The sequence below is a fragment of the Natrix helvetica genome, assembly GCF_964273705.1.
Source record: "Natrix helvetica genome assembly, chromosome: Z".
NCBI lineage: Eukaryota > Metazoa > Chordata > Lepidosauria > Squamata > Natricidae > Natrix > Natrix helvetica.
Window position 1 is genome coordinate 133,110,420 of NC_138554.1, and position 144,179 is coordinate 133,254,598.

Sequence of the window (144,179 nt, forward strand, 5' to 3'; positions counted from 1 at the left end):
ACTTCTGGCTCTCCAAGGAACGATTATATGTCTGTTCTTTGAGCACTGCCATAATTTTGAACAATCACTGAATGAATGGAGTCTTACCAGTGTGTCCTGCCCCTTTGGATGAGGTTTTGCATGAGTTCCATCCCACTTGCTCCTTTGGAAGAAGGTGGCATTTCCTCTGGTTTTACACAGTGTCTATCCTATGTGGTGCTTTAGTTACATAGACCATCAGAGGCAGGCACTGCATGACCAGGTATGTCCCATTTACGACTCATCAGACAGCACAAAATGTCCAGCTGACTCTGCACGATAAAGAAGGGTCCTTGATGCTCTCTGAGCTTGCTTGTTTTGCTGTAGACATTTCATTATCAATGAAACTTAATTTGGTTAAAGAAAGATCTGCAAGATAATACCCAAATTTAGTTTGGGTAATGAAACATCTGCAAGAAAACAAGCAAGCCCAGAGAGCACCAAGGACCCCTCCTTTCAACCCTGAGCTACAAATAATCTCCTTTATTGGCTGGGGCATAATCCTCCCAAGAATGGCTAATAGTAAATGAAGCTGTAGCTGGATGGCATTTCCAGGGAAAGAGCTGGAACTGGCCAACATTGCAAATTATATTTGTAGGAGAATAATGTGCTTCTAAGTCTGGTTTCCACAACCAGTTTCTTGCCTTGTAGTATAAATAGTTATTTACTCTAGTGGTGAGATTCATTTTTTTTTACTACCAGTTCTGCGGGCGTGGTTTGGTGGCCATGGTGTGGCTTGGTGGGTGTGGCTTAGTGGGCATGGCTGGGGAAGGATACTGCAAAATCTCCATTCCCATCCCACTCTGGGGCCAGACAGATCTGGCATTTGCCAGTTCTCCAAACTACTCAAAATTTCTACTACCGGTTCTCCAAACTACTCAAAATTTCCACTACCTGTTCTCTGAACTACTCAAAATTTCCACTACCAATTCTCTGAACTACTCAAAATTTCCACTACCGGTTCTCCAAACTACTCAAAATTTCCACTACCAATTCTCTGAACTACTCAAAATTTCCACTATCAGTTCTCCAAACTACTCAAAATTTCCACTACTGGTTCTCCAAACTACTCAAAATTTCCACTACCTGTTCTCTGAACTACTCAAAATTTCCACTATCAGTTCTCTGAACTACTCAAAATTTCCACTATCAGTTCTCTGAACTACTCAAAATTTCTACTACTGGTTCTCCAAACTACTCAAAATTTCCACTACTGGTTCTCTGAACTACTCAAAATTTCCACTATCAGTTCTCTGAACTACTCAAAATTTCCACTATCAGTTCTCTGAACTACTCAAAATTTCTACTACTGGTTCTCCAAACTACTCAAAATTTCCACTACCTGTTCTCCGAACTACTCAAAATTTCCACTACCTGTTCTCCGAACTACTCAAAATTTCCACTACCGGTTCTCCGAACTACTCAAAATTTCCACTACCTGTTCTCCGAACTACTCAAAATTTCCACTATCGGTTCTCCAAACTACTCAAAATTTCTACTACTGGTTCTCCAAACTACTCAAAATTTCTACTACTGGTTCTCCAAACTACTCAAAATTTCCACTACTGGTTCTCCAAACTACTCAAAATTTTCACTACCTGTTCTCTGAACTACTCAAAATTTCCACTACCGGTTCTCCAAACTACTCAAAATTTCTACTACTGGTTCTCCAAACTACTCAAAATTTCTACTACTGGTTCTCCAAACTACTCAAAATTTCCACTACTGGTTCTCTGAACTACTCAAAATTTCCACTACCTGTTCTCTGAACTACTCAAAATTTCTACTACCGGTTCTCCGAACTACTCAAAATTTCCACTACCGGTTCTCCAAACTACTCAAAATTTCCACTACCTGTTCTCTGAACTACTCAAAATTTCTACTACCGGTTCTCCGAACTACTCAAAATTTCTACTACCGGTTCTCCAAACTACTCAAAATTTCTACTACCGGTTCTCCAAACTACTCAAAATTTCCACTACTGGTTCTCCAAACTACTCAAAATTTCCACTACCTGTTCTCTGAACTACTCAAAATTTCCACTACCGGTTCTCCGAACTACTCAAAATTTCTACTACTGGTTCTCCAAACTACTCAAAATTTCCACTACCGGTTCTCCAAACTACTCAAAATTTCCACTACCTGTTCTCCGAACTACTCAAAATTTCTACTACCGGTTCTCCAAACTACTCAAAATTTCTACTACCGGTTCTCCAAACTACTCAAAATTTCTACTACCGGTTCTCCAAACTACTCAAAATTTCCACTACTGGTTCTCCAAACTACTCAAAATTTCCACTACCTGTTCTCCGAACTACTCAAAATTTCTACTACCGGTTCTCCAAACTACTCAAAATTTCTACTACTGGTTCTCCAAACTACTCAAAATTTCTACTACCGGTTCTCCAAACTACTCAAAATTTCCACTACCGGTTCTCCAAACTACTCAAAATTTCCACTACCTGTTCTCCGAACTACTCAAAATTTCTACTACCGGTTCTCCAAACTACTCAAAATTTCTACTACTGGTTCTCCAAACTACTCAAAATTTCTACTACCGGTTCTCCAAACTACTCAAAATTTCCACTACTGGTTCTCTGAACTACTCAAAATTTCCACTACCTGTTCTCTGAACTACTCAAAATTTCCACTACCTGTTCTCTGAACTACTCAAAATTTCCACTATCAGTTCTCCAAACTACTCAAAATTTCTGCTACCGGTTCTCCAAACTACTCAAAATTTCCTCTACTGATTCTCCAGAACCTGTCAGAATCTGCTGGATTTCACCCCTGATTTACTACAAATGGAGTTGGATCCAAACACCCTAATGGAAATTTGAAATCAGCAGGTATGTATATGTATATGTTTATCAGTTTGTGTGTGTGTGTGTGTGTGTGTGTGTGTGTGTGTAAAAGGTACTTATGTAATACAATATACAAGATAAAATATTAATTTAAGGTAAAACCATGATAAAAATCACCAAAATATGATGCCACACAATCATAATAGATGTCTGTCAAAGAATAAGAGGCTTCAAAGATGATGCTAATAAAACTATATTTTGTACTGCCTAGATCCAATCCCTTTAAGATAAAAACTGGGGATGATCCCACTCATACAACACACTGAATTCCTTAAAGCAGCCTGGAATACACAATTCCATATGGCTGTGAATTAAAATTCCAGACCATGCCAGAAAACCTATGGCATCCAGTCACTTTCAAGGAGTGCTGGCTATGATGATGGATTCATTAAGCAATATATTTGGTTCAGCAAGCAGTAATCTTGACTTACGTTCAGGAGTTTGAGCCAACAATCAATGTTCTTTTTCATGTATTTATTTCTAAGAGTATGATTGATGAACCTGAAGGGGAAGTGAGTTGAATCCGTGTATTTCTTGTACAGTGCAGCCTTTACAGCGTGTCAAAAGTCCTATTTTCTAAATATATAACACCTCTCAATTTCACCACTTTCTGACATCCCATAAAATGACACTTCATTAAGAATCAACAGAGAATCATCCATCCAGAACTGGTTTTTTTATTGATATGGTTTGAGCAGAGAAATATCAGGGTCACTCATCACTTCCCACATAAGGAAGATACAATGAAATCTTTATTGAGAAAGTCTAACGGGCAAGAATGCATTCAATTTTGTCAGAGATAACATAACCAGCAAAATATATCACCCAATCTTTCCAGCAGTTACTCTGAGCAAACAGGGATGTCAGAAGATTACAAATCTTAAAATGACTTCCATGTCAAAGTAACTGAGACTCACATTTTTTTCCACATCTTTGTCACACACAAAAATGAGGACCTTAAAAATGTGTGTCCTGCATCACACAGATTTTATCATGCAATGCAAACTACAGTTACGTTTTATCACTCAGTAAGAAAAAGTCTGAAGAAAATATCTTGTCAGTCCCCCTTTCGTATCAATTTGTTAAATCATGGCTGAGTCCTGGACAATTAAGTCATTTTATTTTTCTGGCACTCGGTTTATCATATCTTTTTATTATTGTTGTACATGAATTTTTTAGAACAAAGAATACAATGGACTGGTTCATCCATTTTATGAACCCAGCACATAACTATGCTAAACTGAACAGACTGTGAATTGGAATTCACAGAATAGTATAAGATATACCCGTGATGGTGAACCTATGTCACGTGTGCCACAGGTGATACATGGAGCCATATCTGAGGGCATGCGAGGCCTATGTCATTGCCCTATGTCAGGTCCAGAGCATATGCGTGCTGGTCAGCTGATTTTTGGCCTTCTGGAGGGTGTGGGGAAGCCATTTTCTACCTCCCCAGGCTTCAGGAAAGCCTCCTGAAGCCTGTGGATGACAAAAAATGGATCCAAGAGGAATGAACTAAGTTTGGAAATGACTTCCGGTAGGCCCATTGGGCTGTTTCCGTCCTCCCCGGGCTCCAGGAAAGGCTCCAGAGCCTAGGAAGGGTGAAAAGCGGATCTACCAGGCCCATTGGGAGTCAGAAAATGGGCTATTTCTGGTCTACAGAGGGCCTACTGTAACGGGGGGCAGTGGGGGTCATGGGTGGATGCGCAGGTGGGCACAATGCAAGGGGGCATTTAATTATGGGTGTGGGCATGCACACACATGCAATAGCGGCACGTACGTTTTTGGCACCCGAGGGAAAAAAGGTTCGCCATCACTGAGCTATATATAGTATGCAAATCACAAGGGATGAGGTAACCTAACAGGTTAAATCAAAACAAACAAACCACATTATTCAGAGGTGACATTCAGCAGGTTCTGACCAGTTCTGGAAAACCGGTAGCGGACATTTTGATTAATTTGGAAAACCTGTAAATACCGCCTCTGACTAGCCCCGCCCCCATCTATTCTCTGCCTCCCGAGTCCCAGCTGATCGGGAGGAAATGGGGATTTTGCAGTAACCTTCCCCTGCCACACCCACCACGCCATGCCCATCAAGCCATGTCCACCAAGCCATGCCCACAGAACCAGTAGTAAAAAAAATTGAATCCCACCACTGTATTATATGATATGAGTTAAGCCAGTATTTTCTTCTATGTAAGTACTCTGGATTTTATATCTTTTTTTTTTTTGCCAGCATATCTAAATAACAGGAAACTGTATTATACTGGAGGGATTCAGGATTTAAGCCAAGAAAAAACTTATTCCAAAGATGCTTCTTCAGGAGGCAACCGGACTTTCTTGTTATTTCTTCTGATTATGTTTCACTTCTCATCCAAGAAGCTTCTTCAGCTCTGACAGGATAGTGGGGAATGGAAAGATTTATATGTTCCAGCTGGTAATTTGCAACCTTTTAGCGGATCGTTAAAGCACTTGGTCGAACCACGATCTTCTATTCCCGCTCCCTATTACAGTAGGAGACTGTATATCATTTCAGACAGATGTTTGTCAAATCTCTTCTTAAAAGCCTCCTGTGGAGGTAAATCATTCCACTTATTAATTGTTCTCATTGTCAGGAAATTTCTCCCTAGTTCTAGCTTGGTTCTGTCTTTGATTAGTTTCCATCCATTGCTTCTTGTCCTGCCCTCAGTTGCTTTGGAGAATAGCTTGACTCTCTTTTCTTTGTGGCATCCCCTTAAATATAGGAACATTGCTTTCATGTCTCCCCTAGTCTTCCTTTTAATTAAACTACTAGACATACACAATTTCTGCAACCATTCTTCCTATGTTTTAGCCTCCAGTTCCCTAATCATCTTTGCTGTTCTTCTCTGCACTCTTTTTAGTGTCTCAACATCATTTTTATATTGTGGTGACCAGAACTAGATGCAATATTCCAAGGCATCAATAATTTTATGATCCTGCTTCTTCAGAGACATTTTCCCTTCCATTGAGTGCCACAGCAAATAGCATGGCTTACAGAGTTTTGATCTTTGTAGTTATAGCACGTCATGGCGTTTAAACATCTTTTCTTTTTTTCCAATAGTTTTATGAATATACCTATTTCCAAATAATGCAAAAAACCCATTGCAAAAATACATTTTAAAAAAATAAAAAGAGGGGGAAAGAGTAAAATTCCTCCCTAAAAAACACAAAACAGTGAGAAAAACAAACTCCTCCATTCAAGCAAGCATATTTAACATTAGCAACCTATCACTGTCTTTTAAAATGCTATCAAATACATTTTCATTCCATACCTCATCGCATTTTATATAATTCATCCCTGCATCTTCAGATCTCTGTATTAATCAGCAAATTCATGGTTTCTCTACTAAGTGTGTGGTGAATAGTATCTCTTGACTGTTGTTTATAGTTGATAAAAAAAATGTAAAGGTTTTCCCATGTTCAATTCTGTTTCTAAGCTGAGGGAGCCAGCATTACGTGAAGGTGTTTCCGTGGTCATATGGCCAGCCTAATTATAAGCCAAGGCATACAGAACACTGTTACCTCCCCACCAAGGTAGTACCTATTTATCTAGTCACATTTGCATGCTTTTCAACTGCTAGTTTGGCAGCGACTGAGGCAAGACCGGAAGCTCAACCTGTTACACACTGCTTGGGTCTCAAACTGTCAACCTTCTGTTCAACATGCCATTGTCTTAACCACTAGGCCACAGTGACCCTAAAAAGCAGGAGCTAATCATCACTTTCACATCCATTGTCAATTCTGGCATTATCATTCTCCTTTATATTTAACTAGTTGATAACCCGGCATTGCCAGGGAAATTAGTTATAGGGGGAACATGTCCAGAGCAAATTTCTAGAGTTGGATTTTCCCCCTTACCAGAGGGAGCCCCCTTGTGGAGTACTGTGAAGCTATTACTATGGCAACTATGGTTCTCTATAGTAGAAGCCATTTTATGGCAGTACAGTAGAAGCCATTTTAAGGTCAAAGAGGCTGTATCTTAACAGAACACACACACCAAGGGGCGTTAGGGGTGTCTTGCCCCCACAGTATTTGTTTCCAGAGAATAAGTCATCTGTGTACCAATTGGTTGAAATTGCTCGAGTCGTTCCAGAGTTATGTTGGAACACACACACACCTGTTTTTTTAATATATAGATTTTAACCCCATTTTTTTTAACCTTGGTGTTTTGTTTTGTTTTACTAAAGCTTCCAGATCATTTGTATTTTCAGCAGAATAGTTAAAGATGTAGTAAATAGAGTTTTTGCTACTAATCACCTAGTCTAAGAGTTGCAGCAATCGTCTAATATATGAAGCTTGGCTTTTTCCCCAAATATATCTGCATTTACTGTTGTATTTTTTCTGGTAACAAAATATCCTCCCCAGAGAAGTTTACTTAGTGCCAACTTTGTTAGATATTAGCATATATCGTAGGAAGTCTCCTCTCTGGTCCGCTGCTACAGCGGGAAACAGGTATCGCTCTGATTGGTCGAGAGGCGTACCCGAGTCCTATAAAAGGGGAACCCTCCGGCCACAGAGCAAGCTGGATCACTTCTTCTACTAATAAAGAGCTGTTAAGTCACTTCGTGTCCGCAGTCTGTTCTCTCGTTGCCCAGATCTAACATTGGCGACGAAGGTGGGATCGAGAGACAGATAGGACGAAGAACGCTACCTTAGAATCCCCGGATTCGATCCAGCCAGGAATTCGGCAGAAATACCGGCAGCCATCTCAGGACACCGCAGCGCGGCAATTTCAAACGAGGGAAAATGACGATGCACACTCCTCCAGCTCCATTCGACCCAATCGCTGATCATTGGGAATCATACATGCTCAGGTTCGAGTGTTTTCTTGAAGCAAACGAATATACAGGAATACCGGACTCTCTAAAGAAAAATATATTCCTGAGCTACTGCGGCCGAGAAGTTTTCGAGACAGCCAGGGACCTCTCTGAACCAACCCCCATTCAGGCGGTATCATGGACGGTGCTGCAACAAACGCTGCAAACCCATTACGCGCCAAAACCTTCCCGCCACGTTTGTCGCCAAGCATTCAACACGAGGAACCAGAAGGCGGGGGAATCTATCAACCAGTACGTTGCAGCTCTACGAAAAACAGCCACACATTGTGGATTCAGAGACCTGGACGAGCAAATTCTGGATCGACTCATATGCGGGCTGAGAGACATTTCCCTACAAAAACGGCTGTTGGCCAAAACCAATTTAAGCCTGCAGATTGCACTCGACGAGGCAAGAGCTTCAGAATCAGCAGAAAGATCAGTGGAAACAATTCAACGCGGGTTCAACACAAGCCAGCCAGCGCCAAGACACACCAGAGTCCACTACGAGGACACAATTCCAGACTTCGAGGATCCCGAGCTCGAGGAAAGTCACCTGATGCGGAGCAGTCACGTGAGACCTGGAGGGAGACCCGGATTCCGTTTGCCGCCCTGCGCAAGCTGCGGAGGGAATCACCCCCGGTCTACCTGTAGGTTCAGGAACGTTGTTTGTTCGCACTGCAACAAACTTGGGCACATCGCACGAGTGTGCCGGAGCGAAGTCCCTGCCTCATGGCAGCCACCCATGTACCGCCAACAGAAGCCCAACCCAGGGGCTTGGCGAAATCAAAAAGGGCGCCCAGAGAGAAATCCACAAGTGTTTACCCAGAGAGAAAATTCCCAAAGAGCTGAGCGAGCGTATTCCCAGAGAGATTACTCGCAAAGAGCTGAGAGAGCGTTCTATCAAGACGCTCAACGAGAGTATCTTCAGGATACAGATGCTGAGATAGAGTTGACCCAGAGAGAGGAATTGCGAACGTATCTCACCACAATAAGTCAGGTCCGCACCAAGCGGCCTAAAAAGCTGAAAGTCACAGTCCTCTTGGAGGACTCACCTTGCGAGCTAGAAGTTGACACAGGATCGTCCCTGACGATCATTTCATGGGCATCCATGAAACAGGCTATCCCTAGCCTCAAAAAGAGCCAACTACGTGTTCCAGACATCCTGCTTCGAGACTACCAGGGGAACCAAGTCCCCATCGTGGGCCAAGGCACATTCCAGATCCGCTTCAAGGACATCGTAGCCCAGCTGCCCGTGACCGTCGCCAGCGCACCATTACAGAACCTTCTTGGACTAGATTGGTTTGAAGCATTGGGGTTAGAAGTCACCGGAATCAACGCCGTGGAGAACAGCAGCGCTGAGCAGATTTTTAAGGAGTTCGAGGATGTGTTCAGCCCCGGTCTTGGTAAGTATGTGGGTAAACCAATCTCATTCAATTTAGACCCCAAAGTGGCGCCAATCCGACTTAAGCCGAGACGAGTGCCTTTTGCACTCCGCCCAAAAATAGATAAGGAGATAGATAAGTTAGTGGAGCAAGGAATCCTTGAGCCGGTGGATCACACGCGTTGGGAAACTCCCATTGTGACCCCCGTTAAGTCAGACGGGTCAGTCCGCATCTGCGCGGACTATAAATGCACAATTAATGTTGCACTACAACAAAGAGCATATCCTGTGCCAGTAGTACAGCACTTATTGCACTCGTTGGGGCCAGGAAAGATATTTGCTAAATTAGACATGGCACAAGCTTACCAGCAGTTGCCCGTAGATAGCGCCACAGCGGAGGCCCAAACCATAGTGACGCATAGAGGAGCATTCAAATGCAACCGGCTACAATTCGGTGTGAGCATTGCTCCAGGTTTGTTCCAGAGCGTCATGGAACGACTTTTGCAAGGGATACCGGAGTCGTCCCCTATTTCGACGACATCTTAGTGTCCGCTGCAAACGAGGAGCAATTAAATAAAAGAGTCAGAACTGTTTTGGCCAGAATCAGAGAGAAGGGTCTCCGCCTTAAAAAAGAAAAATGCCAAATTAACATGCCTAGCGTAGAATTCCTGGGTTATAGAATCGATGGTCAGGGAATACACCCCACTTCAAAGAAAATTAAGGTGATCCAGGACGCCCCCACACCACGAAATCAGACCGAGTTGTAGGCCTTCCTCGGACTACTTAACTTCTACAGCGTTTTTCTGAGACAGAAGGCGACCGTTGCTGAGCCGCTACATCGACTACTCCAGAGGAACGCACCATGGAGATGGGGACGATCCGAAGCAGCAGCGTTTGCCGGGGTAAAGCGCCTGCTCACCACTGACTCGCTGTTAGTCCAATACAGCCAGACACTACCGCTGGTATTGACCTGCGACGCATCACCCTTTGGAGTTGGCGCAGTCCTTAGCCACAGGATGCCAGACGGAAAAGAAGCACCCATCGCCTTCTACTCTAGAACTCTTTCATCGGCCGAGAGGAACTACAGCCAGATGGACAGGGAAGCGTTAGCTGCTGTAGCTGGAGTAAAACGTTTCCATGAATACCTCTACGGCCGCGATTTTGAACTAATTACAGATCACAAACCACTGTTGGGACTTTTGGCGGGAAACCGCCCCACTCCGGTCTCCCTTTCTCCACGCATGACCAGGTGGACTGTTTTCCTGGCTGCGTACTCCTACAAGTTAATTCATCAACCGGGCTCCACTCTAGGACACGCAGACGCACTCAGCCGTTGCCCACTACCGGACCTTTTGCCAGACCCCACTCCCGAAGTACCGGTGTTGCTCATTGACTGTTTGGACTCTGGACCGGTTTCTTCCTGCGACGTTGCAAGGTTCTCCTCTAAAGACAGTTTAATAAAGCAAGTTCAAACTTGGGTTTGGAGGGGGTGGCCGAAGGGAAACGTGGGCCCGGAATTCAAAGTGTTTTGGTCGAAACGGGACGAACTCTCAGTGTTACAAGGTTGTTTATTGTGGGGGGATCGAGTTGTTATTCCTTATGCGTTACATAGAAATGTGTTAGATGCATTACATGTTGGGCACCCGGGGATCGTTAGGATGAAGGCGTTAGCGAGAAGTTACGTTTGGTGGCCAAACATGGATAAAGAGATAGAGGAGTGGGTGGCCACTTGCGATCCATGCCAAGAATCGAGACCAGCACCCCCGGAAGCGCCCGCCACAGAATGGGATAAGCCTAAAGCACACTGGTCGAGAATACACATCGACTTCGCAGGGCCAGTTCAAGGTCAGACGTTCCTTATAGTTGTGGATGCATACTCCAAATGGCTGGAAGTAGTCCTAATGACTTCAACCACGGCAGAGGCAGTCATTAAGGTTCTACGGCGACTTTTCGCCACTCATGGCCTGCCCGACCTCCTGGTCTCCGATAACGGGCCCCAGTTCACGGCCATGCAATTTGAAACATACTTAGCAGGTCAGGGAATTCGGCATGCCCTCGTCGCGCCATTCCATCCGGCATCAAACGGACAGGCAGAGAGAATGGTGCGATCCGCAAAAGAGGCCCTCGCTAGGATGGGTCCAGGTGATTGGCAAACACGCATTGTGAAGAAATATTAAGATGTACAAATGCTGGTTTAAAAAAAGTAATGGACCCCCTGTGGTCTGTAGCAAGGAATGAATGTTTGTTGAAATTATTTTTTAAAATAGCTGTGTCTAAGAGCATGCCTCTGCCCACTTTATTATACTGGTAGTCCTCAATTTACACCCAGTTCTTAGTCCCTCAAGGTTCTGATGGACCTTCCTACAGGGTACTTATCACCTGGATTTGACATTTCAATTGTCTGGTTATCCCCCTATTTCAGGTGCTTGACAATCAAGCCACTAATACAGCTAGTGTTAGCATCCCACATCATGGTTTTATGACCTAGGTTTGAATGGTTGCTAATGTGACTTTTGTAAGTTATGACAATGCTGAAAAAAGTGACTTACATCCAGTCCTTGCACTTATGATTGTGCAGTGACCACATGGCCATATTATCAAAATCCCAGTGGCTTGGCAACAAGCATGTATTTATGACAATTGCAGCATCCTGGGGTTGTTTGATTGCCATTTGCAACCTTTCCAACAATCAAAGTGACTGGAGGTCAGTGTGATTGGTTTTACCCTAATTTAATATTTTATATCATATATTGTATTGGCCACACATTTTATATGCATGTATATTTGTGTTTGTATGTATGATGTAAACCCGCCATCCTGGGCCCAACGTTTGGGAAGCCAGGCTCTGCCTGTCACAAGCCAGGACAAAGGGTGAGTGATGGAGGAGTAACATCTCCTTAAAAAACCTTGGTCCAGCTGGCACGGCTGGTAGAACCTCCTAAGGGCCCCTTTTCCAGGGTTATAGGAGAATACAGTCAACGGTTTTCAAGACGGAAGGGGGCTCTATGCCCCAACAGCAGATAAAGCAGCAGAACCATCTTCTGGGAGAGGGAAACTCTGATTACCAACCTCCACTGCCTTGTGGCTATAACCAGGCTTCGGGAGTCAACCTCAAGGCAAAATCCAGAGCCAGAGTCCCGGAAGCAGTTTGTGACTGTGGACAACCACGTTCTGGTAACTCCTGCGACACAGCTGGAACCAATTGTACGGCTCTGCCGTTCCATTGGATTATTTCAGCGATGAGGAGAGGGGGGATCTGCTGCTTGGATAACACTCTATCCTCCATATTAATCTACCCAGGTCTTGTGCTCTGGAGTGGACACTCCAGCTTTGCAAACAGCCAGAGCATGATACCAGAGTGTTTTGAGACTGAAGGATGCCAGTGCATGTATGATGTGCTTATTATTGCTGTATATCAATGATTGCATGACCTCTGCAAATGCCATACTCTAAATAAAATAATGACCACGGTGGCTCATTAACCATCACAATTCATTTGGCAATCATAGCATAAAGAGGTTGGAAAATCAGTTGCAGCCATTGATCTAAACAATGACGTCATTGTTTAACAACAAATTCGTCAGTCCCTGCTGTGATCATAAATTGAGAGCTACCTTTAGTTTCATCATCAATAGATTAGGTATAATTTAATTGGAAGTGATATTTCTGTTGCAATCAAACATTGAAAGGAACAGACATCGACTCATACCAGAGTTTATCCGCGATATTCAGTGAAGCTTTTACACAATGAAAGAGCGCCCTCTAGCTCTCTTTGAGGTATATTCAATTAAATAACCATCCATCCTAAACAGTCACCAAATAATGTTGCAGAAAGCTAGCAGACCTCGAAGCTTGCTGCAATTTGAGATGTAATTCATTAAGGCTAATGTCTCTGAGCCTATGTAACAGGAAAAGCTTTGAAATTAGTACTCTGATGGCCTTGTTTCTTTTTCTGCTAGACTTCTTTTAGCAGCTTTAATAAATATTTTAAAAAATAAAAGTAACTTAAATTTATGAACTTAAAATACACACACGTAAGCTGGACTTGTATATACGAACAGATTTGGAATTGTACATTTCATCTATTTTTTCACCTTGCATGGACAATTGTACTCTCGTTCACATCCCTGTCTAATTCTTCTTGCAATTGAATTCTATGACAATGCATAGAATATAGAATCATAGAGTTGGAAGGGAACGTGGAGGTCTTCTAGTCCTTATGCCATCCTGGGCAAATGGCTGCCCAATCTTTTCTTGAAAACTTTCAATGATGGAGCAACCACAACTCCAAGAGGCAAGCATCTCCTATTGATTAATTGTTCTGACTGACACACTTGTTCTGTCTTAAAGACTCCATCTGGATAGGAGCCCTAGACCATTAACTATTTAATTTCAGCCACAGTATTTTATTTATAAACATTCCATATCCCCACCGCAGTATTTGTATTTGAGGAAAACCTATTTACAGCAGCTGAAGGTTGGATGTGGCTTATAATAGTATAGGCCTTCCATAGGAACCATGAAAATCATCACTTAAAATGGGTTGCCACTAGCATCAGTTTTATCTGGATATGTCAGGTTCCAACCGATGCCCTAATGAAAGCAGGAGCCTCAAGCAACGTTTCAAGAAAAATCCAGTTTATTAGGAGCAACATGTCGGCACGGACCTAGTGAAGCCAACTCTGACCCTGCTCAGTTCGCACCTTGCCTCTTGACCAAAGGTGAGTTCCTACTGGTTTGGCCTGGTTCGGCCGAACCGGTAGTGGTATGGCGGCGTGGGTCATTGGAACTGGCAGAGACTCAGGCTTGCCATGCCCCCAAACCAGTTTTCCCGTCAGCGCCATCGGTGGCACCATCTTGTTTTTAAGCTCTGTGCATGCGCAGAACAAGTTTAATTGAACTGCGCATGCATGTACAGCATGCGTGCATGCACAGCACGCAACCAGCGCGCACACGAGCAAAGCACACCCACAAGCAAACCAGCAGTAAAGCTGGCCGGAACCCACCCCTGCTCTTGACCCTGTTTCCTCCCCAAGGTGTGTCATCAGTCACATTCTGCGGGTTATAGAAGTCATTCCCTCTGGCTATTACTGGTTTCTGTGGAGATGGCCTTGACTTTGGCCAGCTAGGATGTGTTGTTTTGACTGAGGTGCAAATTCCTCGATGCAGCTGCAAGGGCTTGATTCCCCATCCCCTTGCCAATGGCAACTTGGGAGCAGGTTAGGGGAGCTTTGCAAGTTGACACACTAAGTGAATGAAGTAAGGAATGACATTCATGTTATTTGCATGAAAATATCATGAAACACACAAGAAATCTTCCCAAGACATGGAGTACATGGAGATTGAGGATTTGCTTTGCCTTTTGAAATTAAGGAAAAACTCTTTAAAAAAACCTCCAACTCCTATTTTAGTTTGTAATTCAGTTTAGAAAATGTTTTTTCTGGAGAAGCACCAATGACGTGCGGTGAGGTTTATGACTGGTGAGGCTGGTGACATCATCAAACCACGGGGTTGCTCCGATCGCACGGACGCAGCCCAAACAGAGAAGTTTCTCTTCTCAGAAATGTCAGAAAGGGACAGGCAGGCTACAGCAGCTCCACTGAGAAGACATTTCTGAGAAGAGAAACTTCTCCTTTCTCCTCCTTCCCCCTCCCTTCTAGCACTGATGATGTTACCTAGGCATTTTTTGCATCGGGGGAGCCCGGGATCCTTGCAAGGGGAATGGGACCACGTGTGCAGGCAGTTCCTCAGCAGCACACAGCCTCAGATTAGCACAGCCGCGATCCCCTCCACCTGCATACGTGGTCCCATTCTCCTCCTTCCTAAGCCAATATGAAGGGGACCACGGCTGCGCTGATCTGAGGCTGGCATTGAGGAGCCGCCTGCACACGTGGTCCCATTCCCCTTGCAAGGATCCCGGGCTCGCCCAATGCAAAAAATGGCGAGATCAGCACACTTGGGGCTGCTGCTGAGATGTCCAGGGAGGCTAAACCAAGCCACGCGCCTCTCCCAGCCACTTTCACGGCTTCCCAGAGTAATTTTTTTTTATTTTCATGATGAGAGCAGTGAGGCTCTGCCTCCCCTGCCTCCCCTGACTGCACGTCACTGAGAAGCACACAAGCCTATCAAAAGGCACAGGATGTATTTCTGGGTAGACTACTTTGTTGATGTGAACACAGGCAAGAATCTAATTTCTAAAATATAAATTCACTCAGTGCCTTGAACAATGGGCCTGCGCCTATGCCTCAAAAGGCGAGCTGAAATCTTCATTGCTATCAAAAACAGATCTTGAAAATGTTGTATATCTCATTGCTACGGCAAGGTAGAGATTGATGTCACAGCCATTTCATCCATCAGTGTTTCAGTTACATGGCATTCTTATCAGAATTTAAGTGTTGTGCAGGAATAAAAGCATTTTTGAGTGTCTAATCCTTTTTGCTAGAGAAGATAAAAGTCTTACTTTCATATTAGGCTTCCTAATAGTTTCATCAGCTCCAACTAACTGGTTTTCTATGAAGGCCAAAAGGCAGCGATTAATACAAAGAACTTTCCACTATCGTGCTTACCCTCCCTAGGAAGTAATGTATGGATCCAATAAGAAAGTTAATTGGTTTCCTATGACTTTGGAAGCATCAACGCAACACAAGAAAATTCCCAATTTCTCTCCCTAATTAAAATTTCTGAACAGGCTTATCATGGAAATTACTCTCTGGGTTTTTAGGACTGTTCTCAATCATTCTGTTGAAATACACCAGAATGCTCCATCTCTAATTCCATTACTTGCTGGTGGGGGTGGGTTTAAAGACCTTATTTCGCACTTCGGCAAACAGCTGACACAAACTGTGGACTAGATAAATGTGAGGGTAGTTGGTTTGAGGCATTCCTTAAGAAACAATGGAAAATGTAGTCCTCCGTAATAGTCATAGAGGGCTTACCATATTTTCGGAGTATAAGACGCACCAGAGTATAAGATGCACCAAGGTTTTGAAGAGGCTTTTTTAAAAAAAAGTAGGTAGGTAGATAGAGGGATAGAGAAGGAGAAAAAGAGAGAGAAATACAGTAGGTAGGTAGGGAGAGAGAGTGTAGATAGGTAGGTAGGTAGAGGGATAGAGAGAGAGAAATAGAAAGAGATGGATAGAGAGAAATACAGTAAATAGGTAGGGAGAGAGAGATAGGTAGGTACGTAGATAGATAGAGGGGGGGAGAGAAATACTGTAGGTAGGTAGGGAGAGAGAGAGAGTAGGTGGGTAGATAGATGTTTCCAGGTGTATTTATCATGTGCTGGAGAAGGAAATCGCTGACAATCTGCAGCACCTAAGACTTTGTTTCTGCTGGCACAGCACTTGATCAATCTAATTCTCATCAATCAGTTAAAGAGCTTTCCAAAAGGAAAAAAAAATGTTTTTGACTCTATAAACCTCCCAAAATCAGCCCGTTTTTTGCACAAATGGGCCCATTTTTCTTCCAAAAAAAGGCATGAATAGCCTTGGGGGAGCTTGCAGAGTGCTCCTGGGGGGTTGGGGCAAAAACGAGCAAAAATGGCCCTTTTTTTGGTGAAAATGGGCCCGTTTTTTGTCAAAACAATTGCATGCATAGCCTTATGGAGGCTTATAAAAGAGGAGGAGGAGCTTCCGGGGCAATGGAGGGACCTTCCTAGAGCTCCGTAATGATGGGGCTCCCTGGCAGGGATAGCGGGCGCTTTCGGCCCCCACTGGTCATTTTGGGGGCCGTGAGGGGGTCAGTGATAACCCTGGCCATCTTTGAGAACCAACTGTGACCCGGGGGGAATAGCTGAGACCCGGGAAAATCAGACAGCCAGATGGACAGGAGATGGAGGATTGCGAGAACGCTGAGGCTGAGCCACGGCCACGGCAGCGGAAAAACCGGAAAAACCGGAAATGTGACTTGCATGGCTGCCAGGATGGCGAGACAGCTGAGAAACAGAGGAACGGAAGAGCGGAGGAGCGTTTCCATGAGGGAGCGAGTCGGTGAGGAGGAGAACAAACTGTTCGGGGGCGGTGTGTGGGCCCAGCCTGCGACGGCGATGATGGCGGCACCGGCGGAGATGGCATTGAAACATCGGGTGCCATATTTCCTTCCATCTCTTTAACCGCGGTGAGCTGCCTATTCAGGAGGCCGAGGGGCCAGAGGGGCCGGAGAGGAGCTGTGGGGATTTAAGAAGCAAGCCAGGGGGGGCCGCCGGAGGTTTTGGGCGACCCCAGAAGATCAACAAGCCATGAAACTGGCCTTGGCACTTCGCCCATCCCCCCCTCCCCCCCCCGCGGATTTCCGATTTAAGCAGTTTAAGAATTTTAAGAACTTTAAGAACTTTAAGAACTGTCTCTTTAAGCACTTTAAGAACTTTAAGAACTTTAAGAACTGCCTCTGGGCCTCGATGGAGGACTATTTCCGATTTAAGCACTTTAAGAACTCTAAGAACTGCCTCTGGGCCTCGATGGAGGTCTATTGACTATCATGGTTCGGCGTTGTAGGCTCCCTCTCTCCTTTTATTTATCCATTTACATCTTGGCCTTTTCACATGTATTTACACCCTGGACCTGCCATAGCCATAGTTATCATCATCATAATCTACTCAAGGGCTGATATTTTACAACTGCGAGGGTCCCCCCTGTCACAGGTATGCCCCCCCCCCGCCCTGACACCTCGATGAAGGGTTTATTGACCCAGAGAGGTGGAGGAAGCGGGGGATCAGGGGTTTTTTAGTAAAATGTTTTTTAAAATTTTTAAGGGGTTCCAGGGAGGGGGGAAGGGTTACTCAACCTGGGGGTATGGATATAGCCAGGTCAACAGGTGGGATCAGGATGGAGGGGAGCGGAGTGGGGGAGGTGAAAGGTTACAGCATTCCTATGGGGGGGGAATCCGATAACGACGGTCGTAGGGAGGGGCGGGCGCGAGGACACCAGAAGAACACATAGTCGGTTGGGAGACCGGGGCTGTTGGACACGCCCGGTCGCTTGTACCAACGCCCGCAGTCTAGGTGGACAGGATCGGCAGAGCCTGGGCCTTAGGCTGATGTTATGTAATGCGAGGTCCGTGGTTAATAAGGCCCCCCTCATCAGGGACTTGATCTCAGAGGGGGAGCCGGACCTCGCAGGAATAACGGAAACCTGGTTGGGCCCGGAGGGGGGGTTGCCCCTCGGTGAAATGTGCCCTCCAGGTTACCGGGTGTTCCATCAGCCACGGGCCCAGGGTAGGGGCGGTGGGGTAGCGATAATCATCCGGGAAGATTTGACTCCGAGAGAATTCACTGTGTCGCAGACATCCGGTTGTGAGTCTCTGGGCGTGAAATGGGGCCCAGGGAGACAGTTGGGTCTGTTGATAGTATACCTGGCTCCTCGCCATACATCAACGGCCCTGCCCGGACTCCTCGAGCTGATCGCAGAGATGGCGGTTGAGACCCCCAAGCTACTAGTGATGGGGGACTTCAACCTGCCGTCGACGGGAGAGGCATCCGAGGTAGCCCGGGAATTCATGGCTTCCATGACAGCCATGGATCTGACTCAAGTAGTTCAGGACCCCACACACGAAAGAGGCCACATACTGGATCTTGTGTTTGTCTCCGACCAGTGGACGAGTGATCTGGGTATAGGGAATTTAGTCATCATGCCCCTGTCATGGTCAGATCACTCACTTCTCCAACTGGACTTCCCTGGCGCTACTCCCCGCCGCGGGGAGGCGGAACCAGATTGTCCCAGATGGTTCCGCCCCAGGCGTCTGATGGAACCAGATAGTTTCCAGGCAGAGCTTGGGCCACCTCCTGCAGACCTGTCCCGCTCCCGGGCAGAGGACCTGGTGGCCGCGTGGAATAGTGTGGCCTCCGGAGCTTTGGACCGGGTTGCGCCTTTGCGGCCTCTCCGATGGCAACGATCGACCCGGGCCCCCTGGTTTAATGGGGAGCTAAGGGCGATGAAACGCCATAGGAGACGCCTAGAGAGCAAGTGGAGATCCTCCCGCTCCGAATCCGATCGAACACAGGTAAGAGCCTACTTAAGGACCTACCTCGTGGCAATAAGGGTGGCCAAGCGTCAGTATTGTGCCACCCTTATAGCATCCGCAGAGAACCGCCCTGCCGCCCTGTTTCGGGTGACCCGCTCCATGCTGTCGCAGGGACAGCGGGATCCCCCGTTGCAGGGCAGGGCAGAGGAGTTTGGGGAATACCTGCAGGATAAAATTGATCGGATCCGGAGGGAGTGGACCCACCCCAGTGTTCCAGAGGGGGCGTCCGAGGCTAGTCTTGAGATTCCACGCTGGGAGGAGTTTGACCCTGTTGTCACCGAAGATTTGGACAGGTTGCGCGGGCGACTGCGAGCCACCACATGTTTATTGGACCCGTGTCCCTCCTGGTTGGTACTGGCTTCCTGGGAGGGTACATGAGGCTGGCTACTGGGGCTGGTGAACGCTTCGTTGGGTGAGGGTCTTTTACCAACCGCCTTGAAAGAGGCGGTGGTGAGACCCCTGCTCAAGAAGCCTTCCCTGGACCCAGAGGAGCTAGCAAATTATCGTCCTGTCTCCAACCTTCCTTTTTTAGCGAAGGTTGTTGAGAGTGTGGTGGCTCAACAGTTCCCGCATCACCTGGAGGAAGATGATTATCTAGACCCGCGCCAGTCCGGCTTCCGGCCCGGTCACAGTACTGAGACGGCCTTGGTTGCCTTGGTGGATGATCTCTGGAGGGCAAAGGATGGGGGTTGTTCCTCCATCCTTGTCCTATTAGATCTCTCGGCGGCTTTCGATACCATCGACCATGGTATCCTATTGCGCCGTCTGGAGGGGTTGGGGATCGGAGGCACCGTATTGCGGTGGTTCCGCTCCTACCTCTCTGGCCGGACGCAATGTGTGTTGGCAGGGGAGCAGAGGTCGACCCCGAGGCCCCTTACTTGTGGGGTCCCTCAGGGGTCGATCCTCTCACCTCTCCTGTTCAACACATATATGAAACTGCTGGGCGAGATCATCCGTGGTTTTGGGGTGGGATACCACCTGTACGCTGATGATACCCAGCTGTACATTTCCACCCCAAACCACCCCAACGAGGCCGTCGAAGGGATGTCCCGTTGTCTGGAAGCCGTGCGGGTCTGGATGGGTGACAACAGGCTCAGGCTCAACCCCTCCAAGACAGAGTGGCTGTGGCTCCCGGCTCTCCGATACAACCAGCACATTCCATCGCTGGCCATCAGGGATGAACAATTAGCCCCGGTGGAACGGGCACGCAATTTGGGCGTCCTCCTTGATGCCCGGCTGACTATAGAAGATCATGTGGCAGCCGTGGCGAGGGGGACATTCCACCAGGTTCGCCTGGTGCGCCAATTGCGTCCCCTTTTGGACCGGGGGGCCCTGCGCACAGTCACTCACGCGCTGGTGATGTCTCGTCTGGACTACTGTAATGCTCTCTACATGGGGCTCCCCTTGAGGTGCACCCGGAGACTGCAGTTGGTCCAGAATGCAGCCGCGCGGGTAATCATGGGGAGATCGAGGCTCTCCCATATAACACCTCTCCTGCGCGAGCTGCACTGGCTTCCTGTGGCCTACCGGGTGCGCTTCAAGGTGTTAGTCACCATCTTTAAAGTGCTCCATGGCATAGGGCCTAGTTATCTGCGGGATCGTGTCCTGCCCCATACATCCCTGCGGCCCATTCGCTCACACAGAGAGGGCCTTCTCCGGGTGCCGTCCTCTAGAGACTGTCAGAGGGCGGTGCCCAGGAGTAGGTCCTTCTCTTTGGCGGGTCCCACCCTTTGGAACGACCTCCCCCCAGACATCAGGACAACAACCGATCTCCGCTCCTTCTGCAGTAAACTGAAGACCCACCTGTTTCGGCTAGCCGGCCTGGCATAATCTCGATAACTGTTCCACCCCTTGGTTAATTTTAATTGTCAATGTTAGCTTTTAAACTTTTATTCTTATTGGGGTTTTAACTTCTCTGATTATTGTATTTATTTATTTTTACCTCCTCCTTTGTAGTCCGTAGACCGTTGCTTGTGTACGTCGCCCCGAGTCCCTGTGGGGAGAGGGGGCGACTAATAAGTCTGATAAAATAAATAAAATAAATAAATTATAGAGTGCTGCTGGGGGCTGTGGGGGCGAAAAGGCCCTTTTTTGCTCATTTCTGCCCTCCCCAGCCCCCAGGAGCTCTCTGAAAGCCTGCATAAGGGTATGCACGGCCATTTTGGTGAAGGGGGCGGGGCTTCGGGAGGCCAAAAAATACTGTATTCGATGTATAAGACATACCCAGATTTTCAGCCTCTTTTTTTGAGGGAAAAAGGTGCATCTTATACTCCGAAAAATATGGTGGATATGACCTTTCCTGCTGCTATCATCAAATCCTGTCCCCATTTTGGAACTCAAGTTCTTCCTCTTGCACCATATCCGTCATTGGACATTGAATATTTATATTCTTATCAATAGCTGCAGAAAAAAGTGCTGTGAGTTTTGTCCAAACCAGTCCCTTAAATTTTGAAGTCATGATGTTCTTCCTCTGGAAGAACATCTTTTGCTTTCAACCTTTCCTTGGAGGATTAAGGATCACATTCTTGTTGTCCACTAACTGGGTTTGTAGAATTTGCTGAGGGTTTCTCTGAAAACCAGGGTGAAAACTTCAGCTGCTACAAAAAAAAATGTGGTGGCCCATATACCTCGGGGCTGCTGGAATATGCTGTGTAACTGTTGCAAGAACTGCATTGATTACTGTATGAGAAAAGCAAGCAGAGATAGAAGGCGGAGTTATATGTGTCATCAGATTGGAATCATTGCTTTGTCACAATAGACCCAAATCCAGCTCCCTGTTAATTCCATTCATCCTTATCTAGCACCAATTTAGCACTCAGTAACGAGATTCTTGTGCACAGTATAGGTCATATCAATAAGCTCTTCTGTGCTATGAATCCAATGAATGTTCCTTACTATTTGCATCTGATAATTACTAAATTGTTGCAATTGGTGATTCAAGGTGCAAGCTGTTGAACTTACTATTGTGGGTAATATCGGAATAAACCACCTCATAAAATAAACAGTATCAAAATTATACAGAAAGCCAAAATGTACCCAAACATGCCTCTGTAAGATTCAAATCTTCAATCACAGCATGACTGCCTTGTGACTGTTACAATACAATACAATAATACAATACAATACAATAGTAGAGTTGGAAGGGACCTTGGAGGTCTTCTAGTCCAACCCCCTGCCTAGGCAGGAAACCCTATACCGTTTCAGACAAATGGCTATCCAACATCTTCTTAAAGACTTCCAGTGTTGGGGCAGTCACAACTTCTGGAGGCAAGCTGTTCCACTGATTAATTGTTCTAACTGTCAGGAAATTTCTCCTTACCTCTAAGTTGCTTCTCTCCTGGATTAGTTTCCACCCATTGCTTCTTCTCCTGTCCTCAGGTGCTTTGGAGAATAGTTTGACTCCCTCTTCTTTGTGGCAACCCCTGAGATATCGGAACACTGCTATCATGTCTCCCCTAGTCCTTCTTTCTCTTAAGCTAACCATACCCAGTTCCTGCAACCGTTCTTCATATGTTTTAGTCTCCAGTCCCCTAATCATCTTTGTTGCTCTTCTCTGCACTCTTTCCAGAGTCTCCACATCTTTTTTACATCGTGGCGACCAGAACTGAATGCAGTATTCCAAGTGTGGCCTCACCAAGGCATTATAAAGCGGCATCAACACTTCACGTGATCTTGATTCTATCCCTCTGTTGATGGAGCCTAGAACTATGTTGGCTTTTTTGGCAGCTGCTGCACACTGCTGGCTCATATTTAAATGGTTGTCCACTAGGACTCCAAGATCCCTTTCACAGTTACTACTACTGAGCAAGGCACCACCTATACTATACCTGTGCATTCCATTTTTGTTGCCTAAATGTAGAACCTTACTCTTTTCACCATTGAATTTCATTTTATTAGATAGTGCCCAATGTTCAAGTTTGTCAAGATCCTTCTGTATCTTAAGCCTATCTTCTGGAGTGTTGGCTATTCCTGCCAGCTTGGTGTCATCTGCAAATTTGATGAGTTCCCCATTTATTCCCTCATCCAAATCATTGATGAAGATGTTGAAGAGTACTGGGCCTAAAACCGAGCCTTGGGGTACTCCACTGCATACTTCCCTCCATGTAGATGCAGTTCCATTGAGGACTACACATTGAGGACTACACAATAAAGAGCTGTTGTTGCATTAAGCCAGAGTCTGCCTTCTCACTGCCCTATCTAACATTCTTGTTCATGGGTTCTTCCCAGGAAGGAGTTTCCAGAATGTAAGAATAGACTAAAACATGTCCCTCTTCTAGTGAGAGATGGTATTCTCTTGTAGATAAGATTTGGTTGATGTTGAGCCTCTTCAATCTGATTGGTAGGCAGATGAAAATGGTAAAAGATGGTCACTTAGATAACCAAGTCCAGAGTCAAGTAAGGTTTTAAGGAAGACAATCAGCATCTTTAATCATATCTGGTAGCTAGCTAGCAACCACTGCAGCTCCTAAAACTATGATGATGAACCTATGGCATGCATGCCACAGATGACACACGGAGTCCTCCCTCGGCGGGCATGTGAGCCATTGGCCAGCTCAGCTCCACCATGTGTGTGCATGCGCTCCCACCAGCCAGCTGATTTTGGGGTCTTTGCCATGCATGCAGATGTGCATGCATGCGTGGGGATGGGGGTATGGAGTGCACCCCCGCACCCTGATTTTGGTCCCAGGAAACTTCAGGGAGGCCTGCTATGGGGATGCAGCCCTCACCCTGTGGCTGGTTTTGGTCCCAGGAGGCTTCAGGAAGGCCTGCTAGCCCCATGTGGCATGGGGGGGGTCACACACATGCGCGAATGGTGGGGGAGTGGGGGGTCATGCATACATGCGCAGGGGGTGAGGTACATTGCATTATGGGTGTGGGCATGGTTTGCAAATGTGAGTGCACGCACCATCTCTGCACATGTGCAGAGTGTCAAAAACGGCACATGATGATGTCCAGGCAGGTGGGCAGAGCCTCCTGCTACTACTACCGGTTCTCTGGAACTGGATAGAACTAGCTGAATTGCACCACTTGAATATATTCACCTTCCTTTGAGGCTTCAGTGCTGGCTTCCTGAAGAAGGTCATGTGTCTAACCCACCATAGTCATGTTATATAACAAATGTGGCAAACCCATTGCATTGCTTATTCCTTTTCCTTTTTTCAGTATTACACTGACAACAGGACACAAAGTTTATGGATTGTAATTTTAGTATGGTTAGAGTGGATTTTATCATGGATTTTACTTGTTATTTATTATTTTATAGTAGAATTTTTAACTGTATATTTACTGGGTGTTTTTATTTATTCTGATCTTTGGTCTAGGACTTTAATAAATAGTAGACAGACAGACAGACAGACAGACAGACAGACAGACAGACAGACAGACAGACAGACAGACAATCTTACTAGTAATATCCTTTAAGGATTTTTGTATCAATTGGGGGGGAGCAGGGGAAAAAAAGCCTCATGGCTCCTCAAAAGCACAGAGGAGGGGGAGGGGGCAGAGGTAACCCAGCGCTGAGCTCAGGAGCAAATCTGGTGATTCTGTTGGAGGAGGAGGAGGAGGAGGAGGTAGCAGCAGTTATTCTGGTGGCAACTCATACTCGTCGGCATCTTCAGCAGAAGCCCTGCCCACAATGAAGAAAGCAAAGATGGAGCAGATCCACGCAGATGACGTCGCTGCAACATGACTGGAGGAGGAATTCTGGGAGTTGAAGTCCACAAGTGTTAAAGCTGTCAGGTTTGAAGACCCCTGGGGGTTTTTTTCCCTAAAGGGTTAGGGGTGCAAGGGTCTTGTAACTTGACAGCTTTAAGAGTTGCGTGCTTCAAATGCCAGAGTTTCTGAGCCAACATTTTGGTTGCTAAGCAGGAGCGTTGTTAAGTGATACTGATATTATATAACACTTTGAATTAAGCGGGTACCTTGAAGAAACATAACTTTGAGTTTCAAATAATACTGATTTCGTTGTTGTCTTAGGTGACATCTGTGAAAAAAATTCGGGTGCTCAGGCATGAAAATGTGCCGCTCAAACACTATACTTTTCTGCTCACATCGGAAAAAAATTAGAGGCAACATTGCTTCCGCGTCTGTTTTGGCAGGTCACTGCGTGGTGTGGCTCTCTGACTCTCACTGTTTAAAATTTTGGCTCTTTTTGTCGAACTTGTTCGCCACCCCTGAACTATAGTATTAACATAGGATGGTGCACAGATCAGGCATTTACTTGAGGCCACATAATTGTAATCCAATCCAATCCAGTACTCCTGCTGCACTCTGCTGTCTAAAAACGGGCCGTGCACAGCAGTGGTAGGTTTCTATTATTTTTTACTACTGGTTCACTCATGAACATACGCAGAAGCGTCCAGGTGGGTAGGCGGAGTCTCCCACCGCTACTACTACCGATTCGCCCAATCCGGGCTGAACCGCGAGCAACCCACCTCTGCTGCAGAGGCCTCTTGGGCCTTGGTGTGGCCCGTTTTTGGCCAGCAATGTGCTTCTGGAGACCAAGGAAGCCGAAGACTGGCTGGGGGGAGGGGGCACATGTGTGGGAGGCGTGGTTTGTTTTAGCTAGCAGAGGCACTACTGGCCAGTCCTTTGATATTTCCAGCCCCGCAGGTCAGATTTAGGCCGGATCCGGCCCACGGGCCTTGAGTTTGACACCCCTGCTCTAGGACCTACAAGATCGCCACTGCCAGAAACACTTCAAAGCAGCCATGTCTATTGACAAAATGACATGGCAAATTAAAGATGGGAAGAAGGTGCTTTGAAGCACTTTTGTTAAGAGCAAATCCGGACTGCTACAGAGTATATGAAATGTGTGGGCTTTTCCTGCAGGAATAATTATAATTGCTGGGGAAAGCAGATAATGATCGGGACCAAGCAGAGCTATTCCCTACGCAGTGCTTCACTTTGACTGCTACAACTTACAAGTGGTCATTTAGTGACCATTCCATTCCTGGGCTATTTACACTGCACATTCCAAGTTCCAACAGTTGTCCCTCCCCCAATGGTCGAAGGATCAAATTAAAGAGCTTGGAAACCAGGCTGAGTTTATGGCCTTTTGCAGAATCCCACAGTTATGGGATTGTGCTTGTGGAAAACTAGCATTTCTTCCAGTATTGGGCAAAACTGCACCCATAGCAAACCACTAGTTTCTTAACAACCGTGACGGTCTCTTAATGAACATGGTGCCACTTTACAACTGCCACATTCACTTGATGACTGCCACAAAAAAAGGTAATAAAATCAGGTTGGTCATGAGCCTGACCCATTTTATGACTGTCATGACATATACCTGTGAAGGGCAGGTTCCATTACAGTCAAAAGTCAAGGACTCCCTGTGTATAGATTGAGAACAACAAGGCACCCGTTCTGTCTGCTCATCTTCCACTGGAAGATCTAGAGTTCTCTGAGAAGTACAGGTAGTCCTCAACTTACAACCATTTTAGTAACCCTTTGAAGTTATGACGGAACTGAAAAAAAGTGACTTATGGCCATTTTTTCACACTTACAACCATTGCAGCATCCCCATGGCCATGTCATCAAAATTTGGATGCTTGGCTGAGAGCACGGGCTGTATTTAAGCATGTATTTATGAAAGTTGCACCTTCCCCGGGGTGATATGATCGCCTTTTGTGACCTTCTGACAAGCAACTTTCTTGTTTAGCAACAGAAATATTGAGCTCAGTTATGGATGTAAGTCAAGGACTGCCTACCTCATGGTTGTAAGGTGAAGACTGCTATCGTATCTATAGGACTATCTATTGTCCCCCCCAAAAATATTTAGAATAGAATAGAATAGAATAGAATAGAATAGAATAGAATAGAATAGAATAGAATAGAACAGAATAGAATAGTTGGAAGGAACCTTGGAGGTCTTCTAGTCCAACCCTCTGCCTAGGCAGGAAACCCTACACCAGTGATGGCGAACCTATGGCATGCGGAGCCATTTGTCAGGGCACGCATTTGTCAGTCCTATAAAGCCTCTGGAACCTGGGGAGGGCAAAAAAAGCATGCAAAAAATGGGGGTGCCACGCCTGTACTGCGCGCATGCGCACTGGGGGTGTCACACATTGCATTATGGGTGTGGCACGCCCGCACACTACACTTCTGCGCCATCGCTGCCCTACACCATTTCAGACAAACGATTGTCCAATATCTTCTTAAATACTTCCAGTGTTGAAGCATTCACAACTTCTGGAGGCAACCTCAAAAAGTTGAGATAGTCTGGAGAACTCCTAGGGGCAGAGGATCTAATTATCTATGGGACTATCTGTCTAACGTTACTTCTGCTGATCTTTCCAATTTGGCAGAAGGAGGCATATTCCAGGTCTCTTCCATTCGATAATGGCATTTGGGAAGCGTGTCTGCTTTCTGGATCAACTTTCTCCCCAAGATGCGTCAGGGCCCTAACCAGCACCAGAATCTGGGTGTGTTTTCACTGTTGCTTCCTATGTGCAATCATTTCTAGATTGGATGCTTTGCTTTTACTGGACATTTGTGGGTTTTTTAAAAAAAATTTGCATTGTTTTTACCACCGATTTTCTTATACACCCCCCCAAGTTGGCTTTTCCAGCAAGCCGACCTGGCCTGTTAATTTTAACTTATTTTAAATGTATTGTCTTTTAAATTCGGTTCGGTTTTGGATATGGATTTAATTTTTTTTTAACTTTTGGGATGTATGTTTTTTAATGTTGTACGCCTCCCTGAGTCCTTTTGGAGAAGGGCGGCATATAAATCCAAATAAATGAAATGAAATGAAATGAATGAAATGAAAACTATTAAGAGGTTGAGTGGAATTACAAATTTATTTTTTAAAAAATATCCTTGATAGAGGTATGTTTGGAATTTGGATGCAGGATGCAAACCAGCACTCTACGCGTTTTTCTTCTAAACTAAAATCCATTTTTCTCTTCCCCTTCCTCCTGCTTCCTCATCGTGGTTTTTTTTTTTTTTGTTTTTTTTTTTTTGGAGACTCAGTTACATCGTGCTATTTTGCATTATTTTATTTTGCTAAATGCATTATTAGCCTCTTAAAGTCACTGGGTTGAGGTGAATGGCCTTAAAGATTGTTTCAATGCATTTCTTTCATTTATCTAAAAACATAAAAACAGTACTCATTCCACTAATGGTTTTATTATTACTATTGTTACCCTTTGTAATAACTACTAGGGAAGGGAGCAAATGTTCGTCACAAATGCACGTCAGATTGGAGAGCAAATAACTGCAGAAATTTATCATTAATCTCACACAAGTGGCACAAATTCTGTAATTTACATTCTTTTCTTCATTCTTTTACAGAAATAACTTCTGTATATAGCACCAACTGTTCACAAATACTTGCAGGCTTCTATGTCAGGGTTCACTAAAAGATTTCACTGTGCGATTAATTATTTCTTTGAACTGCAGCCCTGTGACTGCGACCAATTCGCTCGCACAGAGAGGGACTCCTCCAGGTGCCGTCCACCAGACAATGCCAAGGGGCGGCGCCTAGGAGTAGAGCCTTCTCTGTGGCGGGCCCAGCCCTGTGGAATGACCTCCCTCCGGATATTAGGACTACCTCTGACCTCCGCTCCTTCCGTGTAAAGCTCAAGACCCACCTATTCCAAGTAGCTGGCCTGGCTCAACCATGATCTAACTATATCGCTCCTGACAGGTTTTTATTTGTGTAATTTAATTGAATTTATTTATTTATTTAGGGGTTTTTAAATATTGTGATTTTAATTGTTTTTATCCATCAGCCCACCTCCTCCTTGTACACGTCTTAGTACACGTCTTTGTTATTTATATGTCTTGTTCAGATATGTATTTTATATGTTTTATTGTACGCCGCCCCGAGTCCTTCGGGAGAGGGTGCGGCTAAGAAATAAATATTCATTCATTCATTCATTCATTCATTCAGAAGGATAGTATCAAAGTTACATGGTGTGAGTACTGCTTTATACTGTTTTGGTAAGATCATACTTGGAATAACGTGTCCAGTTTTGGTTACCACAAGACACGAAAAGATGTTGAGGTTTTAAAAAGTGCATATGAAAGCACAACAAAGACGATTAGGGGACTGGAGGCAAAAACATAGGAAGAACAGCGGCAGGAGTTAGTTATGTCTAGTTTAATGAAGAGAAGGACTAGCTAGAAGAGACATGGTAAAGGTAAAGGTAAAAGTTTCCCTCGCACATATGTGCTAGTCATTACCGACTCTAGGGGGCGGTGCTGATCTCCGTTTCAAAGCCAAAGAGTTAGCGCTGCCCGAAGATGTCTCCATGGTCATGTGGTCGGCATGACTAAACAGCAAAGGCACACAGAACGCTGTTACCTTCCCACCAAAGGTGGTCCCTGTTTTTCTACTTGCATTTTTATATGATTTCAAGCTGCTAGGTTGGCAGCAGCTGGGACAAGTAACGGGAGCTCACTCCGTTACATGGCACTAGGGATTTCAACCGCCAAGCTGCCAACCTTGAGCAAAGCCACTGAGCCACCATGTCCCTAGAGAGACATGATAGCAGTCTTCCAATCTCTGAGAGGTGTCACATCAAAGACGAGGTCAACTTACTCTCCAAAGCACCAGAAGGCAGGACCAGGAGTAACCAATGGAAACTTATCAAAGAATGATTCAACTTAGAACTAAATTTCCTGTCAGTGAGAACAATTAATCAGAGAATGAGTTGCCTTCAGACATTTTTGGTGAACCGTCACTGGAGGTTTTTAAGAGGAGATTTGTCCAGAATGATATAGGGCTGTGATGGCAAACCTATGTCACACATGGCACAGGTGGCACGCGGATTCATTTGTCCGGGCGCACATGCGTGCACTGGCCAGATGACTTCAGCCTTCTTTTGAGACCATTCTTCACCCTCCAGAGGCTTCAGGAGCTTCCCTAAAGCTCTGGAGCATGAAAACCCAGCCCTATGGGCAAACTGGAAGTTCGGGAAAGTACTTCCGGTTTGCTCGTAGGGCTGGTTTTAGCCCTCCGGAGCCTTCAGTAGGCTTCCCTGAAGACTCCGGAGGGCAAAAAACAACCCTGCGAGCTTGTAGGGTCATTTTATGCCCTCCGGAGCCTTCAGGGATGGCTCCTGAAGGCTCCAGAGGGCTAAATCTGGCCATACGAGCAAACTGGAAGTCCATTCCCAAACTTCCGCTTTGCCCATAGGGCCAGTTTTTCGTGCTCCGGAGGCTTCAGGGAAGCTCCTGAAGCCTCCAGAGGCCCTCTGGGGGGAGAGGTCGGGGGAGGCTGTTTTCACCTTCCCCTGGCTCCTATAAAGCCTCTGAAGCCTGGGGAGGGCAAAAAAAGCACACCAAAAATGGGGGGGGGTTGGGCTGGTCGTGCAAGCATGTGCACTAGGGTCGTGGGCATAGCATTATGAGTGTGGCATGCCCGCACACAACCCCCCTGCGCTCCCCCCGCTTTTAGCACGCAAGCCACAAAAGTTCTGCCATCACTGATATAGGGTCTCTTCCTTGCAGACTGCTCAACTCAAACTATGTAGGGGTGAGCTTAAAAATGTTTAGCAAGGGGTTCTCTGCCCGGTTGCTGAGTGGGCGTGGCCATGGTGGGTGTGGCCTAGACGGCCTCCTGCACCAGAGCGGGGAGGGGCTTTTTGCCCTCTCCGGGCTCCGGAGGCTTCGCTCAAGCCTCTGGAAGGATGAAAACAGTCTCCCCAGGCTTTGGAGGCCTTCTGGAGGCCAGTTCCTGAACTTCCGGTAGGCCCATTTCTCTCCCTCCCCAAGCTTCCATGTGCACCCTGCATTTACCTGCATCCAAAACGGGCTGCGTGGGGACTCCTGGGAGGGGTGGGTGGGATGGGCAGGGCCAGCCAGGAGCGGGGGGTTCTCCGAACTGCACAGATTATTAGCTACAGGTTCCCACCTCTGGAATTACGTGACCTTAAACAAAACAGGCCTTTCACGGCCATATTCCAGAGCAAGAATTGGTAGCTTTGTTTCACACTCTCTGGTGTTATGCAATGCTTTCCAGTTGACAATTAAATTGCAGATTATTTATTCCTGTTTCCGCTGCTCTCCGGGGCGATTCTGAGCCAGCTTTTTGCTTTAGTGCCTTCAGACACTCGTTTGGCACCCCTGTGCTCTTTTTTCCCAGACAAGGGAGAACAGCATGATCATAAAGAATGAATTATTTACAGGGGGATCAGCACTTCCCATCACGTCAAAGCTTTGCTAATTGAGTCTAATTGAAAATTTGATGGTGAGACATATGCGCCACATTTTTCAAATTTATCACAAAGAACCCCAAGAGTCGTTAAACATTTACCAGCGAGGCAGCCTAGGGGATAGGCTAGTATATGGAAAGCCAACCAGATATTTCTTAAAAATGTCAAATAGGGATGAACAAATAAACAAAAGTTATTACATGCACAATTTTGGCTGACTCATCCAGTCCTTCCCCATTGCTGATTATTGCACATCCTTTAGCCTAAAACTGGATAAGATCAAAATCCCTCTGTTGCTGTTTCTTTGGCTCCAAATAATACACAGCTTATCTTCACTGCCCTCAGTTCATTTTCGTCCAGTGATGGGATCTCACAGTAATAAATAATTGCAATTGCTTTTCAATGCTATGCTCAGCTTTAATTGTACAATTCAAGCAACCTTATATTTATTAACATTTCAGAAATTATATCCAACACTAATCTTTTTTTTTTAGATCTCTAAATGTTTAACTTACTTAAACTATTACAGTGTTAGCAATTTTTAGTTTATAAAGTACTAAAATCCTTAAATCCGTGACCTTCATTGGGGAAAACAGCACGTCACACAGCAAGTTTTTGAATCAAGTTTTCTGTAGGAGATGACCAGGCTGAACCAAAAGCAGAGGTCAAATGCATCATCAGTCTTGCATTGTCCACAAGAGGTTTAAGTCAGAGGTGGATTCCTATTGGTTCGGCTGAGTAGGTAGTAACTCGGCCAGCCACGCCCCCAAACCAGTTCTATCGGCAGCGCCATCTTGTTTTTTGCTTTTACGCATGTGCAGGAGCTTTTTTTTCCTACTACGCATGTGCATGTAGCACACCCAAAGCGCATCCCCGAGGAACTGGCAGTAGAAGAAGCTGGAACCCAACCCTGGTTTAAGTCCATCCCACCTTGATTTCCTTTGACACTCATCTACTGACCGTTTCTGTTGACCATTCATAGTTCAGATTCTTGTAGAGAGCTTAAGCTTCAAATATATCTTTATACTTATCTGAACTGCCTGGATCTTTCACTGGTGCATGACCAGGGGTGGGTTACGGTAGTCACTACTGCCGGTTTGCTTGTGCGCCATGTGCGTGCATGCGCAGTGCAATTAAAAGTGTTCTGCGCATGTGCAGAAGCAAAAAACAAGACCCAGCACATATAGCGCCACCCGGAGAACCAGTTGAGGGGTGTGGTAGACGTGGGTCACTGCTGGTTCCAGCGACCCAGGCTGCCAAACCACTACCGGTTTGTCCGAACCAGGCTGAATCGGTAGCAACCCACCACCGTGCATGACCTGATCTCAAATGAGCTAATTTACAGAATGCATCCTAAATGCAGGGTCTCTCACTTGTATAGAACTGAAACTTGGAAAAGCTGTGTGTTTAAGCTCAAGGACGGAGTGAGGTGTGCATGGGTACAGGGTAAACACTAGGCAGGCAATGCAAGGGGCACTGAATAAGGTGGGCAAAATGTGCAAGGGGTCAACAGTGTACACAAGAAGTGGGTGCAGGTATGGGAGGATGTGGGGGTGCCCAAGAGCCACCAAGTAGGTTGGGGAGGATACAAGGGAGGGAGGGAGAGGCACCATGTAATTTGCAGAGATGCACAAGGGTGTGAATGCATGAGAGGTGCCAAGGAGGTTCGTGGGGACGGGGGGACGGACCACAGAGGTGCAAGGGAGACACCACATGGCATAGGGAAGGCGTACAAGGATGTGAATGTGCAAGAAACACTGACAGCGTAGGGAGGAGTGCACAAGGGTGCAAATAGAGGCAGCCCTTGACTTACAACAGTTGATTTAGTGACTGTTCAAAGTTACAACAGCACTGAGAAAAGTGACATGACCGTTTTTCACACTTACAGCCATGGTCATGTGGTTTACATGTAGATGCTTGACAATTACCTCACATTCAGTGTCCCAGCCATGTGAATTTGACCAATTGTGACCTTCTGACATGGTTGTTAATTTGAGAACTGCACTGGTTCACTTAAATGTGGCGAGAAAAGTTGTAAAATGGAGCAATACTCAACAAATTTCTAACCTTGCAACATAAATTTTTGGCTCGATTTGTGGTTGCAAGTTGAGGATTACTTGAACAGTACACGAGAGGCACTGCTCAGGTCAATAGGATGTGTGGGAAAGCATGAGAGGTGCTATGTGGATCTGGAAGGATGCCCAAGGGTGGATAAGAAGCACGTCACAGGTCAGGGAAGGTGCACAAGAAGAATTAAATAGTTTGGCAAGGTTGCATGAATACAGCACAGGTTTGGGAAGGTGAGGAGGGTGCACAAGGCTATAAGGGGTTTACATGGGTTCAGCCAATCCTCCAGCTAAGATTCTGCCCAGTTCAGCGAACCCCCAAATGCCACTCCTGGCTGGCCACGCTCACCCACCCCACCCCTCCCAGGAGTCTCCACGCGGCCCGTTCATACCAGGTAAGTGCAGCACGCGGGATGGTGGTGGAAATGGGCCTACCAGAAATTACGGCAGTCCAGAAATGGGCTTGTTTCCAGCCTCTGGAGGGCTTCCAGAGCCCAGGGGAAGCAGTTTTCACCCTCCCAGAGGCTTGAGGAAAGTCTCCAGAGCTCCCACCCCACCGTGGTGCAGGAGGCTGACTAGGCCACGCCATTGCTGCAATTTTTGAAGCCCACCCCTGGTCAAGGAGTGCAAGGATGCCCAAGTGGTAAGGAAACATCTCTGAAACTATGATCCAATGGGGCTTACATAAATACCACTATATCCAAATCATGTCTTATTTTATAATGAAATAGTCACATCTTATAATGAAATAATTCTGGGGACAGGGGGAAGACTCAGAATTGACTAAAAGGATTGGAAAGTTACTGTAGGCAACGACTCCAAATATTCAGTGGAGTTTAGTATACCATATATTTCGGAGTATAAGACGCACCGGAGTATAAGACGCACCAAGGTTTTGAAGAGGCAAATTTTTTTAAAAAAGTTTTTGCACTCTGCAAACCTCCCAAAAATGGCCCGTTTTTCTTTTTAAAAAAGGGCATGAACAGCCTTTAGGAGGTTTGTAGAGTGTTCCTGGGGGGGGAGGGGGCAAAAATGAGCAAAAAACAGCATGTTTTTTTGCAAAAACAGGCCCATTTATTTTTAAAAAAAGGGCATTAGGAAGCTTATAGATTGCGCCTGGGCTGGGGGGGACAAAACTGAGCAAAAATGGCCCATTTTCTGCTCATTTCTGCCCTCCCCAGCCGCCATGAGCTCTCTGAAAGCCTCCTAAAGGCTATGCACAGCCATTTTGATAAAGAGGCGGGGTTTCAGGAGGCAAAAAAATGCTGTATTCAGTGTATAAGCACCCAGATTTTCAGCCTCTTTTTTGAGGGAAAAAGGTGCGTCTTATACTAATTCAACATTTGGGTATCCAGGCATTTTGTCCAACCAGATTCAATGAAAGCATGGATGTGTCAAACTACCCTGATTGCAAGAAATTGCAAATATATGTAATGACTGTCCTCTTGCAGCCTGATCTTTTTAGAAAACGGATTCCACGACAGAATCCAGGGACAAACGATTCTGCCTGCTTTGAATTGCCCAAGACCAGAAATTGGCATAATCATTTAGCAGAAATTGCTAAGCAGAGAGAAGGAACTGGATCACCGAACCTGCTGTTTGTACAAATGTAGTGAACAAATGCTAGCAAATGTTCACTCACAGCAGGTGTGGGCAAAGCACAGTCCCCTTTTGCAACACCCAGACTATCTCTGTAATACACTGCCAAAATTCATTGGCAAAATGGCTGCTTTCTAGCAATAATTTTAGTTGCTATTTTTTTTTTTAAGTCAACATTGGGTTGACTCTTGACTCAACTGCATTAGGTTCTTCCTGAAATTAATCAAAAAATCACAATGGTTATGACCAGCATTAAAGCAACTGTATCTTCTATAGGAATATACTGAGGAATTAGCCCCATTCCATAGCAAAATGGGAACTATTTTAAAAACAGGAAAAAAGGCCTCAACAAGATAAAATATAACAAGTGTAGCTGTCTGGGAACACATTAACAGGTTTTATTTCACCAAGAGGAATCAATTCCCCTTTTTTAAAACAATAACCCCCCAAAATCAAATAAATAGCAATAAAAAGTCTTACAAATTAATTCCAGAAACAGAGCATGTTCAGCCTAATATAAACATTGCCATTTTAAAAACACACACGACATCCTCAAAGAATGCCCTTAGGTTGTATACTTGTGGCAAGGAAGACTTGTTTCATTATTTATTATATTTATATGCTGCTCATCTCGATCTCAAATAACGCTGGGTGGCTTGTAACATGGTATTAAGGGCCTTACGTAGGCACTCAGATCCCTTCCACAAGTTCTGTGGGTGTGATACTTGTACTCTTATGCAGAAAAACCAACCACAAACATAATCGTGAGCGTAAAACTTTCAAAACGTTCGTATATTGCAAATGTAGGGTGTTGTTGGTTTTTTTTAATGAAACAAGACCGAAATTTTTCAATGGCTGAGCTTTCCCCTTGCTAAATTCACGATAACAGTTTTTATCCACCTTGGCAACTTTAAGCTGGGTGGACTTCAACAGAATTCTGGGAGTCGAAATCCACTTAGCTTAGGGATGGGAAGGTTGACGCACACACTGCTCTGTAAGGTTAAAACCAATGTCAAGAGTCAGGAGGAATAACATGACATTTTGGGTTCTTATCTGAATCTCTGTTCATATAGGTCAGTGATGGTGAACCTTTTTGGCACCCAGTGCCCAAACTGGAACGTGTGTGTGTGTGTGTGTGTGTGTTCACACATATGTGCGCGCCACAGCCCTGGAAGCTGGAAGACCAGCTGGCCAGTGCACATGTACATGCCAGAAGCCAGAACAGCAGGTGGTGATGGCGCACATGCCCACAGAGAGGGCTTTGCGTGCCACCTCTGGCACGTATGCCATTGGTTCGCCATCACGGATATAGGTTATTGTTTCTCAACCTTTTAAGATGCCTGGATCACAACTCCCAGAATTCTCTAGCCAACCTGGGAAGTTGTAATCCACACATCTTAAAAATGCTACGGTTGAGAAAAAATCTAATCTAAACAGCTCCTGCTTTCACCCTTTCTAGCAAAGCGAATGTTGTGTACTAAGAAGCTAACTTGCAGAAAGGAGTTAATTTAAAAGTCGAGTCATTTTTCACCACTGAGCTCCAGCCGGTGCATTGTTTCGAACTCCCTGATTCTAATGCACACACTAGGCAAGGGAGCATCCACACCACACCGAGGTTTGCTATTTGCACCAAGTCTCTCTCCTCCTTGTCATCAGAGGTTTTGCCATCAGGCTTCAGAGCAGGAGATGCTGCGCCGTGAATCTTATGACATAATTCCAAAAACTGGATTGTGACGGCAAATTCCAGGACCGTACTCCTCGTAGGCCTTCTTGGTGTGACACACATCAAAGAACTCTGGCTAAGAGGGGAAAAATATGAAGGATAGATCAGAAACTGCTGCGTGCGAAAAAGTACGATTAAGAAAATGAGTCAGTCCGGAACAAAAATGGATGCTATATGATCACCTTGACAGTGCATTTATCTCCCTTGGAAATAGCAGGAATTCAATACACGGGGCAAAGATAGATTGGAAGTTTATTTTGAAAGAAAGAGACACATATTCTCAAGATAATTTTTGCCATGAGCCCTTTTGGATTAGAAACAGAAATTTAAAGAAAGTAATATAGAAATGACTTATTCCATTTCTAGCACACATTATGCTACTATGCAAAGTGGTCACATGGATGAAAACTTGCTAAAGTCTGCTATTGCACCATGATTTGTCAGAATAGAATAGAATAGAATAGAATAGAATAGGTTTTCCCCCTGTGCTATCACTATGCTAAACAACTAATTCCCATAACATCATCTTATGCCTTGAGTTGTCAAACCACCTAGTAGAGATGTATTACTATTATCCTTCTCATCTTTCCTATTACCTATTTTTTAGCATCTTATGACTATGTCTTCCTTGTTTCATATCTTATGTTTTATGTTGACTGCTTTTATTAGTATCCTGTTATGATTTATGTTGATTATTTAGTATGCTATGACTATCACTATGTTGTATCTTATGATTTATGATGATTGTATTTTTATGATTATGATCATGATTTATCACTTGTTACTTATGCACTGCAAAAGGCTGTAAAGATCAGCAGGTTGCTAAGTGCCCAAAATGTAATCATGTGATGTGATCATTGCAACTCTGAAAATGAGTCGGAGGTAACTCTGGGGAGATCCACTGAATAGTAATTAAGCAACCTGTTATAAGTCGAGGATTACCTGTAGAATCTTTGGAATTAGACAAATTTAATCTTTGCCTAAGCCATATGAAGAACGGTTGAAGGAACTGGATATGTCTAGTTTAATGGGGGGTGGGGAAGGACTAGGGGAGACATGATAGGAGTGTTCCAATATCTTAGGGGCTGCCTTAAAGAAGAGGGAGTCAAACTATTCTCCAAAGCACCTGAGGGCAAGACAAGAAGCAATGGGTGGAAACTAACCAAGGAGAGAAGCACCTAGAACTAAAAAGAAATTTCCTGACAGTTAGAACAATTAATTAGTGGAATAACTTGCCTTTAGAAGTTCTGAATGCTCCAACACTGCAAGTCTTTAAGAAGATGTTGGATATCCATTTGTCTGAAGTGGTGTAGGGTTTCCTGCTTAGGCAGGGGGTTGGACTAGAAGACCTCCAAGGTCCCTTCCAACTCTGTTATTCTGTTCTGTTCTATTCTATTCTATTCTATTATTATTCTATTCTATTCCATTCCATTCTATTCTATTCCATTCTTCTATTCTATTCCATTCCAATCAGATATCCTTAGAAGACATTGGCCTCTTTTTTAAACTGAGAAATGTAAAAGTGGGGGGGGGGGTTGGATTTTGCCAAACAAAAGTTGTTCTCGCCACATTGATCTTATTAATGCAAAATGTAAGCCCAGCCAGCAATGAGAAAACAATAAGTTCATTTTCTGGTGGGAACAATAAAAGAGAAGCCAGTTCCTGTGCCTAGGAATCGAACAGATGATGTGCTGCCTTTCTGGGACCAGCTGATTTAATAAAAGACATACCGTTGACGCAAGCATAGATCCGCCAAACCAGACGGCATAACGCTGCATGTGATGACTGATCACTTGAACTTCCACAGGTTTGGGCTGCAAAACACAAACAAAAGCAGAATCTTATCAGAACACAACACAGGCTTAGTTAACCAGGCCTACCAGTTGGAACAGCACACTGTGTTTAATGAGTTATTGTGGGAGAAAAAATTCTGAATAACCATCTGTGCGGAATTAATGAAGCTGGCTCAGACTCCAGCAATGCGGGTTGCAAATCTCCATGGCTCACTACCCAAGATTTGAGCTCTCCATTCCTAATGCAAGAAATTGTACCATTCTACTAGAAAGAATGTAATTATGCTTGCCGGATTCAAATATTGTGGGTTCCACTATTTTTTTTTCCACAGTATGGCTAGAATCACAGCTTGGACATCTATGGTCCAGTAACAGAGAAAATATTGGTCTTTCTTTCTTTCTTTCTTTCTTTCTTTCTTTCTTTCTTTCTTTCTTTCTTTCTTTCTTTCTTTCTTTCTCTTTCTTTCTTTTTCTTTCATTTTTTCTTTCTTTCCCTTCCTGTCTGACTCCTGGCAACTAGCTGGATAAAGTCCCTCCAGTTTTCTTGGCAAGATTTTCAGAAGTGATTTACCATTGCCTTGTCTCTAGGGCTGAGAAAGACTGACTGGCCCTAGGAGACCAATTGGCCTTGTGTCTAAGGCAGAATCACAACTTACAGCCTCCCCATTTTTAGCCTTAACTGCTACACCAAACTAACTCTCATTCATCCTCTACTCCACTCATATTAACCAGAATCAAATCCTTTGAGCCTTTTGCAAACAGACCTCTGACAGCCAAACACCTCACTTTTGTTACAAGGAAGTATAACTCTGGGCTGAAAATGTTGTAACGTTTTCTGGATGTTGGGCATTTCTTTAAACCTAGAGAATTCAACTGGCCATCATCATATAAATAATATAATGCTTCTTCTTTGTGAATCATATCAGAGCAGGATACCGGCCCGAAAAAAAATGCAGTTAGTGTGCATGTAAAAATATCATCTGACTTACAGGCCTTGCTAATCAGTTCAGGGCCCTCCCTTTGTTTGTTCAGGCATTTAATGGGAAATTAAAATGTACCTTTAATCGACCACCACTAAGTTCTTCACTGATTTTTAGCCGAGCGTCTACTACTCGTTTCAAGTCTCTCTGTAAGCGACGACCAAAATCTCTGAACATTGTAGATCCTCCGGAAAGCACCACATTCTACATGACAAAGAGATATTTGGGGGGCTTTAGATAATAAAACCCACCTTTTTTAAAAACAGATCTATGGATCTTCTCTCTAGGCTGTTCCTTGAGGAATAAGGCAAAGGTAAAATTTCCCCCTGCTAGTCGTTCCCAACTCTAGGGGGTGCTTCTCATCTCCGTTTCTAAGCCGAAGAGCCAGCGCTGTCCAAAGAGGTCTCCGTGGTCATGACTAAATGCCGAAGGTGCACTGAACGCTGTTACCTTCCCACCAAAGGCGGTCCCTATTTTTCCTACTTGCATTTTTACATGCTTTCGAACTGCTAGGTTGGCAGAAGCTGGGACAAGTAACAGGAGCTCCATTACAAGGCACTAGGGATTTGAACCGCCAAACTGCTGACCTTCTGATCGACAAGCTCAGTGTCTTAGCCACTGAGCCACCGTGTCCCCATCCTTGAGGAATAGCAGGACACAAATGTGATAGATCAGGTACAGCCATACAGGTAATTCTCAACTTACGACTATTAGTGGAATTATGTTTGCCAGTAGTTGCAATCATTAAGTGGGTCATTATATAATCAGGCCTGACTTTATGACTTTTTTTTGTGGTGGTGGTGGTTAAGCAAATGACAGGGTCTTTAAGTGAATCCATTTTTCCCCAAGGGCAGTTTTTCCTGAAAACTAAAAGAAACATCGGAAACCAGCAAAACAATAATAATTGAAAATCAGTCATGTGACCCCCCAGACCATAGCAAACAGCTGTAAAAATGAGTCAGTTGCCCCAAGCCTCCAAAATGTGATTACATGATCACATGAGGGGGGGATGTATATGCGGCCATTGTAATTTCAAAATCAAGTCATAAGTGTCTTGGGAGGGGGGGTGTCTGTGGTAGCTACAAATGATCATAAGTGACCACTAATAAGTAAAGGACTTCATGTATGACATGATAGATCCACAGAGGATCATTCTGCAGGAAGATCAAATAAATCAATGACCACCTCTACACAATCAAGCACAATCAATTTTTTTACAAGCTTGGCACTTATGAATGTTTATATGAGTTTCTATTACAAAGGCGCCTTTTTATTTTTTTGACACACACCATCTATTTTCACATTGAGAGTCTGGTCTTTTGACTTTCCTGGGCCTCATTGAGTGAACAGGAATTTTCTTGGGCCGCTTATAAAATATATATAGTTTACTGTACATAAATTGCATAAATATGTTAAATTATGTGATTTATATACAGTAACTATATTTTAATTATTGTTTACAGTTATTATATTTTACTATACTATTCTATATACTATAAATATATAGTTACTATACAGCAACTACATTTTACTATAAATACAACTTGGCAACTCACCACTGGTTATGGCTAGAAAGCAGTACCAATTTAAGGTGTACAAAAAGAATTTTCATTTAGAATTCCTCTTACAAAGCTGTTTCAAGACAACTTCTACTGCAAACGTTATTGCTTCATTCATGAAATCAAGAAGGGGTCTTCTTCAGTGGACAAACTGTTTCCAGTTTCCCCTTTTCATTCTTGATGATAATTAAATGTCAAGATACATAATAGAAAAACTGGAGACTATCCAAAGAGGATTACCCCAGATCACTATTAACAAGGTCCTTGCTACTCTCTGAGCTTGGTTGTTTTCTTGCAGACGTTTCATTGCCCAACTAGGTAACATAATCAATGCAAGTACAGGAGCAAATCCCACACTCACTAGCACTGATGAGCTTGGTAAATTGACTTAAACTTATAATGAAACATCTGCAAGAAAACAACCAGAGCACCAAGAATGCCAAAGTTCAACCCAGAACTACAAGTATTCCCTTCTCTTGGTAACACTATAAAGTCTTCAGAGTGATTTATAGCCTGCTTCAAATGTCATCTAAGGATTTTTGCCAGGTAGTAATGAATGAGAAGCAGGAGCTGAACTCTCTTAAAGTTAAGGGATATTTCACTCAATAATCTACTATTTAGGTTGTTTTTTCTTTAGCTACCTAATGAGATTTTACAATTTTACAAATAATGATTTTACTAATCTGAGAACAATTTATTTTTATTGTGATTTTATTAATCTTGTTTTTATTTATTTTCCTGCAACAAGGTTATATTCCTAATATAAACAGTTTTGTTTCATCTGCAATTATCTGGCCAAACTTTTAAATTTTCTTCTTTTCATGAACTTTATGAGGGTTTTTTTTTTTTATATAGCCACATGAGGGGGCTCCAAGATAAGGAATAACTATTTGGAGGTTTTCCATTTTGGAATTTAAATTTAAATTAAGATAGGCAGATAAAGTTTGGGTTTTAACATAAACAACAATATTTTTAAAAAAATCTTTAAGAACTAGGCTGCAGCCTTCTTTTAAGGGCTTTCATTGTATCTTTTTTCTTACACTATTATCTGGAATTTTATATATTGTAAGGGATGTGGTGGCTCAGTGGCTAAGATGCTGATCTTGTCAATCAAAAAGGTCAGCAGTTCGGCAATTTGAATCCCTAGCGTCACATAACGGAGTGAGCTCCCGTTACTTGTCCCAGCTTCTACCAACTTAGCAATTGAAAGCACATAAAAATGCAAATAGAGAAATAGGAACCACCTTTGGTGGGAAGGTAACATTGTTCCCTGCGCCTTAGGTATTTAGACATGCCGGCCACATGACCACAGAGAAGTCTTCAGACAGCACTGGCTCTTCAGCTTTGAAACAGTGATGAGCACCGCTCCCTAGAGTTGGGAACGACTAGCACATATGTGCAAGAGGAACCTTTACCGTTAATCTATATCATTTTTTAATACTTTGTTATGTTACGCTTAACTGGGAGCCAAAACGGAAAAGGCTCTTCTCTTGGGCCTCGCCAGTCGAAATTCTCTGGATCCAAAATAGCACATTTCTGCTGGAATGAGTGGGGCGGTTAATACTACTGAGGTAAATTCCTCAGATACTCTGAACCCATGCCATAAAGGCCTTTGAAAATTACAGCTTTGTTTCTTGGGCAGCATCTCTTCCTCCTTTTCCCCAAGATTATCCATGCGTTCCATTAGAAAAGGTTTTGTCTCCCCAGGACAGGAAAGAGACGTCATAAAAAACATATCAGAACTTTGTTGACACAGGATACAATACTAGAACCTTGAAGGCTGCCTAAGATTTTCTTTTCTCTCCTCTTTATACTAAAGAGAATCAAGTCAGGGCAATCGAGTGTTTTCCTCACCCTCTCCTGTCTACCTGGGCTAAGTAGATATTCACATAGAAGTCATGGATTGCCTTTTTCAAGACAATCTCTGTCCCGGACAGCTGTTGTACACGCCTCTGATGATGCAAATAGAAGACTTGAGCCATTAGAAGAAAAGAATGAAGACAAGGAACACAGAGAAGACAGACAGAACTACTCTCTCTTCATAAATGGACTTGATAATTAACATCATGTATCAAATTAAAAAGTTCTCAGCTGATCCTAATGGTTGAGCAGCCCATTTAAAAGGAAACAAATGAAGCTAATAAAGTTAAAAATACAGTTATTACATGTCTTTAAGAGAGAGATGAACATTGAGAATGTTAACTCGTTGGGATGTAAGTGATCAAGCAAAAGATAAACACAATTCAATATAAGTAAGTGTAAAATGATCCACAATGGAGCTAATTATTCTAGGTAAAGGTAAAGGTTCCCCTCGCACATATGTGCTAGTCGTTCCCGACTCTAGGGGGCGGTGTTCATCTCCGTTTCAAAGCCAAAGAGCCAGCGCTGTCTGAAGATGTCTCTGTGGTCATGTGGCCGGCATGATTCAACGCCAAAAGTACATGGAAAGCTGTTACCTTCCCACAAAAGGTGGTTCCTATTTTTCTACTTGCATTTTTTCATGCTTTCGAACTGCTAGGTTGGCAGAAGCTGGGGTAAGTTACGGGAGCTCACTCCGTTATGCGGCGCTAGGGATTCAAATAGCCGAACTGCTGGCCTTTCTGAGCGACAAGCCACCTGTTTAATTTTCCTAACTTAACATAAAAAATATTTTAGGAAAGCCTTCAATGTACTTCAATGATGGGTTCCCACCAGTTCAGCCCAGTTCGGCCAAACCAATAGTGGTATGGTGGCCTGGGTTACCTGCCACGCCCCTGAACCGGTTCCCTCATCGCTGCCGTCACCTCCGCCATCTTGTTTTTTTAAGTTCTGCGCATGCGCAGAACAATTTTAATTGAACTGTGCCTGCACATGCAGTGTGCATCCAGCACGCATGCGCACAAGAGAACCAGCAGTAAAGCTGGGCAGAACCCACTCCGATGTACTTCCTTGTAATTTTAGGGCTGTCATAGTTTTTGATTGGCAGCATACATCCAGGCACAACCAAAATGAAATATGTACCTTCTTATTTGTGTGAAAATGCCAACTAATGTTTAATCACAGCAAGTAACTTAAGGATGCAAGGATAGCTAATAAATAAACAAGCCAAGAACACATAGAAATAGCAAGCAAGGGAGTTTAAATAAATCTTTTTCTGCTAAATTACATTGCCATTTTAAATAAGTTTATTTCTAAAAGAGTTTTTTTAATGCAAATCTGTAAGATAAATCCTTTGTGGGTCTAATTACACTCGACCAAATAAAGTTACTCCTATTCTATTCTATTCTATTCTATTCTATTCTATTCTAGTCCACTCCACTCTACAAACATATGCATGGATTTAATTATTAAAAGTTAATTATTTAATAGCTGAAATTTCATGAGGTCAGTAAATCTCATAAGAATTATCAGAATTAGGAGGCTACCATTTGTGGTGATAGCAGTGGTGGGTTACCACCAGTACGCCCTGGTACTGTGCCTGCTGGAAGCACCAGGTACCTTCCGGTACGGTGCTCCGGAGGGCCTACCCGCCCGCCCACCCACCTGTTCTCCTGTATTTGACCCAACCGGGCTATTTGCGCACGCGCACAGAGTGTACAGCACCTGCGCAATGCTCCGCCAAGCAGCTGGAGCATCGCAGGCGGTGGGTATGCATACGCACACTGCACACATGCACTTGGTGGACACCCGGCCCCGTTGCAGCGTACCGGTTGCAACAGGATACGGGATCCTGGGTGACAGGCAATCTTCAGCAACTAGAGCCACGTAAATACTTCTATGATATTTCATTTCGTTTTTGCCTACATAAATGATCACCTGCGGTATTTTGTGAGCCATCAGTGCCCATTGGAGCACAAACCAGGAACCAATCAAGGTAAAATTACCATGCCAGTGAGATGAGCAGGCTCCAAATTTAACATCTACAAATAAAAAGTAGATGTGTGATTTTTGCCTACTTTTCCAAAGACTGATGAGCTGTAAAAGCATGAGAAAATCTGAATCCATAGCTGGATACCTAGCAATGTTCAGAAATGTTCAGTGTTCGAATAACACTGAAAATAAAACCAGCTTTGCCAAAAGTATGTTTTCAGGATCATAATCTATTTCTGTTTATCCCTCTATCTACAAAATACTGGTCAAACCAGCAGAAAGACGCACAAAGTGTGAGACTTCAAATTTCACCCGAATGTCATTTAATCATCCTTTCTCCCTGTGTACCTTGTACAAAGGACGCCGAACATCAATGGGACAGTTCTGAATAACGTCATCCACCACATTCGAAATAGAGTCCACAAAATCTGGATTGGCAAACTAAAAATAAATAAGAGAGGCAGATAATCAATTATTGCAGATATAGGAGGTCCTGTGATTATGACAATTGGTTTAAACTTATAAAACAGCTGAAGTTATTAACATCTGTAAAAAGTGTACAGGTAATTCTCGAATTACAGCCATAGGTTTAATGACCATTTAAAGTTACACCGCAGCTGAAAAAAAGTGACTTATGACTGGTACTTGCACTTATGACCATCACAGCATCCTCCTAATCATGTGATCATAAATCTGGTTTTTGGCAATGGACATGTATGTATAATGATTGCAGCATCCTGCTGTTGTATGATTTTCATTTGGGACCTTGCCAGGGAGCCTCTGACAAGGAATGTGACTGGGGGGGGGGGAGATTTCCTTTATAACCGTGCAATTCATTTAAGAACCATGGCAAAAAGGTCGTAAAATCAGGCGCAACTCATTTAACAACCACATCACATAGTGGCAGATATCCCAGTCCCAATTTTGGTCATAAGTCTGCATTTAAATCCCTTCCTTGGGATATAGAAAGATCCCCTGTAGATGAGCAAGGGAAGGAAGTGACATACAACCACCAGTAACAAGAAGGAACTGTCAAAAGGTGTGGCGGGCATTCTCTGGATTCCACACCGCAGGGCAGGGAAGCATAATTTATTTCTCCCTTTCTCTGCTGGGTTAGAAAATTGACAAGTTCATCCACTTTCTGATCTGATTTATAAAAGCTGACATCATCTGAGCTCCTGATAAACAAAGCCAGCTCTTACATTTTAACAAAATAACAGAGTTGGAAAGGACCTTAGAGGTCTTCTAGTCCAACCCCCCATTCAAGCAGGAAACCCTACACCATTTCAGATAGATGTTTGTGCAGCAGAGGTAGGTTCCTACTGGTTTGGGCGGTCGCTGGAACCAGCATTGACCCAGGCCCGCCACACCTCCGAACCAGTTCTCCAGTTGGCGCTTTATGCTTTTTCCCCCTTTTTTAATGTTCTGTGCATGCACAGATCTATTTTCAGGCAACTGGGCATGCGCACGGAGCAAAATTATGTATGCACTGAACCAGCAGTAATGCCGGAAACAATCCACTTCTGTTGTGCAGCTTCCTCTTAAAAAGAGTTTCTCAAGATGATCAACCATTCTGGTTTTCTTGGATCATCTCAGTTTCTGCTATTTATCGTAGAATTTCCAGCTACTTTTGTCCTGAATTTTTCATTTCTTAATGAAGTAGAATAACAGTTGTTTACTGGCAAAGCAAGGCCAGTAGTATGTGAATGCAAAATCAGCCCCAGCCCCCCAGCCCCCTACTATTCTTCCCTTGCAAGGTCGCTGGGCAGATGCCCCCTTCTTCCATCACAGCAGCTGACTTATATGCCATGTCTGTTTCCCTTGAGCTAGTTTTCCGCTTTTCCCAGCGCAACAAGCTTGGTTTGGACGATAAATGGTGAGGTCATACTACTCGTGGGTCTTAACTGTAGCCATTAATTCTGCTTTTCCAAGAAGAGGTGGCCAAAAGATATGAACACCCTTCTGTCAAGAACAAACATCATGTCAAAAAACAAAAGAATGAATTTGATGCAGTTCTACAGTACCTAAAGCAGTATTTTTCAATTTTGGGAACTTTAGAATGTGTGGACTTCAAATCCCAGAATTCCCCAGCTAGCCTCCCTTCAATTCTAGGAGTTGAAGTCCACACATCTTAAAAGTTATTAAGGTTGAGAATGACTAACCTATATCAAAGATATACATTTTCTAACACTATTAGAAAATAATTTGGCCACAAGGTGGTGCCTTACCCTCATAAGTGCCATTGCCTTCTTTCCTTCCTGCCTACCTCCTGCCTGCCTTCCTGCTTTCTTACCACCACCCTTACAACTACTACTACTACTACTACTACTACTACTACTATTACTGTGGTACAGCAACCTTGCCTCTTACCTCTGGATGAAAGAAGACCTCTGGCCCAAGGAATCTTTCATAACCAACGTCTATCGTAAATGTCTTTCTATTGATGGCATTGATTCCTGTGTATTGCTTAATCCATTTGTGGGGATCAACATCATACTTTGCAAATTCTTTTACTATGTCAGGACAAATATAACAGTACTTTTCCTGTAAATAGTGCAAAAAAAAAAGAAGGAAGGAAAATGTTTGTTTCATTGGATGAAAGAAGGTGAGATTAAAAACGAAATTTCTTTAGAAGTGATTTTGCATTACAGCTGCTACAGGAGCTCGTTTGGAGATAAGTATAAGTATAATCTTTATTGTCATTGTACTTAAATACAACGAAATTGGTTGATCCCACATTGTACAATGTTGTGAAAAACTGTTTATTATCAGGATCTGAAAGCCATGAGAAGAGGAGGAGGAGGAGGAGGAGGAGGAGGAGGAGGAGGAGGAGGAGGAGGAGGAGGAGGAGGAGGAGGAGGAGGAGGAGGAGGAACTGGTAAGCAATGTTGATTTAATAGTGTTGGGCAATATTTTGCATTTCAAGGCAACCCCTTCAAATTGCTGTTGTTGTTTTCCTAAAATCACATGGCTATTGTGTCATGCAGGATCTACTGAATAGGCAAAAGAAGAAATAAAGCACTTTTTAAGTCCAAAACATCCACATAACATTTGGAAGTGGATCAGGAAAATTCTTCCCTCATTCGTTGAACTATAAAGATGGCTTACAGCTCAATCAGACTTGCAAGATTCTGTCATTATATCCAATCTCAATAAAAATAATTTTATTCCCTGTGGAGTTGATTTCCCAGTCAAGTCCATCTAGTGAGGCTGACAAGTTCATTTCCCAATGAGCTGGGAGTTGACATCCAACCATTTTAAAAGTTTATTATTATTATTATTATTATTATTATTATTATTATTATTATTATTATTATTATTATTATTATTATTATTATTATTATTATTATTATTATTATATATACTTTATTCATTAAACATGAATCTCAGCCAACTGAACATTCAAAAATGCATTACAAATACCAGTGACTATTGCTAATGGTTGATATGGTTGTTATTACAATACAATACAATACAATAGCAGAGTTGGAAGGGACCTTGGAGGTCTTCTAGTCCAACCACCTGCCTAGGTAGAAAACGCTATACTATTTCAGACAAATGACTATCCAACATCTTCTTAAAAACTTCCAGTATTGGGGCATTCACAACTTCTGGAGGCAAGATGTTCCACTAATTAATAATAATAATAATAATTATACAATTGTATCAGAGCGGCCAGTTGTTTCGCCGGATTTGGCCTTGATTACTAGTCGGGCCCCACCCAGGGGCCTAGAACGTCGTAACGTATTTTCGTAATATAAGTGCAGATCCAAGTGCAGCTTTTAGAATTTGACTGATGGTGATTTTGTCAATTTTTAACTGTTTTAAATGTAATTCCAGTGCTTTTGGAATAGCACCCAGTGTGCCGATTACCACTGGAATTACCACTGCTGGTTTGTGCCATAATCGTTGGATTTCAATTTTTAGGTCCTGGTATTTTGCTATTTTTTCATATTCCTTCTCGTCGACCCTGCTACCTGGTATTGCGATGTCTATGACTGTAACCTTATTTTTCTCAACCAGTGTGATGTCTGGTGTGTTATGCGCCAGTATTTTGTCCGTTTGTATAGGAAATTCCATAGGATCTTGACCATCTGATTTTCGGTGACTTTTTCAGGCTTATGTTCCCACCAGTTTGTTGTTGTTTTAATATTATAATTTTTGCACAAATTCCAGTGGATCATTTGTGCTACTGAATTGTGCCGCAATTTATAATCAGTCTGCGCAAACTTTTTACAGCAGCTGAGTATGTGGTCAACAGTTTCATCAACTTCTTTGTAGAGTCTGCATTTGGCATCATCAGAGGATTTTTCGATTTTGGCCTTAATGGCATATTTTCGGATAGCTTGTTCTTGCGCAGCCAGGATTAGTGACTCTGTTTCTTTCTTTAATGTACCTGTTGTTAACCATAACCAAGTTTTTTCACTGTCCACTTTATCTTTTATGTTTTCCAGAAATTGGCCATGCAATGCTTTGTTCTGCCAACTCCCATTCTTGATTTTATCACATCTTTTCTGTATTCTTGTTTCGTCTGTTGGGCCTTCAGTAGATTTTTGTTCTTTACTTAGATTAATAGATGTTCTTGACTTTATACAATACAATAGTAGAGTTGGAAGGGACCTTGGAGGTCTTCTAGTCCAACCCCCTGCCTAGGCAGGAAACCCTATACCGTTTCAGACAAATAGCTATCCAACATCTTCTTAAAGACTTCCAGTGTTGGGGCATTCACAACTTCTGGAGGCAAGCTGTTCCACTGATTAATTGTTCTCACTGTCAGGAAATTTCTCCTCAGTTCTAAGTTGCTTCTCTCCTTGATTAGTTTCCACCCATTGCTTCTTGTTCTACCCTCAGGTGCTTTGGAGAATAGTTTGACTCCCTCTTCTTTGTGGCAACCTCTGAGATATTGGAATAATGCTATCATGTCTCCCCTAGTCCTTCTTTCTCTTAAGCTACTTTCTTTTAAATAATCAGCCAGTGCATGTTTTTCTTCTTCAACTATTTGCTTCACTTGTAATAATCCTCTGCCACCTGATTTTCGGGGCAGGTATAGTCTATCAGTGTCACCAATGTAAACTGTAGTGCATTGTCATTAGTTTCCTGGTTTTTCGGTCCAAAATGTTCAAATCAGCTTGTGTCCAGTTAACTACACCAGCTGTGTATCTTATAACTGTTATTGTCCAGGTATTTATGGCCTTGATTGTATTTCCACCATTTAATTTAGATTTTAAAATTTTCCTAACTCTGTTGGTGTACTCTCTCCTGACAATAGTTTTTACTTCTCCATGTTATCCAACTGCAGAATGCCTAAGTATTTGTAGGCTTCATTTTCGTTGCATTTAATTAGTTGGCCACTGGCCATTTCAATTCCCTCACATGCAGTGATTTTGTCCCTTTTTATGGATACAGTGGCGCATTTTTCTATGCCAAACTGCATTGAAATATCGGTGCTGAATACTCAGACTGTGTTTGTTAGTGATTGGATTTCTATTTCTGACTTTCCATAGAGTTTCAAATCATCCATATATAATAAATGCAAAAAAATTTCAGCTTCTTTGGCTGTTTGGTAGCCTAATTTCATTTTTTTAAAGATTACTGATAGTGGGATCATCGCGGTGATGAAGAGAAGAGATGAAAGTGAATCACCCTGGAAAATTCTTCGCTTGATATTGACCATTCCGTAGTTCTCATTCCCTACTGCCAACTCAGTTCTCCATTGTTTCATCGCCTTTTCAGTGAAGGATGTAATATTTTTGCTAATGCCAGTTGTTTCTAAGCATTTTATGATCCAACTATGTGGCAATGAGTCGAATGCCTTTTTATAATCAATCCAGACCATATTCAAGTTCATTTTTCTTTTCTTACAATTTTCTAATATCATTTTATCAATCAGGAGCTGATCTTTTGTGCCCCTGCTCCTTCTTTTATTGCCTTTTTGCTCTACTGGCAAGATGTTGTTTGTTTCCAAATAATCCATAATATTATCTGCAATAATGCCTGTGACTAATTTGAAGGTTGTTGGCAAGCATGTTATTGGTCTGTAGTTTTCAGGTATTGTTCCTTTAGTTGCATCTTTCTGAACCAAGTATTATTATTATTATTGCGTGGTTAATCTTTGGTGAGATTCACAGCCTTTGGGGCTGGTTGGTAGCTCAACAGCTCGAATCCTAACCAAGGACCTAGGAACTGTTAAGGTAACGTCGAAGGATATAAGCTGTTCCAAGTAGGGCGGTTTTTTGTAGAATCAGAATGTTCAAATCTGATAAATTTAAAATTTCCAAATAGTGAGGTAGTCCTTTAGGTATTGCTCCAAGGGCTCCAATTACAATTGGGACAACACACGATTTCTTTTTCCACAGTCGCTCAACTTCAATTTGCAAGTCCCAGTACTTTGTGATTTTTTCTTGCTGTTTTTCTTCAATTCGTGCATCTCTAGGTATTGCAATGTCAATGAACCATACTTTTTTCTTTTCAACTATTGTTATGTCAGGTGTGTTGTGGGCCAAGTGGCTGTCAGTCTGGATTCTGAAGTCCCACAAGATCTTGACTTTCTCATTCTCTAAAACCTTCTCAACTTGATGGTCCCAGTGGTTTTTGCTGTACTCAAATCCAAACTTTTGGCACAATTTCCAGTAAATGATCTTAGCAATGCAGTCATGGCGTTGTAGGTAGTCAGTTTGTGAAATTTTGCTGCACCCACTGATCAAGTGGTCGACTGTCTCGTCTTTCTCATTACAGAGGCGACATTTGCTGTTGGTGGTAACATGTTGAATTTTTGCCTTCATGTAGTTTGTGGCTAAGGCTTGTTCGTGAGCTGCCAAAATGAAGCCTTCTGTTTCTTTTTTCAGTGCTCTTGATCTTAGCTAGTTCCAAGTTAGCTTTTGGACAGCTTTGCCTTCAATACTTTTCAAGTATTGGCTATGCATAGCTTTGATTTTCCAATTTTCAGTTCGCTTCTCAATTACTTCTTTCTTTTATTCAGCTTTTGACTTAGTTGTCTTTAAAAGGCCTCCTTTATTTACTTCTTTAATCATTGGTTCTTCACTTTTCTGGATGTAATCATTCAAGCTGTTTTTCTTCTTCCACAGTCTGTTTTACTTGTAGGAGTCCTCGACCACCCTCTGCTCTTGGTAGATACAATCGGTCAACATCACTTTTAGGGTGCAAAGCATGATTCATTGTCATAAGCTTCCTTGTTTTTCTGTCCAAATTGTCCAACTCCAACTGGGTCGAGTCAATTATTCCTGCAGAGTATCGAATCACAGGTATAGCCCAGGTATTTATGGCTTTTATGATGTTTCCTCCATTCAATTTGGACTTTAAAATCTTGCGAATTCGTCGAATGTACTTGGCTGAAGTTAATTCCTTGACTTTATTATGCATTAAGTCAGAGGCCTCTAAAATCCCCAAGTACTTGTAGCCTTCTTCTGGTTTTACTGCCTTTATCATTTCTTCATTCTCAAGTTCTATTCCATCATCTTCTATGACCTTGCCTGCTTTGGTTGCCATTGTTGCACATTTGTCAATTCCAAACTGCATACCAATGTCTTGGCTAAATTCTTTTGTGCTTTCAATTAATAAACTCAGTTCAGCTTTTGTTTTACCAAACAGCTTCAAATCATCCATGTACACCAAGTGCGAGATTTTCAGTCCTTTCTTTGCAAGTTCGTGTCCACAGTTCATCTTCTTCAAAATGATTGAGTGGTATCATTGAGAGTATAAAAAGTAGGGCTGAAAGGGAATCGCCCTGGAAAATGCCTCGTTTAATTTCAACTTCACCCAGTTCTTCTTCATTAGCTATAAGCTTCGTTTTCCAGAGGTTCATTGAAGTTTCCATGAATTTTTGTATGTTGCTGCTGATGCCAAAGATTTTCAGGCTTTTCTTGATCCAGCTATGGGGAACTGAATCAAACGCTTTCTTATAGTCTATCCAAGCCATGAACAGGTTTGTTCGTCTTTTCTTTGAATTCTTTAGGATTAGCTTGTCAATCAGCAGTTGGTCCTTTGTTCCTCTTGAATTTTTGCAGCATCCTTTCTGTTCTACAGGAAGCAAGTTATTTCTTTCCAAGTATCCATAAATTTGGTTTGCAATGATACCAGTAAGGAGCTTGTATGTTGTTGGCAAACAGGTGATTGGCCTATAGTTTCCAGGGTCCCTTCCTTTTTCTTTATCTTTTTGGATCAAAAATGTCCTTCCAGTTGTCATCCATTCATCATTTTCAGGTGTTTTTAAGATCTGGTTCATTTGGGCTGCCAATCTTTCGTGCATACTTGTAAGTGCCTTTAACCAGAAGCCATGTAACTCATCTGGTCCAGGTGCACTCCAGTTCTTCACTTTTCTTGACTGTCTTTGCACCATTTCTTTTGTTATTTTCACATCTTCCATTTTAGGCACTTTAATAGAATCCTCAATTTCTTTGATCCATTTTGTATTTCTGTTGTGGTTCTTGTTGTTTTCCCACAAATTCTTCCAGAATTTCAGAGCTTTCTCTTTATCGGGCTTTTCATTTGTTCTTACTCCATCTCCACTTTCTAATCTTTTATAAAACTGGTGCTGATTTGCTCTGAACTGTGAGTTTTCCTTGAACTGAGTTATTCGGTTTTCATACCTTTTAATCTTTTCGGCAACGGCAACAACCCTCTTCTTCAGCTCTTCAATTACTACCGCAATCTCCTTGTTCTCCAAATTGTATCTTACTTCCAGGCTGCTTTTGACCTGCTTGTTCTTTAGCTGACCTTGCCTTAGGTTCTTCAAGTTGCTCAAGTCTCCACGAAATTTTTTGATCTTCAATTCCAACCGAATTTTCCACTTAGGCTTCCCCTTCTTGCCTCTTTGGTTCTTTTGTATTTTCAAACCCAATTCTTTGGTGGTTATGAAGGCTGCTGCATACATCAGCTGGTTTGTTTCAGCTAATGTAGTGGTTTGAATGGTTTGCACAGCCTCATTGACCTTTTTTAGTACCTTTCTCAATTCTTTCCGGTTCACTTGGTTCAGCTTTGGCAAACGTGTTCTTTTAGCATCTTCCATTTGATGCTTTATTTTCTCAGCTAATTGAGCACTATCTGTTGGTGTTTGTTCTTTAGTGTTTCCTTGCACTTTATCTTCATCCATTCCAGCATCCTCTTCCTCCCTTTCTTCCTCAGTTTGCTTTTGAGTTTGCAGATCATTCTTGATGTTACTCTTCTCTGTTGGTATACTCAGACCTTTAGTTGCTTTCTCTTCGATTCCTATTAATTCTGCTGTAGTGAAAAATTTGTGGCTTAGAATTACACGTTGTTGGTCCATTAGCCTTTGTTCACTGATATCACAATCCGTGTGGTTCATCTTCCAAATCTGATACATTCTTTTTTGAAATCCACGTTTTGCTGGCTCAGACTGATAGTAAACTTTGATAATAGAGATGTTTTCTGCCCTTGTCCAGATTTTTCGCTTTTTCTTCCAGTAGCTTGTCAGCTCCATGCCCTGGTTGCCTAGCAGAGGGAGCTGACCCCTGTAGCTCATTTTGCGCAAAATGCCCAGGAGCCATAGCACCCAAAAGAACCGGAATTATTATTATTATTATTATTATTATTATTATTATTATTATTATTATTATTATTATTATTATTATTATTATTATTATTATTATTATTATTATTATTATTATTATTATTATTATTATTATTATTATTATTATTTTCATTTTCATTATTATTTTCATTATTATTATTATTATCATCATTATTATCATTATTATACAATTGTATCACAGCGGCCAGTTGTTTCGCCGGATTTGGCATTGATTACTAGTCGGTGCCCACCCAGGGGCCTCCCAGGGACGTCGTAACGTATTTTCGTAATATACGTGCAGATCCAAGCAGTGCAGCTTTTTGCATTTGACTAATTATTATTATTATTATTTCCCCCTTTACTATTTTTATAAATAATTCAATGTGGCAAAGATACCTAATCAGTGGTGAAATTCTAATTTTTTTACTACTGGTTCTGCGGGCGTAGCTTGGTGGGTGTGGCTTAGTGGGAGTGGCAGGGGAAGGATACTGCAAAATCTCCATTCCCACCCCACTCTGGGGCCAGCCAGAGGTGGCATTTGCAGGTTCTCCAAACTACTCAAAATTTCTACCGATTCTCCAAACTACTCAAAATTTCCGCTACCAGCTCTCTACCAGAACCTACTGGATTTCACCCTGTACCTAATACTCTTTCCTCCTCTTATATTCCCCACAACAACCCTGTGAGATGAGTTGGGCTGAGAAACTGACTGGCCCAAAGTAATTCAGTCAGCTTTCCATGGCTAAGGTAGGATGAGAACTCAAGAGTATTTTGGTGAATGGCCCAAAGATACCCAACCAGTTTTCATGCCTAAGGTAGAACTAGAACTCACAGTCTCCTGGTGATTGGCTCAAAGATACCCAGCTAGTTTTCACACCTAGGCCAGGACTCAGAATCTCTAGGTTTCTAGCCTTAACTACTAGAAATGCTAAGCCAGGAATGTCAAATTGACAGCTCACGGGCTGGATGCATCACACACAGGCGACACCCACCCCTACTCTGCAAAGGGAAAGAACGTCACAATCAATACAACACACGACGTCATGTGACATGATCAAGTTTGACACCCATGCACTAAGTACTTCCTTGTCTCCAAAGGTGGCCTTCACAAAAGATCCGAGTTCCTAAACAGGCTACTCCAAAGATTTTGGAAGTAATTATTGGAGCACTTCCTGTGAAAAGCAATCTGTTTTGAGACTGGAGCAACCTATTCTGGGATTAAGGCATTCTGTGATAAAACATTTTACAATTCTCTTGCACCATCCTCTTAAAATGAATGGGCTATCCAGAGACCACGGGAAGCACCCTTTCCATTACTGATTCCCCCAAAATCTGTTCTACAGAATTTAGTGAAATAGAAAAGTATTTACCTTTATAGCTTTTGCTGTTTCCATGGATTGCTCCGGAGGAATTCCCATCTCCCTTTCCCTTAGGAGTTGCTGAATAAAATATGTGATGTCTCTTCCTGCAACGGGGATGTGCTTGATGCAGCTACCAATCACGTAACCTTCTGCCTTCCAAAGGGGGGGAGGGGGAAGTTACTTAGCTTTAGACTTCCAACAGTAAACAATTCAGAATTTGGGGCTGAATGCATTCTGCTTTTCAATCAATTATGGTAGCCCTTGACTTACAACCACAGTTGGGACCAGAATTTCCACTATTAAGGAAGCATTGACTAACAATTCCCTTGTTGTTAAGTGAATGGCACTTCATTTTTGTCATGGTTGTTAAGTGAACCCCTGCAGTTGCTGATGCAGGGATGTCTGCAGGAGGCTGTGTTTGTGTCAAAAAAAAAGTCAAGATGGCACACAACCGTGCAGTTTTTTGACACTCCTGCAAAAACCCCTGGCAGAGAGTGTCCAGATAATAAATTCTATGATTTCAGATATGATGCAGAAGGTTCTGGAAGCAGATGTGTTTGCTTTAAAGATGCAGCCACAGATACAGAGGTAGTATTCAGCTGGTTCAGACCGGTTCGGGCGAACCGGTAGCTCACTGATTCTGTTGGCTCCGCCCACCCACACCTGCCCTATCCTGTTCGTTATTTCCTGCTTTCTAGCTCATCTCATTCGTGCAGCTGATCCCGCCCCCGCCCCCCTTCGCTGTTCTACGTAACATTGCTGACTTGGAAGGTAAGCAGCTGAGTTTCTAAATGCTCCATTTTCAGTGCTGCATGCAAGAGCAAATGCACACTCAAAGCACACACTTACCGAACCGGTTGTTAAACCACTGCACAGATAAGTGTTGTGTTCACATTCCTATGTCTTCCCAAGTACATCTTCCAAAGCAATTGCACCAGTTTAACACATTTCTATAACTTAACTTTCTGGTGCAATCAGCAGGACCCCAAAACAACAACAACAAAAAACATACTGTGTTTCCCCAAAAATAAGACATGCCCTGCTAATATCGGGCTTTTCAGACCATGCGCCATAATAAGCCCTCCCCTGAAAATAAGCCCTCCCCCAAATATTTAAGCGCATGCGCAACCGGTCCCCACCATTAACACTGTACCACTTACTGGTACAGCTTCCAGGGCAAAAAGAAGGCTCGCCGCAAAAACAGCGGCAGGCCAGCAATGTGATCACCCCCTCCTGCCTGTTCCTTCTCGCGCAAAAAAACACCGCCCACCCCAATGGCAAAGGCAGCCTGCCTGGTTCCCTTCCTCGCGTTCCTCGCCATTGTGCTCAGGGAAGTGGCTGGTGAAAAAAAAACTTCTCGCAAGTTCAATCAAACATCTTGAAATCGCGAGAAGGGTTTTTTTTTTACCAGGGGCTTCCCTGAATACAATGGCGAGGAACGCAACGAAGCTGGAAAGGTAAGAGGCGCACCTCGCGGCCCAACACCGCCCTCTTTGCCCCAATGGTAAAGGCAACCTGCCTGGTTCCCTTCCCCGCCGTCCCTTTAGTGAGGGGTGGGAGGGGTGGGGGGAGGCGAGACGCGTGTCCTAGCGCTACCAGAGACTGACAGCTCCGTCGCGTTCCTCGCCCTTTCACTCATTGAATCCCCTTGTAAAAAAAAATCTCACGAGCTGAACTCATGAGGTTTTTTTTGCAAGGGGATTCAATCGACGAAAGGGCAAGGAACGCAACGGAGCTGGAAAGGTAAGAGGCACGCCTCACTTCTTCCCCCCCACCTGCCACCCCTCGTTAAAGGGACAGCGGGGAAGGGAACCATGCAGGCTGCCTTTACCTTTGGGGCGAGGTGGGTGGTGTTGGGCCGCGAGGCGTGCCTCTTATCTTTCCAGCTCCGTCGCGTTCCTCGCCATTGTATTCAGGGAAGCCCCTGGTAAAAAAAAAACCTCGCGATTTCAAGATGTTTGATTGAACTTGCGAGAAGGGGTTTTTTTTACCAGCCACTTCCCTGAGCACAATGGCGAGGAACGCGACGGAGCTGGAAAGGTAAAAGGCGCGCCTTGTTTCTCACCTGCCCCAGAAATAATAAGCCATCCCCTATAATAAGCCCAAGGCCATATTTCATAGGGCAAAAGAAAATAAGACCCTGTCTTATTTTCGGGGAAACACGGTAGGTGCTTCCTTAACTTATGACCACAACTGAGAGTGGAATTTCTATCATAAATCATTGCAGTCTTAAGTCAGTTTGGACCAGTGGTGGGTTTCAAAAAATTTTAGAACCTCTTCTGTAGGTGTAGCCTGCTTTGTGGGAGTGGCTTGCTGGCCATGTGACTGGGTGGGAGTGGCTTGCTGGCCATGTGACCGGGTGGGAATGGCTTGCCGGCCATGTGACCAAGTGGGAGTGGCTTGCCAGCCATGTGACTGGGTGAGAGTGGCTTGCCAGCCATGTGACTGGGTGGGCGTGGCCCAACTTGAAAAATGTGGTGAAACTCACTTAACAATGCTCTTGCTTAGCAACCAAAATGTTGGCTCAGAAACTCTTGGCATTTGAAGCACGCAAGTCTTAAAGCTGTCAAGTTACAAGATCCTTGCACCCCTAACCCTTTAGAAAAAAAAACCCCAGGGTGTTCAAACTTGATAGCTTTAAGACTTGTGGACTTCAACACCCAGAATTCCTCCTCTCGCTCTTCATCTTGATGATCTGCGGACGGGCGGGGGGAGGGAGCTGGAACCGGTTCTAAACGGCACTGTAGATTTATGGAACCTCTTCTATAGAAGAGGTTAGAACTGGCAGGAACCCACCCCTGGTTTGGATCCAAATTTACGACAATTTTTGCAGCAAGCATTAAGTACATCGCTGCACTTGTTAATAAACAAATCACGTTAACCGAATCCAGCTTTCCCAATGGGCTATTTTTTTTTGCCAAAAATCAACATAAAAGATTGCAAACTGTGATTGTGTGACTGTAGTATGACACTGTAATCACTCATAAATGAGAGCTGCCAAATACCTAAATTGGGATCCCATAAGCAATCATGTGACTGTCAAAGTGTTGCACAGTTGTAAATGAGAGAACAGTACAATCATTTTTTTCAAGGCCATTTGTAATTTTGAGCCATCATTACATGAATGATTTTTAGTCAAGGGTTACTTGTATATCGTACTTACCACTGGAATGACATGAGTCACCCCATCACCGCTGTCAACCACTGTGCCAGTTAAGGTACGGTTCCCAACTTGTCGTGAAGTCCAGGATGCAGCTAAGGCCAACACGGCCTGTGAAAGTTAATTTGAAAAATAAAACAGTAATTTAGAATTTCTTACCAATTTCCCAAATAGTTGGTAAATTCCCAGCCCAAGTGAGACTCTATACATAAATAAAATAAAAAATAAAAGACTAAATATCAGTTTTCCTCTTTTTTTTAGAAAAAAAAACAAAGAAAAGAAAATGTAAAAGATATTTTAGTAAAAATAAAAATAATTAAAAATAAAAACAAAAGCATTTTCTACATCTTCTGCACCCATAGGGCAAAATGGTCTTCCTAAGCTAACATTTCCTAGACCAACTTGGAGAGCTGTGGACTTCAATTCCCAGACTTCTGGGTGTTTAAATCCATGGGTCTTGCTAAGATTGAGAAACACTGCCATAAAATAATGCTTTCCACTTCTACAGATGTTATCTCTGGTCCTCATGCTAGTTAGTCTACAAACCAATATAATCATGAGATTATGTTAGGTTCCTGAAGCAGCATATCGATAGGAAAGGAACAGGGCTGTCTTAAAGGCTAAAATTCTGCAATGATGCAAAACGGAAAAAATGGAAAATAGTTAAATAAAATAATCTTTGCTACGGAGATGAAATACAGTGAGATCACAGCAAAAGCCTTCCTTCCTTCCTTCCTAGAAACAAATTGACTTTGTAAGAATGACACCATTTCCTCTTTCTATTTAGATACAATCAGGTCTTCAGCAGTAACTCTTAACATTTCTACATTAGCCAAATGAAAATACTTTCCCTACATCAATCACACAGACATTTGCTGAGAGGGTTAAAAAAAAGTAAGATAGGAACTGCAGGTGCATGATTCAAACTCTGTTCTTTTTTTAACAGGTGTTGCAACTGCCATCTTCATCTTTTGGACACCCTGCTTAATCATATCAACGTCTTCCAAAATATACTGGAAGGGGGAGTGGGGGAGAACTAAATACACAGAGAAGTCTCTGTTTCCAATGCCAAAAGCAGCATTCTTCCAGGAAGAATTGATTTGATTTTACCTGCACAGCAATATAAAGTCCAGGTATGTTAAATGATTCAAACATGATCTCTGCAAGATATTCTCGGTTTTCAGGTGTGTTCAGTGGCGGTTCAGTCTATTTTCAAAAGACAGAGTTAAACAAAAAGATATCAATCATATATTTTATCAAGGTTGATAGACAGCATTTGTGTTTATTGTAGTTCTCTCTTCTGACAGCTAAAAGTTTGACAGGGGCTATCAAATCAAGAATACAGCTAGTGAACTGATGGCTAAATTATTTTCAATACATTGACAACAATTAAACTGGTGTTAAATATTTACTGCCTCCTTGTTTTCTTTAGTGCTTAACATAATATTCTACCCTATTTATTCTCTCACTTTGGCTCTGCAGACTCTAAGAAACATGTTATTGATAGAGATTCTTAGGATAATATTTTTAAAAAGGAACAGTGTGTGTATCCTTTGGATAAAATCAGGATTGTACATCTATTTGTCAAATAAATCCTGCTCCAAGTTCCAACCATTTGTGATGTGGACTTTCCCATCACTTTTTTTCTATTAAGAGTGTGTGTGTGTGTGTGTGTGTGCGTGCGTGCGTGCGCGCGCGTCCGTTCTGACCTAGGCTTCCCAAGATCATGAAGCAGACTCCTCTTCTCGATAAAACCTCTTTTATTTAGGTTGAAGGGAATTCCTCTCCTGCAAAGTCCCAGCCAACAGTCTTTCATGAGATTCCACAACGACAGACCTTTATCAGGCTTGGAGAGTTGCAAGGCCGATATCTTCCAAATGCCACGCTGTAGCAGCAATTACTTGGCAAGAAATCAGGAACAGATCTTCACCCTAATTAATTGAACTTATGGCCTCCTGCAAACTCCCCTCCCCTTTCGCTCCTCTTTATTCCCTATGGGAGGGGCCATTCATCGTCCACCTGTGCCTTTACTCCCGAGCCAACCCTTGTTCCTTAGCTATTCCCTTCTCCTGGCAGCTCTGTGCAAGCGCACATCAGGAACAGGTTCCAGCTGTTCTTCTGCCCCACTGATATCTGACTCCAAAGGCAGCTGATGACTGTCGGACGGCCCTGGCCCCATCTCTGCCTCCAATGCAGAGCACTCATCAGAGCCTTCTCCAGACTCCAGGACTGGCCCATGTTCCTCCCCAACCACCAACTCTGCTGGCCACTAGCAGGCTATAACAGTATGTACTTATATTACTAATGTCAAAATGTATTACCAATAATACTTAAGTGTGATATATGGTATCATTTGCCTGTTGCTCTTACCATTAAAAAATAGTGATCTTCTGGTTCAGCTCGGAGATACTTAAAAATAATGTGTTCCATGAACCTTTCCATCAGATCCCAGTCTTCCACCATGCCATGCCGGATAGGCCACTGAAGTTAAGGAGAAAGGAACCACAGCATCATTCCATGAATGAAAGTGTCATCTTTACCTTGAAGAAACAAAGATCTGTTCTATCATTAAGATTCAGCAGGATCTTGACAGTTTTGAATACTGGGCACTATCTAACAAAATGAAATTCAATGGTGAAAAGAGTAAGGTTCTACATTTAGACAACAAAAACGGAATGCACAGGTACAGTATAGATCAGCGATGGCGAACCTTTTTTGGCTCGCATGCCACAAGTGGGGGGAGTGCAGGGGGGTGATGTGCAGGTGTGGCGAACCCTACTTGTGGCACGCGCGAACCTGTGTGCATGCACACACAACAGGCGCGAACCCCCCATTTTTACATGCTTTTTCACCCTCCCCAGGCTCCAGAGGCTTTATAGGAGCCTGGGGAGGGCGGAAAGAGCCTCCCCGCCCCCCCGGAGGCCTCTGGAGGCTTCAGGGACCGTCCGGATGCTTCCCTGACGCCTTCGGAGTGTTTAAAATGACCCTCCAAGAAAACCGGAAGTCACTTCCGGTTTGCTCGGAGGGTCGTTTTAAGTGTTCCGAAGGCATCAGGGAAGCCTCCGGACGGTCCCTGAAGCCTCCAGAGGCCTCCGGGGGGGCGGGGAGGCTCTTTTCGCCCTCCCCAGGCTCCTATAAAGCCTCTGCAGCCTGGGGAGGGCGAAAAAATGGCTTTTAAAAATGGTGAACTCAGCTGGCCAGCGCGCGCATGCAGGCTGGCCAGCTGACAGGGCAGCGCCTCGCATGCCCTGACAAATGGCTCCGCGTGCCACCTGTGGCACGCGTGCCATAGGTTCACCATCACTGGTATAGGTGGTACCTTGCTCAACAGTACTAATTGTGAGAGGAATCTTGGAGTCTTAGTGGACAACTATTTAAATAGGAAACAGCCGTGTGCTGCAACTGCCAAAAAAGCCAACACAGTCCTATGCTGCATCAACAGAGGGATAGAATCAAGATCCCGTGAAGTGTTGATACTACTTTACAATGCCTTGGTGAGCCATACTTGGAATACTGCCTCCCATTTTGGTCACCATGATGTAAAAAATACGTTGAAACACTAGAAAGAGTGCAGAGAAGAGCAACAAAGGTAATTAGGGGACTGGAGACTAAAACATGAAAAACGGTTGCAGGAACTGGGTATGTCTAGTTTAATGAAAAGAAGGACTAGGGGAGACATGATAGCAGTCTTCCAATATCTCAGGGGTTGCCACAAAGAAGAGGGAGTTAAACTATTCTCCAAAGCACCTGAGGGCAGGACAAGAAGCAATGGGTGGAAACTAATCTGAGAACTGAGGAGAAATTTCCTGACAGTTAGAACAATTAATCAGTGGAACAGCTTGCCTCCAGAAGTTGTGAATGCCCCAACACTGGAAGTCTTTAAGAAGATGTTGGATAGCCATTTGTCTGAAATGGTATAGGGTTTCCTGCCTAGGCAGGGGGTTGGACTAGAAGACCTCCAAAGTCCCTTCCAACTCTACTATTGTATTGTATTGTATTGTATTGTGTTGTATTATTGTAATCAAGGAAGGAAGCAACTTAGAAGTAAGGAGAAATGTCCTGGCAGTGAGAACAATTAATCAGTGTAACAACTTGCCTCCAGAAATTGCGAATGCTCCAACACTGGAAGTTTTAAAGAAGAGATTGGACAACCATTTGTCTGAAGTGGCATAGGGTTTCCTGCCTAGGCAGAGAGTTGGACTAGAAGACCTCCAAGGTCCCTTCCAACTCTGTGATTCTATATTCTAAAGACAGGCACCTACGTACCAGTTAGATAGGGAGCCATCTGTTCGGACAAAAGGCACCAGATAAAACCATATAAAATATAGGGGCCTCTCGAGAAATTGTCAAGGTGACCCTTTAGAGTATGGAATGACAAAATAAATGACTTACGACCACAAGTGAGCCCAAAAATTCTGTTGCTAAGCGAGTTTGCCTCATTTTAGGATTAGGGGACTGGAGACTAAAACATATGAAGAACAGTTGCAGGAACTGTGTATGTCTAGTTTAATGAAAAGAAGAACTAGGAGGAGACATGATAGCAGTCTTCCGATATCTCAGGGGTTGCCCCACAGAAGAGGGAGTCAAACTATTCTCCAAGGCAGCTGAGGGTAGAACAAGAAGCAATGGGTGGAAACTAATCAAGGAGAGAAGCAACTTAGAACTGAGAAGGAATTTCCTGACAGAACAATTAATCTCCATTTTAAGCCCCATTTTACAGCCTTTTTGCCCATTACTGAAGTTCTTAATGAATCATGTGGTCCTTAAGCGAATCCTGCTTCCTCCATTGGCTTTGCTTATCAGAAGCCATCTGGGAAGGTTATAAATGGTGGTCACATGACCCTGGAAAAGTGCAACCATCAAAAGTAAGTTCCAGTTACTAAGCACTTGGATTTTGATCACATGACCATGATGCCGCAATGGTCATAAGCATCAAAAAAAGGCCATTGGTCCATTTTTTCAGCGCTCTCGTAACTTCCCATGGTCTTGTAAATTTCTAACTCAACTGTCTGCCAAATTTGTTCCTACTTTAGTTTCCTCAGAGGTCTCTTCTGCTGAATCTTCCTTTCAATGAATGCATCTTTATTGTAAGCTTTAGAGCAGAGGTCTTCAAACTTGACAACTTTAAGACTTGTGGACCTCTGCTTTAGAGAAAGCAAGAGGTAAGAAAATGCACTATTCTCAAAGGTGCTATTTTAAAAGGAACCTCGAATTTGTTTTTTTCCTTGAGGAAAATGTTTCACTTCTCACCCAAGACGCTTGTTCAATTCTTCAGTTCTGTCGGAAACGTCTTGGATGAGAAGCAAAATGGCTTCATCGAGGAAAAATTGTTGCCTTTTGAAAAAGCAAAAAAGCACCTGAGGCAATTATGACCTAGATGACTGATAATCAGCACAGATACAAAAATTCAATAGCAAAGTAGAAGGGCCTACATTAGACTTCAGAAGAGGAGAACGAAGAAAAAGGTTCAGGGAATTGGGATCAACTAGACATAATAATTCTTAATCGGAAGGAAAAACTGACTTCAAAATTGGTTGGGACTACAACTCCCTGATGACCAGGCTAAGTGGGAATTCTAGAGTTGTTTAGTTAGGTTTAAAGCAGCGGGTTTTCACCTGAGATTTTATGGGTCTATGAGTTCACATGGAAAATAAATAATAACTTTATTTTCAACACTCTCTAACTTTCCATCCAATAATGAAACTAGATAACAAAGTCAACTGACAGCCTAGGGACTCCAAAAAGGTTTGATTATATTTAATGCTGCATATTTTAACAGCGGCAAGACTGGTTTTTGCACAGAAATGGAAAAATAAGGAGACTCCCTCGGAACAAGAAATAATAAATAAGATACTGACGTGTGCAGAGATGGGCAGACTGACTTTAGAGCTCAAAGACAGGAATGAGAGGGAATATCACGAAATCTGGGGAAAATGGTACGGATGGTTAGAAATGAGGGAAAAAGGCCGAGACAGAAAAACATAGACAAGTTAAGAATTGGAAAATACGGGTACTAAGAATGTGTGATATGTAGAAATTGGATATGTATTTGTATGATTAGTAATTATATAAAAGAAAGGATCAACAGACAGGTAATCTGACTGACTACATACACCTATGGAATGGATATAAATGTAATTGTTGTAAGATCTAATCACTATATGGAAATGTTTAGACCAGAAATGTTGTACTATGTCCAATGTTTTTAATGTTTATCTAATAAAAAACTTTTAAAAAACAAAAAAGTTTGTTAACATCAATATTACTCTCTAAAATGAGCTGAATTATTTTTCAATATTTGGATAATTGTATTTGAGCATCAATGCTTTCCTCTCTAATGTAATCTACAGCTATGTATTTTATGATAAGCCTTGAAATACACTTTTCTGAGAAGCAATACGTAGCTTTCAGCAGTCTAAAACGGTTCTGTGGCATAGAAGGATTAAGGACCCAGAATGTGCCAAAGACTTTAAGGGTAAAAGGAACATATGCAAAGGAAGACCAAAACTATCAACATAGAGGGCACTTCAATATGATTTGGAGGGTTTGCTTGCAGGTACAGGTAGTTCTTACAACTACCTTACAACTGTAATTAAGCCTGCGATTCAGTCCTAAGTCTGACAGTCGTTAAGCAGGTCATCATGTGACCAGACCCAATTTTACAATCCTTTTTACAGTGGTCATTAAGAGAGTAACCAAGGTTGTAAAGAAAACACTGCAGTTGTTAAGTGAACCCGTTGTTTGCTATGATTGTTTTTGTTTTTTTTACTGGCAAAAGTGTCATAAATTGAGGTCATGAGACTATGTAACTCTGCAATCAGCCCTAAGTACAGGCAGGCTGATAAGTATCCAAAAATGCAGTTATATGACCCTGGGAAGGGGATTATACAGTGGCACTTCAAATCCAGGTTGTAAATACCCTTTTTCAGGCCTGTCAAATGGTCACTAAGTGACTGGTCATAAGTCGTGGACTTCCTGCAAAAAGGAACAGGGCTACAATCACGCGGGCACGTCCGCCATCTTGATTTATTTGAATCCTTTCTGTGGATGCCTGAAATGAAAAGAATTGCCTGCTGATCCAATCCTTTGAGAGCTCAATATATGAGAAAAGCAGACAGAAGTGGGGTGGAAGGGTGTGTGGAGTTAAGCCTGTGGTGAAATCAAATTTTTTTACCCAACAGTACTATGGGCGTGGGAGGGTGTCATGTGACTGGGTGGGCGTGGCCATTTTTTTTTCACTTTTTAAAGCATTTTTTCCCGCCAGTTCGGATGAATAGGCAGGAAAAAAATGCTTTAAAAGTGGGGGGGGGGGAAGCTTCCAATGATCACATGGATCAGTTGTGAGCAGTGTAATTATCGGAAGCCCAGTTTTTTGCCTTTTTAAAGCATTTTTTTCCTGCCTATTCACCCGAACCGGCAGGAAAAAAATGCTTTAAAAGGGGGCGGGGGGGGAACTTCCCACGATTGTGCGGCTCACAGCTGAGCCGTGCAATCCTTGGAAGATTTTTTTAAATGTTGTTTCACAGAACCAACGACAATCGTCCTTACCGGTTCAGCCGAACCGGGAGGATTTCACCCTTGAATTAAGCACATTGTTAGCTTAGAGCAGGGGTGTCCAAACTTGGGAACTTTAAGACTTGTGGACTTTAACTCCCAGAATTCCCCAGCCAGCATGGCTGGCTGGAGAATTCTGGGAGTTGAAGTCCACAAGTCTTAAAGTTCCCAAGTTTGGACACCCCTGGCTTAGAGTCATTACATTCCCACAAACAGTCTAAGTCCACCCTTCTTGAATTCTGTGGACTCTTAACTGGTGACAATTTAGCACTGAACTTTAATTGGCGAGATTCCTGTGTATAGTTTTGAGCAATACGTCTTCCAAAGCGAAAATCAATGTATGGTCCCGATTTTTTGTGCCCGACATTCCCATTATTCGCTTCAACTTTACCTTTGTAGCATAGGTGGGTTTGACGAGAGCTTCATCTCCAATGAAAAAGTCTAGATCATCCACACCTTGGACCAGTCTCCTCTGTGCCTGGTCACCTACTTTGGCCGATTCCCTTATTGCAATACCTAAATGAAAGAGTAGGAAAGCAAATACACATTTGGTGCGCTCGCCTTGGGAGAACAGTTACCGTATTTTTCGGAGTATAGGACGCACCTTTTTCCCTCAAAAGAGGCTGAAAATCTGGGTGCATCTTATACATCGAATACAGCATTTTTGGCCTCCCAAAACCCCACTCCTTCACCAAAATGGCCTTGCAGACCCTGTAGGAGGCTTTCAGAGTGCTCCTGGGGGCTGGGAAAGGCAGAAATGAGAGAAAAACAGGCTGTTTTTTGCTCAATTTCCACCATCCCCCAGCCAACAGGAGCAGTTTATAAGCCTCCTAAAGGCTATGCATGCAATTTTTTTGACAGAAAAAGGCCATTTTTTCCTTGTTTTGGGGGGGGGGTCACCCCCGAGGAGCACTCTACAAGCTTCCTAAAGGCTATTCATGCCTTTTTTTAAAAAAACTGGACCATTTTGGTGAAAAACGGGGCAGGTTTTGGGAGGACTACAGAGTGCAAAAACTTTTTTTTTAAATTTGCCTCTTCAAAACCTTGGTGCATCTTATACTCCAGTGCGTCTTCTACTCTGAAAAATACGGTAAATATTTGCCGTTAGAGAGGTGCTTAGTCCCACATGCAAATGGCATCTTCAATTCAGAATACAAGCTGCCCTAAGGGTACCCCAAGTGAAAAGTCTTTCAAGCTGTATCCATGGTGTCAGGTAAAGAAGGAAGTCACTTGTTCGTCAAGGCAGATCTGTGGCAGCGCACATAATAGAGATAGGAAGGAAAGAGGATTTGCCATAGCAACCAGAAAGTGGCTTAATGAGGGCCAGTCTTGGCAAGGAGACCTTTGTCTCTCCATCTACATACTAGCCAAGGACACTAATGTAGTAAATACTACTTCACAGAAGAAAGGGCCCACACATCCCACCCTCAACCCCCAAGGAAAACTCACTAGACAGTAAAGAAGCCAAATGCTTGTCTCTCTCCACTGATGAGCACATATTCTGAAAACACCCTCTACTTACATGATGGGATAATAAATTGTGGTTCAGTATTTCCAGCGTAGCCCAGTTTTGTGTACCTAGAATAAGAAGAAAGCAGATAATCAGAGACTCAGCATGGTTTAGCCACACCAGGCTTAGCCAAATTGGCTTGCAAATTTGGCCATCTTTTTCTGAATCAAATAAAGGCTTATTGTGACCAAGGATTTCATGCAGGTAAATGCATTACGTTTTGTAAAGCACAAATACACCTCTTCATCCAAATTGCTGGGTTTCTATGCCTGCCCTGGGAGAAAGGCAACATAAACAGTAGAAGACTTAGAACAAATGCAAATGTATACAAGAATCCATTTTCAAAATTAGTCTGCCACAGGGATGGACATAAAAGAAATCTTATTTCGCCATCATCATTGCTGAAACCTTGAAAGCAGGGGCATCCAACCTGGGAAAACTTTAAGGTATGTGGACTTCAACTCCCAGAAGTCCCCAGCCAGCATGGAAGTTGAAGCTTAAAGCTTCCAAAGTTGGACATCTCTGCTTTAAAGTGTGTTTGTAAGAAATTTGGTAATGATCAATAGAATGTCATCATTCCATTGTCTGGAAGTATGGTACCAGAATATTGATCAGCATCTTCTGAGGATGGATTTCAGTTCAGTTCAGAGGTAAGCAATCTCTTGGCCTTCCCCCCATAGAAATTTGAACGCTCCTTTATTCCTGGCCTCAGTAATTCTGCGTAAGAAATGATGCTAAATTATATTTGGGTTTGCAGAAATACCATCCCAAGAAAACATAAATTGAGATTTGAAAGGGACACCTATAACAACAGAAAAAAGAAAGGGAGAGAGGAGGAGAGAATGAGAGGAAATGGAGGGAAAGAAGAAAGAGGTAAGGAGAGGAAGGTGGAAGAGAGAGAAAGAGGTGGCGAGAGGGTAGGAAGGGGAAGGGGAAGAGTAGGAGTAGGGGCGAGGTAAGGGAAGAAGGAAGGGGAAGGAGAGGAGGAAGGAAGGAAGTAGAGAAGGGCGGGAGGGAGAAAAGAAAGGGAAAATAATGTGTTACAACAGGCGGAAGGGATGGTAAACGAAGCAACCCAAACTGTATATTATAACCTATTAAATAACAAATGTATAAGAATGACAAACGTAAAGAAGAATAACAATTATGTGAATGTATACTTAAAATGGTATGTAAGAGAATAGACATTCTTTTTTAAAATGGCAAAATAAGTACGTCTTCATAAGACTGATGATTGATGTGGTGGTTAAGGTGATGGCTTAAAAAATAATAATAAAAATAAAAATAAAAACTTAATTAATTTTTGGTGATTAATAAGTAGAACGTTGTAGCTGCTTATAGAATGTTTTTGTTTTTAAAATGTTTATTCATTAACAGATAACCCATCATGACAATAATAATGAAATAATAACTCTAACTGGTAAAAGCAATTTGGATATAAACTATAATTTGGGACCTGGGGAAAAGATTTACTAATTTTATTAATATTTTTTTTTTGTTTAGATTTTGTTATAAAGATGTAATCTCTCCTGGGTACTTATAAATTCTAGCAATAAATTTTTGTCTAGATTTATTATAATATAAATATAAATGATTCTAGGCAAAAGCAAGTTTAAACAAGTATAGTTAAATGAGAATGATGGTATATTGATGGTATAAAGATTTTTAATTTAAAATGTACAATTCAATATGAATGAAATATAAAGAATGATTGTAGTAACGCACGAAATTCATTTGTAACCAATCGACATGCTTTCTGGAAGATGTAATGAAGAATGTTTTTAAGTGTGTTTTTTGTTTAATTAAAACAATTAAAAAATGGGGGGGGGGAAGAAATCAGGAGACTTAGGTTCTAGTCCTATCTTGGACATGAAAGCTGGTTGGGTGACTTTGCACAGTCCCTCTCCCAGCCCAGCTCACTTCACAGGCTGGTCATTGTGGGGAACATAAGAGAATGTGTGCTGGATATTTTTGCCACCTTAAGTTAGTGATAGCGTAATAAAGGTCAGATAAAATCTAATAATAAAACTGTAGCTCAAAAACATGCTAGAATGTTGTAAGAAGAATAACCTGGAAACTAAACTACTTCGACTAAAGTTGAAGGCAAGCATGAGTTCAAAAAAAAGAAACACATATGCTGCATCCCATGTGTTTTACTGATTACCAACTTTTCTAGGCCTTGCTTTAATGCTGAACAATCAGCTTTCCACACACTTATTGATCATACCATCCTCTAAGCTCAGGGCTAAAGGTCGCAACTGCATGTCCAGTTTTTCCATTGTTTATATTTGCAGAGATTTCTCATGGTCAGTGAGCTCCAAAATGATATGACTTCGAGAAAGCCCAAACAGTAATTATTAGGTTAAGGTAATATTTAATTCTACGATGATGATGATGATGATGATGATGATGATGATGATGATGATGATGATGATGTTATCCACTTAGTCGTGTCCGACCCTTGGCAAATCTTTTTTTTATATATCTATAAAGTTTTTTATTGTTTCAAGTACAGTCACAAGTATACATTCTTATAAATACTCCTCTCCTTCCTCTTTTCTTCTTCCCCTCTCTCTCCCCCACTCCTCTCTTCTTCTCCTTCTTACCCTCTCTCCTACTCTTGCTTCGCCTCCCTTACTTCCTCTTTCTTCCTTTCCCTCCTCATCCTCCCTCCTTTCCATTGTTGCCCTTGCTTGTTACTTTCTCTGATGGGTTGTTCGGGGTGGTATTCCCGTGATCCCGACTTTATATTTACATAAAAATAATTTTCTGTTCAATGTTTTACTTCCCAATAATGAATCCACTTACCTGTACCATTTTTTAACCTTTACACTTGTATTTTCCTATGACCCTGAACTGCGAATTACCCTCTTTCTTTGAGTTGTTCTATGCTCTGGCTGGTGTCAGATTTGATGGTATCCAGCCATTGTGTTCCTGGCCTTCTTTAATCTTATGATTAATAATTGCTATATACTGATTTTAACAAATTAATGCTTTGGCTTCACTCAAATCTATGGAAGTAATTAGTCTTGAGTCACTTAAGAACTGTGGACTGAACAAGAGAGGTCATCAAAAGGGATCTTGGAGTCCTAGTGGACAACCATTTAAATAGGAGCCAGCAGTGTGCAGCAGCTGCCAAAAAAGCCAACACAGTTCTAGGCTGCATCAACAGAGGGATAGAATCAAGATCACGTGAAGTGTTAATACCACTTTATAATGGCTTGGTAAGGCCACACTTGGAATACTGCATTCAGTTTTGGTCACCACGATGTAAAAAAGATGTGGAGACTCTAGAAAGAGTGCAGAGAAGAGCAACAAAGATGATTAGGGGACTGGAGACTAAAACATATGAAGAACGGTTGCAGGAACTGGGTATGTCTAGCTTAAGAGAAAGAAGGACTAGGGGAGACATGATAGCAGTCTTCCAATATCTCAGGGGTTGCCAGAAAGAAGAGGGAGTCAAACTATTCTCCAAGGCACCTGAGGGTAGAACAAGAAGCAATGGGTGGAAACTAATCAAGGAGAGAAGCAACTTAGAACTGAGGAGAAATTTCCTGACAGTTAGAACAATCAATCAGTTGAACAGAAGTTGCCTCCAGAAGTTGTGAATGCCCCAACACTGGAAGTCTTTAAGAAGATGTTGGATAGCTATTTGTCTGAAATGATATAGGGTTTCCTGCCTAGGCAGGGGGTTGGACTAGAAGACCTCCAAGGTCCCTTCCAACTCTACTATTGTATTATTATTATTATTATTATTATTATTATTATTATTATTATTATTATTATTATTATTGTATTATTATTGTATTATCTTCCATGCTTTTGAGAACTGGCATGCCTGGGAGGTCCTTAAGAAGATCATATGGGAAGTGGGAAGTAGAGGAGAGAGGTAAGGGAAGAAGAGAGGGATAGGAGAGAGGGCAAGGGGGGGAAGAGGAGGAGAAAAAGGAGGAGTGGAAAGGGGAGAAAGAAGGAGAGAGGAAGGAGAAGTAGAGAAGGGAAGGATGACAGAGAGAAGAAAGGAGGTAGGGAGGGGGAGGAGAGAGGAGAGAGGGAGAAGAAAGTTATAGATAAGGTACAAATATGGTGTATGGAGAGCAGAAAAGCCAATAATTGTTTTTGGGAGTTGATGGTAAGATGAATTGATGTAAACATTTAATAATACAATACGATGTTGGCTGTGTAATAGTATACATGTGATTATATGTTATGAAAATTAAAAAAAATTAAAAAGAAAATCATATGAAACAGCCCTCCATATTTCCATCCATGTCTAGTTTAGGGTCGAAGTTCTCAATCGCAGAACTGTAGTTCTTTTCTCAAAAATAATCAACGCTATTTAGTTATGCTTTGATTTATTAATACTCTGGTTTTTTTTCTCATTTTGAGTCCTGACAGAGAATTTCCCCTTGCAACTGAACAAGGATGTACCCTATAGGATTCAGTCTTCCCCACGAGGTAGTATTAATCCAGGCTTACAATTAAATAAACATGGTTAAAATAAATAATATTAATAATTCAGGCTGGCAAAAGCAGGACATCAATTCGTAAGCCTTCACACAAATACTTGTTCTTCAATAGGCAATGTAAGAGGTAGAGCAGGTGTCTGGGTCAGAGAAGCAAACAGGATTAGAAATCTCTGGGGCATCTCATCTGTTGACTAGACTGTGAAGTCAAAGAAAAAAGCAACAGCAAAAACATTTCCATACTTTTGTTAGGAAATCGGCATGAATGGTTGCAGCCATAAGGCAATCAGAATTAAAACTCAACTGAAAAAGGGGACTTCACTTATAAGAAAAGTGCCAGTTTGGTTAGGGTTGAAATCAAGATACTGTGAGTTCAAGTCCCACTTTTGGCATACAATAAAATACAATACAATAGCAGAGTTGGAAGGGACCTTGGAGGTCTTCTAGTCCAACCCCCTGCCTAGGCAGGAAACCCTATACCGTTTCAGACAAATGGCTATCCAACATCTTCAAGACTTCCAGTGTTGGGGCATTCACAACTTCTGGAGGCAAGCTGTTCCACTGATTAATTGTTCTCACTGTCAGGAAATTTCTCCTCAGTTCTAAGTTGCTTCTCTCCTTGATTAGTTTCCACCCAGTGCTTCTTGTTCTTCATGAACGCCAGTTGGGTGACTTTGGACCAATTACCAGGAGACAGTGACTTCAAGCCCTGCCTTAGATATGAAAACCAACTGGGTGATTTTGAGTTAGTCCCTTTCCCTGAGACCCAACCCACTTTACAACGTCGTTGTTGTGGGAAAAATGGGAAAAGGAAAGAGTATTAAGTAAATTCACTTCCAAGAGTTACTTATGAGGTAATAAAGATGAAATTAAAATCAAATTAAGAAATTAAGTAAGTAAAAATATTATGACTCTCACATTCCCCCATCAAAATGGTAGGTCTTAAATCACTCTATTATACAATAATAATAGATAAATATTAATTTAAAAAAGGGACATGGTCTCAATCAGAAAAGTAGGCAGTTCGGCGGTTCGAATCCCTAAAGCCGCGTAATGGAGTGAGCTCCCGTTACTTGTCCCAGCTTCTGCCAACCTAGCAGTTCGAAAGCATGTAAAAATGCAAGTAGAAAAAATAGGAGCCACTTTGGTGGGAAGTTAACAGCGTTCCTTGCTCCTTCGGCGTTGATTCATGCTGGCCACATGACCACGGAGACGTCTTCAGACAGCGCTGGCTCTTCAGCTTTGAAACGGAGATGAGCACCGCCCCCTAGAGTCGGGAATGACTAGCACCTATGTGCAAGGGGAACCTTTACTTTTACCTTTTATTATGCAATCCTCACCAACCTATTACCTTGCAAATGTTTACAGTTTACAATGTAGATTCACAGCCTCACCATTTGTCTTAACCAAGGGAAGTATGCCAAAAATAGAAGGGAATGCCTAAAAAAGGACCTTTTCGAGCCTGGTGCAAATCTTTCTTTAAATCTCTCTCCTCAGGTTCTACTCTACACATTTTGGTTATGCCTGCTTTGCCTGCAATGTTGAGAGATGTTTTGGCACGTGAAATGAAATCAATCTCTAATGTGTCACTACCTCTCTAGAATTAATGTCATTATCTGTCATGGTATACAGGGCTTTGATCCTGCGCTCGAAATAATTTCTGAGAGGCTGTATCGATTTACAGGACAATCCTCAGCAGGTTTCTCAGAAGTCCTAGCAAGTTCATAGAGACCTTCTTCTGAAATAGAGAGATATATTTAGCAGTATTGATTCAATTGCAAACTCTACACCAAAAGTGAAAAAGCCTGGAAGATGATCAGATTGCTCATGTAACTGTAATTAAATATGGGATTATTAGATTAGGCCTTAGTTAATATATGCAATGCCACGTTAGACAGACAGAATAACGTCAGAGGAATGCCCTCTAGGAAGTTTTAAATAGATCACTATGCCTCCTGACTTTAGGGTGAATGTGTAAGCTGATCTGTAGAACTGCAGGAAAGGATTGATAGAAAATAACCGGAGAGTTGAAACAGGCAGCTAGCGCTGTGTTATGTAGCTATTAATGGGTCTACCTAAAATGCAGTAAGAAGAGAGCCAGTTTGGTATAATGCTGTGATGGTGAACTTATGGCACACGGGCCACAGGTGGCAAGCGGAGTCCTCTCTGCACGCAGGCGAGCTATCGCCCCAGCTCAGTTCAACTGCACATGCGCGCATGCTTCCCGCTGGCCAGCTGATTTTCAGGTCTCTGCTGCATCTGTGTGGGGACAGGGCACATGAGGGAGACATGTGCGCCTGTGCAGAGGGGGAGTGCATATGCACAGGGAACGGGGGGGGGGATGCAGTGCACCCCCCCTGCGGCCCATTTTTGGTCCCACAAGTCTTCAGGGAGGCCTGCATTGCATTATGGGTGTGGACATGCACATGTTTCCTGTTGTGTATGTGCTCACACTTTCAGCACACGACAAAAAGATTAACCATCACTGGTCTAGTTGTTAAACCATCTGGCCTGAAACCAGGAGTCTAAGAATTCTAGTCCTCCTGAGTGATTTTGGGCCAATAACCAGGTGACTGTGGGTTTTACTACCACCTTAGATATGAAAGCCAGCTGGGTGACTTTGAGCCAATTATCAGGAAATGGTGAGTTCTAATACTGCCGTAGGCATGAAAGCTGGCTGGGTGACTTTGGGCCAATTCTCAGGAGACTGGGAGTTCTAGTTCCACTTTAGTCACAAAAACCGGATGACTTTCAACCAGCCTACCTTACAGGGTTGCTGTTGTGGGAGGAAATAGAAGACGTTTTAAGTATGTCAATGCCTTGAGTTATTCATAAAAATAAAGGCAGGGTAAAAAAAAAATGAAAATGAAAAAAATTCAAAATAAAACTATCCCGGTCATGCTATGGAGTTTAGAAGGAGGATAAGCACTTAATGAACAAAGGATCTATCAATTACCAAAACAATGTTGGATTGCATAACAAAGAGACACAGATTTATTAGCACCTAACATCCCTACAACACATCAGGGACACAGACTGACGCAACCACTGTAATTTGGTTAACTGATTATTAGATACAGTGGAAAACAGAAATAGCCTTTTCTATTTCACTAAGGGACGCGGCGGCTCAGTGGCTAACACGCTGAGCTTGTCAATCAGAAAGTCGGCAGTTTGGCGGTTCAAATACCTAGCGCCGCATAACGGAGGGAGCTCCTGTTACTTTTCCCAGCTTCTGCCAACCTAGCAGTTCAAAAAAAACGTAAGAATGCAAGTAGAAAAATAGGGGCCACCTTTGGTGGGAAGGTAACAGCATTCCATGCGCCTTCGGTGTTTAGTCATGCTGGCCACATGACCACAGACAGCGCTGGCTCTTCAGCTTTGAAACGGAGATGAGCACCGCCCCCAAGAGTCAGGAACAACTAGCACAGATGTGCAAAGTGAAGCTTTACCCTTACTTTATTTCACTTCCATATTAACAAAGAAAAGATTGTTCATACACAAGGTTATATATCTGATTGGCTTGTAGGCAGTCCTCCATTTACAACCACAAGTGAGCCGAAAATTTCCATTACTAAACGAAGCAGTTGTTAATTGAGTTGTGCTCCATTTTATGACGTTTTGCCATAGTTTCGAGCAAATCACCACAGCTGTTAAGTGAATCATGCAGTCATTAAGCAAATCTGTCTTCCTCAACTGACATTGCTTATCAGAAGTTCCCTAGGACGGTTGCAAATGACAGCCCCAGGATCCTAGGACTTGCAACCATTACAAATTCATGCAGGTTGTGAAGCACACAAATTTTGATTGTGGGACTGCTGCAACGGTCATAAGTGTGAGAACTGGTCATAAGTCATTCAAAATCATTCAGTGACTCTGAATGGTCACTAAAGTAATGGTGCACAGCTATCCTTATGTCTGTGAATCTTGATTTGGTTTTTATGACTTCCCTGTTTTTGCTAAGGGCTCCTTGGTGCTCTCTGAGTTTGCTTGTTTTCTTGCACACGTTTTATTACCCTAACTAGGTAACATCATCAGTGCTAGTAAGGGGTGTTGTTTGAAGTCAAGTAAAGGTAATTAAGAAAATATTGGGTTGTGCAGAAATGAATAGATTAACATCGGCAATTAAAGGGAAGGAAGAATCTGAGTATTATAATATATGGGGGAGATTCTACTACTGGATAGAAAATGAATATAGACAAAAAGAGATATAAAATTAAATAAATTGGGAAGGAAAACAGATTTTTTTAGGGGAGAAGCTGAATTGAAATGTAATTGAAATGAAAAGGTAAATGGAAAGTTTAAAAATATATTTAAAATGATAGTAAATGTTAAATATGATGACACAAAAATTGTACTCAGATGACACACTGTTTGATTAATGGTGTAAGATTTGTTTAATTAAAAAAAAACATTTGATCTAAAAAAAGAAGTCAAGTCAAGTGATTTACCACTGGTCCTTACACTTATGACCATCGTAATATTCCCATGGGTCATACGATCAAAACTTGGGAGCTTGGCAATCAGCATATTTGCAGAGTCCAGAGTTCGAATGATCACCATTTGCAACCTTCCGAGCCAGCCTCCAACTAGCGAAGTTAGTGGGGGAAGCCAGATACGCTACAAAATTATAGTGATTTGCTTAACAATCATGACAAAAAGGTCCTAAATTCAGACACGACTCATTTAACAATTACTTTGCAATAGAAATTCTGGTCCCGATTATAGCTTTAAGTTGAGGACAGCCAATTTGGTCCAGTGGTTAAGGCACCCAAGCTAGAAAGAGGAGGCTGTGAGTTCAAGTCCTGCCTTAGGCATAAAAACCAGCTGGGTGGTCTTCCACACACTCTCTCCCAGTCCAGCCCACCTCACAGGATTGTTGTTGTTCTGAGGAAAATAGGAGGAAAGTGTCTTGGATATATTCGTAGCCTTGAATTATTTGTAAAAATAATAAAGGCAATATATAAATGCATGCATGCATGCATACATACAGTTCTCAACTTGCAACCATTCCTTTAGTCACCATGTGAAGTTACAAGGACATTGAGAAAAGTGATTTATGACTTTTTTGCACACTTAATGCAGCATCTCCATGGTCACCTGATCAAAACTTGTACGCTTGGAAACTGGCATGTATTTATGAGGGTTGCAATGTCCCCAGGGTCACGTGATCGCCATTTGCGACATTCTGATAAGCAAAGTCAATGGGGAAACTAGAAACCGTGAGCTAGAACTCAAGAACCGTGTTATTAAGTAACTGTAGTGAATCACTTAGCAAGAAAGGTTGTAAAATGGGGCAAAACTCACTTAACAACTGTTTTGCTTTGCAATGGACATTTCGGGCCCAATAATAACGGTTCTAAGTTCAAGGACCGCCTGTACGCAAACTGAGCCAGTTGCCCTGAAAAGTAGAATCTTTAGCAAACAAGCCCAGTTCTCAAGTTTTGTTCTCTGAATGGCTCCTGTGGAAAAAAGCTAAAAGGTAGGAAAATTGGCAAAGATAAGCAGGCAAGAACCTCCCAGGAGCTTCTGTGAGAGCTTCCCGTCAAGCCAAGGGAAGGACCCCTTTGGAAGATCTGCAACTAAGAAAAGTAGAGAGCCAAACGAATGGGACAGAAAGGGAATGAAATCCTTATGTTAACTGAGTAATCTATACTGAGTGGAAAATCTATCTTCTATATATCTATATATCTATATATCTATATATCTATATCTATCTATATATCTATATCTATCTATCTATCTATCTATCTATCTATCTATCTATCTATCTATATATATATATATATATATATATATATGTAAATGTCTGTCTGTCTGTCTGTTCCAGCATAACTCTGGAATGATTGGGCCGCTGAAATAAAAAGGAACAAATTATATCTATAGTGTCAAATCACAGTGCTTTTGACAGTGATTGTGTGCATTTTGGATTTGTGTGTGTGTGTGTGTGTGTGTGTGTGTGTGTGTTCCAGCATTACTTTGACTTGACACTATAGATATAATTCATTCTTTTTCCCAGTGACGTGCAGTCAGGGGAGGCAGGGGAGGCAGAGCCTCACCACTCTCATCATGAAAATAAAAAAAAAAATACTCCGGGAAGCCGCGAAAGTGGCTGGGAGAGGCGCACGGCTTGGTTTAGCCTCCCTGGACATCTCAGCAGCAGCCCCAAGTGTGCCGATCTCGCCGTTTTTTGCATCGGGCGAGCCCGGGATCCTTGCAAGGGGAATGGGACCACGTGTGCAGGAGGCTCCTCAGCGCACAGCCTCATATCAGCGCAGCCGCGGTCCCCTTCATGTTGGCTTAGGAAGGAGGGGAATGGGACCACATGTGCAGGAGGCTCCTCAGCGCACAGCCTCATATCAGCGCAGCCGCGGTCCCCTTCATGTTGGCTTAGGAAGGAGGGGAATGGGACCACATGTGCAGGGGAAGGGGATCGCGGCTGTGCTAATCTGAGGCTGTGCGCTGAGGAGCCGCCTGCACACATGGTCCCATTCCCCTTGCAAGGATCCCGGGCTCGCCCGATGCAAAAAATGCCTAGGTAACATCCTCAGTGCTAGAAAGGGGGGGGGGGAAGGAGGAGAAAGGAGAAGTTTCTCTTCTCAGAAATGTCTTCTCAGTGGAGCTGCGGCAGCCTGCCTGTCCCTTTCTGACATTTCTGAGAAGAGAAACTTCTCCGTTTGGGCTGCGCCCGTGCGATCGGAGCAACCACGCGGTTTGATGATGTCACCAGCCTCACCAGTCATAAACCTCACCGCACGTCACTGCTTTTTCCTAATACAGGATTAGCATAAATAAATACCAGGGACACACCAGGTTATCAGATAGTGGAGCTATAAAATAAAAGCTGCTTTTTTTTGTGAACACTTCCAAGAAAGTGTGGCAGAAAGCTGAGAAACAAGAGAGAAGTCAAGTGTGTATTTTTAGAGACTAACAAAACTGGCAAAGGATGGGAGAAACAGGGCAAGCAATTAAGATGCGTAGCTGTTTTTTTCTATAATTTCTATAATCAAGGATGGATGGCTGATGCTACCCTGGGCAGACTTCTGATAGTTTGAAATCTGTTTGCTTTTTTTTAGAAGAAGGCACGCAGCTATTTGCCTCTTGGGGTCCTTGCAAGGAGGTGTAAAGGAGAGGCAATTATTGGGTCTCAGGCTGGAAGGCAGGGAGAAGTGACTCAAGAGGGGTGCAATCCTCACTAATCTCTGGGGCCTACAGCTAATTATTCCTAAAGTTTTTAAAAAAACAACACCAGTGAGATTGCTGGGTAGGGGGTGGATCCAGCACTAGGGGGAAGCAAAAGTACCAGAAAAAAGTTCTCCTTAGAGGAGGCATGAAAAGACAGGAATGTGAGGGCAGAGAATAGAATAGAATAACAGAATTGGAAGGGACCTTGGAGGTCTTCTAGTCCAAACCCCTGCTTAGGCAGGAAACCCTACACCACTTCAGACAAATAGTTATCCAGCATCTTCTTAAAAATTTCCAGTGTTGGAGCATTCACAACTTCTGGAGGCAAGTTGTTCCACGGATTAATTGTTCTAACTATCAGGAAATTTCTCCTTAGTTCTAAGTTGCTTCTCTCCTTGATTAGTTTCCACCCATTGTTTCTTGTCCTGCCCTCAGGTGCTTTGGAGAATAGCTTGACTCCCTTTTCTTTGTAGCAACCCCTGAGATATTGGAAGACTGCTCTCCTGTCTCCCTTAGCCCTTCTTTCTATTAAACTAGACATACCCAGTTCCTGCAACCATTCTTCATATGTTTTATCCTCCAGTCCCCTCATCCTCTTTGTTGCTCTTCTCTGCACTCTTTCTAGAGTCTCCACATCTTTTCTACACCGTGGCGACCAAAACTGAATGCAGTATTCCAAGTGTGGCCTTACCAAGGCATTATAAAGTGGTATTAACACTTCACGTGATCTTGATTCTATCCCTCTGTTGATGCAGCCTAGAACTGTGTTGGATTTTTTGGCAGCTGCTGCACACGGCTTGCTCCTATTTAAATGGTTGCTCACTAGGACTCCAAGATCCCTTTCACAGTTACTACTGTTGAGCAAGGTACCACCTATACTGTACTTGTGCATTTCGTTTTTCTTGCCTAAATGTAGACCCTTACTTTTTGCACCATTGAATTTTATTTTGTTAGAAGCAGAAGGGAGCCCCACAACTAGTTCAGGATTGCGAGGGAAAGCCAGCTCAGTGGAAGCAAAGCACACACTGCAGACCTCCGTGTAAAGAGGGGGCTGCTCCGTTTGGCACAACGCCCGTCACCCCTCTTAGCACAGCCACAGGATGAGACGGTGGGGGGTGGGGGTGGCATAGTTTGGATCTAGAGAAGGGCTGGGAGAAGCAGAAACGGCGTCCCTCCCTGCCTTGAGATCAAAGAGAGAGCCGCCACGTCTCTCCTTCTACCAGCAGCGCAGAGCCAAGGCGCTAGTGCTGGCGGAGGAAAAAGGGGGCGGAGATGGGAAAGGGCCGAACTGGCACCTGCTCCGACGCTGAGATGGGAGGAGGCGCTGAGACTCGCCCGACCCTACCAGGGCAGCCCTGCCTTGCCCAGCCTAGCCAAGCCGCTAGTTCTGCGCGAGGAGAAGGAGACGCAGCCCGCGGCTTCATCGGCTTTGCTCTCGGATTCCGCAGTGCTCACTCACCCGGTGCCGCTGTCTACGACGCAGGGCGGCAGGCGGCTCGCCATGCTCGGCGCTGGAATCTGGCAGGAGGGGAAGCCCGTCCCCGAACCGATTCCCGGGGATCCCCGCCGCCGCCGCCGCCGCAGCTACGAGGAGCCGGGCAGCGCCGCGCGCTTGCGCCCAACCCCGGTGCCCACGTGTGCGGCGTGCCAAGGCTGCCCCGGCGGCCATCTTGGGAGGTGGCACCGCTGGGTGGTTGTGGTTACCCAGCCGCTTCCCAGGGTGAGAAAGCCCGAGTTGCGGGGGGAACAACTGGGCGCCTCTAAAAGCAAGAAATTGTCCTTGGCGGTTCGTTTTACAGCTTACAACTCCTGCTGATTTCAAGATTGTCAAATATATATTGTAATATTGTCCTAACCTTAGCAATGTACTGTATAGAATAGAACAGAAGACTAGAACAGAAGAATGGAATGGAAAGAAATAGAAGAATAGAATAGAACAGAACAGAACAGAAGAATGGAATGGAAGAGAAGAACAGAATAGAAGAATAGAATAGAACAGAAGAATGGAATGGAAGAGAATAAAACAACAGAATAGAAGAATAGAATAGAATAGAAAAGTAGAATGGAAGAGAAGGATATAGAATAGAACAGAACAGAAGAATGGAATGGAATGGAAGAGACGAATAGAATAGAATAGAACAGAAGAATGGAATGGACGAGAATAAAACAACAGAATAGAAGAATAGAATAGAATAGAAAAGTAGAATAATAATAATAATAATAATAATAATAATAATAATAATAATAATAATAATAATAATAATAATAAATTTAAATTTATTAGCCGCTCCCTTTCCAGACAGGACTCGGGGCGGCGTACAATGGAGTATATAAAACATAAAACATGTATACAAACACATAAACATACATATATACAGAACATACATGCACGGAGGAGGTAACAAATTACATCACATTGGACAATTAAAAATCACCATTAAAATACCCCAATTGTAAAACACAATTTAAAATTTAAAAATTTAAAAACTGTCAGGAGGAGTAAGAAAAATTTACGGTTGAGCCAGGCCAGATAGTTGGAAGAGGTGGGTCTTCAACTGTACACGGAAGGAGCGGAGATCGGAAGTAGTCCTGATGTCACGGGGGAGGTCATTCCATAGGGCTGGGCCCATCACAGAGAAGGCTCTGCTCCTGGGTGTCGCCCCCCGACACTGTTTGGCGGACGGCACCCGAAGAAGTCCCTCTCTGTGTGAGCGGATTGGTCGTAGGGATGTATGGGGCAGGATGCGATCCTGCATGTAACTAGGTCCTGTGCCATGAAGCGCTTTAAAGATCATAATCAAAACCTTGAAACGCACTCGGAAGACTACAGGAAGCCAGTGCAGCTCGCGCAGGAGAGGTGTTACAGGGGAGTACCTAGTCCTCCCCATAATCACCCGCGCGGCCGCATTCTGGACCAACTGCAGTCTCCGAGTGCATCTCAAGGGAAGCCCCATGTAGAGAGCATTGCAGTAGTCCAGGCGAGACGTCACTAGCGCATGGGTGACTGTGCGTAGGGCATCCCGGTCCAATAAGGGGCGCAATTGGCGCATCAGGCGAACCTGATGGAACGCCCCCCTTGCCACGGCTGTTACATGGTCATCCATGGACAGCCGGGACAAGGGGGGCGTTCCATCAGGTTCGCCTGATGCGCCAATTGCGCCCCTTATTGGACTGGGATGCCCTACGCACAGTCACCCATGCGCTAGTGACGCCAGAATGGAAGAGAAGGATATAGAATAGAACAGAACAGAAGAATGGAATGGAAGAGAAGGACAGAATAGAAGAATAGAATAGAACAGAAGAATGGAATGGAAGAGAATAAAACAACAGAATAGAAGAATAGAATAGAATAGAATAGAATAGAATAGAATAGAATAGAAAAGTAGAATGGAAGAGAAGGATATAGAATAGAACAGAACAGAAGAATGGAATGGAAGAGAAGGACAGAATAGAAGAATAGAATAGAACAGAACAGAAGAATGGAATGGAAGAGAATAAAATAACAGAATAGAAGAATAGAATAGAATAGAAAAGTAGAATGGAAGAAAAGGATATAGAATAGAACAGAACAGAAGAATAGAATGGAAGAGAAGAACAGAATAGAAGAATAGAATAGAACAGAAGAATGGAATGGAAGAGAATAAAACAGAACAGAATAGAATAATATAATAGAACAGAAAAGTAGAATGGAAGAGAAGAATATAGAATAGAACAGAACAGAAGAATGGAATGGAAGAATATAGAATAGAACAGAATAGAAGAATAGACTAGAACAGAACAGAAGAATGGAATGGAATGGAAAATAAGAGAATTCTTCATTGGACACAAGGAATTTGTCTCTGGTGCAGATGCTCTCAGTGTACATAAAAAGAAAAAAATACATTCGTCAAGAATCCTTGGTGCATTTTATTATCGGAAAAGGGGTCAGTTTGGTGTGCCATTAAAAGCATCAGGCAGAAACCGGGAGACCCTGAATTCACCATGTTGTCAAGTGAGTCACTTTCTCTCTGATCTAGGAAAAGGACAGGGGAAAACAATCCTCAAAAATTGTGGCCAAAAATATTTCTGAAGCTACCAAAAAGGAACTTGAAGCTTTTAATGGCTTATTGTTGTTGCATTGCTTGCTTTTATATATTGTTTAGCACTGCCTTGAGTGAAGTGTTTAATAAATTAATATTGATAAAATGAAATTGCAATGCAAGCTGTTAAATGCAGGTAATTCTCAACTTACAACCACAGTTGAGCCCAAAACTTCTGTCCTTAAGTGAGGTATTCGTTAAATGAGTTCTTCCCCATTTTTATGACCTTTCCTCCCACAGTTGTTAAGTGAACCATTGCACTTGATAAATTAGTAACCCGGTTGTTAAGTGGATCTGACTCTCCCGCTGACTTCGCTTGTCAGAAAGTTGGAAAAGGTGATCACATGACATTGGGACACATATTTATGGGTCATAAATATGAATCAGTTTTGTCAAGCATCTCAATTTTGATCACATGGTCAGTGATTCAAATTACAAAGGTCATAACTGAAAAATGGTCATAAGTCACATTTCAATGCCATTGTAATTTTGAACAGTCACTAAATGGTTGTAAGTCGACAACTATATTGTAGTTCAGATTTCAGATTCCAAAATATTTTCAGAACCACATCAGGAATTTAATGTCCTGGGTCAATGATGGCTAACCTTTTCCCGACCGAGTGCCCAAAGCGCATGGCTGAACCTCCAAAATGCAATGTGCATGCAGCTTTCCCCTCGCACATGCCACCCTGCATGTGCCCCGCCCCTGTGCATGCGTGCATGCCCTGCCCTTCTGGATGGCCCTCCCCCGGTGCATGAACTCATGTGCACCCTGCATGTGCCCCGCCCCTGTGCATGCCCCTCCCCCCGGTGCACGTTCCGCCCTGCATGTGTCCCGCCCCTGTGCATGCGTGCATGTCCTGCCCTTCTGCATGCCCCTCCCCTGGTGTATGCGTCCACGTGCCACCCTGCATGTGCCCCACCCCTGTGCATGCGTGCATGTCCTGCCCTTCTGCAAGCCCCTCCCCCGGTGCATGCACCCACGTGCCGCCCTGCATGTGTCCCGCCCCTGTGCATACATGCATGTCCTGCCCTTCTGCATGCCCCTCCCCCCGGCACATGCGTCCACGTGCCACCCTCCATGTGTCCCGCCCCTGTGTATGCGTGCATGCTCCCGCCCCTCCACATCCCCTTCCCCGCGGTGCATGTGAGCAGCCCCCCCCCCTGTACTGGCCCTGCCTCCTGCACATACATGGCATAAAACCAAAGACCAGCTGACTGTTGGGAGGTGCGTGCGAATGCGCAGCAGAACTGAACTGGGGCCACCTCTGCCACGCATGCCGTAGGTTCGCCGTCATGGTCACAGGTGTTTTCTTTGGAAGTGGAAAATCAGCATAGAAATCTGGAGGCCTCCTAAGTTGGAAATGAATCACTTTGCTGAGAGGTGGGAGTTTCCCACACAGAGATGAACATGTCATAGAAATGGAATTTCATTGGATCTAGTCTTCCCATATTGCAAAAGACGGGGAATACCAAAGAGTGGTTATATAAGAAGATTTGTGGAGAAAATACAATATGGATGCAGAGCTATGATGAAATACTGAAACGAGACCCAGTTTTTGTTTTGAAACAGCCCTTACTGGTGAAACAAAGAGCAGCTAATTCAGTACCCCAACCTTGCTTTGATCTGCTCCATACTTTGCAGGCTGAGCTTTTTAAGATACAGGAAAACAGCTGGATCATTGAAATTATAGCTTGGGGGTGACAAAAGGCCAGATTATTGTGGAAGAGGCGGGGCCCTTTTCTGAGGGGTGAATAAAGTCTAGATCCCATCACACACTTTGTGACTTCAATCATGCAATAATTTGTGGTCATTTTAGATCCACCCAATTCTTATTTTCATAATATCGGGGCTAAGATCTGAATTTGAGAAGAGGTGTGTGTGTGTGTGTGTGTGTGTGTGTGTGTGTGTGTGATAGATCTTTGTATCAATATGTCAAAACCTCCCAACCGATCCCTCTGAAAATGAATAATATCTCTGTTGATTTATGCCTCCATTTGATAAATGTTAAGCGCAGAGAAGACGAGAAAGGAATGTGTGGGCCACTGAAGAAGTTTACAGAAAGAATATTTACCACAGTCAGCATCTGTAAATTCTATCGTTAAAATTGAAAAAAACAGGCCAGAGGAAATGGGAAATTGCGTGTTTCCATGTTGCCTCGGAGAAAACTGGAAGGGCACACCCATGAAGTCAGTAACAACTGACAGGTTTTACGTAGCTCTGCTCCATTGTTTGCAGAATATTGAACTTCTCTGGATGGAATGAAACCGATTCCTCCTTTATCAAACAGATATGATGTCATCTTAGGGAAGCCACAGACCTGTGCTCATCTTTTTCTATAAGCCCAGGTTATAGATAGTTAGTCCTCAGTTTACAACCATTCATTTTATGCCCTTTGAGCTTACCATAGGGCTGAAAAAGTCCAGTCCTCTCACTTATGACTTGTCTTTGCACTAATTGCCGCCATCCCCATTGTCATGCGATTCCAATTTGACTTTTATTGCAATGGCTGCTAAGGCAGTTATCGCTTTCATTAAGCAAATGACTTAATGCCACTAGTTGTCAATGCAAGCCAGTTGTCAATTGCCAACTGGCTTGCATTTGCAACTGGTCACAGTGTCCTGAGGTCATTTGCTTAATGAAAGCGGGGGTTCCCTTGACGGCCATGGCAATAATAGTCATGAAAAAGGTCTGGATGCAAGTTATAACAACTTACAATGGAAATTCTGGTATCACTTGTCATAAGTCAAGGACTATCGATATGCCCTACTTCTTCACTTTCATGTTAACTACTGAGAAATCTGCCAAATGGATGAACTGGGCCACAAGTGGAATAAATATAGATAATCTTTAAAAAGAGCATTTGCCATAATTAATATAGTGGCTAAATATGATTTGCTATAAGAGGGCAAGCAGGACTAGAGTAACTGATTACACAAGTCAATTTATCTTCTCAGACATGTCCTTTAAAGCAAGCTAGGTACAGATATTTGTTAGATACTTGTAACTACAGTGGTTTCCACCAAGGTCCTCTGGTGGGAACAGAGGTTTAATCTCATTGGTCGGAGGGTCTGACAGCTCCCTATGAAAGGGCTGCTGTCAGACTCAACCTTCGCTGGATTGTTCTCACTTGTCGTACTTAATAAAGAGCTGTTGTTACCATTAAGCCTGTGTGTGCCTATCCATTACCCAATCCAACACTGGCGATGAAGGTGGGATTGGAAGGCAACTAGGCAAACCAAAAAGACCGTAGCAATCCAGCAAGTACATTCAGCCCGGAGCTCAGCATGGCTTCGAGCAGCCATTTTTGAGTGGCAAACTCAAAAACCCCTCTGAACCCAAATGGTTGTATGACCCAGTCACCGTGCATGCTACGATTTGACTGCTTCCTCGAGGCAAACGACCTCATGGACCTTTCTGAAGACCGCAAGAAGAACATGTTCCTCGGATACTGTGGCCAGGAAGTATTTGAGACAGCGAAAGACCTCTCTGAGCCGACACCGCTACAATCAGTCACCTGGTCCGTGCTTCAGCAGACGCTAAGAACTCACTATGCCCCCAAGCTGTCCAAGCACATTCACCGGCATGAGTTTAACAACAGGAACCAGAAAGAGGGCGAGTCGATCAATGAGTATGTTGCGGCGCTTCACAAGGCCGCAGCGTACTGTGAATTCCAAGATCTGGACGAGCTGATTCTGGACCGCATAATTTGCGGCGTACGATACATTAATCTACAGAGGAGGTTACTCGCTAAATCTAACCTCACTCTGCAGATTGCCTTGGACAAGGCCAGGGCGTCCGAATCAGCCATCAAATCGACTGAGACTCTGCAGCACCAAAGCGCTCCACAAGACGCGTGAAAGAGTACATGCGTACATCACGAGGCTGCAGAGCCCGAGAGCTCAGAGGGCAAGGAAGATGACAAATGCTGCATGCGCAGTAGTTGCGCCCAGCCCGCGCGCAAATTCAAACCGCGTCTCCCGCCTTGCGCTGGCTGTGGAGGAGACTATGCCAGATCGGCTTGCCGTTTCCACGACACGACCTACCAGCGCTGCAAGCAAAAGGGGCACATCTACCTGGCACCATGGCGCTCAGAGGGCGACAATAGAGTCACCTGCCATACATCAATCGGCCAAGTCCGCATCAGGCGGCCAAAAAAGCTGAAGGTCACAGTCCTCATTGAGGACTCTCCATGTCAGATGGAGATCGACACTGGGTCATCACTGACCATCATGCCGTGGTCTACCCTAAAACTGGCTATCCCTAATCTAAAGAAGCAGCATCTTCGCACCCCTGACATCCGCCTATGAGATTACCAGGGAAACCGGGTCCCCATCGTTGGCCAAGGCACCTTCCAGGTGAAGTTCAAGCAATTCAGTGGGAAACTCCCAGTGACAGTGGTCAGCTGCAACCTGCAGAGCCTCCTAGGGCTAGATTGGTTCCAAGCCCTGGGCCTAGAAGTGACCGGGATCAACACCTTGAAAGATGATGGCACTGAAGCTATCTTTAAAGAGTTTGAGGATGTCTTCGGCACCAGTCTGGATAAGTATGTGGGGATTTCAATTTCCTTTAGTTTGGACCCCAACATAGCCACCATAAGGCTAAAAACTGACAAGGAAATTGACAAGCTCGTAGGCCAGGGAATCCTAGAGCCAGTCAATCATGCACGCTGGGAGACCCCTGTCAAATCTGATGGGTCTGTCCGCATCCTTGCAGACTACAAGTGCACAATAAATAAAGCACTACAACAAAGCGCCTACCCTGTACCCATTGTACAGCACCTCCATTCATTAGCGCTATGGCGGAGGCCCAAAACGCACAGGGGTGCATTCAAATGTCACCGCCTGCAATTCGGCGTTAGTATTGCCCCTGGACTGTTCCAGAGTGTCATGGAACGGCTTTTGCAGGGGATTCCAGGAGTCGTCCCCTATTTCAACGACATCTTGGTATCGGCTGCAAATGAGGCACAACTTTTAAAACGTATACGAACAGTTTTGGCTCAAATTAGAGACAAAGGCATCCATCTTAAAAAGGAGAAATGCCAAATTATTGTGCCAAGGGTTGAATTCTTAGGGTACCTAATCGATGGCTCTGGGATTCACCCGACCACACAAAAAATTAAAGCAATTCATGATGCCCCCACACCTCGCAATCAAACCGAGCTGCAGGCATTCCTCGAGCTCCTTAATTTCTACAGCGTCTTTCTCAAACAGAAAGCCACTGTTGCTGAGCCCTTACACCGTCTCCTGGCTAAGAACGCGAAGTGATCCTGGGGCAGAGCCGAGGCTGCCGCATTTGCCGCGGTAAAACGACTCCTGTCAGCGGACTCCTTTCTGGTACAATACAGACAGACCCTGCCTTTGGTGCTGACCTGCAACACTCCCCCGTTCGGCGTTGGCACCATCCTCAGCCACTGCATGCCCAATGGAACCGAAGCCCCTATTGCATTTACTCCAGGACCTTGTCTGCCGCAGAGCAGAACTACAGCCTGCTGGACCGTGTGGCTTTGGCTGCAGTGGTCGGAGTAAAGAAGTTCCATAAGTATCTATTTGGCTGGGACTTCGAACTGGTTACTACCACAAGTCGTTGTTGGCTTACTGGCTGGGGACCGACCTACCCCAGTGTAGGTCGCTATAACCTCGCATGACCAGATGGACCATCTTCCTAGCTGCCTACTCCTACCGGCTCATCCACTGACCAAGCTCCACTTTGGGGCACGCTGACGCGCTAAGCTGCTGCCCGCTGCCTAAACTTCTCACTGACCCTACCCCCGAGACACCAGTCCTCCTCACTGACTGCCTTGGGACTGGGCATGTCTCGTCCAGTGACGTTGCCCTCCACTCTGCAAAGGACTCCACCATCAAGCAAATTTTGAACTGGGTGTGGAGTAGGTGGCCCAAGGGGCCAGTTGAGGTTGATTTCAAAATGTATTTTACCAAATGTGATGAGTTATCAGTTATTAATAGCTGTTTACTGTGGGGGGACCAGGTCATTGTTCCACCCAAACTGTGCATTGCAGTATTAGAGGCTTTACACATCCTGGAATTGTCAGGATGAAGTCTTTGGCTAGGAGTTACGTGTGGTGGCCTAACATGGACAGGGAGATCGAAGAATGGGTGGCTACCTGCACACCATGCCAGGAGTCCAGACCAGCTCCCCCAGAGGCGCCCGCTAAGGAGTGGGAGCGACCTCAAGCACCATGGTCTAGGGTGCACATTTACTTTGCTAACCCAGTTCACAGGCAGACATTTCTCGTAGTTATGGACGCCTCCTCGAAATGGTTAGAGGTAGTCCTGATGACCTTCACTATGGCAGAAGCGGTCATCAAGGTGCTATGGAGACTTTTCTCCATGCATGGCCTGCCCAACATCTTGGTCTCTGACAACGGGCCCCAATTCACAGCCATGCAATTTGAGACCTTCCTAGCAGCTCAGGGAATCAGACATGCCCTGGTCGCGCCATTCCATCCGGCCTCCAATGGTCAGGCGGAGAGAATAGTGGGATTTGCAAAAGAGGCCCTCTCTAGGATGGGCCCGGGAGATTGGCAAACACGGGTTGACCACTATTTGCTAATTCAGCACATCACACACAGTGCCACTACAGGGAGAAGCCCCTCCGAGCTTCTCATGGGTTGCCAGCTAAGGTCCCACTTAGACCGGCTACACCCCAATTATTATGCCTCATTGCCCCCAGACTCCACAAGCAAGATTCGGACATTTAGCATAGGGGATTCGGTATACTCCCACAACTACTCCAGGGGAACTCTGTCGATTCCTGCCAGAGTGATAGGCATCACCAGCCCTCGCTCTTACCTCCTAGAGCTCGAGGACGGTAGGAATTGGAGAAGGCATATTGACCAACTCCGTGGCCACCTCTCCAACTCCACTCTTAGACAACCAGAGGTAACTCCTGCACGAGTTAGCCAAAGCCCTACCCAAAAGGAGCAAACACTCACTCCTTCCACGGCCAGCTCAAGCCCGAGGGTACCAGGAAACTTACCTGGTTATGTTGCAGGCCCGTAGCGAGCTCCGAGCGAACCGGCTCCAGAAGCTCCAGCCGCGGCCTGTGAAAGGTTCCAGGAGCTTCCACCAAACGGAGCTGCGGAGCAAACCCCTCCTACTGAACTGCGCAGGTCAGGCAGAGCTACCCAAAAGCCTGCCTAACTGCATGACTACGTAACAAGTAGGATTGTTCCATCCAAGAGGGGAGGGGTGTTAGATACTTGTTCTAACTACAGTGGTTTCCATCAAGGTCCTCTGTTCCAGCGAGAACAGAGGTTTAATCCTATTGGTCGGAGGGTCTGACAGCTCCCTATAAAAGGGCTGCTGTCAGACTCAACCTTCGCTGGTTTGTTCTCACTTGTTGTACTTAATAAAGAGCTGTTGTTACCATAAAGCCTGTGTGTGCCTATCCATTACCTAATCCAACAATAGTCCTCGACTTACAACATTTCATTTAGTGACCACAGTTACAACAATATTTTAAAAAAGTGATTTACAACTGGTATTTGTATTTACATCCGTGACAGCATTCCATGGTCACATGATCAGAATTCCTATGCTTTCCAACCTATATGTACCGTATTTACGAAGGTTGCACACAGGACCATGTGATCAACATTTGTGACCTTCCCAGCTAGCTTTCAACAAGCAAAGTCAATGGGGGGAGACCGATTCGCTTAATGACTGCATGATTCAATTAATAACTGCCGTGATTTTCTTAACAATTTAAAAAAGATCTAGAATTGGACGCAACTTAACTTGATTAGCCTTGATTAGTAATGGAATTGTGGTCCCAATTGTTGTCATAAGTCAATGACTATCCATAGAGGGATGTTTGATTCCTGGACACATCCTTGTAGTTTTCTTGGCTGTAATTTATGTAGAACTTTTCAAAGTAGAAAGTTAGTATTTGATCCCAGCAATTCATAAGCTACAATCAGGAATGTGTGCAGAGTGTGGTTAAAAATCACACATAAAAACCAGACAGAACTTTGATTAAACCATTGCAACTTCCATCTTCATTTTTTGACCAGGTCCTGCTGAAATCTTTGGCCATGATGTCTCTCTGTTTCTCATCCTCCCTCCCTTGTTTTGCATTAATATTCATAAGCCTTAAATAATTAATTGCAAAAAGAATTCTTGAGTAGCATTCGTTTTACATCAAGCACAAAACCATTTGCAAATGGACTCAGGCCACAGTCCAAAACAACCATCAAAAAGTCTGTTGAATATTGGAGAGAGCATCTTACCATGTGATACGTTGGAAAATATAAATTATAAGTAAGGCAAAGGTTTCCCTTGCACATATGTGCTAGTCATTCCCAACTCTAGGGGGGGGGGTGTTTATCTCCGTTTCAAAGCCGAAGAGCCAGCGCTATCCAAAGACGTCTCTGTGGTTGTGTGGCTGGCATGATTAAACACCAAAGGTGCACGGAACGCTGTTACCTTCCCACCAAAAGTGGTTCCTATTTTGCTACTTGAATTTTGACATGCTTTCGAACTGCTAGGCTGGCAGAAGCTAGGACAAGTAATGGGAGCTCACTCTATTACACGGTGCTAAGGATTCGAACCACCGAATTGTCCACCTTTCTGATCGACAAGCTCAGCTTTATAAGTAGACAATATTTTCAGCTGGAAATCAAAACCTTCTTCTTCTGTACATATCTGTTTGATTCAATACAAGTAGTGCTTGAATGATTATCACAATTGAGCCCAAAATTTCTATTGCTAAGTAAGGCACTTGTTAACTGAGATTTTTCCCCGCTTTACAATATTTTTGGCTACAATTGTTAAGCGAATCACTGCAGTTGTTAAGTGAAATGTGCAGTCATTAAGAAAATCTGGCTTCTGCCATTGACTTTGTTCATTGGAAGCTAGCTGGGAAGGTTTAACAATAGTGGTCACATGACTCCAGAACACTGCAACCCACATAAAACACATGCCAGTGGTCAAGCGTCCAAATTTGGAAGGTTGCAGCAATTGTCAGTGTGAGAACCGGTCTTAAACCACTTTTTTCAGTGCTCTTGTAACTTCAAATGTTCACTAAACTAATACTTGTAAGTTGAGGATTACGTATAATGTGAGTTTGGGTCATCCGTATTTGAGAGTGGAAAGTCTGAACATAAACTCATCAAATTTGCAGATGACACTAAACTGGCAGAAATAGTCACAGGGGTGGGTTCCTGCCAGTTCTGACCTCTTCTATAGAAGAGGTTCCACAAATCTACAGTGCCGTTTAGAACCGGTTCCAGCTCTCTCTCTCCTCCCGTCCGCACATCATCAAGATGAAGAGTGAGAGGAGGAATTCAGGGAGTTGAAGTCCACAAGTCTTAAAGCTGTCAAGTGTGAACACCCTGGGGTTCTTTTTTCTAAAGGGTTAGGGGTGCAAGGGTCTTGGGGTGCAAACTTGACAGCTTTAAGACTTGCATGCTTCAATGTCAGAGTTCCTGAGCCAACATGACTGGAGGAGGAATTCTGGGAGTTGAAGTCCACAAGTCTTAAAGCTGTCACATTTGAACACCCCTGGGGTTCTTTTTTCTAAAGGGTTAGGGGTGCAAGGGTCTTATAACTTGACAGCTTTAAGACTTGCATGCTTCAAATGCCAGAGTTCCTGAGCCAACATTTTGGTTGCTAAGCAAGAGCGTTGTTAAGTGGGTTTCACCACATTTTACAAGTTGGCCGCGTCCACCTGGTCACATGGCTGACAAGCCACTCCCACCTGGTCACATGGCCAGCAAGCCACTCCCACAAAGCAGGCCGCACCTATAGAAGAGGTTCTAAAAAAAATTGAAACCCACCACTGAATAGCCAACACCCCTGAAGACAAGCTCAGGATCCAAAAAGATCTTGACAAACTTTAACAATGGGCCCTATCTAACAAAATGAATGTTAGTGTAGAGAAAAGCAAAGTTTTACCTTTAGGCAGGAAAAATGAAAGATATAAGTACAGATTTGGGAGTCTTGACTCAAAAACAGTAACTGTGATAGGGACTTTGAAATCCTAGTTCACTTGAATATGAGCCAGCAATGTGCAGCAGCAGCCAAAAAAGCTAATGCAATCCTGGGTTGTATAAATAGAGGCATAAAATCAATATCATGTGAAGAATTAGTACTGCTTTATAAAACCCTAGTAGGGATTTACTTACTTATTTACTTAACTTACTCTCGTAAGTAAGTATTCCACATCCGTAATACTGAAACAAATTTTGGTCACCATACTACAAAAAAGATGTTGAGACTTCAGAAAAAGTTCAGAAAAGAGCAATTAAGGCCTGGAGACTAAAACATATGAAGAACAGCTGCAGGAGTTGGGTTTGGCTAGTCTAAAGAAAATAAGAATTAGGGGTGACATGATAGCAGTATTCCAATATTTGAGGGGCTGCCACAAAGAGTGGGGTCAAATTATTCTCCAAAGCACAGAAAGGCAGGACAAGAAACAATGGTTGGAAACGAATCAAAGAGAGAAGCAACCTGGAATTGAGGAGAAACTTCCAAATAGTGAGGACAATTAACCAGTGGAACAGCTTGCCTCCAGAAATCATGGGCATTCCATCACTGGAGGTTTTTAAGAAGAGACTAGACCAGTGATGGCGAACCTTTTTTGGCTCGCGTGCCACAAGTGGGGGGAGCGCAGGGAGGTCGAGTGCGGGCGTGCCGCACCCATAATGCAACGTGCGACCCCCCAGTGCGCATGCGCGCAAAACGCGCGACCCCCCATTTTTACATGGGTTTTTTTGCCCTCCCCATGCTCCAGGGACTTTATAGGAGCCTGGGGAGGGCGAAAAGAGCCTCCCCTGCCCCCCCGGAGGCCCTCCGGAGGCTTCAGGGACTGTCCAGAGGCTTCTCTGAAGCCTTCGGAACGCTTAAAACCACCCTCCGAGCAACCCGGAAGTCACTTCCGGTTTGCTCGGAGGGTGGTTTTAAGCGTTCCGAAGGCTTCAGGGACAGTCCCTGAAGCCTCCGGGGGGGCGGGGAGGCTCTTTTCGCCCTCCCCAGACTCCTATAAAGCCTCTGGAGCGTGGGGAAGGCGAAAAATAGCTTTTTAAAAGGTGAACTGACAGGGCAGCGCCTCGTGTGCCCTGACAAATGGCTCCGCGTGCCACTTGTGGCACGCGTGCCATAGGTTCACCATCACGGGACTAGACAGTCACTTATCTGAAATAATATAGATTCTCCTGCTTGAGCAGGGGGCTAGACTAGAAGACCTCCAAGGTACCTTCTAATTCTATTCTAAAGATAATAAATAATGAAACTAGCTTGTTTAATTTTCTTGATCAACATCAACATGTTTTTATACATAGGATCCAAGAGGTTAATAATACTGTTGATCGTCCTATGGTGTGTCGGGGTGGGGTGGGGGACTTTGATCACGCAGTTGCAACTGCCCTATTAACTTTTGACCCCTTCTCTTGTTAAATATCCCCGAGATTAATCGAATAAAATAAAATAAAGACAACAAAGGAATCATGTATTGTAAAAATAATCAATATGTGCAATGCAATGCTTGTGGCAGTAAAGCCATATATACTGTACACATATATAGGTAGTCCTTGGCTTCTGCCCGGTTGCTTAGCAACCAGCTGAAGTCAGGACAGCTGTGTCTTGGGCTAGGGCAGGGGTGTCCAAACTTGGCAACTTTAAGACTTGTGGACTTCAACTCCCAGAATTCCCCAGCCAGCTGGCTGGGGAATTCTGGGAGTTGAAGTCCACAAGTCTTAAAGTTGCCAAGTTTGGACACCCCTGGGCTAGGGCTACTTATGACCCGGAATCGTAAGTTTTGATATCCGGGGGGCAGACTAGGTCACATGATTGCACTTTGGGTGCTTGTCCACCAGCCTGCATTTGGCATGGTTGTATAGTGACTCATTTAACAACCAGCACAACATACAACAGTAATTCCAGGCATAATTCAAGGACCACCTGCGTTCCTATGATTTATTCATATTGTTTACTCAATTAGTCCAATTTTCCACATTGTAATAGTGCACCAAGTCATAAACCAGCTAATCAGTTGGCTTGAAAGTGGTGTTTGTGATCCAAACTATGTTGTCTAAATACAGCCAGTGTCAACTTCAAAGTTGTGGTCAAGTTTCAACTGGTGAAGAGGTCGATGGATCGAAACTGTCCTCTGCTACCAACTGGGTTTATGACTTTTGTAAGTGGGAAAGGCCCCACATACTTCAGACACAGTGGAAAGGTTACCCTATGTCTGAAGCAGATGATGTCACTCTAATGGCAGAAAGGGGAGAGGAACTAAAGAGCCTCTTGATGCAGATGAAGAAGGAGAATGCAAAAGTTGGCTTGAAACTCAACATTAAGAAAACTAAGATCTTGGCATCCGGCCTTCTCAATTCCTGGCAAATAGATGGGGAAGAAATGGAGTCAGTGACAGATTTTATTTCCCTGGGCTCCAAGATCACCGCAGTTGGGGACTGCAGCCAAGAAATTAAAAGACGCTTGCTCCTGGGGAGGAAAGTTATGGCAAAACTAGACAGCACACTAAAAAGCAGAGACATCACCCTGCCAACCAAAGTGCATACAGTCAAGGCTATGGTTTTCCCAGTTGAAATGTATAGCTGTGAAGGTTAGACCATAAGGAAGCTGAGTGCCAAAGAATGAAGGCCTTTGAACTCTGGTGCTGGAGAAGATTCCTGCACTGAGTCTCTTGGACTGCAAGGCCATCCAACTGGTCAGTCCTAGAGAAGATCAACTCTAACTGCTCTTTAAAAGGCCAGATCCTGAAGAGGAAACTCAAAAACCTTGACCACCTAATGAGAAGGAAGGACTCACTGGAGAAGAGCCTGATGCTGGGAGCAATGGAGAAAAGAAGAAGGGGACGACAGAGAAGGAGGTGGCTGGATGGAGTCACTGAAGCACTAGACATGAGCTTAAATGGACTCCAGAGGATGGTAGAGGACAGGAAGGCCTGGAGGAATGTTGTCCATGGGGTTGCGATGGGTCAGACACAACTTCCCAACTAACAACAACAACAATGTCTGAAGTGCGGTGGGTTAAAGCTCAGAACATGAAGGCATTTAACCGGATGGTAAGGAGACTCCAGGCCTCCAGGTCAAGATGGCGCTTGCCATCATGTGGATCAGATGTTGCAACCCAATGAAAACTAGGCCAGTAGGGTTTTCCTCTCCCCACCTCAGCTTTTAAGCCTATAACACCTCTGTATTTTCTGTGTGTGTGTGTGTGTGTGTGTGTGTTTTAATCGAGAGCAACTTGGGTGAATCAGTTTGCCGAAGCAGCATATTTCTCAAGCGCTGTAGTTGGTAGCACTTGTTACGAAAACACATATTTGGCAGGAGGGGCCCTGAGAGACCGAAACAAAAGACTCTTTGACCTGGTGCAATTGATTTTCCGTCCCATACAACAGATAATAAATGTGAGGCTGGCTCTATTTTGACAGGGGGAAAGGTATTGATCTGGTACACATCTTCTTTTTTAACTACCACAGTCCACTAAGAGCTTGTTTTCGAAGACAGAGAAGTGCTGAATCTAACTAACATCACCTTTTTTTTTTGTTTCTTCTTCCCCCTCAATACTCTTAATGAATTTTGGATCACAGAATACGGGTAATCCTCAATTGGACGACCACAACTGAGCCACAACTTTCCACTGCTAATCAAGGCAGTTATTTAAGTGAGCTTTCGCCTATTTTATGATCTTTTTGTCCTAATGCAGGGGTGTCCAAACTTGGGAACTTTAAGACGTGTGGACTTCAACTCCCAGAATTCCCCAGCCAGCCAGGCTGGCTGGGGAATTCTGGGAGTTGAAGTCCACACGTCTTAAAGTTCCCAAGTTTGGACACCCCTGTCCTAATGGTTAAGCAAATCATTGTGGTGATTAAGTGAATTTGGCTTCCCCCATTGAGCTTACTTCTTGGAAGTTGGATCGTAAAGTTACAAACAGAGAAAGCAGGACACCAATGTCACCGTAACCATCCTAAATATATTCCAGTTGCCAAGGGCTCTAACCTTGATCGTGTGGCTGTAGGGATGCCACAATGATTCTAAGTGTAAAAAAGGGTCGTAAGCTACTTTTTTTTTTCAGTGCTGTTGTAACTGTCACTAAACAAACAGTTTAAGTCTGTTGGAAGAAATGCCCTCCTGGGTTCAGTTCCAAGCGGGGAAAAAGACACTGGAAACATGGAGGCTGCTTGGAAAGATGGTTTAATGGTGGACAGGACCACATGGCTTGAGCTCCTGAACAGAAAAAGGGGATCAGATGCTTCCAGGTGTTGGATGAAGAAGAGAAAGAAAAAAGAAGGGGCTTGCTGAGAGTTCCTGAGTTTTTTATACGCTCTGTTCGGCCTCACCTCTCTGTTTCCTGTATAACAAATGTATTCTGATTGGTTGTGAGACTCCCGGGAGCCTAGCTAACTTTGTAGGTTGTGTGTCTTTTGAGTCCCAAGGATGGTTGAGTTCCCAGATGCCATGTGGTGAGTTTCTGTTGCAGGCTAATCCTACCTTTGTTACGTAGAATAGACTGGCTCAGGCATTTTAATGGCCCATTGACAAAGGTGGGGGCTATTAAGAGTGAGTCTGTTTCCTGCCTAAAAACATGTTTCTCCATTTTTGATCCAGGGGAATATAATATTCTGTCTTTTCGATATTTCCCAGGATATTTCATTTTTCTAGGAGAGGGATGGGTTTTAACTTCCTACAAGTCAAAATCTGCACATTTTAATGCTTATTAGCCATTGCCAGGCTAAAGCATTCTGCTTTAAGTGATACCATGCCAGCCTTACTGGGTAGACCAGACAAGAAACATATCCAGATGTGCTAGATAGTTGTAATTTATTGTGAAGCTAAATGAACAGAACCTTGCAAGTTTTAAAGTACTTCTGTCCACTTTACAAACCAAGAAAGGTTTATTCTGCCTCTTGATCAGCCCTCTATGGAGTACTACCTCTGAATTATTCTGAAGAACTGCAATGCTATATATAGGGTTCTACTGATTATTGACATAAAGTACAGATAGAAAGAGAGAGGGGGGGAGAAAAGAAAGAAAGCAGAAAATGAAAGAAAGAAAAAAGAGAAAGAATGAAAGAAAGAAAAAAAGAAGGAAGAAAAGAAAGAAAAAGAAAAAAGAAAGAAAAAGAAGGAAAGAAAGAAAGAGAAAGAAGGAAGGAAAGAAAGAAAGGAAGAAGGAAAGAAAAAAGAAAAGAATGTAAGGAAAGAAAGAAAGCAGAAAAAAGAAAAAAGGAAGGAAGAGAAAAAAGGAAGGAAAGAAAGAAAACAGAAAAAGAAAGGAATGAAGTAAAGAAAGAAAGAAAAAAGAAAGAAAGAAAAGAAAGGAAAGAGAAAGAAGGAAGGAAGGAAAGAAAAAGAAAGGAAGGAAGAAGGAAAGAAAGAAAGCAGAAAAAAGAAAGAAAAAGAAAAAAGAAAAAGAAAGGAAAGAAAGAAAAAGGAAAGAAAATAAGAGAAAGAAGGAAGGAAGGAAAGAAAAAGAAAGGAAGGAAAGAGAAAGAAAGGAAGGAAGGAATGAAAATGTTTATTGTAGCATCACAAGGCAAACATCACAAAGACTTTTGGATTTGCAGCCCATCTTCAGAGGTGTCTGGAGAAGGTTTCAAAATGACAGCCACAATTGTGCAATCAAAGCACTATCTTTTTATGCGCATAATGCATGTTTAAAAAGACAGAGCTTTGACCTCATGGTTATAACCATTATTTCAACTTTTTTAACAGCCTTGCTGATGTCAGACACAAATATATAAATTATAGGGTTGGTCGTATTGATATGTATCTCAATGCACGTTTCATCATTGACCCCTTCCTTGCCCTTCAGCCCTGTAGCTGTTTCTGCTGACAATTGATCTGTTGTCATATCTTTGTCTTTTATTGCCTCTGCCTGATATATGAACCACTCAGTTGATAAACAAAGAGTTTTGGTTAAGATTTTTAACCTGACAGTTACGTCTGGGTTTACACAAATAACAAGGGTTACTTAATGGATCACTGCTCCAGGCAAACCTAGCCATGTGATTAGATGCTGTTGCAGAGGGTCAGGCAAACACCGAAAATAAAGCCTATTTGGGAAACCATGATTAATTAAACCTAGGAGTCAGCTTCACATACAAATACAGCTCATTGCTGGCTCCTAAAATACATGGTTGATTCTGACTCTGAAAGCAGAAATGTGACACGAGATAAATTATCAGCTCTTGGCACAATTGCAATGATCTTTTTCAAATTTTGCAAAGCTTGGTGGTATATTACATTATGGTGATGGTGGTATAGATTGGCAGTATTTTAGAACAGCGATCACCAGCCAGTGGTCCGTGGACCACAGGTGATCTGCAAGAAAATTCTGGTGATCCCCAGAAAAATTATTTGCATTTTTATATTGCACTAAATACTATTAACTTTTTGAAAAATGCATATTAGTGGTCCGCGGGATTTAAAATTATGAATTTAGCGGTCCCTGAGGTCCGAAAGGTTGATGACCCCTGTTTTAGAATAGAATAGAATTATTTATTGGCCAAGTGTGATTGGACACACAAGGAATTTGTCTTTGGTGCATATGCTCCCAGTGCACATAAAAAGACAAGATACATTCGTCAAGAATCATAAGGTGCAGCACTTAATGATAGTCATAGGGTACAAATAAGCAATCAGGAAACAATCAATATCAATATAAATTGTAAGGATACAAGCAACAAAGTTACAGTTCTACAGCCATAAGTGGGAGGAGATGGGTGATAGGAAGGATGAGAGGACTAACATGGACCACTGAAGTTTAGAGTTTGCAGGGAAGGGATGAAAAAGTCAGGATGTCAACTGTGACTGCATGATAAAGGCTCCGCCCCTTTTCTACACATGTTGTAGACCTATACTAGAAAGTTTACTGGTATCCACTACAGCTGGCCTTACAGAGATATTGCATGAGCACACCTGGATACATCCTCAATACGTCCTGTTGGAATAAATGTCCTGAAATGGGTTCAGTTCCAAGTGGGGGAAAAGACACTGGAAACATGGAAGCTGCTTGGAAAGACGGTTTTAATAGTGGACAGGACCACGTGATTTGAGGTCCTGGGGAAAAGGGTGATCACATGCTTCCAGATTTTGAGTGAAGAAGAATGAGAGAAAGAAGGGCTGAAAGTTCTGGGTTTATACTCTCTGTTTGGCCCCACCTCTCTGTTTACTGTTCCTGTGTAAGAAATGTATTCTGATTGGTTGTCTGACTCCCATGGGGTCATGCAGGGGAAACTCTCTAGGCTGTGCTTTGAGTCCCAAGTTTGATTGAGTTTCCAGATGCCATGTGGTGAGTTTCTGTGGAAGGCTGATCCTACCTTTATTATGTAAAGTAGACTAGCTCAGGCTTTAACAGCTGAGAAAAGGGGAGGCAGGAAACTGCAGGAAACTATTCTGTCTTAAAAAAACATGTTTCTCCCTTTTCAGAACCAGGAAAATATAATATTCTGCCTTCTTAATATTTCCCAGGATATTTCAGTTTTCTAGCAGGGGGGTGGGTTTTAACTTCCTGCAATCCACGCTCTGAATTTCAGAGGAGCCAAAACTTTTGAGTGGTGAGAGAAGCTCACATTCAGCACATTGTAATACAAGTAGTCCTCAGCTTGCAAACACAATTTAGACCAGAAGATCCATCCCAGTGGTACTTCAGCACTCATCATTAATTTGTTCTGGGAGACGTGATAAGTACCTAAAACGATGAGTACCAAACAAAATTTTCCCATAAGGATTACTGTAGTGAGTCACATGGCAGCTAATATTGACAAGTTCTAGTTTATGCATTGAACACCAAAGAAATGATGAGTAGCTAACATTTTTCATGTCAAAATGTGTTGAGTATCAAATTTGATGAGTTTCAAAGCAGTTGAGTACCAAGGTACAACTGTAAGGCAGTTGTTAAATGAGTTGAGCCCACTTTTATGACCTTTTTAGCTCTGCTAAGTGAATCATATAGTTGTTAAGTGGATATGGCTTGCCCCATTGGCTTTGACAAATACTTTTACCAAGTGTCTGCATTTTGTTCATGTGGATGTAGGAACACTGCAACTGTTGTAAGTGCAAGGAGTGGTTATAAGACACTTTTTTCAGCATAGTTGTAACTTTGAACGGTGGCAAAACTAATAGTTGTAAGTGGAGTCATATGTGAATTGACTAAAATGTAAATGACCATGACAGAGTATTTCCAGGAACGAACAAAATTGGTACATGCTGGTTGGGGAAATCTAGCTGTAGGAGTTAAAAGTTTGCACATCTTAAAGTTGTTAGGTTTGAAAAACACTGATCAAAAGATCCATTGGCCACATTTGTAGTGCCAAAATCCTATGACAATCCTATCGTTACTGAGAAACCTGTGGTTCAATGCAGTTGATGATGTCTTCAAAAGCAGATTTTTTTTTTAAAAAAAGGATATATAAGAAGGAGTGCATCCATCTTAGGGAAGTAACATTGGTTTACAAGGCCTTCAACTCCTACCCTTAAAATGATGCTATAGAACATTGCACATCAGAACAGCTAACCACAGGGACAGTTTCCCCCCCCCATGCCATCACTAACTAATTCTCACAACACTGTCAAACTATTTACTAAGACAGTATTATTACTATTATTCTTCTCATCCTTATTACCAATCTTCTCCTACTTATAATTATAATCTTGTTGCTTGCTTCTCTACGATTTATATTGTTTTATTTGTTTCCTAATATGATTAGATTGCTTATTTAATAACCTATGACTATCACTAAGTGTTGTATCTTGTTTCTTGACGAATGTATTTTTTTTCTTTTATGTACATTGAGAGCATATGCACCAAAGACAAATTCCATGTGTGTCCATTTACATTTGGCAATAAAGAATTCTATAAAGAATTATAAAATGTGGAATTATGTTGTGAGTGACTAATTTGCAGGTAATTTAGTATGCAGTACAGCAAATCATTTAGTGCAATATTCTTCTGCTTTACCTCTCGATCTCGTCCCGCCTGCCAAACGCAGACAACCATGAGGGGGCAGCAGAGATACACAACCCTTAGTAATAGCTCTTGGCTGCCGCCTAACAAAACTTGCAGCAAAAGAGATGAGGATGAAAAAATCTCCACCCAACACAAAGCTCTATGAACTGCACGGGGGCGCTCGAGGGCCGGAGTGCGCATTGCGCGTGCGCAGAGCAGAATGTCGCGGTCCGAGAGGCGAAGCGGCGATGGGAAGCCAAGCGCGCCTGCTCGAATGGCAGGATGGCGCAAGCGCGCTGGAGGCGTTGAGCACGTCTGTTTAGCGACCGCTTCGTTAAGAGCGTTTTTCGCTCGGTCTGAACGATGACCAGCGGGGTATCGAAATCGGAGTCGGGTGCCCAGGTGAGGCAGGTTCTCTGAGGCAGGGAAGGAGATTCCAGACCGTTTCCTGATGGAGGAGTGTCCATCAGATGAGCTGGTATACTGCTGCAGTTTATGGAGGCTCCATTGTGATTCTACTGTAAAAGATTCAGCTCCTTTCGCCTTTCCTTCTTTCCTTATCTCCAGCGTTCCCTTTTGTTCTTGTTGCATGGTTCCCTGAAACAATTAATTTGCTTTAAATCAGCTTTCCAGGCGGAAAGTTTCTTTTAGTTTCAATCTGGGTAATTGGGGATTATGGGAAATGAAGTCATTGGAGTGTTTCTCAACCCCAGCAACTTCAAGCTGGGTGGACTTCAATTCCCAGAATTCCCCAGCCAGCAACGCTGGGAGTTGAAGTCCACACAACTTGCTAAGGTTGAGAAATTATGCTTTTAAAAGTACAGGATGCAAAGTGCACGGAAACTACACAAACACAACTACTTTGGAGTTGCAAAAAATGTGTGGGCAATAATAAAGGCAGCCGTGGAAAAGAAAACAGGGCAGTTTTGGGACAAAGTTCGTGTCCTCTTCTCAAACAATCCAAAGAACAGAAGAAAGGGGGACATAAGCTGTGGATAAAACAGCTTTTTACCATGTGTGATAGCAATATGTCAGCTGATTTCACTCTGCAACAGTTTGATGGCAGCCCTTCCGTAGCAGGCCGGCTCTAGAGCTTCAAGAAATCAGACTCTGGAAGTCTGTCATTTGGGTGGTTGTTTTGTTTTTAATTTTATTTTTCTGCTTTGCAGCTCACAAAGTTTTTATTAAGTTTTGGTTTATTTTTTTCCCCCACACAACTGTTGAAAACAGCTGAAAAACTTATTTGCCATGACTATGACATTCCAATTTCAGCTCTTAGGTTGGCCCTTGAGGTTCTAATAGTTCTTAAAATGGTTGACAAGATTTCTGTTCGGTTGCTTATTATCTTAATTTAATCCAGCACTCAAGAGCCCCTTTTGAAATATAAAGTGACCTTAATGGAAAGCAGAAATGATGTTGCTTAAAACTCTTTGCAGCAAAAGTGAGATGAAAGGATCCTAAATAGGTAGGAAGGTGGAATTTTTTATCCCGCAATTTATTCAGCCGGTAGGGTTTTTAAAAATCTGTTTAGAGTGTGATCAAAAGTACAACCTTTTATGAAGATTAATATTTAATATCATTGCTTGAAAGTGTGGTGACAGTGGTTGGCTTCGGCATGGCTTCTTTTTATTTCTTTCTGTTAAGCTGGCTCTCCAGTGCACACAGCATGACGCTTATAAGTCGCTGCACTTACTTTCCCTTAAAAACCAGAGAGTAAACACGAATGCGAAACACAGGTGCATTAGTGTTTAAATTATTATAATAATTTGCATCGGCAGTTAAGGACCTGCTGTTTTTTTCCCTGTCAAAAGTACCCAAACCCTTGTAGGGCAATTATCTAACCCATAATAAATAGTGAGTGGAGTTCTACAATTTAGTCCGCAATAAACAGTAAGAACGACTTGCCTAGTAGTTAGAAGAGCAGAAAACTGAGCAATCTTTAAAAAATTATTTTTTACTAAGGCAAATTATTTATCAGTCATTTGGTTGCAGCTGCTTGTTAACTTTGGAAGTGGGAAGATTAACAAAAGCAGTCTTGGTTAGTGCTTTATAGAATACCACAAGGAAACTACAGAGCCCTGTTCTAGATTGGGAAGTATATGCTGTAAGCAAAAGCTAAGCTCAGTTCAAGGGCATTTTTTGACTAGTCTTTCAGAGCCTCTGAATCTTACTTGTAACTAGCCACCTGAATCTTTTAACTGGAGATATATGTAATAGAGGTAGTTCTTGACTTACAATATTTCATTTAGTGACCGTTCAAGGGAACTGAAAAAAGTGAATATTGGCCATTTTTCACAGTTATGACCTTTGCACCATGCCCATTTGTGATCAAAATCTATGGCATGGCAACTGGTTCATTTTACGGCCATTGCTGTGTCCCAAGGTCATGGGGTGACTTTTGGGAGCCTTCCGACAAGCAAAGTCAATGGGGAAGCCAGGTTCGTTTAACAACTCGGGTTATTAACTTATCAGCTGCAATGGTTCGCTTAACAACCAAGGCAAGAAGGATTGCAAAATGGGCCAACACCCACTTAACAAGTGTCTCACTTAACAACAAAATTTTGGGGCTCCATTGTGGTCGTAAGTCGAGGACTACCTGTCATGTAAATTTGGGACCTCACCATGGGCAGAGAATGCATTACGAATGAAGGCAAAATATACACGTGCCAGGATAACGTTTGCAGAATCCAATCTGAGTGGGTCACCGGGGCCAGAGTTTTACTCTTCTAAGTTTGTGGACTTGTGCTAGAGCCCATCCATCCTCAGGGAGAGAATGGCATTTCTTGTTAAATGCCATTCTCTCCAGAATGTGCATTCTTTCACTGATTAATTCCCTCTCTACAGCTGTCCAACGTTTTTGGAGACAAAAGTTGAGAAAACTGACATATTTTTCGGACTATAAGATGCACCGGCATACAAGACGCACCAAGATTTTGAAGAGGCAAAAAAAATTTTTTTTTAAAGTTTTCGCCCTCCCCGGCCCCTAGGAATGCTCTGCAGGCCTCCCAAACCCTTCGACCTGTTTTTTTGCAAAAAAACTGGGCATGCAGAGGGTTTGGGAAGCCTGTAGACTGCTCCTGGGGGCTGGGGAGGGCAAAAACAAGCAAAAAAGGGCCATATTTTGCAAAAACAGGGCGTGCAGAGATTTTGGAAGGCCTGCTGAGTGCTCCTGAGGCTTAGGAGGGCAAAAACACCAATTTTTGTGAAAAACAGGCCTGTTTTTGCCCTCCCCAGCCCTGAGGAGCACTCTACAGGCCTCCCAAACCCTCTGCACGCCTCGGTTTTTGCAAAAAAATGGGGCTTTTTTCCCCCTCCCAGCCCCCAGGAGCATTTTGCAGGCCTCCCAAACCTGCGCATCCATTTTAATGAAACAGGATGCGCAGGGCGGGGTTTTGCGAGGTCAAAAAAACTGTATTCAGTGTGTAAGACGCACCCAGATTTTCACCCTCTTTGGGGGGGGGGGGGGAGAAAGATGCGTCTTACACTCCGAAAAATACAGTATTTGTTAGCTGAATTTTGTCTGCCATAAGGTTCGATATTTTCATTTGTCAAAATTATTTCTGTGGAAATTGAAAGCGGAAAGCTGCAATAAAAAATAATTACCCTGTTGCTCTAAAGTACAAAGGGTTTTCATTACTGATCCTCCCATAGAGAAGCGAGCAGCAAGAGCTAAAACTTAATTATTTGATATTTGCTTTTTAAAAAGTCATTATTAAAAGGAATTAAACTTCGGCAAAAATAAACCCAGCAACAAGATGATGGGTCAAAAATATTACTCGGATGTGTAACAACGTGTCACGTGATGCTCTTGGGAACATGTCCATTTCTGTCTTTTTGAATCTCTGGAGTTTTGAAATATTAAAACAAAGCATCCCATTAAATTGAGAGACGTGTCCACCTAACACAAAAATCCATATTGCATTAGGCTCTCTTGAGTGTGTTTTCCAGGAATTTCTTGTTAAATGCCATGAACCTTGCAGTCCAAAATAAATGGGCCATTCTGTCTCCAATGCCATGGTGTTAGAAAAATGGACACTTAAAAATCATTTGACCTTCGGCTGCATAAGTGATTGTATGCCAAATGCCTAAATATTTCCTTCATTTGAAAATGTTGGGTATCTTGCAAATTTGCAGCTTCCAGAAAGAGTTGGAGGACTAGTTATCATATACACAGCAAGCTACTATTTGAGCTTGGGGTTGCAATAATTTGGGTCTAATGGCTAATGTAAAATAATGCAATTTTATCTTAAAATATTGATTGGGGGGGGGAGGACAAGTTTTCAAGTATTTGAGTTCTCCAGGACTTTATCCTCAGAAAGAAAGTTACAAACAAAAAGGAAGATATGTCCAGGAAAAAAAAGAAAACAGGCCATGAATTCTGCTATTCAAATTCAAACTAGTTCTGCATTTTTCACCTTAAAATGTATTTGAAGGTCCTGAAAGACCACTAGATTAGTAGCAGTCTGAAAATCCTAAAATCTTTTTTTTTTAAGCTTGTTTGGCTCTGATGAAAGTGAACACTGAAATTCAGATAAAATTGGAAGGACATTTCAGTGGTACCTTGGTACTCAACTGCTTTGAAACTCATCAAATTTAATATTCAATGCATTTTGATATGAAAATTTTGTCCCAGGACTCATTACTTGTTTCGTACTCAATGCACAAGCTAGGGTCGGCTGCCTTGTGACTCATTACATTACTCTTTATGGGAAAAATTTGTTTGGTACTCATCATTTTTTGATACTCATCGCACCTCCCGGAACCAATTAAAGAGGACTAGCAAAGTACCACCGTATTTTAAATCCCTACATGTCTAGGAAAAGATAACTCACTTGGGAAATGCCCCTGCCCAGCGAACAATTTGTAGTTTACAAGTGCAGCTGAAGTTGATGGTTCCATTATTTTAGAAGATTTGTTTATTCTGCAGATTGTGTTCTTTTCTGGTCCAAGGGAAACTGGCAGCCCTGCGTGCCTCTATCGTTTGTACAATTAGCTGCCTTGATCGGGAGATATTTATGGTATCTAATGACTTGTCTTTTTTCCCCTGAAGTTGATTGCACGTCTTGAGGGTCGAAATTCTCTCAAAACTCTGGAACCGTGCCTGTTTGCTGAAGAAGGATATCCCGTTTATGGTTTGAAAATATTTTTTTTCCCTAGCAAATATGCTACTTTGAAATACAGGTAGTCCTCAACTTACGACCACAATTGAGCCCAAAATTTATGTTGCTAAGTGAGGCAATTGTCAAGTGAGCTTTACGGCCTCTCTTGCCACAGTTGTTAAGTGAATCACTGGACTTGTTAAGTTGCTAAATGAAGTTGGCTTCCGCATTGACTTTGCTTGTCAGCAAGTCGCAAAAGGGGATTGCCTGACCCCGGGACACTGCAAGGGTCATAAATATGAGCCAGTTGTCAAGTGTCTGAATTTTGATTACGTGATCGTGGGGATGCTACAGTAGTTGTAAGTGTGGGAAACGGTCATAAGTCACTTTTTTCTGTGCATTGTAACTTCAGTCACTAAATGAACTTGTAAGTTGAGGACTGCCTATACTACAGATCTCTCCTCTTCCCAAAAACACAACCTTTAACTTTAAAAATTTACACATTTTGGAAATTTGAAGAAACTCACTATGGTTATAGAGTGACCATTAATCTGTTTTATTGTATTCTGTTATGTCAGCTGATAGTTTCCAGTAATTTTTAAAATGATCAATTTTATCTGTCCATTTTCAATAAGAACACTGGAGATTAGATAATGATCAGGGAAGCTCTTTGCTCTAGAAAATACAAATGTACTAGTTTTCTCCTCTAATAAGGGTTTTATCTCCTTGTTTATAGTGCCACTTACTCCTGATTAATTCCTGTAAAATCAGGAAATGCGAACCAATTATGCTGGATTGGAGTTATCTAATAATCAGGAGATTCCAAGTGTTTTTACTTGGGATTCAGTGGGATACGACCGATACGCCCCGGTACAGGCATACCGGTGCCTGCTGGGAGCACAAGGTACCGTTTCCTTACAGTGCTCCGGAGGGCCCATTAGCCCTCCTTACCCGTATTTGAGCCGATCGGGGCTTACATTCACGCACACGGAACATACGGCTCCTGCACGATGCTCCACCGAGCAGCTGGAGCATCGTGGGCAGTAAGTACGCATGTGTGCCTGCATGTGGTGGACGCCCAGCCCCGTTGCACCGTACCAGTTGCAACGGGATCTGGAACCCACCACTGTTGGGATGATATGTGAAGTGTGAGGATTCAAAGAGGAAAAAAATAATAATAATTTGGAAAAGGACAGAGGTATTGTCGGTGACCATGTTTCTCTTCACCACTTCCACAGGAGACGTCGTCGAATTCCACGGTGCGGAAGGGACAGGAAAAACAGAAATGCTCTACCATCTCATTGCTCGCTGCATTCTTCCAAAATCAAGAGGTGGTTTGGAAGTTAGCGTGCTTTTCATTGATACGGACTTCCATTTCGATATGCTGCGTTTAATCACTCTCCTGGAATACAGGTTGTCGTGTCGAGGCACCGAAGCCACCATGAAGCGCTACCTGGAGAGGTTCTTCCTTATTAATTGCCACAGCAGCTCCCAGCTGCTGATTAGCCTTTACTCTCTGGAAACCATGTTTTTGTCCCACCCTTCCCTTTCCCTCTTGATCGTAGACAGCATGTCGGCATTTTATTGGATAGACCGAGCCAACGGAGGAGAAAACCTGAGTCTGCAGGAAGCGAACTTAAAAAGATGCGTGCAGGTTCTGCAAAAGCTTATACGGGAGCATCACTTGGTACTGCTTGGCACCACTCAGTCGCTTATGCAGAAGTCACCAAACTTTGGGGAAAGCTCAGAGAAAACTGAGTGTGATGCAAGTCCAGATTACCGCCCTTTTCTTTGTAAACCGTGGCGACAGCTCGTCACCCACCGGATCTTCTTCTCCAGGCATCCCCATCCAGATGGCACCCAAGGATTTTTAATGACTACCTGCCACCTTCGGAACAACTGCGTGGTAAAACGTCCGTTCTGCATTACGGAACAAGGGATCCAGTTTTAAAAGCCCAAGATTAATTTTAAAGGCCCGTGTTGTTTCTAAACAGTTTTTATGTTTTTGTACTGTTATCTAAAATTTAATTTTAGAAAGCGCGCCGATCAGCTTTTGGGCTAATATTCAAGTGTATATGGGCGAATTGAGGAAGCTTATTAAAAAAGAAAAAGTTACGTTCTGGAATCTAATAAAAGTGGTCACTTCTTATTTTCAAGCACAGAAACAGAAGCTTCCCCTAGGCTGAACATTGAGGCTGGCTTGATTTTTTTTTTCTCTTAAAAAAGATACGTTCGTTGACTCCATGCATGGCATGCAACTGGATTTAATAGGAAGAATACTATTTTTTTCCAATCCATGAATAGTTTGCTTTTATCTGTTTTTTTCCAGATTTCCTGGGAATTGTTCTCATTTATTTCAAGGCTCTTCATTCCACCCAGGGTTATGAAGACTTGGGGTCAACCAGGGAAGTAGCTTTGTGAAACTCTCATTGGCCGTTTATTCAAATTGTAGCTTGAAATAGTTTGCCAGTGGCAGAAGAAACAAGTTCCTAGAAGGAACTTTAGATAGATAGATAGATGGATGGATGGATGGATGGATGGATGGATGGATGGATGGATGGATGGATGGATGGATGGATGATAGATAGATAGATGATAGATAGATAGATGATAGATAGATAGATAGATGATAGATAGATAGATGATAGATAGATAGATAGATAGATAGATAGATGATAGATAGATAGATAGATAGATAGATAGATAGATAGATAGATAGATAGATAGATAGATAGACAGACAGACAGACAGACAGACAGATGATAGACAGACAGTCGGACGGACAGACAGACAGACAGACAGACAGACAGATAGATAGATAATCCAGTGTACAGTGTCGGGGTACATATGTTTTGTGCAATTATTCTTTACAAAAGCAATTTCAGATTAGTCATATTTACTATTCTTAATACTAATTTATACCATACCTAATATTATAACAATCCTCTTCTTAACTTATTTAACTTTATTAAAACCTTTTCTCTATTTCACTCTTCTGCTTTTTTCCATTTTTCATATTTATTCTCTAACCATTGATATATATTGATAATAATTCATAATAATATTTATATAGATTATTATATATTGTAATAATCAGATTGTTCCTTCTCTTTAATTTCAAATGTTAACCTATTCATTTCCGCACATTCTAATATTTTCCAAATCACATTCTCATTCATAGGGATATCTTCATGTTTCCAATTTTCTGCAAATACAATCCTAACTGCAGTTACTACATGAATTATCAAATATACATTTTCTTTACTATAAGTTTCTGGTTAAATGCCCAGAAGTTCTTAGAAGGAACTTGATGTGTCTGAAAGCCCAGTATTTTATTTAGCGTGCCATATATCAAAAGTTTGAGAAAACAAGGTTTGTTCACATGAAAAAAATACGATCTACAGCTCTAAGCAGTAGCAAAAGCAATATTGCGTCTGTGCAGTGCATGTTAATTTTATTGCCCTTTGATTATTTCAGTGCTTTGCAAAATACATTTTATTATTGACAAATTCAAGATATATGCAAGGCTAAAAAGAAATTCTTAAAACTACACTGTAGGTGAAATCCACATATTTCTCAATTTTTCACTAATGCATAATTATCACGCTTGCCACTTTTGAATAAAGTCCCTTCTATCAGAGGTGGGTTGCTGCTGGCGTTACTGCAGTTTGCTTTGCACGTGCGCTGTTACTTGCACATGCGCAGTTGCCTGTTAATTGTTCTGCTCATGCGCAGCACATCATAAAATGAGTAAAAAACATGCTGGCAACGGCATAGGCGACTGGGGAACCAGTTCAGGGGCGTGGCCAGCGGGAGGCATACAGCAGAACTCAACCGGGGCAACAGCTTACATGCCCACAGAGAGGGCGCTATGTGGCGCCTCTGGTACATGTGCCATAGGTTCACCATCATGGCTCTATATGTGGTATGACTAAACGCCGAAGGCGCACAGAACGCTGTTACCTCCCCACCAAATGTGATTCCTATTTTTCTACTTGCATTTTTACGTGCTTTCAAACTCCTGGGTTGGCAGAAGCTGGGACAAGTCACGGGAGTTCACTCCATTACGCGACGCTAGGGATTCGAACCACCAAACTGCCAACCTTTCTGATCGACAAGCTCAGCATCTTAGCCACTGAGCCACCACATCCCCTGCATAGACCCAATGCTAGCTATTTCTTGATCGTTGCTTTATTGTTGAGGGTTGACAAGGTAAAGCTACTCACCTCTTTAATACCTTCATTGTCCATTCTAAAGCTGGCTGTTCTACTTGAGGTCATTCTTGGTCTTCTTTATTTAATTTTAGTTTCATTTCTTTTGCTGTGCCTACAGATTAATGTATTTAGAGATGGCAGAAAGCCATGAAGTTTCACCAGCCTTTTGACATTTTGAAGGCTTGATATGAGAAAGGGGTTACTAGGTAAATGAGAAAAGGTGTACAGTAGGTGATTCTGTTTACAAAATATCAGAATGGTGCAGTCAAGCTTTCCAGGATACTCATCATTCACTCCTATAATACACTCCCCCCCCCCCAATTCCAGGTGTATGTTTGCAAACAGTGGCTGTGCACCAGAGGTGGTATTCAGCAGATTCTGACCAGTTCTAGAGAACCGGTAGTGGAAATTTTGGTAGTTCGGAGAACCGGTAAATACCACCTCTGACTTGCCCTATCCCCATCTATTTTCTGCCTCCTGAGTCCCAGCTGATCAGGAGGAAATGGGGATTTTACAGTATCCTTCCCCTGGAGTGAGGAAGGCATGGAGATTTTACAGTATCCTTCCCCTGGAGTGAGGAGGGAATGGGGATTTTACAGTATCCTTTCCTTGGAGTGGGGAGGGAATGGAGATTTTGCAGTATCCTTCCCCTAGAGTGGGGAGGGAATGGGGATTTTACAGTATCCTTCCCCTGGAGTGAGGAGGGAATGGAGATTTTACAGTATCCTTTCCTTGGAGTGGGGAGGGAATGGAGATTTTGCAGTATCCTTCCCCTAGAGTGGGGAGGGAATGGGGATTTTACAGTATCCTTCCCCTGGAGTGAGGAGGGAATGGAGATTTTACAGTATCCTTACCCTGGAGTGGGAAAGGAATGGGTATTTTATAGTATCCTTCCCCTGGAGTGAGGAGGGAATGGATATTTTGCAGTATCCTTCCCCTGGAGTGGGGAGGGAATGGGGATTTTACAGTATCCTTCCCCTGGAGTGAGGAGGGAATGGAGATTTTACAGTATCCTTACCCTGGAGTGGGAAAGGAATGGGTATTTTACAGTATCCTTCCCCTGGAGTGAGGAGGGAATGGAGATTTTGCAGTATCCTTCCCCTGGAGTGGGGAGGAAATGGAGATTTTACAGTATCCTTCCCCTGGAGTGAAGAGGAAATGGGGATTTTACAGTATCCTTCCCCTGGAGTGAGGAGGAAATGGAGATTTTACAGTATCTTTTCCCTGGAGTGGGGAGGGAATGAAGATTTTACAGTATCCTTCCCCTGGAGTGGGGAGGAAATGGGGATTTTACAGTATCCTTTCCCTGGAGTGAGGAGGAAATGGGGATTTTACAGTATCCTTTCCCTGGAGTGGGGAGGGAATGAAGATTTTACAGTATCCTTCCCCTGGAGTGGGGAGGGAATGGAGATTTTACAGTATCCTTCCCCTGGAGTGAGGAGGGAATGGAGATTTTACAGTATCCTTCCCCTGGAGTGAGGAGGGAATGGGGAGTTTACAGTATCCTTTCCCTGGAGTGGGGAGGGAATGGAGATTTTACAGTATCCTTTCCCTGGAGTGGGGAGGGAATGAAGATTTTACAGTATCCTTTCCCTGGAGTGGGGATGAAATGGGAGTTTTGCAGTATCCTTTCCCTGGAGTGAGGAGGGAATGGAGATTTTACAGTATCCTTCCCCTGGAGTGAGGAGGGAATGGAGATTTTACAGTATCCTTCCCCTGGAGTGAGGAGGGAATGGAGATTTTACAGTATCCTTCCCCTGGAGTGAGGAGGGAATGGAGATTTTACAGTACCCTTCCCCTGCCACACCCACCAAGCCACACCATATCCACCAAGCCATGCCCACAGAACCAGCAGTAAAAAAAAATTGAATCTCACCACTGCTGTGCACCATTTGTATTTACTAAGGAAGCCTGAGCAGCTTATGTGGAATTCAAGAGTTGACAGGAATAAATCTGAAAAGGGCACTGGATAATCTTCATAAATACAGGATGGGTGGGTGGGTAGATAGATGGGAGGGAGGAGTTCATGATGCTAATTCTTATGGGTGATTTGTGTGCTAGTTGAAATGGGGCACCTCAATTGTGGTTGACCATTTTCTGAAAGGGGTTTTGAATGAGCACTAGTAAAAACAAACTACCTATGCAAAAGCCCATTTATAACCCAAAACAAACTTGTCCTCTCATTCTATTGTTTTTGTCATCTTTTTTGTTTTACATCATTGTTACTCGGTGCTCCAGTAAATTCATCAGCCAAGTATGAAAATAAATGCACAAAGGCAATTCCCACTATTAGTTCCCTTGTTCCGGTCTTTTCTTCAAAATGCTTTTTAAAAAGCTCCGCAGCCCCTTTTGCAGGTCAAGGTTTCTGCATGGGCATGTATGAGATGCGTTGGGTTGTGTTTTCTGTTGCTTTTACATCTGTAGTAAATTACCTGTTACCTTGGATTTAAATTGCCCATTCAACAGAATTGACAGACGGGGCTATTGCAAAGTGGATAGGTGGGTGGAACGTCACTATTTCAGATTTAGTTATAGCAAATGTTTACAGCTAGGGCATTGCTAATTACAATAAGAAAAGCTATTGAGCAGACCTTAAAATGAATTAGTAAGTTTGCCTGATTCTGATTCAGACTAAAAAAGTGAAGGGGGATGGGGGACCTCCAGAAAAATGTCCTTCTGTTTTTTCTTTGCTCACTTAATAAACTTTTTTAAATACCTGCATTTTTCCTATTAGCCATGGCCAAAATGCATTAGTTATTTGAGCCTAATGTCTTGGTCTTACAATATAGAATAGAATTTTTTATAGAAGAGAATTCTTTATTGGCCAAGTGTGATTGGACACACAAGGAATTTGTCTTTGGTGCATATGCTCTCAGTGTACATAAAAAGACTAGATACATTTGTCAAGAATCATAAGGTATAACACTTAATGATAGTCACAGGGCACAAATAAGCAATCAGGAAACAATCAGTATCTAGAGAGAGTCAATTTGTTCTAGTACTGAAGGCTCCACACTAGAAACTATGAGGGCGTGAGTTCAGGTCCCACCATAGCCATGAAAGCCAACTATGCGACTTTGGGCCAATCACCAGGGGATATGAGTTCTAGTACTGCCTTAGTCATGAAAACTGGCTGGGTGACTTTGGGCCAATCACTCTTGTTAGATCGGGTAATGGAAAAGCACACAAAGCTAAAGGCAACAACAGCTCTTTATTGTAACAGAACAAGTATGTACAATCCAGCGAAGGTTGAGTCTGACAGCAGCCCTTTTATAGGGAGCTGTCAGACCCTTCGACCAATGAGATTAAACCTCTGTTCCGGCGGGACCTTGGTGGAAACCATTATAACTGTATCTAGTATCTTACACCCCTCCCCTCTTAGATGGAATAATCCTACTGGTAACGTAGTCACGCAGATAGGTGGGCTTTTGAATAGCTGGGTGGGCGTGGCTATGGTGGGTGTGGCCTAGTCAGCCTCCTGCACCACAGCAGAGGGGCCTTTTCGCCTTCCCTGGGCTGTGGAGGCCTTCTGGAACTCCCAGGAGGCCTATTATTTCCCATCCCCAAGCCTCCACGCAGGCCCTGCACTTACCTCACATCCAAAATGGGCCGCGTGGAGATTCGGGAGGGGAGGGGTGGTGGGACAGGCCAGCCAGGGGTGGGATTTGGAGCTTCTCCGAACCGGCCATAACGTTCGCTACAGGTTCTCCCGAATCCAGGCAAACCCGTAGCAGCCCAATCCTGGTCATGAGTAGACAAAGCACTTGGGACAGACAGCCTCCTTGCTCACCAGGGAATCTAACTTGGCTTTCTGTGGAACGGCACTCAAGATCCTGGCAAGGCTCATTTCTCCACTGAGAATCTTCCTTTCCTCCGAAGCTGTTTTTGATCTGCCTCCTTTGGTCTCTTTCCCTGGCCACTGGTACACAGAGGCAAAATTTGCTTTTCTGGATTGAGGCCCGGCTTTCGAGCTGGAAGCGAAGGGTCTAGTTTAATGAAAAGAAGGACTAGGGGAAATATGATAGAAGTGTTCCAATATCTCAGGGGTTGCCACAAAGAAGAGGGAGTCAAGCTATTCTCCGAAGCACCTGAGGGCAGGACAAGAAGCAATGGATGGAAACTAATCAAGGAGAGAAGCAACTCAGAACTGAGGAGGAATTTCCTGATAGTGAGAACAATTAATCCGTGGAACAACTTGCCTCCAGAAATTGTGAATGCTCCAATACTGGAAGTTTTAAAGAAGAGATTGGACAACCATTTGTCTGAAGTGGCATAGGGTTTCCTGCCTAGGCAGAGAGTTGGACTAGAAGACCTCCAAGGTCCCTTCCTACTCTGCGATTCTATATTCTAAAGACAGGCGCCTACATACCAGTTAGATAGGGAGCCCTCTGTTTGGACAAAAGGCACCAGATAAAACCATATAAGATACAGAAGCCTCTCAAGAATTTGTCAAGGTGACCCTTTAGAGTATGGAATGACAAAATAAATGACTTACGACCACGAGTGAGCCTGGAGTACTGCATCCAGTTTTGGTCACCGCACTATAAAAAAAGAGGTTGAGACTCTAGAGAAAGTGCAGAGAAGAGCAACAAAGATTATTAGGGGGACTGGAAACTAAAACATATGAGGAACAGTTGCAGGAACTGGGTATGTCTAGTTTAATGAAAAGAAGGACTAGGGGAGACATGATAGCAGTCTTCCAATATCTCAGGGGTTGCCACAAAGAAGAGGGAGTCAAAGTATTCTCCAAGGCACCTGAGGGTAGAACAAGAAGCAATGGGTGGAAACTAATCAAGGAGAGAAGCAACCTAGAACTGAGGAGAAACTTCCTGACAGTTAGAACAATTAATCAGTGGAACAGTTTGCCTCCAGAAGTTGTGAATGCCCCAACACTGGAAGTTTTTAAGAAGATGTTGGATAACCATCTGTCTGAAATGGTATAGGATTTCCTCCTAGATAGGGGGTTGGAGTAGAAGACCTCCAAGGTTCCCTCCAACTCTGCTATTGTATAAGGTTGCATGGGGGGGGGAGAGAGAGAGAGAGAGAGAGAGAGAGAGAGAGAGAGAGAGGGAGAGGGAGAGGGAGAGGGAGAGAGAGAGAGAGAGAGAGAGAGAGAGAGAGAGAAACTGCCCTGCCTGTTCCTGTGTATTCCTAAAGCAGATCTTGATGCAGCTGTGACTCCTGGGGCCACCTCTGGAAAGAAAGGGCAGCTTATTACCCATCTTCTCCAATCCCTGTCGGGACCTCCACATCCTGGAGCCAGGATTAGAGGCTGCACAAAGCTCTTTGATGGCTCTCAGTGGGCTTCCTTGTGCTGCATCCAGCTGCATTCGCATGCTGCTTTCCCCCCCCTGTTCTCTCTTCAATATTTTTTCCAGTTGACTTAATGATTACAGTTCATGGACCAAGGCTGAAGGCAAAGCACCAATAGATGGCCTGGGCATTATGCTGTGCGGGGAGAAAAGACGGAAGCGCTCTTGCCATGCAATGACATCACCTGGAACTCGATTGGCCAGCTTTGGGTTAGAAAATAGGGGTTGGCCTGGGGCCTCGGGGATTTTGCCGTGGCTTCCATGATACAGAACAGAGACGGAGCCTGTCTCTTGCCAGCTTGCGCTGCTGCCAATGTCCTGGCAGAGCCTGAGACGTTGAGAAAAACAGAACAGTCCTTTGGCTTGTGCTGAGAGGCGATGAGAGAGGCAGAATACAAAGTCCTTTCACAGTCCCAGCTTGGACCCAAAGTGGGAACAAGCAAATGAAAAACACTCCAATAAACAGCTCTCTGCACATTTGGATCCCAAGGAGCTCATAAACAAGTTGGATTCTCCTCCTGAGGAGGATGAACGCAAGCAAAGAGAGCTTGTGGGACAAGGGATTAAGCGCCAGGCAAGCCTTGCAAGAGGTTTTATTTAACGATGCGCTAACTAACCAACTATTCGGCTGATTTGTTTGTAGAATTGCCACACACAGCAACGCAATTCGCCAGCTTTTGGCAAGGAGTACATGGGAACAGAGAGAATGCAGAAGTTATCAGGAACACACACTTCCAACCTCAGTTCACTCATTAAATTAACGCTAAATTCATGATCACAAATATGGAAAAGAGAACGTGGGCCTACATTTGAACAAACTAGGGTTACCTTGCATTGGCATGAAAGGAGATCTGCTAAAGCTGAGAGTTTCTCAGGGCTACTATCATTAGACTGCAAAAGTCTGATGACCACTAGGAGGGAAACAAATCTGGAAAGCAAATAATTCAGTGGGCTTCTAGTTCAGCGGTCACCAACTGATGGTCTGTGGACCACTGGTGGTCTGCAAGAAAATTTTGGTGGTCCGCAGAAAAATTATTTGCATTTTTTATATCGCACTAAATCAGGAGTCCTCAAACTACGGCCCCTGGGACGGATACATGCAATTAACGTTAGTGTTGCTGCAGAGAGTCTCCCCCTTCAGGGTCTTTTTGTGCAGGTCGGAGGGGGGCAGAAATTCCAACTTGGGGTCTGCTTCAGCCTCCTGGTGAGGGGCTTTGGGTGAAGGCTGGATGGAAGTGCAGCTGGTGGCAAAGAGCCAGAGGGCCTCGTTCCAGTGGGACTGCGACATGGCCTGGAACTGAGTGAACATCGCAGCCCGCTGAGCCTCCAGGTGCCAGTAGCTGGCTTGCACTCCCGCAGGTTTTTCCTCTGCTTGGAAAGCCTATGCTTGTAGTCCTCAGTGAGGTGCTTCTGCTGAGCCTCCTCCTTGGTCAGATCCAATTTGAACTGAGCCAGCTGTTTTGCCCACTCTTTCTCATGGTGGCTGCTTAGCTCCAACAACTGCTTCCTATTGGGGTCCTAAGGAGCTCTACGGCCTATCTGTTGTACATCCAGTAGCCTTGCTAACAACTCCAACTACTGGCAAATCTTCAAATTCATCAGCAGATAAATTTCTCACTGATTGGGAATTCTGGAGCTGGAAAGGGATGGGTGCAAAAGAATCTAAGATGACCTTGAAGAAAGTATGACCAAACTATCTTTAAAGAGAGACTTGGAGAAGAGATTGGTTGCGGAAGTCTGGGAGTTGATGTCCACCCATCCTAAAATTGCCAAGGTTGAGAAACACAGGATTATACAATCCAGAGTTTGAAGGAAAAATAAGAAAGAAACTCAACTTAACTCTCACTTGATTTTCTTTACTATAAGATGGGACAGGAGGAAATTTGTAGAAACAGAATTTCAAGGTTCTGTTATTTTACCCTGTAACAATAAAACAGGAGGCCTTGAAGGATCTGTTTCATGGTCAGTCTTATTTCTCTGCAATTTCCTAGTCCAACTCTCCAGATATTTTTATTTAATAAAAATATTTATTTATTTTTATTTAGAAAATTTATAGTGCTGCCTACTTGTATACGGCGACACAAGGGATATATTTTGCAGAGAAATTATAATGTTTTACAAGTGCACCTAAAGTCATAATTTTAACAGCTAATATTCAGAGTTATATTTTTCCAGTGAGTCAGAAAATCAAAAGAAGTTGAGATATTGCATAGATGTAAAGCTAGACAGTATAATTATAAATAATATACAAGACTTCCATAGCTCTCCTCCTGTGTCATCAATGGGGGTGGGTGGGTAAGATATGCCCATTTCCAAGACTAAGATTGTTAGATCAGGTAATGGAAAGGTTACACAAGGCTTAAAGGCAACAACAGCCCTTTATTAAGTACAACAAGTAAAAAAAATCCAGCGAAGGTTGAGACTGACAGCAGCCCTTTAATAGGGAGCTGTCAGACCCTTCAACCAATGAGATTAAACCTCTGTTCCCGCTGGAACAGAGGACCTTGGTGGAAACCACTATAGTTGTAGCAAGTATCTAACACCCTCCCCTCTTAGATGGAATAATCCTACTCATTACGTAGTCACGCAGGTAGGCGGGCTTTTGAGTAGCTCTGCAAGACCTGCGCGGGTTCAGTTGGTGGGTGTTCTTTGGACAGGTCAGATGGACCTGTTTGCTCCGCAGCTCCATTTGGTGGAAGCTCTGGAATCTTTCACAGGCTGTGGCTGGAGCTTCTAGAGCCAGTTCGCTCGGAGCTCGCTGCAGGCCTGCAACATAACCAGATAAGTTTCCTGGTACCCTCAGGCTTGATCTGCCTGTGGGAGGAGTGAGTGTTTGCTCCGTTTGGGTAGGGCTTTGGCTAACTTGTGCAGAAGTTACCTCTGGTTGTCTAAGAGTGGAGTTGGAGAGGCGGCCACGGAGTTGGTCAACGTGCCTTCTCCAATTCCGACCGTCCTCGAGCTCTACAAGATAAGAGTGAGGCCCGGTGATGCCTATCACTGTGGCAGGAATCCACAGAGTTCCCCCAGAGTAGTTGTGGGCGTATACCGAGTCCACTATGCTAAAATTCCGAATCTTGCTTGTGGAGTCTGGGGGCGATAAGGCAGAATAGTTTGGGTGTAGCTGGTCTAAGTGGGACTTTAGCTGGCGACCCATGAGAAGCTCGGAGGGGCTTCTCCCAGTAGTGGCCCTGGGAGTGATGTGCTGAATTAGTAAGTAATGGTCAACCCATGTTTGCCAATGTCCCAGATAGGGCCTCTTTTGCAGATCTCACCATTCTCTCTGCCTGACCATGGAGGCCAGATGGAATGGCGCGACCAGGGCATGCCTGATTCCCTGAGCTGCTAGGAAGGTCTCAAATTGTATGGCCATGAATTGGGGCCTGTTGTCAGAGACCAGGACATCGGGCAAGCCATGCATGGAGAAAAGTCTCTGTAGTGCCTTGATGACCACTTCTGCTGTAGTGGAGGTCATCAGGACTACCTCTAGCCATTTCGAGTAGGCATCCACAACTAGGAGGAATGTCTGCCCATGAACTGGGCTAACAAAGTCAATGTGCACCCTAGACCACGGTGCTTGAGGTCGCTCCCACTCCTTAGCGGGCGCCTCTGGGGGAGCTGGTCTGGACTCATGGCATGGTGTGCAGGTGGCCACCCATTCTTCGATCTCCCTATCAATGTTAGACCATGACATGTAACTCCTGGCCAAAGACTTCATCCTGACAATTCCAGGATGCCCTACATGTAAAGCCTCTGATACTGCAATGCGCAGTTTGGGTGGAACAATGACCCGGTTCCCCCACAGTAAACAGCTATTTACAACAGGGCATGCCTGATTCCCTGAGCTGATAACAGATAACTCATCATGTTTGCTAAAATACATTTTGAAATCAGACCCAACAGGCCCCTTGGGCCACCCCCTCCACACCCAGTTCAAAATTTGCTTGATGGTGGAGTCCTTTACAGAGTGATGGGCAACGTCACTGGATGAGACAGGAGCAGTCTCAAGGCAGTCAATGAGGAGAACTGGTGTCTCGGGGGTAGGGTCAGCGAGAAGTTCAGGCAGCGGGCAGTGGCTTAGAGCGTCAGCGTGCCCCAAGGTGGAGCCTGGGCAGTGGATGAGGCGGTAGGAGTAGTCAGCTAGGAAGATGGTCCATCTGGTCATCCGCGGTGATAGTGACACTGGAGTGGGTCGGTCTCCAGCCAGTAAGCCCAGAAGCGGTTTGTGGTCCATAATTAGTTCAAAATCACAGCCGTATAAGTACTCATGAAACCTCTTTACTCCGGCCACTGCAACCAAAGCCTCACGGTCCAGCTAGCTGTATTTCCGTTGGGCAGCAGACAAGGTCCTAGAGTAAAAGGCTATGGGAGCCGCAGTTCCGTTGGGCATGAAGTGGCTGAAGACGGTGCCGACACCAAATGGGGAAGTGTCGCAGGTCAGCACCAACGGCAGGGTCTGGCTGTACTGTACCAGAAAAGTGTCCGCTGATAGAAGCCTCTTTACCACGGCAAATGCGGCAGCCTTGGCTCTGCCCCAGGACCACTTCGCATTCTTTGCCAGGAGATAGTGTAAGGGCTCAGCAACAGTGGCTTTCTGTTTAAGAAAGACGCTGTAGAAATTAAGGAGCCTGAGGAACGCCTGCAGCTCAGTTTGATTGCGAGGTGTAGAGGTGTCCTGGATTGCTTGAATTTTTTGGGTGGTCAGGTGAATCCCAGGGCCATCGATTAGGTACCCTAAGAATTTAATCCTGGGCACGTTAATTTTGCATTTTTCTTTTTTGAGACGGAGGCCTTTGTCTCAAATTCTAGCCAAAACTGTTCGCAAATGTTTGAAAAGTTGCACTTAATTTGCAGCCGATACCAAGATGTTGTCGAAATAGGGGACGACTCCTGGAATCCTCTGCAAAAGCCATTCCATGATGCTTTGGAACAGTCCTGGGGCGATACTAACACCAAATTGCAGGTGGTGACTTTTGAATGCACCCCTTTGCGTCACAATGGTTTGGGCCTCCACCCTAGCCCCATCTACAGGCAATAGTTGGTACGCCTGCGCCATATCCAATTCAGCGAAACTTTTTCCGGGGCCTACAGAATGTAGTAAATGGGGACAGGGTAAGCTCTTTGTTGTAACGCTTTATTGATTGTGCATTTGTAGTCCGGGCAGATGCGGACAGACCTGTCAGATTTGACAGGTTCACTATAGGGGTCTCCCAGCGTGCGTGATAACCGGCTCTAGGATTCCCTGGCCTACGAGCTTGTCAATTTCCAGATCGATTTTGGGGCGCAGAGCAAAAGGTACTCTCCTGGGTTTTAGCCTTATGGGGGCTATTTTGAGGTCCAAATTAAAGGAGATTGGAGTCCCCACATACTTACCAAGCCCAGTGCCGAAGATGTCCTCGAACTCCTTTAAAATGGCTTCAGCGCTTTTGTCTTTCAAGGCATTGATACTTCCAGGCCCAGGGCTTCGAACCAGTCAAGCCCCATGAGGCTCTGCAGGTCGCCACTGACCACCATCACTGGGAGTTTGCCGCTGAAGCAATTGAATTTCACCTGGAAGGTGCCTTGGCCCACGATGGGGACCCGGTTCCCCTAGTAATTGCGAAGCAGATGTCACCTACGTAGATGTTGTTTTTTCAGGCTAGAGATAGCCTGCTTGAGTGTAGATCATGGCATGATGGTCAGTGATGACCTGGTGTCGATCTCCATCTTTCATGGAGAGTCCTCAATGAGGACTATGACCTTCAGCTTTTTTGGCCGCCGGGTGTGGACTTGGCCAATTGATGTATGGTAGGTGACCCTATTGTCGCCCTCTGAGCGCCGTGGAGGCTTCTGCCATGCCCCTTGGTTGGGCCTCTGCTGGCAGTTAGCTCAGCTTCTTGGCTGCCAGGTCGTCGTAGGGTGCTTGCTTCTGCACATCTTGGCGATGTGCCCCTTATTCTCGCAGCGCTGGCAGATAGCATCGCGGAAACAGCAAGCCAATCGGGCATGGTCTCCTCCACAGCTAGCGCAAGGCGGGAATCATTGTTCAAATTTGGGCGTCGGCTTGGTGCGGCTATTGTGCATGCAGCAGCTGTCATCTTCTTCGCCTTCAGAGCTCTTGGCCTCTGCAACCTCGCAATGTAGGCATGTGTTATTCCGTGCATCTTGCGGAGTGCTTTGACGCTGCAGTGTCTCTGTGGACTTGACAGCCAATTCTGACACCCTGGCCTCATCCAAGGCAATTTGTAGTGTGAGGTTAGACTTGGCAAGTAACCTCCTCTGTAAATTAATATCCCGCACACCGCAACTTATGAGGTCAAGAATGAGTTCGTCTAGGTCTTGGAACTTGCAGTACGCTGCAATGTACTCGTTGATTGATTCGTCTTTCCGCTGGTTGCGAATGTTAAATTCACACAAGTGAATGTGCTTAGATGGCTTGGGAGTGTAGTGGGTCCTCAGAGTCTGCTGGAGTACGGACCAAGAAACCGATTGTAGCGGCGTTGGTTCAGAGAGGTCTTTCACCATTTCGAACACTTCTCGGCCACAGTATCTGAGGAACATATTCTTCTTGCGGCCTTCAGAAAGGCCCATGAGGTTGTTGGCTTTGAGGAAGCAGTCGAACTTCAGCATATATGAGTCCCCAGTGCTCAGTGACTGGGTCATATGGAGTCGGTGGGGTGTGCATGGCCATTTTGGGTTCTGAGGGTGGTTTGAGTTTGCCACTTAAAAATGGCTGCTTGAAGCCATGCTGAGCTCCGGGCTGGATGTACTTGCTGGATTTCTATGCTCTTTTTGGTTTGCCTAGTTGCCTTCCAATCCCATCCTCATCGCCAGTGTTAGATCGGGTAATGGAAAGGCACACAAGGCTTAAAGGCAACAACAGCTCTTTATTAAGTACAACAAGTAAGAACAATCCAGCGAAGGTTGAGACTGACAGCAGCCCTTTTATAGGGAGCTGTCAGACCCTTTGACCAATGAGATTAAACCTCTGTTCCCGCGGGAACAGAGGACCTCGGTGGAAATCACTATAGTGGTTTCTTAACAAAGATCAATATTGACTGGGGAATTCTAAGAATTATCCACATATCATAAGGCTACTGAAGTTGAGAAACATGACAGTGTCTATATATATAAAAACTTGTGTATGTGTGTGTATGTGTGTGTGTTCCAGCATAACTCTGGAATGCCCCAAGCAATTTCAACCAAACTTGGAACATGGATGATTTACCCTCTGGGAAAAAATATTGTGGGGGTAAGATACCCCTAAAACCCCTCGGGGAGGGTGTTCTGTTAAGATACAGCCTGTTGTGTCTTAAAATGGCTTCTACTGTGCAACACAATGGAGTTGCCATTGTAACAACTTCACAGTTCTCCACAAAGGGGCTCCTTCTGTTAAGGGGGGAAATCCAACATTAGAAATTATATTTGGTCCGGACATTTTCCCCCTATAAATAAATACCTGAGCAATGCCAGGTTATTGGCTAGTTATATAATAATATAATCTTGAAAGCCCATCTATGTTTCATTCTGTGGCCTCCTGTACAATGAAAATCAAGACAGGGTTATTGTGAGATTTTTTTTTCTTACTCTTGTTTCAAGTTCCGGCTAAATAATTGCTTCTTTACCTCCATCCCTAATGATCCCTAGATTTCTTTATAATTCTTTCCTTTTCTTGCAGTCCGCAGATTCAAAAAAACGCAAGATGGTAGTCGGAACCATGCACACAAGACCTGTCCCAATTTGTATTAGATCTCAGATGAATGTTAAACAAAAATAAAAGGAGAGTATAATTTTGATTGCGCAGTGATCATTATGATCATTTCAAACTTTTAAAAAAACCCACTTCATAATTTCTGTTTTCTAGCAAGGAAAAATGCAACCAATAGACTCAATTCTAAGTTTCTTCATGGAAGAATAGAGACATAAGTTGTACACTAATTTTTTGTTGTTGTTGTTATAGTTAGGGTTGGTTGGATGTATGTTTCTGTTTTGTTTCATTTTGGTTGTTTGTTTGTTTGCTTGTTTAACTCTGTAGGGAGTTAGCACCCACCCGTCTCCTAGGAAAACGAAATATTTTTATCCATTTTTTTTATTCTCTTACATTCCATTTTAAGTATACATTCACATAATTGTTATTCTTCTTTACATTTGTCATTCTTATACATTTGTTATTCCATTTAATAGATTATAATATACATTTTGGGTTGCTTTATTTACCATCCCTTCCTCCTGTTGTAACATCACCTTATTTTCCCTTTCTTTTCTCCCTCCCTCCCTTCTCTAATTTCTTCCTTCCTCCTCTCCTTCCCCTTCCTTCTTCCCTTACCTCTCCCCTACTCCTACTCTTCCCCTTCCCCTTCCTACCCTCTCGCCACCTCTTTCTCTCTCTCCCACCCTCCTCTCCTTACTTCTTTCTTCTTTCCCTCCTCTTCCTCTCATTCTCTCCTCCTCTCTCCCTTTCTTTTTCTGTTGTTGTAGGTGTCTCTTTCAAATCTCAATTTATGTTTTCTTGGGATGGTGAAATGAAATATTTTAGGAAATATTAAAAGGGCAGAATATTTCCCCGAAAAGAGAGGCAGGAGCTCATCCACCCATCCCACCTTTGTCAATGGGCCATTAAGTCCTGGGGCAGTCTATTCTACATAACAAAGATCTGCCTCCTTCCGGCAGAGCCATAATAGGAATCCCAAAGCCCTTTCATTCCATCATCACCCAGCAAGGCTCAACCAAGCTTGGTACTCAAAAACACAACCTACAAAGTTATCCCTGCATGCCCCCATGGGAGTCTGACAACCAATCAGAACACAAGCTCAAATTCAAAGCCCAACAGAGGGCATAAAAACCAGGCACTCTCAGCATCTCTTCCCTTTTTTAGCCCAGGACCTCAAGCCATGTGGTCCTGTCCACCATTAAAACCATCTTTCCAAGCAGCCTCCATGTTTCCAGTGTCTTTTTCCCCACTTGGAACTGAACCCAGAAGGACATTTCTTCCAACAATTGTTTTATACTTTATTTTCTATAATAAAACATTTTTTAAAAAAAATAAAGAATAGAGGCATAAGGATGAAGAGTTTGCTAGTTGAATTGAGGAAGAGGAGGAAGAGGGAACAAATAAGAGCAGGTTATTTCTAGAACTCTTTCTGTCTCCTCCTATTGCATTTCCACAATGGAAACCGAAGGTAGCTTGAAAGTGACATGAATTTTTTTTAAAAAAAACATTCAATCTATAAACAGGTTTATTTGTAAGTGCTCCCTGCAGAGAGAACAGTGCACGCAACATATGTTATTGCTATGCTGGAAGAGAGAGAGAGAAAGGTTTAGAGGAAGAAACAAGGGGAGGTAGGAACCACTTTAATGGACTCATTATTGCCTTGCTCTGGCAGGGCACTTAATTAATTAAATAATGAGATGTGAATGGCACCCTCTGGACAGGTGCATTAGAGCTTCCAGATGTGTGATGTGAGCTCATCTGGGAGATAAAAAGGTCGCCACAAAGTCATCACTTACTCTAGGATGAATTGGCACAAATGGCTCCTGTTGCTCATCCCACATTTGTGCCAGGAGCTGATAATAATTAGTTCTTTTAAAAGCTCGAGTTCCTTGATTTGCTATAAAATATTTACAACAAGCATATGTAAAGCATCAGGGAGAGAGGGGGAGAGACAGAGAGAGAGAGAGAGACAGAGACAGACAGAGAGAGAGAGAGAGACAGAGACAGAGAGAGAGAGACAGAGAGAGAGAGACAGAGAGAGAGACAGAGAGAGAAACAGAGAGATAGAGAGACAGAGAGAGAGACACAGAGAGAGACAAACAGAGAGAGAGACAGACAGAGAGAGAGAGAGAGAGAGGAGAAATGGAGAAACTTTGAAAGGATAGTTTTAAATATGGAATGATGAAAGTTACCAATTACCAAGCCAGTTAAGTAGAGGCACAGTTTGAAGGAAACTAGAATTAGATGACTTCAGATTTTTTTAAAAAAATCTTTTAAATTTTTAATAGTGAAATATTTTTAAAAATATCCTACATCACCAAAAAGATAGTGATCATAAAGTAAAGAAAGAAAGCCTAGATATGTTATAGATATGAAAGCAACATGGCAAAAACTTAGCAGGGGAAAACCCATTTTATAACTATAAATAACAGTATAATTTAATCCTTAAGTTTATCATTAAAGCTGTGCATTTGGGCAATATGTTGGGTTATCTTCTCATTTTTAGAGACTTTCCAAAAATAGATAAGGAGCTCGTAGTCTGGATTCGTAATGAGAGAATATATTTGTTTTTAGTTCTATAGAATTATATTCACTGCTGTGCCAAATAGAGGTAAAATGTGATGAAATGAAATATTTAATGTCTTAGAAATATAGTTTAAAATTACACTGAGATCCTTCTCAAAATTGTATTGATATATGGAGTAATTTGAAATCAAAACAAGACTCTAGCAAAACAAGACTAAATCATATGAGGTTTTTTTTTTAAGCTTCAAAGTTCTTACAAGGCCAATATTTTAAAAAAAACCTAGTGTCTGTCCCTTTTCAAACGTAGTTTGAGGAGCCCAATAGGCATAAAATAATATTTTCAGATGGATTAATTTCATTTTTAAATCACAAGCAGCGTACGTTTTTTGTAACTCTTGGACCTACCAAATCTCCAAAAATAGATATTGTAGGTATCAGATAATGTAGACAGCTACAGAAATGACCTGGGAGAAATTATGCAACTATACACAAATCCAAAAACCCAGGAAGCCGGGAAATGAGGAAAATATCCTCATACCAGTGGTGGGTTGCAGGCGGTACACCCCGGTACGAGTGTACCGGATCCTGCCCAGAGCAAGGGGACTGGTTCTTTATAAATGTTATCCACCAGTGTTCCATCTACATTATTTCCATTTTTGTCAAGAAACAATACTAGATAATATTATCGCTTTAAATTGTATTTCAATTTTTCAATTTTATTTGATTTCTAGACCGCCCCCTCTCCCCGAAGGGACTCGGGGCGGTGTACAGGCACCATATTAAAAAAACATATGCATAGAATAAATACCATTAAAATCAAATTAAACCTTAACCCCTGTACAGATTGATAAAAATTAAAACTCGGCCTAAAACCAACCTGTAGAATTTAAAAATGCAGACTGAGGTGGGTAAACTGGGATTAGGCCAGGCTGGCTAAATTGAACAGGTGGGTTTTAAGCTTCTTACGGAAGGAGCGGAGGTCTGTAGTTGTTCTAATATCAGGAGGAAGGTCATTCCAGAGGGTCCGGCCCATCACAGAGAAGGCCCTTCCCCTGGGTGCCGCCCGCTGGCACAGCCTAGTGGACCGCACCCGGAGGAGTCCCTCTCTGTGTGAGCGAAACAGCTGAAGGGATGTATGGGGCAGGATACGATCCCATATGGCATGGAATTGTCCATGGCAAGTTGTCCCACAGTGAGTTGACCAAGACAAAGATGGCCACGGCGAGATAGACACAACGAGGTGATTGCAGAAGGATGGCCATGGCAAGTTTGCCTCAAGAAGTTGGTTGTGGTGAGCTGGCCATGGAGAGTTCTCCCTTTCTGTGGTGTAGTGGTGGCATCAAGTCACACAAAAAAAGCAGAGATGAGAACAAATAAGTGGATGGAATAAATCGGACTGGATTGAAAAAAGGCTTATGCTAGAATTCAGTTACAATAGAATATTATTATATTCGCATTTCAATCATTTCCTTTTTCAGCCACTTTCCAAGTTAACATTGGAAGTGGTGCTATTCATAGATGATACACCCCAAACTAACTAGAGCAGGGGTGTCCAAACTTGGGAACTTTAAGACTTGTGGACTTCAATTCCCAGAATTCTGGGAGTTGAAGTCCACAAGTCTTAAAGTTCCCAGGTTTGGACATCCCTGAACTAGAGCTATCCATAAAGTGTATTCAAAAATACCATCAACTGGTGGCCATAAGAGAGTACATTTCTGCCAAGCTATCTACATCCGTGTTTGCAGGGATGAAATGCTACCAGTTTGGGCTGGTTTGCCAGAACCGGTAGTTTAAAAATGCTTTTAAAAAGTTTTTTTTAAAAGTTGCGACAATCAGCTGTGCCACGTGATTTATATTCGCTAGAAAGCAGGAAATAGCTAATCCAAATCATACGGCACAGCTGTTCTCCCTCCCCCCCCCTGTTCTACTTATCTTTGCAGACTCAGGAAAGGCTTCTTAACGCCTGCAGCAAACCGGTAGCAGACTTCAGAGCATTTCACCCCTGTGTGTGTGTTTCTCTACTTTGGTAGCTTTAGGATGAGCAAACTTCAACTCCCAGAATTCCCTAACCAGCAAGGAAATATTGATATATGTGGTCCCTAAGAATCAGCAATAAGTAGAGGGCATGGCACCAATCGAGCAATGGGGGGGAAAACAACCAGACAAGAGCTTCAGTGTCACAATTGTGACCACTGTCTGGAGGTTTTTTAAAACCTACCTTGTGTATCTTTCTGATAACATAGGATGGGGAAATTGGTATGGCAAAGGAAGACTCGGTTGCGAAGGAAACGGCAAACTTTATTCCTGTGCACCAGCCTTTCTTTGCTTAATTGTAGCAGCAAATAGGACATAGCTCTCCAGCGATGCAACGGGTGCGCGTTGCTCCGTTGAATAATTAATAGTGGTTAAAATACTATTAAAAGTTAAACAGTCATGGCAGATCTTCTGTACGGTGCGTGGACTCAGCAAGCCATTCCCAGCCCCCTTCCCCATTTGTTGGAGAATGGTGGGGGGGGGGACCCACAAGTACTCTAATTCACATGTTTGATCATTTTGACTCAACTAAACCCACTACAGCCCTCCATTATAAATTAAAAAGTGGGAGGACATAATTTTGATCACACATGAACTGGAAAACAGAATCACTGGACAACAAAGATTTTGCTTCCTGAATACATTTGGGTTATCTTATATAGACTTTTCAGAAAATAACCTGAAATGTAACCTATCATACTATTTTATAGATACTATAAAATGTCCATTGCCTACGTCAGATGAGGAGAGTACATCTTTCTCCTTTTTTTTACAGAGGCAGTATTGAGGCAGTATTTTAACAAACTGAATCCCTGTTTGGTTTGGAGACAGCAGTACCTCAGATAGAAAGTCCATACAGAGAGTGGTGAGGACAGCCGAGAAGATTATAGGAAGCTCGCTTCCCGTTATTTAGGATGCTGTTTATAAGCACTATGTGCTTAAAGATCCCAGCGTTGTGAAAAACCCCACACACACTCTTCATGGTCTGGTTCTGTTACTCCCCTCTGGGAGGAAGTTTCAAAGTGTTTCTAGCAGGACTACTAGATCTTGCAACAGATTCTGTTCCCTATACCATTCATCTGGTAAACTCGCAAAACTCATTCTTCTCTCCATGTACATGAATACATCCAAACTAGACTGTGTTGTTTCGCTGTGTCATGTAATATATGTGGGCATATGCATAATTTTGTATTTATTTATTTATTTTGTCATCTTTATATAGTGTATATTGGGGGGGGGTGACCCTTTGAGAGCTGTGTGCAACAAAATTTCATTTTAATGCATGCCGATTACTGTACATTCAAAAGTGACAATAAAGTTATTCTAAATCTATGTCTAAGTCTAAAAAAAAAGCAACTAAGATGATTTAACAGATTTCTTTGCACAGGTTGACAACCTTGTTTTCTGTGCTGACATTGACAGCTTGTTGACAGCTTTGGTCTGTGAGCAAGACCGACTAGGCTGGCATCTCATCATTAACATTCATCAGTGTTAAGCCTCAAGGTTGCCTTGTTACATAATGCCAATGTACATCCTTCAGTTCCTGTTGGCTATGCTATACACATGAAAGAAACATCTGAATATATGGAAATATTAAGGCACATCCAGTGCAGCAATTACAACTGGAATATCTGTGGAGAGCTAAAAGGTAATGGCTCTGCTGCTTGGAATGTAGATTGGATATACCACTACTCTTGTTACAGATTCAAATGGGATAGTCATGCAAGAGAGTCGCATTACATTAAAAAGAAATAGCCACTGCGAAAGAATCTGGTACCATGCGAGAAAAACTTGGCACATCAACCATCTGTTGACCTAATAAAGATATTTTAGTTTCTGCTTCATACGAGACTCAGATTGATGAAAACCTTTGTGAAAGCAAGAAGGACGGTGAAGGTTTTTGTTAAATAACCAAGACGGATGCTTAAAGACAGATATTTCCAAGAATAAATTATGCCAAGATTAAGTAGGGCATTTCTGTTGATCCACAAATCAGATATGTCAACAGTGAGAAGATCTGTTAGTGGGGGTCAGAGAAAATTTCCTGGAAAGCATTCAAGGATGAGGTTGAGATTTTCTTGACAACTATGGAGCATCAAACCACGTTCAGCTGGTTGACAAACTTCTTTACACATACACAACCATGAAGTTCAACATGTCACTAAAGGTTCATTTTCTGCATTTACTTTTGGACTTCCCTCTTCAAAATCTAGGGTGCTGTCAGTAATGATATTGCCACAATGAAAACAAATGATATCAAGGCAACTGGAATCCATCAATGCTGGCTGACTATATTGTTGGACATTGCAGCCCAATGCATCGGACATTGAGTGCAAATAAAAATCAGCAGCAAAACACTTTTAGCCCTGTTAAAGTCAGCATAGTGTGTCAGAAACATTATGCAACCAAAAACACTGTATAGTCATTAAAAGTCAATTTCATGTTTCTCAAGATTCCTACCTGATATAGTCATTGTGAAACTGTATTTGTATTCAATTTGAAGGGGTTTATCATAATCACCATAGAGGTGTGGTGGCTCAGTGGCTAAGATGCTGAGCTTGTCAATCAGAAGGTCAGCAGTTCAGTGGTTCGAATCCCTAGCGCCGTGTAACTGAGTGAGCTCCCATTACTTGTCCCAGCTTCGGCCAACATAGCAGTTCCAAAGCACATTAAAAAGGCAAGTAGAAAAATAGGGACCACCTTTGGTGGGAAGGTAACAGCGTTCTGTGCGCCTTCGGTATTTAGTCATGCTGGCCACATAACCACGGAGACCTCTTTGGACAGCGCTGGCTCTTCAGCTTTGAAACAGAGAGGAGCACTGCCCCCTAGAGTCAGGAATAACTAGCACACATGTGCGGGGGAACCTTTACCTTTATCATAATCACCAAGGGTTTTTCAGGAAGCAAAACTTTTGGGGAAAGAAGTGTTGTCCACTGTTACTGCACAGCACTCATATCTTGGGCATGTGCTGGCTTCGGAGGAGCATGTGCATTCAATAATACGGTCACAATTTGACCATGCAGGAGAAATCCTATTTAAAGAAACAGCCCTTGCTAAAGAGAGAGGGCATCTCGTTCCTCACAAGTATTCTGTATTGATTCTTCAACTCTACAAGTATCTAATGTCCAATTGTAATTAAACCTCACGGCATCACCCTATGATTAGTAATGGAAGAAAAGCAGAACTCAATGGAACATGATGTCCTTGTTGGGAATGCAAATGTTAAAAGTCCCAATGGACTGAAAAGCTTGTTCTTAAGAGAGCTACGTGCTCCAGTGAGATTCTGCCTGACTGATTATCACCAATTTCTCCATCCATAGAGGTTTACATGCCGGGTTTGCTGCAAAAGTGTTTTCAAATTAGATCTATCACAGTGGTTAGAATGCAGTATTGCAGGCTAATTCTGCTGACTGCCAAGAGTTCGATTCTGACCTGCTCAAAGCTGACTCAGCTTCACATTCTTCCGAGGCCAGCAACTTGAGGAGTCCGATTGTTGGGTGCTATATGCTGAATCTGTAAACTACTTAGAGGGGGCTGTACTACTAGGAAGCAGTACACACGTCTAAGTGCTATTGCTATCTGGTCAGATTTTCAAGCTATCTGGGATAAATTCTAAGTTATCTGTACCTAGCTTATCTCAGCCTTTGAATGAATTGGTTGCTGATCTTGTATGACTTCATTGGCTGTGAGTAGAGTGTAGAGACAGAACTAAGGATGTACTTTGTGTCCCATCTTTGTTGATCACTCTGCCTGTCCTTGGTCTAGTGACTTCCTTTTGCTTTTTTTCTCAAGAACCTGTGTATTTTGCTCTCTTCACTATTCCATTTAGATGCCAGAAGTTGCTCATTTTCTCCTCCTTTTTGCTATAAATACGGCTTCACTAATCACTTTTCAAGTTAGATATCAAACCAGAACTAATTGTGCACAAATTCTTTCCCTCCAAAACATCTAAGCTATCTTTGGGGTTTTCCAGATAGAATAGAGTAGAGTAGAGTAGGGTAGGGTAGGGTAGGGTAGGGTAGGGTAGGGTAGGGTAGAGTAGAGTAGAATAGAATAGAATAGAATTCTTTATTGCCAAGGGTGATTGGACACACAAGGAATTTGTCTTAGGTGCAGATGCTCTCGGTGTACATAAAAAGACAAGATACATTCATCAAGAATCATAAGGTGCAACGCTTAATGATAGTCATAGGGTACAAAGAAGAAATCGGGAAACAATATCAATACAAATCATAAGGATACAAGCAACAAAGTTACAGTCCTGCAGTCATAAGTGGGAGGAGATGGGTGATAGGAACAATGAGAAGACTAATAGTAATAGTAATGCAGTTTTAATGAATAGTTTGACAGTGTTGAGGGAATTGTTTAGCAGAGTGATGGCGTTCGGGGAAAAATCGTCTAATTGTCTTGGTGTGTAGTGCTCTATAATGTCATTTTGAGGGTAGGAGTTGAAACAATTTATGTACAGGATGTGAGGGGTCTGTAAATATTTTCACAGCCCTCTTTTTGACTCCTGCAGTGTACAGGTCCTCAATGGAAGGCAGGTTGGGAGTAATTGTTTTTTCTGCCGTTCTGATTATCCTCTGAAGTCTATGTCTGTCTTGTTGGGTTGCAGAACCAAACCAGACAGTTATAGAGGTGCACATAACAGACTCAATAATTCCTCTGTAGAATCAGTAGCTCCTTGGGCAGTCTGAGCTTCCTGAGTTGGTGCAGAAAGAACATTCTTTGTTGTGCTTTTTTGATGAGGTTTTTGGTGTCCATTTTAGGACTTAAGATATGATAGAACCTAGAAATTTGAAGGTCTCTATTGTTGATACAGTGTTGTCGAGTATTGTAAGAGGTGGTAGCATGGGAAGGTTTCTCCTAAAGTCTACCACCATTTCTATGGTTTTGAGTGTGTTCAGTTCCAGTTTCTTCCAGTCTAATTGTACAGGTATCTGATGTGATTTTGTCTAGCTTCACCTGCTGTTTCCTGTCTGTTAGGAAGTTTGTGATCCACTTACAAGTGAACTTCAGCTCACATATCTCCTAGCCAGTATGGCAATGGTTATGGGGCGAAGGGATCACAGGGGCTATCCAGTTCGGGAAAGCTAATTTAACATGACTTGGTGATAAATCTACCAAACGTTTTACACTAGTAACAGTTGATTAGAACAGTGTTTCTGAACCTTGGGTCTTTTTAAGATTGGAATTCTGGCAGCTGAAATCCATACATCTTAAAATAGATTGAGAAACACTGCTCTAATCAACTGTAATTAGGAAAAAAAACTTTACTTGAAGGATTTTACTCCTAATCTTCCATTCCCACCCTACCCCCCAGCCTCATTTTATTTATTTCCACTGGATTCTGCTAAGCATCAAATTTTGCTTTCAGCTCTTATCAGACCCACACAGAAGGGAGCTTGACTTCATTAGTTTATAGTCTTGGAGCAATCTGAGACCTAATCAAAACAAAGCCCTCAGCCTTTGACCGAACTTCTTACACACTTGTTCCTAATCTATCTATAGCATCCAAACAATAATCTGTGCCTCCAAAACTTTGATTTTCTGCTACTCACCACCATCCCGGTCTTTGAACTTAAGATAAGATAGGTTGTTTGAAATCCTCAGGAAAGCAAAGCAAACATTTCCCTCTTTTGCCATATTCTATTTCCAAATGCTTAAAAAGAAAAAATTAAGGTGGAAAAAACAAAGGCAGCTGGCCCACCTGATCCTTCTGAAAGATTATAGTGAAAAGCATGCACCACCTCTCTCCATGTTTTCTGGCTGTGCAATAGCATGAAAGAGATTAGCATGAAAGTTGAAGATTTTGGAACAAGACCAGTCATTATATCTCAGCAACGCAAGAGATTACAGCTATGAATCCTTTTGCTGATCTTGGGAAAGGCCAGGGCTCAAAAGACTGTGCTGTGCTTGAGATGCTTGGAAAATAATTTGGACCGTGGCAACAAACCAAGTTCTTTTCATTAAAAGTCTGACAACTGTGAACTGGCCCTTCATCATGCACTAGTCTTATAAAGACACCAGGAATGACTGTAAATGTGTCCCTTGTAACATATTATAGAGAACATTACAGGAAGGCTCTTCCAAATGCCAGCTCTTTCTTAGCTTAATGAATTTCTTTCAGGATCTCTGAACACTGCACTGAGACCACCAGTAAATTTCCTTCTAATCTTTTTTGGATAATCTTTACAAGAATTGGACGGAATTCAGAATTCTTTCCCTTCTTAAAGAAGATAGGCCCAAAAAAGAATTACAATTTTTGCAGGGAGAATTAAGTCCTGTTTGGCCTCTGATAATCAAGATAAACGTGGTTTAATAAAAAACTGGGCACTGTCTTCATCACTATTGTCGGCAGAGAGAATTTGCTTTTTGGCCATTCAAGAGAGCAAAGAAATACATTTTATCTCAGGGAGGTACGCGCTCATAAATCAAGCTGTACAAAAGAAGACTTACACGCAAGTGTTTCAGGGATATTTATTTTTGCCTATTCTGCATCTATTGACTACCTTTTCAGGGATTCTCCACATTAATAGGCAAAATGAAGAAAAAACCAACACAGATGAAGATATATGACAGTGTCCTTAGTTGCTGCTCTCCTGACTTTTAGTACTACTAAAAACAGCTGTTTCATTATGGGATATTCATATAAAGTCCACTCTAACAGGATCTTCGGAGTGACTTGTTTTAAGAGGGCTAGGAGATCATAGAGCTGGAAGAGAACTTGGAGGTCTTCTAGTCCAACCCCCTGCTCAAGGCAGGAGACCCTATGTCTGTGTTGGTGAACCTATGGCACACGGGCCACAGGTGGCATCCAGAGCCCTCTCTGCGGGCACGTCAGCCGTCGTCTCAGCCCAGTTGCACCATGCATGCGTGTGTACCTCCTGCTACCTCCTGGGGAACTCATCAAATTTGCAGATGACACCAAGCTGGCAGGAATAGCCAACACTCCAGAAGACAGGCTTAAGATACAGAAGGATCTTGACAAACTTGAACATTAGGCACTTTCTAATAAAATGAAATTCAATGGTGCAAAAAGGAAGGTTCTACATTTAGGCAAGAAAAACAAAATGCACAGGTACAGTATAGGTGGTACCTTGCTCAATAGTAGTAACTGTGAAAGGGATCTTGGAGTCCTAGTGGACAACCATTTAAATATGAGCCAGCAGTGTGCAGCAGCTGCCCAAAAAGCCAACACAGTTCTAGGCTGCATAAATAGAGGGATAGAATCAAGATCACGTGAAGTGTTAATACCACTTTATAATGCCTTGGTAAGGCCACACTTGGAATACTGCTTTCAGTTCTGGTTGCCACAATGTAAAAAAGATGTGGAGACTCTAGAAAGAGTACAGAGAAGAGCAACAAAGAGGATTAAGGGACTGGAGACTAAATCATTTGAAGAACGGTTGCAGGAACTGGGTATGTTTAGTTTAAGAGAAAGAAGGACTAGGGGAGACATGATAGCAGTGTTCCAATATCTCAGGGGTTGCCACAAAGAAGAGGGAGTCAAACTATTCTCCAAAGCACCTGAGGGTAGAACAAGAAGCAATGGGTGGAAACTAATCAAGGAGAGAAGCAACTTAGAACTGAGGAGAAATTTCCTGACCTTAGAACAATGAATCAGTGGAACAGAAGTTGCCTCCAGAAGTTGTGAATGCCCCAACACTGGAAGTCTTTAAGAAGATGTTGGATAGCTATTTGTCTGAAACGGTATAGGGTTTCCTGCCTAGGCAGGGGGTTGGAGTAGAAGACCTCCAAGGTCCCTTCCAACTCTACTATTGTATTGTATTGTATTGTATTATTGCTGGCCAGCTGGTCTTCTGGTCTTTGCTGCGCATGTGCGAGGGTGGGCGCATGCAGTAGATGCATGTGTGCATGCCTGGGTGGTGGGGTGCATGTGCAGGGGGCACTCGCATTGCATTTTGGGGGCTCGCACAGTGCCCCCGTGCCCTCCTTTGGGTTCCAGGTTGGTGCAAGGCCACCCCATGCCCCATTTGGGGTCTGGAAAGCCTCCTGCACCAACCTGGAAGCCAAAAATGAGTGGACAGTGCGCAGGGGGCAGTGCTCAGGGGGTGGGAGGAATGGGGGGGTTGCAGATGCCTGCATGGGGTTGCATGCACATGCATGGGGTGGGCTGCACACAGGGGTTTGCATGCACATGCACAGGGCTGTGTGTGCGGGGGGGTCACACACGCATTGCATTATGCTTTCAGCATGCAACAACAAAACGGTTAGCCATCAATCCCTATGCCATCCCAGTCCCAATAGTTGTTCAGTCTGCCTTTTTAAAATCTCCAGCAATGGAGCACCCACAACTCCTGGACATAAGCTATTCCATTTATTAATTGTTCTCACCGTCAGATAATTCATCCTTACTTCTAGGTTGGATCTCTCGTTTACAAGCTTCCAAATTTGGTAATTACTTTTTGTCATGGCCTCTGGCACTTTGGAGAATACATCAATAGGTCTTCTTCTCTGTTGACAGCCCCATATTTACTGGAAGACTGCTTTCATGTCCTCCTATTTTCCTTCTCTTTGGTAAGCTGGATGTACCATATTTTTCGGACTATAAGGCGCACCGGTGTATAAGACACACCAAGATATTTCGAAGAGGTAAGTAAGAAAAAAATGTTTTCGTTCTCCCTGGCCCCCAGGAGCACTCTGCAGGCTTCAGCAGGGTTGGGCGAAGGTAAAAACGGGCCATTTTTCACCAAGACGGGGGCATTTTTCCCTTCCCCCAGCCCTCCTGAAGACTGCAGAGTGCTTCGGGTGGGGGGGGGGGCAGAAACACTGCCATTTTGGTGAAAAACAGCGTTTTTCGCCCATTTTTCACAAAAATGGGATGTGGGGGCAGAGCTTCGGGAGGCCAAAAATGGCTGTATTCAGTGTATAAGACGCACCAACATTTCCACGTTCTTTTGGGGGAGGGGAAAGGTGCATCTTATACACTGAAAAATACGGTACCTACATCCCTCAACTGTTCATCGTATAATTTAGCCTCCAGACCCCTCGTCATTTTTGTTGCTCTTTTATGCCCACTTTCTAGGGCTTCAGCATCTTTTACGAGTCATAGGGATTGAAACTAAACAAAATAACAAAATATCCCAAGTCTGGCTTCCTTAGTGTGATATAACGGGGCATTATCATTTCTTGTGGTCTTGATGCTATCCTTCTCTTGATGCAGCCTGGGAGTGCACGGGCTTTTTTAGCAGCTATAGTTCACTGCTGGCTCATACTTTAGTGATGGTCTACTAGGACAGGGGCCTCCAATCTTGGCAACTTTAAGCCTGGAGGAATTCAACTCCTAGAACTACCCAGCCAGCTTTGCTTTGAATTCTGGGAGTTGAAGTCCCCCAGGCTTAAAGGTGGCTGGGGAATTCTGGGAGTTGAAGTCCCCCAGGCTTAAAGGTGGCTGGGGAATTCTGGGAGTTGAAGTCCCCCAGGCTTAAAGTTGGCTGGGGAATTCTGGGAGTTGAAGTCCCCCAGGCTTAAAGTTGCCAAGGTTGGAGACCCCTGCACTAGGCATCTAGATCCCTCTAACAACCCCTCTAGAATAATGGTTCTAAATAAGAAAAGGAATGCTGCCTTCTGCTTGCAGTGGTGGTACCCATGGCTGATTTTGGAAGAGATCCAATGTCTTGTTTTGTGACGCCAATGTGCTGTGCGCACTTAGATCCAATTCTGTGTTGACTTTTGAAAGAAACAAAAAAAAAAGGGGGGGCCTAAGGAAAATATATTTCGCACTAGGGATTCAACCAGGCTCCCTGCCATCATCTCGTCATCCATTTATGGATACTTTCCCCTACTTAGCAGCGTCTTTTGCTCTTGAAGGAAAAGCACATCGACATCCATGATAAAGAAACAAGGGGCATACTTGAGATTGCTTTCACCTACCTATTGCTTTGACCTTTTATCAACTTGAATTAGATCAGGATTTGTACTTTGGGAACACAAAACAATACACAAGCTCTCACCCTGAATATACCACAAGAACCACTATCTGTAGCCCAGCCCTACGATTAAAATGGCTTCAATTCTGACTTATTAAACAGTTCCGAGTAGCCATCCAAAAGAGGTAAAAAACAGATTGTCAAGGCCAAATAGATATCCATGAAATGGAGAAAGGTTTTGAACAAACGAGGAATGGTTGCAAGAATTGGGTATGTCTAACCTAACAAAGAGAAGGATTGTGGGTGAAATAATAGCAGTCTTCCAATATCTAAGGGGTAGACACAGAGAAGAGGAAGTCGACCAGTGGTGGGATTCAATTTTTTTTTTGCTACCGGTTCTGTGGGCGTGGTGTGGTGGGCGTGACATGGCTTGTTGGGCGTGGCTTGGTGGGTATGGCAGGGGAAGGATGCGGTATAATCGCCATTCCCTCCCCACTCCAGGGGAAGGTTACTGCAAAATCCCAATTTCCTCCCAATCAACTGGGACTCGGGAGGCAGAGAATAGATGGGGACGGGGCCAGCCATAAGTGGTATTTGCCAGTTCTCTGAACTACTTGAAATTTCCGCCACCGGTTCTCCAGAACTGGTCAGAACCTGCTGAATACCCACTCTGGAGTCGACCTATTCTCCAAAGCAATTGCAGGCAGAACAAGAAGCAACAGATGGAAACTTTTGAAGGAGAGATCCAACATAGAAATAAGGAGAAATTTCCTGACAGCAAGAACAATTTACAAGTGGAACAGCTTGCCTTCAGAACTTATGGGTGTTCCATCATTGGAGGTTTTTGTTAAGTCCTCGGGGCTACGACGACGCGCGAAGACTTGCAGGCTGCCAGATGCTCCCGATTGGCTGAGACACGAGAAGCCAGTCGGTGGAAGAATGCAGCCTTCCTATTGGTCCGCTGTCTGACAGCTACTCTATAAAGAGCTGTTGGATGGCAAATGTTGTTTTTTCCACTTCGGGAGTTGCCTTGCACTTTCCCTCGTTAAAAGTTAGTAATAAAGGTTGCTATTCTTTACAACAGGGGTGTCCAAACCTTGGAACTTTAAGGCTTGTGGAGTTCAACTCCCAGAACTTCCCCACAAGTCTTAAGGTTCCCAAGTTTGGACACCCCTGCCTTGCCTAGTTCTCCATACGGAGCAGTTTTAAAGAGATTGGACAGCCGATAGTTTGAAATACTATTTGCTGTTCTGCCTGAGCAGGGGGAGAGCTGGCTGGGGAATTCTGGGACTTGAAGTCCACAAGTCTTAAAGTTGCCAAGTTTGGACACCCCTGGAATAGGATACCTCCAAGGTCCCTTCCAACTCTATTACCCTGGTTAATTCTACAGGGGGGGGGGGGGAAGTATGATAGTTGATTTCCAAACGTTGCCTTATAAAATACTTGCTCTTCATCTCTTCGCAGTTCAGCACCACAACCAATGAATTGGAGCTACAAGGAAGTAGATTCTGGTTAGATAACAAGGAGGAACTTTGTAGTGACAAGAGCTGTTGAACAATGATTGCTTCAGTGGAGGTTTTGAAACAGAGGGCAAACAGTCAACTGTCTGAAATTCTTTAGCAGATCCTGTGCCAAGCAGAGACTCCATGACCCCCACAAGGGAGACCTATAAAGTAGTGACACTTTTCATCATCCTAGGTCTTTGCTAAAATCAGTCTGGCATATTCCCTTTCACAGGCTTGCGATAGAACATGTGCCTTTGCTATAAACAAGCATTCCCTGTCTATTATGTGCATCACATAATAGAAAAACAACCCGGAACAAGTTTCCATCTACCAAGATCTACCGTATTTTTCAGAGTATAAGACGCACCGGAGTACAAGACACACCAAGATTTTGAAGAGTCAAATAATATAAAAAAAGGTTTTTGCACTCTGCAGACCTCCCAAAAATGGCCCGTTTTTTGTCAAAAAAAAAAAAGGGCATGCATAGCCTTTAGGAGGCTTGTAGAGTGCTCATGGGGGCTAAGGGGGCAAAAACAAGCAAAAAAAAGACTAGGTTTTTTTATCAAAAAAAGGGCATGCATAGCCTTTAGGAGGCTTCCAGAGTGCTCCTTGGGGCTGGGGGGGATTCATGACCCATTTTTCGCTAATTTGTGCCCTCCCCAGCCCCCAGGAGCACTCTGGAAGCCTCCTAAAGGCTATGCATGGCCATTTTTGCAAAAGAGGGCAGGGTTTCGGCAGGCTAAAAATGCTGTATTCAGGGTATAAAACATACCCAGATTTTCACCCCCTTTTTTGAGGGAAAAAGGTGCATCTTATACTCCAAAAAATATGGTAGTTTTTTTTTAAGGTGCATGGATTGGTTACACTGATCCATATCCTAATAACCACCAAGTTCTTTCATTGTAAGGAGTTACTCCTGTGATCAGCACTTCAAAGCATAACATCCAGCAGACAAAATTCCAGCTATAGGTGGGACTATATTCTTCCACTCCAATAGGAGTTGTGCCTATTCTTTATTTATCAAAGAATATTTAATTTTGCACATAATTACCGCAGTGAGAATAGCACTCCCACAATGTTGGAAAAGGGATACCATACCAACAGACTGTTTGATAATTCAAAAGATTTTTGATTGAGCAGAGATGGATAAACTCACATTGGAGTTAAGGAACAAGGAAGACTCAGAATATTATACAGTTTGGGAAAACTGGTATCAATGGATAAATAATAGGAACGTGAAATGTATAGGTTAGAAACATAGATGTATAGATATAGGAATAATTAGGAATGTATAAAAATGTATTTGAATAACAAATGGTTATGCTAGTACTGTCAACAAGGATTGTAATATATAAAAAATTGTTTTTAAAGGTATTTGTATTTTAATGTTTCAAATTTTCAACAGAGTCTCTGGAGAAGACTCTAATGCCAGGAAAGGTAGAAGGAAAGAGAAAGGAGGTGATCAGATTCAGTCACAGTGGCAATAGAGGCATCATTGAAGACCAGGTTCAGGCTAGATTGTCATGGAGATCATCTATCTCTGTGATCTCCAGGAGTCCAAAAAGAATTTGACAACACTTAATCAACATCATCATCCAAATCCAGCCTGCATGGTCAAGTCAAACCGAGCTAGTTGGATTGATTCCATGGCTTGATGATACAAATCAGAAAGTAACTTGAACCAATTCAGAACTAAACTGTGACAATTCCAGCAGCTGCGGTTGTTGCAAAGGTAGGAGCTATGTTTTGCCAAACAGTTTTCAGAGTTTTATTTATCCAGGATGGGGAAAGGAGGCAGGTCAATGACTAATATGTTTATTTCCTAATCTCCAGCCTCCTTGGTGCAGATAAGGAATCTGTTGCTTGTAAATGTCATCAAATGCTAACCTACAAGGTTGGGGGGAGGGGAAATAAACACTTCCCTTTAAAAAAAAAACAGAATGCGAGGGAACTTTCAAATCCCTGATGGATTTTCCCAAAGTTTGTTGTTAGCTGCGAAGTTGTATCTGACTCATCATGCTTCCTGTCCTCTAACCATCCCCAGAGTCCATTTAAGCTCATTCCTACTGCTTCGGTGACTCCATCCAGCCACCTCCTTCTCTGTCGTCCCCTTCTCCTTTTGCCCTCAGTCTTTCCCAGCATCAGGCTCTTCTCCAGTGAGTCCTTCCTTCTCATTAGGTAGCCAAAGTACCCTGTTTCCCTGAAAAAAAGACTTCCCTGGATAATAAGCCCAATCGGGCTTTGAGCGCATGTGCTAAAATAAACCCTCCCCCAAAAATAAGCCCTCCCCCAAAATATTGCAACACAGCAGCAGCCATGAAGTGACCACACTCGCCACCTCCTGCACCTCAAAAATAATAAGACCTCCCCGAAAATAAGGCCAAGCACATTTTCGGTGAGTGGGTAAAAAGAAAATATGACCCTGTCTTATTTTTGGGGAAACACAGTATTTGAGTTTCCTCTTCAGGATCTGCCCTTCTAAAGAGCAGTCAGGGTTGATCTCCTCTAGGACTGACCGGTTGGATCGCCTTGCAGTCCAAGGGACTCGCAGGAGTCTTCTCCAGCACCAGAGTTCAAAGGCCTCCATTCTTGAGCACTTTAGAAGCCGTCGGGGTCTGGATGGGGTACAACAGACTCAAACTCAACCCCTCCAAGACTGAGTGGCTGTGGCTACCGGCACCTCGGTTCAGCCAGCTGACCCCATCGCTGGCCATAGGGGGTGAGCAATTGCCCCCCGTGGAACGGGCGCGCAATTTGGGAGTCCTCCTTGATGCCCGGCTGTCAATGGATGACCATGTGGCAGCTGTGGCAAGGGGGGCGTTCCACCAGGTTCGCCTGGTGCGCCAATTGCGCCCCCTACTGGACCGGGATGCCTTACGCACGGTCACTCACGCACTGGTGACGTCTCGCCTGGACTACTGCAATGCTCTCTACATGGGGCTTCCCTTGGGACGCGCCCGAAGACTGCAGCTAGTCCAGAACGCAGCCGCGCGGGCTGTCATGGGGAGTACTAGGTACTCCCACGTAACACCTCTCCTGCGCGAGCTGCACTGGCTGCCTGTGGTTTTTCGGGTGCGTTTCAAGGTTTTGATTACCATCTTCAAAGCGCTCCATGGCACAGGACCTAGCTACTTGCGGGATCGCATCCTGCCACACACATCCCTGCGGCCAATCCGCTCTCACAGGGAGGGACTTCTCCTGGTGCCGTCCACTAGGCAATGCCAACGGGCGACGCCAAGGAGCAGGGCCTTCTCTGTGATGGG

At 43.4% G+C, this 144,179-nt stretch overlaps 2 protein-coding genes across 7 annotated transcripts; one reads left to right on the forward strand and one right to left on the reverse strand.

Annotated features, from left to right (window-relative positions):
* Positions 1-35,330: 35,330 nt before the first annotated feature.
* Positions 35,331-81,663, reverse strand: ACTR3B (actin related protein 3B). 5 transcript variants are annotated; one of them, XM_081969976.1, is made up of 12 exons: positions 81,091-81,663; positions 67,996-68,051; positions 66,865-66,989; positions 61,290-61,400; positions 60,030-60,125; positions 58,923-59,030; positions 55,769-55,912; positions 47,222-47,395; positions 45,200-45,292; positions 39,522-39,647; positions 38,401-38,484; positions 35,331-36,742 (listed from the first exon to the last, which is right to left on the reverse strand). In XM_081969976.1, exons 1-12 carry the CDS (start codon positions 81,132-81,134, stop codon positions 36,425-36,427), a joined length of 1,479 nt encoding a protein of 492 aa, XP_081826102.1. In that variant the 5' UTR covers positions 81,135-81,663; the 3' UTR covers positions 35,331-36,424. The 5 variants fall into 5 exon arrangements, with proteins under 5 accessions (XP_081826102.1, XP_081826098.1, XP_081826099.1 ...); XM_081969972.1 differs by having other exon boundaries at positions 36,518-36,746; XM_081969973.1 differs by lacking the exon at positions 39,522-39,647 and having other exon boundaries at positions 36,518-36,746.
* Positions 81,664-102,888: 21,225 nt separating this feature from the next.
* XRCC2 (X-ray repair cross complementing 2) lies at positions 102,889-111,052 on the forward strand. Of its 2 annotated transcripts, none has more exons than XM_081932007.1 (4): positions 102,889-103,048; positions 107,697-107,778; positions 108,984-110,230; positions 111,039-111,052. In XM_081932007.1, the coding sequence occupies exons 1-3, from the start codon at positions 103,010-103,012 to the stop codon at positions 109,694-109,696; spliced, it is 834 nt and encodes a 277-aa protein (XP_081788133.1). In that variant the 5' UTR covers positions 102,889-103,009; the 3' UTR covers positions 109,697-110,230; positions 111,039-111,052. The 2 variants fall into 2 exon arrangements, with proteins under 2 accessions (XP_081788133.1, XP_081788134.1); XM_081932008.1 differs by having other exon boundaries at positions 103,022-103,124.
* The last annotated feature ends 33,127 nt before the right edge of the window (positions 111,053-144,179 follow it).

Coding starts and splice junctions, on each gene's coding strand:
- ACTR3B (XM_081969976.1), bottom strand. CDS start 81,134: ATGGCGAGCCGCCTGCCGCCCTGCGTCGTAGACAGCGGCACCGG. Junction 45,293..47,221: donor AGGTCTTCTTTCATCCAGAG/GTAAGAGGCAAG, acceptor ATTTATTTTTAG/TTTGCCAATCCAGATTTTGT. Junction 36,743..38,400: donor GATCTATGCTTGCGTCAACG/GTATGTCTTTTA, acceptor CCTCTTAGCCAG/AGTTCTTTGATGTGTGTCAC.
- XRCC2 (XM_081932007.1), top strand. CDS start 103,010: ATGACCAGCGGGGTATCGAAATCGGAGTCGGGTGCCCAG. Junction 103,049..107,696: donor AATCGGAGTCGGGTGCCCAG/GTGAGGCAGGTT, acceptor TTTCCCCTGAAG/TTGATTGCACGTCTTGAGGG. Junction 107,779..108,983: donor AGAAGGATATCCCGTTTATG/GTTTGAAAATAT, acceptor CCACTTCCACAG/GAGACGTCGTCGAATTCCAC.